Source organism: Schistocerca serialis, unplaced genomic scaffold (genome assembly GCF_023864345.2).
Source record: "Schistocerca serialis cubense isolate TAMUIC-IGC-003099 unplaced genomic scaffold, iqSchSeri2.2 HiC_scaffold_1362, whole genome shotgun sequence".
Classification (NCBI taxonomy): Eukaryota; Metazoa; Arthropoda; class Insecta; order Orthoptera; family Acrididae; genus Schistocerca; species Schistocerca serialis.
Window position 1 is genome coordinate 42,082,104 of NW_026047583.1, and position 144,179 is coordinate 42,226,282.

The window sequence follows — 144,179 nt, forward strand, 5'->3', positions numbered from 1 at the left end:
AAACTGTAAAGATCTTGAGTCTCATAAGACTCTCCTGGGAGGAAAATATACGATATTTAATTGGTAAACTTGCAAGGCATACTTTTTTATGTTGTATAAACTATGAAACTGTTAGCATCGTCAGCTAAAATTTACTTCTTCTGTCTTAATATACCTTCCTTCACTTACAGCTGCAGTGTGGAGACAGGGGTGAGGGTGGGAGCAGGGATGGGGGTGAGGGTGAGGGCGTACTGCTTTAAAATGGTGATTATTGTATTGATATTCTTAACAACAGATTTATATCTTTTGCTTATGAAAGTCTGCATGCGATGACAGCTGCACTAGTAATACCTTCACAGGGTCGTATTCAAGTTGCAAGGCTAGATCTATGCCAGCCATGACACGCTCCCAGCCTTTCCTCCTCATGATCTGGTTGTAGCGTCGGGTCTGCAGGGTGTCTAAGCTGATGTTCAGACCGTCAAACCCTGCCCTCTGCAAGGCAACCAGCTGTCTTGTCAACATGAGGCCATCGGTTGTCATTAAGACACTTTTGAGATCTTTCATTTCCTTCAAGGCACCCGTGAAACAGCAAATTATTCTAAAGAAACTGAAACAAATAATTTGTAACATTGCTGCTGCATATGAAACAAAACTCCAGTTGATAAATTGAAAATAGAAATTCCTTAAAAGTTAACTGTACATTTGCCCTAATACCAAGAGATATGAAGGGTAAATAAACTGAAGTGAAGAATGCAAGTTAAGATAGCAATGAAAAAATAATTAGAGGCATAAGATCACCTACTGCAACAGGGAAATGGGAATCAATATGAACCATTACCCATCTACTGTCAACTCATTCCATGTCTCCATGCACAATGTATAAACCACTGTGGGTTGTACGACAAAGTACATTGTTGTACCACACATTACGGTTTTTCCCCATTCAATGCTCATGTGGAGTGTGGGAAGAATGATTCTTTAAATGGTTCTGTGCATGCTGTAATTAATCTTGCCTGCATGGTCCCTATAGGAGTGATACATATGCGGTTATTGTATAATCCCTAAATACCTCACTTAATACAGGTTCCTGAAATTTCATAAGTTAGGGTTTGTCATATATTTGGCATCTATCTTCACTTGTCTGGCATTTCCAATTTTTAGTAGCTTCTTGATGCTCTCCCATGCATCAAATAAATCTATGATCAATCATGCTACACTATTTTGTATACATTCAATGTCTGCCATTAGCCTTATTTGTTATGGGTCGTACTTAAGCAATATTCTAGAATGGGCCACACAAGTATTTTGTAAGCAATGTCCTCTACAGACTGATTGCATTTTCCAGTATCTTACCAATGAATTGAAGTCTGCATTCTGCTTTGCCTACAAGTGAGTCTATGTCACCATTTCATTTCATTCAGATATTTGTATTAGTTGACCAATTAAAACTGTGATTATTTGATAATGTAGTCATACAATACTGTCTTTTATTTGTTTTGTGATGTGCTCCAATTTACATTTCTGAAAACTTAAACTCAGTTTGCCTATCTTTGGACCAAATTGAAATGTTATGATCTGACTCAAATTTGTGCAGATTTTTTTCAGGCAATAATTCATTATAGACAACTCTATCATCCAGGAAAAGTATGAGGTTCCTTATAATATCGTCTTCCAGAACATTAAGGTACAACATAAATGTAATGGTATAAATTACTATAACTGTATAAATAAGTTTATAAGTGTGTAAAATACATTGAACTATTTGTTACAACAAAATATTGTACCGGTATACTCAGCAAGATGTTAAATCAGCAGATAGCTACATTTTATGTTCAACATTTTGTGTACAACATATATGCTGGAAAGGATTTATACCCAAATTAAATAAATCTGAAGAAATGGTAGTGTGTGTCTGGAAAAAAAATCCGTAAAAACTCATACAGTCCAATTTGCTATTATGTCACTGTTACTGAAATATAATACAAAGTAACTGAATTTGATGAACATTCTCAGAGTGCAATATGCCTCAGAGTGAAATGCACAGTAATGTCAACATTATTTTTCAAGGCTATGTTTGTGAAAATGGATGAAAGCAAACCACACATTTTGTTCTCAATCTGCGGAAGCATTATGCACTGTGAAACACTGTACTGCTGTTCTACATAAAAGCTGTCTCATTGCCAACATCTTTCCCCTGCTGGCTGTTCTACACTTCTCATCACTGATTCAACACGTTGTAAGATATTTTATGCTGTATGACACCACAGTCCAGTCTGGTTAGGACAGCATAAAAATAATATATGAATTTCAGTATTGAAACTGGAACAGCAGAACAGTTCTCATCACACTGGATATCAAATCGATTTTGGATTACAGCCATGGGTACATCATTTCATGCTACTCAACTGTATGTCATATGTCAGAGTTCTTCAACTGTAGTGGCTGGCGACTGGTGGCTGGCGACTGGTGGCATACCCATCTCTTGGCATTCTGTGAACAGACGTTCTCCACAGGTGACAGATTTGAAGAAAATGCTGGATGCGGCAACAGTGGAACACTCTCTGTATCGAGGTAGCTCAGTACAGCTCAGGTGATGTGTAGTCTTGCATTATCTTGTTAAAAGATAACATCACGGAGCCCTTGAAAATAGGGCACAGCGGTAGGCCTTAACAAAACACAAATGCAATGGCTGCTGTCCAAATTACTGGCTATGTGAACCAGAGGTTGTGACATGTATCCAGTTGCACCCCATACCATCACATCACATGCTGGACCCGCATGAGAATGACAGGTACAATCTGGCCAGGTCTGTTGGCATCAGAGCCTCCACACACAAGTACATCAATTGTGACGATGTTGCAGAACCGAGACTCATCTGATACAATGACACAGTGCCATTCCTGTGTCTGGCATTGTTGTCAGTTGCACTGCTGTCAGTTCAACTCTCTCTAGAGCTGCATTAAGGGGTTGACAGTCTGTGCTGCTCCAGATGCCATCACATTGTATGTGTGGATACTTGTCTCACTGTATACAAGCCCACTTCCTGACTAAATGTACACAACTTCACTGCAGGATCATGTACGCATGAGCGAACACTTGTCTGCCCTCTCAGGTGCTAGTTGGATGGCACTACGGAGGCCCTGCAAGGCATTTAGCATGGCCCTCCTGAACCTACCAATTCTATGTTCACACAAATTGAGATTCTGAGCAATGCAAGCAGCAATATAGTGAAACAATAAACCAGAGTCTCAGCAGACCATGAGCCTGCAACTGCCAAATCTGGAATGCTGATAAACATTTCTCCTTCTTCCATTATGCTTAACACGGTCATCGTGTAAACAACCAACACTGAAATAGAAGTTCTGAATGAGAAACCTGCTCCATAAGCTTTTCTTGCATACAGAATATGCATGGGAGTGCTGAAAAGTAATGCCTCTGAATTTTTTATTCTGTTCTCAATATCGGTCGAGGTATGACACATCACGCATATTACTTGGTCAACTTTCCCACTTCACTGACTTGTGGCACACCTCCCTCCCGCAAACAGATGGTGTCGCAATAGGCAGCCCACTCTGACCAGAGATTGTGAATATGTTTACGGTGCGCTTCGAAGAAGAGGCCCTGATGTCATCCAAATGGAAATCCACCTTCTTCTTCTTCTTCTGTTATGTGGATAACACACTTGTCATCTGGCCTCATGGAAGAGACAAACTTCTTGACTTCTTTGTACATCTGAACTCCACACGCCACGAAATCAAATTCACAATGGAGACCAAAGAAGAGGGAAGACTACCATTCCTGGACATCATAGTCAGGAGAATAATGGATAGCACCTTGTGCCACAGCTTGTATCTGACTCTATAAAACACATAAACGCAGTTCTCCCTATGTCACTGTGAATAATTTCAATAACAAAAAGTGAGATGAATGTTGCAGCGTACATTTAATTTCCACTTTGGCTTTGCATTCAAGATCAGTCTTACCTTAGAGTGCAACATTACATCTTTGGTTAATTTAATTATATGTTCATCAGATTTTGGTTATAAGGCACGTTTTGCTGCCTAATGTTTCATCTCCAAATACTGGAAACAATCCATGGAGGAAGAGGAGTATGTAAGACTTTGGTGGACCAGGTTGGAAGAATCTGTGAATTTCAATACTCTGTAGAAGAGCTCAATCATTTGAAAATAACTTTCAGACCTTGTGGCTATTCTAACAGATATACATAGGGCACTACATTCTAAAATATTTGCATCTTTCAGTGAGAAACAAGCAACTAGAGGAAAAGTTCTGTTGCCATTTGTAAAAACTGTCGCAGATAACGACCTCCGTGTGCTATGAAGAGAAGGTATTGACGCAGTGCATAAACCAAACTGAAGACCACAACAGCAGCCATACTCAAGCAAATTGCTATGCAGTAGTTTCAGTGAATTTGACAATGATGTGGCTGCTTTCATTGTGGCCCAGTCATATTGTGGAGTAGGGAATGCCAGTGACTGGGCTGGATTTGTAGGTGACAGATGGATTTTTGGCAAAGCCTTGTATCAATACCTCCTTAATTATTGAGCTGAAAAACTGTAAAAAACATTCATACAGTAAAATCGCACAAAAAAATATCCTATTTCCGCAGGTATTGTGCCTTCTGTTTCTTTTTCATTACAAAAACATATTGATTCAAGTTTATAGAGTCACAACTATGTCACTGTGATTTGTGTAACACACATTCTGGAACATGTTCCAGGAATGTCATGAAACAGACAGCTTTAAATACTTACTCTAGCTCATCTTTCAAGACTTGCATGCCAACAACAACACCATCTATCCAATCTGTTTTTATTTCACTTTCATGTTAAGATTTCTCCACAAAGGATGTCATCTGCCATGTAGGCAGTGCAAGAGGAAATTCCACACTCACATTTGGGTAATCAAGTGGATTCTGTGTCTTGTCAGAACCAAGTACAATCAACCCAATATCATCTTTACCACTGGTAACTATCTGGAAACATATTAAATGGTAAAAATAAGTTTTGTTTATAACAAGTTGTATACCAATAGAAACATCACACACAGATACTCTTTATAAAATTATTTAATTGGATAGATAAAAAATCTACTCACCAAGCAGTGGCAGAACACACACATAAAAGACTGTTGTGATAGGCAAGCGTTTGGAACCAGTGACTCCTTCTTCAGGCTGAATGGTTGCAGGGGAAGCAAGAAGGGTGAAGGAAAAGGACTGGAGAGGTCTAAGAAGAGGGTTAGATTTTGGGAAAGTTACCCAGAACCATGGCTCATGGGTGACTTACCGTACAGGATGAGAAGGAAAGACTAATTGTTGGAGACTGCATCGGGCAAGATTCGGAAACCTGAGAGCTTAAAGGTGGAAGACAGGGTAATATGCAAGACAGAGATTACTACTAAAACTGTACATGAGTTAATAAGAGTGAGAAGCTAAGTGTATTGTATGCAACAGCTGTGGGAGGGGGCAGTGAAAATAGACGGAAAAGACAATGAAAGATGTAGAAAGCTAAAACGGAGTGAAGCAAAGAGTAATTACAGTGAAGAAAAGCTGAGACAGGAGAAATTAACGTAAATTGAGGCGAGGTGGGTGGTGAGAACCAAGGACACATTGTAGTGCTAGTTCCCACCTGCGGAGTTCTGAGAAACTGGTGTCTGGCGGAAGAATCCAGGTGGCATGTGTGGTGAAACAAGTGCCGAAGTCATGTATGCCATGTTGTAGAGCATGCTCTGCAACAGGATATTGTGAGTTTCCAGTATATACACTATGACTACGCCAATTTATCCTAACTGATAATTTGGTGGTAGTCATGCAGATGTAGAAAGCTGAACAGTGTTTACATAATAGCTGGTATACGACATGTGTCGTTTCTATTTCTCGCCTGATCCGCAGTTCTGTGTGACTTTCCCATAATCTACACCTTTTCATGGAACTCTCCAGGCCTTTTCCTTTACCCTTCTTCCTTCCCCTTCAACGCTTCTGTCTGGAAGAGCCACTGTCTTTTATGTGTATGTTCTGCTGCCGCTTGGTGAGTAGATTTTTTATCTATTCAATTAAATAAATTTATCAATAATTTATTGTTTTTGTTGTTATAGTTACTCTTTATAACCTACTTAAAATACATCACGTACCCTCCTCTCCACAATTCTTCGAACACATAGTTTTGCCTTTTGTAAAAAATCACTGCGTTTCTGTATAACATACTTGGAGTCAAAGTGTCCAACATCTATTACAATTATAAACAGATGAAAGAAAGTCATTGTATTTATTGGCAGTATTACGCAATCAAATATTTTGAAAGAGTTCCAGTGGTATAAATTTACAATATCTTACAATTAAATATATACGTTTATTCTTTATATCAATTCTTAGCAATAATATACTAGTATAAATTGCAGAATCAATATAGCCAATTTTAATGTAATGACTGCAATACAAATACAAAATAACAACAACTTGAAAATGGGTATATCAGAATTTTGTATACATTCTAGCATTGCTAGATTTACTTTTAAATTTTAAAGTATATGAGCAGATTGAGCGACTTTCCATCCAGAAAATTTGCTGTTGGCAAGACCTCACTACAAAGAAAAATGGTCTTTCCGGAGTCAAATGCTAAAAAATTCATAAATACCAGCATTGTAAGTGATACAAACAGGTATTAAGCAATGGGCATAAATATCGTTCTGCTTGATTTGAAAAAAAGTAGGTAGATGAAAGAGTAAATTGGGTGCAAGGATTGAACATAAACTCACCCAAATTGCAAAGGTTTAAACAAAAAAAAAAAAAAAAATGGACCAAGAGGGTCACTGCTCAAGAAATGAGAACAGCCCCCCCCCCTACCCTTTCTTTTACAGGCTTGCTTTCACTTTTCAGATGAGACCATGTCCCCCATATGTGAAGAAAATAGCCAATATGTAAAGAGAATTACAGATAAAGCGTTTTCTAGAATGAGATTTTCACTCTGCAGCATAGTGTGCACTGATTTGAAACTTCCTGGCAGATTAAAACTGTGTGCTGGACCAAGACTCAAACATGGTGATCGTAAACACAGACCTGTGCTGCCATTTTGGGAGGTAGATCTCGTATCTGGAAAGAGGAGATGACAGTTAGGGTACTATGGGTGACAAGCTGCCATCAATTTTTGATGGTGCAGAACCCACAATAGTGGAACTGCTGCCTAGTCCAAAGTCGCCTGTTACCAGTCTTACCCCACAATAGTGTATCGAATCCAGATGTAATGTCGAAGCTGATAAAAAGTCATATGAGAGATTCCTGTAATCTAGGTGTGACTGCACCAGTGCTGCATACAGCCATATCAAAGTAGAGTGGACCACACCGTGGTCGGTGTCGCTGAGGCATAGAAGAGCATTCAGGTGTGACATACATGTCTGCTTTAGTTGACAAAGACGGGGAAGCCATGTCAACTAGGCATCAAAGACCGGTCCTAAAAAACACAATGACAGAAATGCATAACGTAGGTCATGGCAGCCAAGAAATGGATGCTATGAGTGAAAGCCCAGGATTGTGCTTGGTGTATTGCTAGCTGCATTCTGCCTCCAGCAATAGCCGTCGCGGAAGAACAGAAAAGATGGGGACACCATATGTCATGCAGCTGCCGCCAGATCATTGATAGCCACAAAAAGGAGAGTGACACTCAAAACAGAACCTTGTGAAAGCCCCTTCTCCTGCAGGGGGGGGGGGGGGGGGGGGGGGTTGCTACAGGAGGCACCAACCTGTACCCAAAAAGTGTGACATGGAGGAAAGTTCTGGATAAAAATCAGGAGTGGGCCATGGAGGCCCCACTCCTTTAAGGTGGCAAGGATGTTATGGCACCATGTTGTATCATAAGATATATATGCAGATCAATGAAAACTGCAACAAGGAACTGATGCTGAGCAAAAGCTGTTCAGATAGCACACTTCAAGTGGACTAAATTATCTTCATTAGAGCGCCCTTGGCGAAAAGCACCCTGGATCGAAGCCAAAAGATCCGGGGATTCAAGGACACAATACAGCCTTCGACTAACCATATGTTCAAGTAACTTGCAGGACACTGAGTAAACAATCTGGACGACAGCTGTCCATTTGAAGAGGCAATTTATCTGATTTCAAAATTGGAATATCGGCATTTTCTCGCTACTGGGAAGAGAATTCTGCATTGCACCAGGGATGGTTAAAGAAAGGCCAGGTACACTGATGGGAAAATTTGCAACACCAAATAATAATTTATGTAGAGTAATGAAATACCAGGAATATGTGGTGTCACCGCCAGACACCACACTTGCTAGGTGGTAGCTTTAAATCGGCCGTGGTCCATTAGTACATGTCAGACCCGCGTGTTGCCACTGTCAGGGATCGCAGACCGAGCGCCACCACAAGGCAGGTCTCGAGATGCGGACTAGCACTCGCCCCAGTTGTACGGACGACGTAGCTAGGGACTAGCAAGTGTGGTGTCTGGCGGTGATACCACATTAAGAAGCTTTGGCTCTCGTGTTTGGTGTTACTAAGTTCCATGATTTCTTGTATGGTCGTCACTTTACCATCATCACCGACGCACAAACAGTTTGTAAATATTGCTGAAACAATGCAGGGGCGGATGCACACCCGAATGGCAGTCTTTTGAATCGGTACAAGCCAAGATGCGTGTTAACCACCAAGACGCGCTGGGATTCGGCGTCCACTGGGATTTGCAAGTACGCATCTGCTAGGTCCAACTTCGAAAAGTATTTACCCCGTCCGCCGGGCGCACTGCACGGCCCAGTAAACTGCCCTCGCACGCGTCCGTGCAGCTGCCGCCTCGCTCTAAACCAGGTGTGCCGTGACAGCATACAACTGCAGTGAAATCATGCCCGCGGTGTGCTACTAGACATTTGCGTGAAAATTGCCCGTCACGCCAAGCTATTTGTTTTTACTGTAATAAGAAAGGACATGTTCAAAGTGTTTGCCAGAAAAAGCTCAGATCAGACACTCTTAATCATTCCAAGCCCTTTGCTTCGCGCCGGAATCGAACCAAGAATACTCAGGCTCGTGCACCTTCGCCCATGGACATTCATGTAGTTAATTCCACTTCGTCCAGTGCCACTGTCTCTAACAGTGACTGTGTTCGTCCCACAAATGCTGTGCGTCGACGTTGCCGGAACTCGCGTCAAGTCGCAAGTGCTTCTGTACCAGTGTCAGTTCAAATTGCATGAGACAGTCGCTCTTGTCGTCACCAGGACAATAAACTTTTTGTAGATTTGGACTTAAATGGCAAGGTCATACCATTCCAGCTTGATACCGGAGCTGCAGTTTCATTGCTCAAACATGACACGCACAAACAACTGGGCAAACCTCTGTTGCGTGCCGCAAATGTTAAGTTAAATAGTTCTTCAGGTCAGAATATCCCTGTGTTAGGACAGTGCACCCTTCTTGCAACATACAAGGGACAAACAAAACTTGTGTCATTTTACGTTCTTCGTTCTTCTACTGCAGTGAACTTGTTTGGTTTAGATTTATTTCAGTTGTTTAACATGTCTACAGTAAATCAGGACCTATCAGTGAACCAGCCTGTACCTCCGTGTACAGCGCAGAAATTCATTCGCTGGTCTATTTTCCTCTCGCATTACCGCTACGATATCTTTTATCGGTCCACTGCTAAGCACGGAAACGCCGATGCGTTGTCCCGTTTGCCTGTTGCTGAGGATAGAGCATTCGACTCTTCCGAACTTGCTTGTATGCTCATTGATTCGGAAACCGATGACGTGGTCAAATCGTTTCCGATTGATTTTCGTCGTGTAGCTACAGCCACAGCTGCTGACCCGGTCCTTGCTACTGTTTTGCGTTTTGTTGCTACGCAATGGCCTTTGTCAAAGTCTCGGATCGAGGATCCGTTGGTTCGCCGATTTTTTGCTCACAAGGAGAGACTTTTTTGTTCGACGTGCTGTTTTGTTGTTGCGTTCTGATAATGATCAGTCCAGAGTTGTGGTCCCACGTTCGTTACAGTCCTCTGTTTTACGGCTTCTTCACCAAGGACATTGGGGTATAGTGCGAACGAAACAACTTGCTCGTCAGCACTGTACTTGGTTCGGCATCGATGCTGCGATTACGAATATGTGTTCTTCTTGCGTGGCGTGTGCCGAACAACAATCAGCACCGCCGCGGAAAATACTTGCATGGCCAAAAGCCACTTCCCCTTGGCAACGCTTGCACATTGATTTTGCTGGTCCATTCTGGAATGCTCGGTGGTTTATTCTGGTAGATGCCTTCAGTAATTTTCCTTTTGTTGTCCGGATGTCTTCCACGACGTCAACTGCCACCATCCAAGCGTTGTCTGCTATCTTTTGCATTGAAGGTCTTCCGCAGACTATTGTTTCTGACAATGGCCCACAATTCATGTCCGCAGAATTTCAGTCATTCTGCCAGGCCAATGGTATTCAACATCTGACATCCGCGCCGTTTTCGCCTCAGTCAAACGGTGACGCTGAACGATTGGTCCGGACTTTCAAGTCACAGATGTTGAAGTTGAAAGAGTCGCATTCTCGGGAGGACGCGTTGTTGCTCTTTTTGTCTTCGTATTGCTCTCAGCCCCGAGATGGTCGCTCGCCGGCTGAGTTGCTCCACGGTCGTCCTCATCGAACCTTGATGTCTTTGCTGCACCCGCCGCATCAGGTTCCTGTGCAGCGGCAGACTTCTGCTTTTGCTCCAGGCGACGTTGTATTTTATCGCAACTATCGAGGTTCACGGCGTTGGCTCGCAGGGCGCATTCTTCGCTGCCTCGGCCGCGCGATGTATTTGGTTTTGGGGGCCTCTGGTGAGGTGCGTCGGCATCTCAATCAGCTGCGCCTCTGTCGTCGCACGGGTTCTGCCGCTCCCCGTCTGCTTTCAGCGACGGCGCCGTCCGGTCAGCGCCCTGGGGACCCATCTACTGGCTCGCCTCATCCCCAGGTGTTACCGACGATGAATTCCATTTTGCCCCATGGCGATGCGCCGCTGCCGCCTCCGCCGCCGCCGCCTGTCCTCCAGCCGGCGCCGCCCACAGTGGACGCTTCGCTGCAGCTGCCAAGCGCCTCCCTGGGTCACGCGCTGCCGATCGCTTCCCGTGACCAGCTGTCCTCCACCATGGAACTCTTGCCCGCTCCGGACCACATGGCGTCTTCGCGGTCGACCCTTCGGCCCCTCCTGTCTCTTTACGGGCACATACACCACATGTTGACGTGCACCCTGGACTAGGTTTTCAGGCGTTTCCTAGATCCCCTCGCACCGAATGGCTGGGTGCGGGTGGCACAGCCTCGCCTGTTGTTAGTTTCCCCACCTCATCGCATACGTCAACATGGGGTCCTCCCCACGGCGGGCGGAAGCCTTATAACACGACCGTTCGCCGATTTGCGGGGGAGGAATGTGGTGTCACCGCCAGACACCACACTTGCTAGGTGGTAGCTTTAAATCGGCCGCGGTCCATTAGTACATGTCGGACCCGCGTGTCGCCACTGTCAGGGATTGCAGACCGAGCACCACCACAAGGCAGGTATCGAGATACGGACTAGCACTCGCCCCAGTTGTACGGACGACATAGCTAGCGACTATACTGACGAAGCCTCGCTCCTTTGTCGAGCCGATAGTTAGAATAGCCTTCAGCTAAGTCAATGGCTACGACCTAGCAAGGCGCCATTAGTAACATTGCATGTATCTAAAGAGTCTCACTTGTATCACCACATTCCCCAGATGTACCAAAAGGATGGATTAAAGTTAAGTATTACAGAAGCTACGTACTTTTCTGTATAGCATTCATTACGTATCCTGTTTCAGACCTCACGCCCATCTGCGTGAGCGTAGCGCATGCCTTTCGGCTTCATCTCATTGTGTCTAGGGTGTCTTGTCTACACACAACAGAATATATTTGTTGAGTCAACATATGTAAAGTGATTAACGTTGCAGGATCAGAGATCAATGTGAGTGTGAGATAAGCCACTGCAAATGTAAATGCAAATGCTGGTACCCTGTTGTACACTTGTCATGTGTCAGTTTGTGGGATGGAGTTCCATGCCTGTTGCACTTGGTTGGCCAATATAAGGACAGTTAATGATGTTTGTGGATGGGTTGAAGCTGTCATCAGATGATGTCCAATATGTGCTCGATTGGAGGTAGAGCTGGTTATCGAGCAAGCCAAGGCAATATGTTGACACACTATAGCATGTTGGCTTACAACAGCAGTATGTGAGCAAGTGTTATCCTATAGGAAAACACCTCCTGGAATGCTGTCAGCGTTCGTGGGATTCATACAGACAGTTTTGTCAGTGGAAAAGCGAAAGCCATTGTTGATGCTCCAGGAGTAAAGACAATCAAGACATTGCTGAAGGTGCCACTAAGTGAGACAGGTTCATAGAGAACTGCAATAGAAGGCAAAATCGTCAAAAAAAAAAGGGAGCCGGAGATGCCCAGTGGGAGACAGGCCATTATAGGGTTAATGGCGATAGCAAAGAGAATGACACTCAGAATGGAACCCTGAGACACACCATTTTCCTGGATAAAGGTGTCCGACAAGGCAGACCCTTCATGCACCTCGAAAACTCAGTCTTTTAAAAATGTCTGAAGGAAACAGGGTAGGTGGCCATGGAAGCCCCACATGTGAAGAGTATGGAGGGTACTAGCTCTCTAGCAGGTGTCATAGGCCTTCTCCAAATCGAAAAACACGGCGACAATCTGGGATTTCTGCAGAAATCCATTCATGACTTTGGTGGGCAAAATAATGAGACGGTCCACTGCAGAATGCCGTGTTGAAAGCCACACTGTGCATTCATCAAAAATTGTGAGACTCGAGCCACCATATCATCCGGGCATGAATCATATGTCCCATCACCTTGCGAACACACTGGTAAGAGAGATGGAGTGGTAGCTAGAAGCTAATTTCGGCAAGAGCTGGATTTCCATCAATAAATTGAGTTGAAGTCTGCTGTTGTGGTCTTCATCCAACTACTGGTTTGGTGCATCTCACCAGCCTATTCCAGCCTTTGTAAGCCTCTTCATCTCTGCATAGTATTTCAACCTAAATCCACTTAGAATGGTGAACCACCATTCAGAGAATAACTTTTTAACAACACAGTTTGACTTCTGTAAAGGCTTCTATACTGAGAATCAAACATAATATCTCACAAATTCAATTCCAGTAGAATTAAATAGTGGAAATTATCCCCTCTGTAATCTTGCCAAAGCCTTTGACTGTTTAGATTAAAAAATTCTGTGAGGGGAAGCTAAAGTAGTATGGCATTAAAAGTCTTCCCCTTGCATGGATTGAGTTGTACTTTAACTACAGAAAATGGAAGGTCACATTAACAAATGATAAGACAGGAATAAGATTAAACTCGAAAAGGGAGAACATAAAATATGGTGTGGCACACAGTGTTTGCTGCCAAGTCCACAAAAATGATTTACTTCTGGCACTGGAGGGCTTAGGAAAAACTCTAATGTTTTGCAGTGCCACAAACTTATTGATGCAAGATCTAAACTCATCCATACCAGAAACATCCAGGAGAATAACAGAACATGCGTGTACTGATCCACAGGTACCAGCTTAGTGCCTAAATACTTGTATTGTGCAGTTCTAAAGAAATAAAAGTGACTTACAGATACGAATATCAAAAGTAGGGATAAATGGCCAATTAGGCTCCCGTGTTCTAAGTTCCTGGGTATGCAGATACCACTCACGTGTGAGTTTAGGATGAACTCAGCAATTCAGAACTGCAATACTAGAAGCAAAAATAATTTCCATATATAAAAACCTAAAATCAGGGTTGCCACAAGTTTCTCCAAGTGAAATTCCCTGATATCTCTGATTCCACAGACACATTTTAGAATTTTTCCCCGACAAATTTTGAGGTCTCAAGGGGAGGTAAAGACATGAGTCGACAAAAGAATGTAAGGGCTTTGTATTTCTCCCCCATTTTGTTTTAGGGCGCAAAAACAACTAGGGTCATATGTGTCCATGCCAAAACTGTGAAACACAAAGGTGAGGAGAGGAGTTAAAAATGATTACATGTCAACGTTTAATGACGGGAGAGAGGACAGCTACAATCAGGGATGTGGAGAAAGGTCTATGAAGTACGCAATAGGTAAATGGAGGCCCAGAACTAAAAGTTAAATGGCCTTCACCATATTGCTACAACTGATAAGAAGTAAAACACGGTCGACAGCCCACGCATTGTTCACTAAAACGGCCAATAACTCAGATGGCAAACCCAAACGGGAACGTAAACGGTAAAAAAAAAGGGCACCCTCTCAGGAAACAGCAGACAGTTAAAAGTTGGGTGCAATGTACACAAAGTAGTGGGGGAGCACCACTTAACAAATGGTGATGGCTAAAAAGGCAGTGCCCAATATGCAACCTAGTTAAAATGACCTCCTCGCCGCAGGACGACTGAGAGGAGGTTGTCCAAGCCACTGGAAGAGGCTTAATAACCCAGAGCTTATTCCTATGAATGGAGGACCAGTGGCGATGCCAAAGTGACACCACCTCCTGACAGAAAGCAACAAGAGATCATCAGAGGGAATGCAAGAATTATTGGGCTGAAGTACGAGGAATGCAGCTTTGGCAGCAGTGTCAGCAACCTCTTGGACCGATATGACCTGGAACCGACGTAAACATCACAGTGGCTCCATAAAAAGTGAGCAAGTGGAAGCTTTCCTGGAACCGGTGCACTAAGGGATGGACAGTCGACAGTGCACAGAGGCTTTGAAGGGTGCTGAGAGAGTCTGAGCAGTGACACAGTTGAAAAGAGTATGTCACCAGATGTACTCCATGATCTGATACAGGGTGAAGAGCTCTGCTGTAAATACTGAGCAATGTGCCGGAAGTCAGTACCAAAAAATGTTGGTTGACGTTGAAGGCACACCTGACACCATGGTCAGTCCAAGAGCCATCAGTGTACACAAAGATACTGTTGCAAAAATCCATGCATAGGTCGTGAAACTGAAGGCGAGCCTGAAGGTCAAGGTGAAGATGGTCTGCCGCAAGAAGCCAAGATGGTGAAGGGTTCACACCCATCGAAAAAGCTGCAGGGAGCATGAAGTCAGAGGACGAAGATAGTTTTGTATAAAGCAGGAGCATCAGGAATTTTGTAGTTTCAATGAATGGAAGAGCAACAGGCCTAAGACGTCCGGTGGCTGCACGAAAAGCATTATTCGACACATTGGCATTGCTGTCAGGCTTCCTCAGAGCCATAATCCGTTGGTAGCAGGCACCCACTGCAGTAGTAGCCCTCGGGTGGCCTGAGCAAGGTATGTCACTGATAGTTCCTGTCCCTCTCTATCTCTTCCATGTCCGAACAACATTGCCATGGTTCACTCCACGATGTCTGGACGCTACCCTTGCTGAGAGCCCTTCTTGGCAAAGTGTAATAATGCAGATGCAATCGAACTGCAGTAAGGATCATCTAGGCATTGTTGAACTACAGACAACATGCCCTGGATTCCTCATGTCGACAGCAGAAGAAAGCCGACACTTCTGTAGGACCTCATGGAGCAGGATCCTCTTGCCTCTGTGCCCTGTAGCAGTGAGTTTTCGCAGACTGACACTTGGCAGCTGCCGAGGTGACACCCCTTCCTATTGTCCTCATCGTGACTGTCCTCCAATGGAACTTTTGCAGACTTTGATCCAACAAAGAGGATTTATGACTGCTTTTAGAATCGCAGCTTCTACTTGTACTCTGCCTTCAGGAAACAAAATTGCATCCTCACGACTGCTTTGAGCTTTTGTATTTCTTCCTGGTCTGTTTTGACCTTCCGCTCGAGGTTGGCATTCTGTCTCATGAAGGAGTCATGCTGCTCATATGGGATGACATTCATAGTCAACCCATCCATCTCCCTGACTACCTGTCATCAAGCTGTTGCAGTCTGTCTTTTCCTTCCTCACTTGAACTTTTCCCTTTCTACCATTTACATCCCTCAATCATTTGATGTCACCAGGTTTGACTTCCTCCAGCTTATTGGACAGCTTCCTCGCCGATTTCTGCTGCTTGGGGACTTTAATGCACACCATCCCATTTGGGGCTCTTCCAGAACCTATCCGAGAGGTGCCCTCTTTGCTGCCATTCTTAATCAACTTAACCTTTTCATCTTTAACACAGAAGCACCCATGTTGCTTTCAGACTCGTCGCACTCCTATTCCCATTTGGACCTTTCCTTCTTCACTGCCCGTCCTGCACATCATCTTGAACGGTCCGTTCTTTCTGACACCTACTCGAGCGACCATTTCCTGTGTGCTATCCATTTGCTGACTCCTACCCCACCTCCGTGCACATCGAAATGGCAGCACACTAAGGCTGACTGGAGACTTTACCCCGCCCTGGCGACCTTCAACGAACATGATTTCCACAGTTGTCACAGGTGGAATTTCTTACAAACATTATCCTTACCGTCGCAGAACATTCCATTCCTCACACTTCCTCTTTACCATGCTGTGTCCCAATCTTTTGGTGGACTGAAGCCTGCTGCGATGGAATTCGCATTCTTCAGGATAACCAAAAAGGTAGCTGAACTTCATTCACTAGTTCTTTTAACAGTTTCACCCCCCTCTTCCATCATGTGCACCAACTTCCGATGGTTCTCTGGGAGCAAGATCCATTCCCCAATTTTCATCCTGACAGTAGCAGACAGTATCATCGTGTACCATATTGCTATCTCCAACACCTTGGGTCGCCATTTTGCAGAAATTTTGAGCTCCTCCCACTATCATCCTGCCTACCTCTATTGGAAATGGGCAGAGAAGACTCAGGCAATACCCTTCTCTTCTCAGAATCGTGTGTGTTACTGTGCTGCCTTTACTATGAGGAAGCTAGCTCACGTTCTCACTTCATCTCAATCCTCTGCCCTGGACCAGACACTGTTAATTTTCAAATGTTGCAGCACCTTTCTCTTGTGGGCAAGCACTTTTTGCTTAATACGTACAACCGGACCTGGGCAGAGGGCATGTTATTAAGCCACTGTTGTGAAGCCACTGTTATACCCACACCTAAGCCCGGTAAGGACAAACAACTTCCTTCTGGCTATCACCCACTTTGTTTACCCATGTCATGAATGGTTTTCTGTGGAAATCCCAGACTGGCTGTGTTTTTCAATTTGGAGAAAGCCTACGACATTTGTTGGGGACTAGTATCGTTTGTACTCTCTACACATGGCGCCCACTTCCTGTCTTATCATTTGTTAATGTGACCTTACATTTTCTGTAGTTAAAGTACAACTCAATCCATGCAAGGGGAAGACTTTTAATGCCATACTATTTTAGCTTCCCCTCACAGAATTTTTTAATCTAAACAGTCAAAGGCTTTGGCAAGATGACAGAGGGGTTAATTTCCACTATTTAATTCTACTGGAATTGAATTTGTGAGATATTATGTTGGATTCTCAGTATAGAAGCCTTTAGAGAAGTCGAACTGTGTTGTTAAAAAGTTATTCTCTGAATGGTGGTTCACCATTCTAAGTGGATTTAGGTTGAAATACTATGCAGATGAAGAGGCTTACAAAGGCTGGAATAGGCTGGTGAGATGCACCAAACCAGTAGCTGGATGAAGACCACAACAGCAGACTTCAACTCAGTTTATTGATTGAAAACCAGCTCTTGCCGAAATTAGGTCTCTGTCTCTCTCTCTCACTCTCTCTCTCTCTCTCTCGCTCTCTCTCTGACACACACACACACACACACACACACACACACACACACACACACACACACACACACTCTTCCTTCTAGCTACCACTCCATCTCTCTTACCAGTGTGTTCGCAAGGTGATGGGACATATGATTCATGCCCGGATGATATGGTGGCTCGAGTCTCACAATTTTTGATGAATGCACAGTGTGGCTTTCAACACGGCATTCTGCAGTGGACCGTCTCATTATTTTGCCCATCCATGTCATGAATGGTTTTCTGTAGAAATCCCATATTGTCGCTGTGTTTTTCGATTTGTGAGAAGGCCTATGACACCTGCTAGAGAGCTAGTACCCTCCATACTCTTCACATGTGGGGCTTCCATGGCCACCTACCCTGTTTCCTTCAGACATTTTTAAAAGACCGAGTTTTCGAGGTTCATGAGAGGTCTGCCTTGTCGGACACCTTTATCCAGCAAAATGGTGTGTCTCAGGGTTCCATTCTGAGTGTCATTCTCTTTGCTATCACCATTAACCCTATAATGGCATGTCTCCCACTGGGCAGTTCCGGCTCCCTTTTTTTTGACGATTTTGCCCTCTATTGCAGTTCTCTATGAAGCTGTCTCACTTAGTGGCATCTTCAGCAATGTCTCGATTGTCTTTACTCCTGGAGCATCAACAATGGCTTTCTGTTTTCCACTGACAAAACTGTCTGTATGAATCCCACGAACGCTGACTGCAAATTTGTATGTCCGTCTGGTTATTTGACCTGTTGTGCTGCCATTCACAAACAGCATTCCAGGAGGTGTTTTCCTACAGGATAACACTTGCTCACATACTGCTGTTGTAAGCCAACATGCTATAGTGTGTCAACATATTGCCTTGGCTTGCTCGATAACCAGCTCTACCTCCAATCGAGCACATATTGGACGTCATCTGATGACAGCTTCAACCCATCCACAATCATCATTAACTGTCCTTATATTGGCCAACCAAGTGCAACAGGCATGGAACTACATCCCACAAACACACACACATGACACATGTACAACAGCGTACCAGCATTTACATTTACATTTGCAGTGGCTTATCTCACACTCACATTGATCTCTGATCCTGCAACGTTAATCACTTTACATACATTGTCTCAACAAATATATTCCTTGTATTTCATTACTCTACATTAATTATTTTTGGGTGTTGCAAATTTTTCCGTCAGTGTACCTGGCCTTTCTTTAATCCATCCCTGGTGCAATGCAGAATTCTCTTCCCAGTAGCGAGAAAATGCCGTTTTTCCAGTTTTTAAATCAGATAAATTGCCTCTTCAAACGGACAGCTGTCGTCCAGATTGTTTACTCAGTGTCCTGCAAGTTACTTGAACATATGGTTAGTCGAAGGCTGTATTGTGTCCTTGAATCCCCGGATCTTTTGGCTTCGATCCAGGGTGCTTTTCGCCAAGGGCGCTCTACTGAAGATAATTTAGTCCACTTGAAGTGTGCTATCTGAACAGCTTTTGCTCAGCATCAGTTCCTTGTTGCAGTTTTCATTGATCTGCGTGTATATCTTATGATACCACATGGTGCCATAACGTCCTTGCCACCTTAAAGGAGTGGGGCCTCCATGGCCCACTCCTGATTTTTATCCAGAACTTTCTTCCATGTCACACTTTTTGGGTACAGGTTGGTGCCTCCTGTAGCATCCCCCCCTGCAGGAGAAGGGGCTTGCACAAGGTTCTGTTTTGAGTGCCACTCTCCTTTTTGTGGCTATCAATGATCTGGCGGCAGCTGCATGGCATATGGTGTCCCCATCTTTCCTGTTCATCCACGACGGCTATTGCTGGAGGCAGAATGCAGGGAGCAATACACCAAGCACAATCCTGGGCTTTCACTCATAGCATCCATTTTTTGCCTGCCATGACCTATGTTATGCATTTCTGTCATTGTGTTTTTTAGGACCGGTCTTAGATGCCTAGTTGACATGGGTTCCCCGTCTTTGTCAACTAAAGCAGACATGTAGGTCGCACCTGAATGCTCTTCTATGCCTCAGCGACACTGACCACGGTGTGGTCCACTCTACTTTGATATGGCTGCATGCAGCATTGGTGAAGTCACACCTAGATTACAGGAATCTCTCATATGACTTTTCATCAGCTTCGACATTACGTCTGGATTCGATACACTATTGTGGGGTAAGACTGGTAACAGGTGCCTTTGGACTAGGCAGCAGTTCCACTATTGTGGGTTCTGCACCATCAAAAATTGATGGCAGCTGCTCACCCATAGTACCCTAACTGTCATCTCCTCTTTCCAGATACGAGATCTACCTCCCAAATCGGCAACACAGATCTGGGGTTAAGATCACCAAGTTAGAGTCTTGGTCCAGCACACAGTTTTAATCTGCCAGGAAGTTTCATATCAGTGCACACTATGCTGCAGAGTGAAAATCTTATTCTAGAAAAAGCTTTATCTGTAATTCTCTTTACGTATCGGCTATTTTCTTCACATATGGGGGACATGGTCTCATCTGAAAAGTGAAAGCAAGCCTGTAAAAGAAAGGGAAGGGGGGGGGGGCTGTTCTCATTTCTTGAGCAGTGACCCTCTTGGTCCATTTTTTTTTTTTTTTTTTTGTTTAAACCTTTGCAATTTGGGTGAGTTTATGTTCAATCCTTGCACCCAATTTACTCTTTCATCTACCTACTTTTTTTCAAATCAAGCAGAACGATATTTATGCCCATTGCTTAATACCTGTTTGTATAACTTACAATGCTGGTATTTATGAATTTTTTAGCATTTGACTCCGGAAAGACCATTTTTCTTTGTAGTGAGGTCTTGCCAACAGCAAATTTTCTGGATGGAAAGTCGCTCAATCTGCTCATATACTTTAAAATTTAAAAGTAAATCTAGCAATGCTAGAATGTATACAAAATTCTGATATACCCATTTTCAAGTTGTTGTTTAAAGATTCGCGACTTTTAAAACTTACGTAGATTATCTTTTTGATGATAGAACTTTACATAAGAAGTTATTAAGAACATTGCGAATATCACATGACGAACAATTGAATGACTAAAGCAGTGTTATCAACCCTCATTCATTGACACATGTAATAAATTCATCGAAGCAGTGAAGTTCAGAGCTGTTATAAAAATTTCTGAAATTAAAAGTATACATTGCCTAATGAATGTATTATTTTGATGTGAAAGAACACAATAATTATTATTTTTGGAATGTAATAATTCACTATGGCTTCATTTTAATTCTAATAAGTTTCGCACTGTAATGAAACATTGTCTAAATGCCTCTCTCTCTCTCTCTCTCTCTCTCTCTCTCTCTCTCTCCCTCTCATTTGTAATAACTTACCGCTGTTATTTTGTATTGGTATTGCAGTCATTACATTAAAATTGGCTATATTGATTCTGCAATTTATACTATTATGTTATTGCTAAGAATTGATTTAAAGAATAAACGTATATATTTATTTGTAAGATATTGTAAATTTATACCACTGGAACTCTTTCAAAATATTTGATTGCGTAATACTGCCAATAAATACAATGACTTTCTTTCATCTGTTTATAATTGTAATAGATGTTGGACACTTTGACTCCAAGTATGTTATACAGAAACGCAGTGATTTTTTACAAAAGGCAAAACTATGTGTTCGAAGAATTGTGGAGAGGAGGGTACGTGATGTATTTTAAGTAGGTTATAAAGAGTAACTATAACAACAAAAACAATAAATTATTGATAAATTTATTTAATTGAATAGATAAAAAATCTACTCACCTAGCGGCAGCAGAACATACACATAAAAGACAGTGGCTCTTCCAGACAGAAGCGTTGAAGGGGAAGGAAGAAGGGTAAAGGAAAAGGCCTGGAGAGTTCCATGAAAAGGTGTAGATTTTGGGAAAGTCACACAGAACTGCGGATCAGGCGAGAAATAGAAACGACACATGTCATATACCAGCTATTATGTAAACACTGTTCAGCTTTCTACATCTTCATGACTACCACCAAATTATCAGTTAGGATAAATGGGCATAGGCATAGTGTATATACTGGGAACTGGCAATATCCTGTTGCAGAGCATGCTCTTCAACATGGCATACGTGACCTCGGCACTTGTTTCACCACACATGCCACCTGGATTCTTCCGCCAGACACCAGTTTCTCAGAACTCCGCAGGTGGGAACTAGCACTAAAACATGTCCTTGGTTCTCACCACCCAACTCGCCTTAATTTACGTTAATTTCTCCTGTCTCAGCTTTTCTTCACTGTAATTACTCTTTGCTTCACTCCGTTTTAGCTTTCTACATCTTTCATTGTGTTTCCCGTCTGTTTTCACTGCCCCCTCCCACAGCTGTTGCATACAATACACTTAGCTTCTCACTCTTATTAACTCATGTACAGTTTTAGTAGTAATCTCTGTCTTGCATATTACCCTGTCTTCCACCTTTAAGCTCTCAGGTTTCCAAATCTTGCCCGATGCACTCCCCAACAATTAGTCTCTCCTTCTCATCCTGTACGGTAAGTCACCCATGACCCATGTTTCTGGGTAACTTTACCAAAATCTACCCCTTTTTTTAGACCTCTCCAGTCCTTTTCCTTCACCCTTCTTGCTTCCCCTGCAACCATTCAGCCTGAAGAAGGAGTCACTGGCTCCAAACGCTTGCCTATCACAACAGTGTTTTATGTGTGTGTTCTGCCATTGATTGGTGAGTAGATTTTTTATCTATCGAATTAAATGATTTTATAAAGAGTACCTGTGTGTGATGTTTTTATTGGTATACAACTTGTTATAAACAAAACTTATTTTTACCATTTAATATGTTTCCAGATATTTACCAGTGGTAAAGATGAAATTGGGTTGATTGTACTTGGTTCTGACAAGACACAGAATCCACTTGGTTACCCAAATGTGAGTGTGGAATTTCCTCTTGCACTGCCTACATGGCAGATGATATCCTTTGTGGAGAAAGCTTTACATGAAAGTGAAATAAAAACAGATTGGATAGATGGTGCTGTTGTTGGCATGCAAGTCTTGAAAGATGAGCTAGAGTAAGTATTTAAAGCTGTCTGTTTCATGGCATTCCTGGAACATGTTCCAGAATGTGTGTTACACAAATCACAGTGACATAGTTGTGACTTTATAAACTTGAATCAATATGTTTTTGTAATGAAAAAGAAACAGAAAGCACAATACCTGCAGAAATAGGAATTTTTTTTGTGTGATTTTACTGTATGATGTTTTTTACAGTTTTTCAGCTCAATAATTAAGGAGGTATTGATACAAGGCTTTGCCAAAAACCCATCTGTCACCTACAATTCCAGCCCTGTCACTGGCATTCCGTACCCCACAATATGACTGGGCCACTATGAAAGCAGCCACATCATTGTCAAATTCACTGAAACTACTGCATAGCAATTTGCTTGAGTATGGCTGCTGTTGTGGTCTTCAGTTTGGTTTATGCACTGCGTCAATACCTTCTCTTCATAGCACACGGAGGTCGTTATCTGCGACAGTTTTTACAAATGGCAACAGAACTTTTCCTCTAGTTGCTTGTTTCTCACTGAAAGATGCAAATATTTTAGAATGTAGTGCCCTATGTATATCTGTTAGAATAGCCACAAGGTCTGAAAGTTATTTTCAAATGATTGAGCTCTTCTACAGAGTATTGAAATTCACAGATTCTTCCAACCTGGTCCACCAAAGTCTTACATACTCCTCTTCCTCCATGGATTGTTTCCAGTATTTGGAGATGAAACATTAGGCAGCAAAACGTGCCTTATAACCAAAATCTGATGAACATATAATTAAATTAACCAAAGATGTAATGTTGCACTCTAAGGTAAGACTGATCTTGAATGCAAAGCCAAAGTGGAAATTAAATGTACGCTGCAACATTCATCTCACTTTTTGTTATTGAAATTATTCACAGTGACATAGGGAGAACTGCGTTTATGTGTTTTATAGAGTCAGATACAAGCTGTGGCACAAGGTGCTATCCATTATTCTCCTGACTATGATGTCCAGGAATGGTAGTCTTCCCTCTTCTTTGGTCTCCATTGTGAATTTGATTTCGTGGCGTGTGGAGTTCAGATGTACAAAGAAGTCAAGAAGTTTGTCTCTTCCATGAGGCCAGATGACAAGTGTGTTATCCACATAACAGAAGAAGAAGAAGAAGGTGGATTTCCATTTGGATGACATCAGGGCCTCTTCTTCGAAGCGCACCGTAAACATATTCACAATCTCTGGTCAGAGTGGGCTGCCTATTGCGACACCATCTGTTTGCGGGAGGGAGGTGTGCCACAAGTCAGTGAAGTGGGAAAGTTGACCAAGTAATATGCGTGATGTGTCATACCTCGACCGATATTGAGAACAGAATAAAAAATTCAGAGGCATTACTTTTCAGCACTCCCATGCATATTCTGTATGCAAGAAAAGCTTATGGAGCAGGTTTCTCATTCAGAACTTCTATTTCAGTGTTGGTTGTTTACATGATGACCGTGTTAAGCATAATGGAAGAAGGAGAAATGTTTATCAGCATTCCAGATTTGGCAGTGGCAGGCTCATGGTCTGGTGAGACTCTGGTTTATTGTTTCACTATATTGCTGCTTGCATTGCTCAGAATCTCATTTTGTGCGAACATAGAATTGGTAGGTTCAGGAGGGCCATGCTAAATGCCTTGCAGGGCCTCCGTAGTGCCATCCAACTAGCACCTGAGAGGGCAGACAAGTGTTCGCTCATGCGTACATGATCCTGCAGTGAAGTTGTGTACATTTAGTCAGGAAGTGGGCTTGTATACAGTGAGACAAGTATCCACACATACAATGTGATGGCATCTGGAGCAGCACAGACTGTCAAGCCATTAATGCAGCTCTAGAGAGAGTTGAACTGACAGCGGTGCAACTGACAACAAGCCAGACACAGGAATGGCACTGTGTCATTGTATCAGATGAGTCTCGGTTCTGCAACATCGTCACAATTGATGTACTTGTGTGTGGAGGCTCTGATGCCAACAGACCTGGCCAGATTGTACCTGTCATTCACATGCAGGTCCAGCATGTGATGTGATGGTATGGGGTGCAACTGGATACATGTCACAACCTCTGGTTCACATAGCCAGTAATTTGGACAGCAGCCATTGCATTTGTGTTTTGTTAAGGCCTATCGCTGTACCCTATTTTCAAGGGCTCCGTGATGTTATCTTTTAACAGGATAATGCAAGACTACACATCACCTGATCTGTACTGAGCTACCTCGATACAGAGAGTGTTCCACTGTTGCCGTATCCAGCATTTTCTTCAAATCTGTCACCTGTGGAGAACGTCTGTTCACAGGATGCCAAGAGATGGGTATGCCACCAGTCGCCGGCCACCAGTCACCAGCCACTACAGTTGAAGAACTCTGACATATGACATACAGTTGAGTAGCATAAAATGATGTACCCACGGCTGTAATCCAACCTCGATTTGATATCCAGTGTGATGAGAGCTGTTCTGCTGTTCCAGTTTCAATACTGAAATTCATATATTATTTTTATGCTGCCCTAACCAGACTGGACTGTGGTGTCATACAGCATAAAATATCTTACAATGTGTTGAATCAGTGATGAGAAGTGTAGAACAGCCAGCAGGGGAAAGATGTTGACAATGAGACAGCTTTTATGTAGAACAGCAGTACAGTGTTTCACAGTGCATAATGCTTCCGCAGATTGAGAACAAAATGTGTGGTTTGCTTTCATCCATTTTCACAAACATAGCCTTGAAAAATAATGTTGACATTACTGTGCATTTCACTCTGAGGCATATTGCACTCTGAGAATGTTCATCGAATTCAGTTACTTTGTATTATATTTCAGCAACAGTGACATAATAGCAAATTGGACTGTATGAGTTTTTATGGATTATTTTTCCAGAGACACACTGCCATTTCTTCAGATTTATTTAATTTGGGTATAAATCCTTTCCAGCATATATGCTGTACACAAAATGTTGAACATAAAATGCAGCTATCTGCTGATTTAACATCTTGCTGAGTATACCAGTACAATGTTTTGTTGTAACAAATAGTTCAATGTATTTTACACACTTATAAACTTATTTATACAGTTATAGTAATTTATACTATTACATTAATGTTGTACCTTAATGTTCTGGAAGATGATATTATAAGGAACCTCATACTTTTCCTGGATGATAGAGTTGTCTATGATGAATTATTGCCTGAAAAAAATCTGCACAAATTTGAGTCAGATCATAACATTTCAAATTGCTCCAAAGATAGGCAACTGAGTTTAAGTTTTCAGAAATGTAAATTGGAGCACATCACAAAACAAATAAAAGACAGTATTGTATGACTACATTATCAAATAATCACAGTTTTAATTGGTCAACTCATACAAATATCTGGATGAAATGAAATGGTGACATAGACTCACTTGTAGGCAAAGCAGAATGCAGACTTCAATTCATTGGTAAGATACTGGAAAATGCAATCAGTCTATAGAGGACATTGCTTACAAAATACTTGTGTGGCCCATTCTAGAATATTGCTTAAGTACGACCCATAACAAATAAGGCTAATGGCAGACATTGATTGTATACAAAATAGTGTAGCATGATTGATCATAGATTTATTTGATGCATGGGAGAGCATCAAGAAGCTACTAAAAATTGGAAATGCCAGACAAGTGAAGATAGACGCCAAATATATGACAAAACCCAACTTATGAAATTTCAGGAACCTGTATTAAGCGAGGTATTTAGGGATTATACAATAACTACATATGTATCACTCCTATAGGGACCATGAAGGCAAGATTAATTACAGCATGCACAGAACCATTTAAAGAATCATTCTTCCCACACTCCACATGAGCATTGAATGGGGATAAACCATAATGTGTGGTACAACAATGTACTTTGTCGGACAAACCCACAGTGGTTTATACAGTGTGCATGGAGACATGGAATCAGTTGACAGTAGCTGGGTAATGGTTCATATTGATTCCCATTTCCCTGTTGCAGTAGGTGATCTTATGCCTCTAATTATTTTTTCATTGCTATCTTAACTTGCATTCTCCAATTCAGTTTATTAACCCTTCTTATCTCTTTGTATTAGGGCAAATGTACAGTTAACTTTTAAGGAATTTGTATTTTCAATTTATCAACTGGAGTTTTGTTTCATATGCAGCAACAATGTTACAAATTATTTGTTTCAGTTTCTTTAGAATAATTTGCTGTTTCACAGGTGCCTTGAAGAAAATAAAAGATCTCGAAAGTGTCTTAATGACAACCGATGGCCTCATGTTGACAAGACAGCTGGTTGCCTTGCAGAGGGCAGGGCTTGACGGTCTGAACATCAGCTTAGACACCCTGCAGTCCCAACGCTACAACCAGATCATGAGGAGGAAAGGCTGGGAGCGTGTCATGGCTGGCATAGATCTAGCCTTGCAACTTGAATACGAACCTGTGAAGGTATTACTAGTGCAGCTGTCATCGCATGCAGACTTTCATAAACAAAAGATATAAATCTGTTGTTAAGAATATCAATACAAGAATCACCATTTTAAAGCAGTACGCCCTCACCCTCACCCCCATCCCCGCTCCCACCCTCACCGCTGTCTCCACACTGCAGCTGTAAGTGAAGGAAGGTATATTAAGACAGAAGAAGTAAATTTTAGCTGACGATGCTAACAGTTTCGTAGTTTATACAACATAAAAAAGTATGGCTTGCAAGTTTACCAATTATTGTCAACATGAGGCCATCGGTTGTCATTAAGACACTTTTGAGATCTTTTATTTTCTTCAAGGCACCTGTGAAACAGGAAATTATTCTAAAGGAACTGAAACAAATAATTTGTAATTGGTATCTTATATTTTCCTCCCAAGAGAGCATTATGAAACTCAAGATCTTTACAGTTTCTCTTTTTTTCTTTTGTGTCTTTAGTTTAAAATAAGTATCCTCTATTGTGGTGCCATTTTGAAAAAAATACTCGATTGTTTGGAAAAATTATTCTTAATTCTATAGTCACACTTTTGTTGTATATAAGTACTACTGGTTTCAGTAGCAAGTACCAGCATCAGTTCATCTTATTATCAAAAATTTCTTTGCAAAATAAAAGCTGACCACTGTGGCCAAGCGGTTCTAGGCACTTCAGTCCGGAACCGTGCTGCTGCTACGGTCGCAGGTTCGAATCCTGCCTCAGGCAGGGATGTCCTTAGGTTAGTTAGGTTTAAGTAGTTCTAAGTTTGGGGGACTGATGACCTCAGATGTTAAGTCCCATAGTGCTTAGAGCCATTTGAACCATTTTGCAAAATAAAAAGCTTCTGTACAACTGCAAACTAGACATACCATTTTCAGGGTGCAGTTCACATCTATTGAAAGCACAACAGTGACCTTTACTTTTAGTAGATAAGGCACCTACTGGGGTAAGTGACTTGATGACTGCACACAAGAAGTTGTCATTTATTCCATATGTAGCTACCATGTAGACTCACTTTTTTCGTATTTGTTTGTCCTTACTCTTCCAAAAGGTTAAACCTTGTCTCTGCAGCCACAGCTTCCTCTCTTCAGCAGTTGTCTTCATCTCCATGTGTGAAGAAAATCCCATTCATTGATCACATTGTTTAAGTAGGATGTTCTCAGTCATCCCCTTGTTTTCTTACCTACGATCTTGCCTTCAGAAATGTTTTTTAAAAGATTATCGTCTCCAGTTAAGTGTCCAGTGTATTTTGCTTTGCCCTGGCCTATAACTTTCAGTGGTTTTTTTCTTCTCTCCTATTTCCTTTAATTTTTCTGTCAATGCAGCTAGTTCTTGTACTTCTCCTCCAGAACCACATTTCAGCAGGTTTGAGGCGAGCTTCCTTTGGCTTTTCTAATGTACAGATTTTGCATCTGTGTGTCAGAACACTCCACACAAAGGTCTTTACAAATATTTTGTTAATGTGGAAGCTGATATGTTTATTCAGTTGCAGCTTCTTCTTATTTTGGAAGGAATTCTTCACCTGTGCTATTCTTTTCTTGAATGCCTTGAAATATTGATTGTTTTCTTGCAAAAAGCTACTGAGATATTGAATTTCAGTTGCTTTCTTGAGTTGCTCATTGCCTGTTCTTGTGTCAGTCCTACCTCCACCTCCTTTCTTGTCTGTAGCCATAACTTTTGTCTTCTTTGTATTCATTTTTAGCTTTAGTTTTACCATTTCTAGATTTAAGGCCTGAAACATTTTATTTAGTTCCTACTTTGATTTACTATTGTGATGTCATCAATCTGCAGTGTATATGCATGCAATTAAGTTTCCATATCGACATCATGCTCCAAAAACCACCTAACTGTGTGTGGCAGGGGGTACGTCTCATGCCACCAACTGATCCCCTCTGCCTTGTTCCACTTGTGAACAGTGCTTGAGAAGAATGACTGTCAGTACACTTCTGTATTATCTCTAACTTCTCAAATTTTCTTCTCGTGATCATTTCGTGAATTGTATATGAGAGAAACTATTATGTTGTCAGACTCTTCTCGGAAACTACTCTCTCGAAATTTGGGTAGTAAATCTTTCCGTGATGCACAACTGCTCTCTTATGGCATCTACCACTAGAGTTGCTGAGCATCTCTGTAATGATCTCACAGTGACTAAATGATCCTGTGACAAAACACTCCGCACTTCGTTGGATCTTCTTTCCCTCTTCTGTCAGTCCTACTGGGTAAGGACACAGGGGTAATTTACATTCACTTAAGATTCTTCCTGTGGATGTTAGTCTGGCATCTGCTTTTCTATTGCAGTTTTATGTGGTAATTCCACTTTAAGGTTGCTCTGGATAGTTACTTCTAGATATTTTATGGTAGATTCTGTTTCCAGAAATTTGTCATTAATAGTGTAGTTGTACAGTATTGGATTTCTTTTCCTGTGTGTGTGTGTGTGTGTGTGAGTGATATGTTACATTTATTTATGTGCAGGGTCAACTGCCAGAGCCTGCATCATTCACCAATCCTCTGCAGGTCATTGTGCAAATTGATACTGCCTTCTGTTGTTGCTACTTTCTGATGGACAAGTGAGAGTACCTGTGAACAATATTAAGGAGCCTCTGACACTTTCTACTGGATCATTTATATTCATTGTAAATGTAATGGTCCTATCACATTTTCTTGGAGCATTCCAGAAATTACCTTTTGATTCTTGTCATCTTTTCTTTGTTGTTGTTATTACTTCCTTGATGAAAATATTTAGGAAGTAAGGTGATAGAAGGCACCCGTCTCTCACTGCCCTTCTGGTTTTCCTTCTTTCATATCCGGTTCAGTACTCTGACTTTTGTATATACTCAAAATTAATCATCTGTCCTTCCACTTTGGACATTACTTTAAGGAATGATGATATAATGGTAATCTGTTTAATAAACAATATTTTAACGATACACTTTGCTTTCCAATCATATAGTGGCTTGATGATGGAATTTGATACTGAAATTAGCAATCATTAGACAAAATAAAAGTGAAGCTATAATAAAAAAAAGTAATATTTTGGATCATGTCAGTTGTTGTTCCAAACAACAGCACGTCAGGAATAGGTTCAAATGGCTCTGAGCACTATGCGACTTAACTTCTGAGGTCATCAGTCACCTAGAACTTAGAACTAATTAAACCTAACTAACCTAAGGACATCACACACATCCATGCCCGAGGCAGGATTCGAACCTGCGAACGTAGCGGTCACTCAGTTCCAGACTGTAGCGCCTAGAACCACACGGCCACTCCGGCTGTCCAGGAATAGGTACTAAATTATTTGTCCGCTGATGACTTCACAGCTTAGAACACTAAAACGCAAATGTTAATTGTTTGTTATGTGCCCTGGTAGAGTTCACAACTGTTTACAGTTCACGATTGGTTGTTGGAGATTGGACATTACTCACATAGTGTATTTAGTGCACAGTGCAGAAAAAGGCAGTGTCCAGAAAAGTAAACAAGTGTAAAGGCAAAAGTTTCATGACAGGATGTTGTGTCACCATACTTGGAAGACAATTATAGCCAAAGACAGAAATTTAAAAGAAACTGGCTCATTTGAGCTGCGGAGACCTAGTCGAGGATTCTCAGTAGATAATTGTTAGCACAGTAGAATTTATAAAGAGACAATGTCAGTTCATGTGAGGGAAGGTTGATTGGTAAGTACCTATCAGCTTTCTCATAAAACTCACAATTTGAAGAATACACATCAAGGAAAAGGTAGAAGTCCAACAGTGTCAAATCTAGACAATAATATCGATCATCCAGCAGTTTTGCAAAATCCCCAGTTGTACTTACTTTACTTACTTACTTACTAACTTACTCAGATTTGCTGTGTACCATACAAGGAACTGGTTTCACAGAGTTCACTCGATCAGCTGCCAAGTTCTCACCTTCCTCCAAGTTTGTGTCCATGGATTGAAGATTCATTGCAAAAGTTCCAGGTGTTAAAAGGTCTTCCTGTACATCTGTATCTGTCCATTGATTTCCACAACAGTGTTGATTTTGGGATTCTTCCACCTTACATGCGTAGAACATAACCTGCAATCTTCAGTCTTCTTTCAACAATAATTACGTGCAGGCTGTGTAGACCTCGTATTCTCAGCACTTCATCGTTTGTAACTTGGTTGGGTTAACATCTTCAGAATTCATCTCTAGCATTGTTGGTGAAAAATATGGAGACTGTGTGCTGATTTTACTGATATTTTCCAAGTCTCACACATATAAATGATAAAGGAGTACAGTCAAAGCTTTGTTGACATATTACAGACCTAATTACCATATGGACTGATTTTCCAGTTCTGCTGGTGATTTCTGCATCTGTGACCTCATTATTACATATAAAGCTACCGAGATATGGCAATCTGTCAACATCTTGTAGTATCTTCTATTGCACTGTAATCAGGGAAGAGACGAGTAATTTCCACTTACTTTGCACATTCTGTTTGTGCAATTGAAAGGATACCAAATAAATTAAAAGGGTGGTGCACAAAATATGTCAAAACTCAGCTGCAGAAGCAATGAAAAAAAGCATGTCAAAATTTAAAAGAATGCAAAATCTCCAAGATTAGCGATGTTTTACTGAAGCTCGAGACTTAGGGTGGGTTTCAGTGCAAGATGTGTTTAATAGTTCCCATAGTGAAACTTCATTTTGAAATCTGGAAGAAAATCCAAAGAGGTTCTGGTTGCATGTGTAGTACACCAATGGCAAGACACAACCAATACCTTCACTGCTCAATAGCTGTGGTAATGTTACTGATGACAGTGCTACTAAAGCAGGGTTACTAAACACGGATTTCTGAAATTTCTTCACCAAAGACAACAAAGTAAATATTGCAGTATTCAAATCAAGAACAACTGCAACTGTGAGTAACTTAGTAGTAGCTCTCCTCAGTGTAATAAAGCAGTTATGTTTCTTTCAGAGAATGCTGATACAATAGCTCCTTTAGAAATCATATATAGCTGCTCATTTGATAAAGATCCATACCTAGAGACTGAAAAGTTGCACAGGTCACACCAATGCTCAAGAAAGAAAAGAGGAGTAATCTATTAAATAACAGACTCATATCACTAATGTTGATTTGCATTAGGATTTTGGAACATATATTGTGTTTGAATATTATGAATTATCTCAAAGATAATGATTCATTGATAAATAGCCAAGATAGATTCAGAAATATCGACCTTTTAAAACACAGCTAGCTCTTTAGTCACACAAAGTAATAAGTGCTGTCGACTGGGATCTCAAATTTATTCCATATTTGTAGATTTCCAGAAGACTTTTTGAAACAGTTCCTCACAAGCATTTTCTAATCATATTGTGTGCCTATGGCGTATTGTCTCAGTTGTGCAACTGGATGTGTGGTTTCCTGTCAGAAAGGTCACAGTTCATAGTAATTGATGGAAAATCATCAAGTAAAACAGAAGTGATATCTGAAATTCCTCAAGGAAGTGTTATAGACCACCTGCTGTTGCCGATCTACATTAACAATTTAAGAGAGAATCTGAGCAGTCCTCTTAGATGATGCTATCATTTACAGTCTTGCAAATCATTTACTGTCTTGTAAAGTGATCAGATGATCAAAATGAACTGCAAAATGATTTAGGCTACGTATCCATATGATGCAAAAAGTGGTAACTGACCTTAAATAATAAAAATTGTTATGTCATCCGCATGAGTAGTAAAAGGCATCTACTAAATTTTGGTTACATGATAATTCACGCAGATCTAAAGGCTGTGAAGTCTACTGAATACTTAGGAATTACATTTACAAATAACTTAAATTGGAATGCTCACATAGATAATGCGGTGGGAAAGCAAACAAAAGACTGTGATTTAATAGTAAAACATTTAGAAGATTAGGATTACTAAAGAGACTATCTACAACTATACTTGTCTGTCCTCTTTTGGAGTATTCTGCATGGTGTGGGATCCTTACCAGATAGGACTGACAGAGGACATCATTTAAAAGTTCAAAGAAGGGCAGCTCATTTTGTATTATTGGCAAACAGGAAAGTGCATGCCACAGATATCGCATGTGAATTGGGGTAGCAGTCATTAAAGCAAAAGCAATTTGCTGGAGCAGGTTCTTAAAATATCAATCATCAACTTTCTCCTTCGAATGTGAAAATATTTTGTTAGAGCCCTCTTACATAGGGAGAAATGATCATTGTAATAAAATAGAGAAATCAGAGCTTGTACGGAAATATTGAAGTGTTTGTTTTTCCTCAAATGCTGTAGGGGAGTGGAATGGTAGATAAAGAGGTTGAGGGTGGTTCTCTGAACCCTCTGCCAGCATTTAATTGTGAATTACAGACTAGTCATGCAGATATAGATTATGTAGATAGGCTTTCAATATTGTGCACTGATTCTCTAATTTTATACATTGCTCAAATACTTTCGTGGCGCTTTGGAGTGACCCCTTTAAAATAACACTTTACCAGTGTTCTTAATATGTATTTTGGTAACCAGGTTGATAAGAAGTTACAACAATACTCTCTTATTACTCCCCAGTTTTGGGTTTTATTAATGAACAAAATCGCCACAGTGTTCCATAACAATTACGGGCTGAAGTTTCCTGCTGATGGAACCAATATGATTTTCTGTGTTTCTGAGCATACAGGTTGTGTACGCTGTTTGGAGTCTGGTGTATGCTGAATCAAATGTTTTTATTGTTGTGATCTTCCATCTGAAGATTGGTTTCATGGAGGTGACCATGCTAGCCTATCCTGTGTGACCCTCTTCACCTCTGCATAACTACTGCAGCGTACAATAACTTGAACTTGCTTACTGCAGTCAGTTTTTGGTCTCCTACAGTTGTTACCCCCATTATATTCACAGAGGACCACATATTGTGGAAATTGCATATTGTAATGTAGGATGCAATAATAACGTACGGAAAGTTTCTGTTGAAAATTACGAATTATTTAGGAATAAAGGAGATGGCTCACCAAAAGGCAGAAGCACTGTCTCATCGATAGGCACATGAACTAAAGGTATGTAGAATGAGATTTTCACTGTGCGGTGGAGTGTGCACTGGTATGAAAATTTCCTGCCAGATTAAAACTGTGTGCCGGACCAAGAGTCGAACTTGGGACCTTTGCCTTTCATGGGCAAGTGCTCTACCATCTGAGCTATCCATGCACGACTCACAACCCGTACTCGCAGCTTTACTTCCACCAGTACCTCGTCTTCTACATTCCAAACTAAAAGGTACGTTGCTTGGCGAGCTTCCAGAATGCACTTTCTTTTTTTAGCTGTAGGGAAAACATGCGCACGAGCACACACACACACACACACACACACACACACACACACTCACATGCGCATGCACGTCTCCTTATTTTGTGGTCGCTCAACTGCCAGCTCTTTACTGGCCCACGGTGAGTGTTCTGGAGTGAGGTGGGTCTTTAGAGTGGGGTAGGATGGGGTGGGTTGAGGCAATGTGAGGGATGGAGAGAGATGGGAGGGGTTTGGAGGGAAGCATTTAGTGGCTCGTGGGAGAGTGGGGAGCCATCTGTGGGCTAGCTAGGGGTGCAGGTAGAGGGGTCAGGTGACAGACAGCTGGGTGCTCATAGACTAGGGTGTGACGTGAGATAACAGCACACAACTAGCTGATTGCGAGGGGGGGTGGAGAGGGGGGGGAGGGGCGTGTGTGTGTGGGGGGGTGGGGGGGAGGGGGCTGGGAGTTAACTTGGATTTAGACCAGGAAGCAAAGGATGTGCTGTAAGTATGGCTACGAAAGTTGAGTATTCTTAAATAAGATCAGCTGGTGCCAATGTATTGGAAAGTAACTGGCACACAAAGTGCAATTGTGGCTCCTTTTTCTTTATGAATTTTAAATAGTCTGCAGAGCAAATTGAATTAGGAGGATCAGGCATTTGTGTGGGTCTAGGAAAGTAAATTGTAGGGCCAGATAAAAGGCGCGCAAGACAGGAGGGGTACTACTGCTCATCACTGCTGTATCGTGCTACTAGTACATGTCTGTGTGAGTGCACCGAGAGTGGTGTTGCCGTACTTGCGTCTTTAAATTGGTCACCGACTGATCATTGCAGGCTGGCTGCTGGAGGCCGTCTCTGGGAGCCAAGCGTGCCGTGCATTCCCTGCCATGCCATCTGCTGGCGACTTGCACATATGTAAGTGTGGAACAGTGCTGACTGACTCTCTGTGTGATTCTAGTTTGTAATGTGCATATCAGCGTTCTGTGTCTTGTTGAGTCCTTAGAGGCATATTGTTCGGAGGTTATTATTAAAGCCATATTTGTGCGACTTGGATCACACTTCAGTATTACTTGGTTAGTACATCACCACAAACATAAGGACCGGGGATGTACATGCTTTGACAGTTTGCTACGTCTCTTTCTTCTAGGACTGACATGGTAGCTGCCTTGCATTTCTTAATGACTCTGACCTTGTCAACCACAAACCGAATCGTAGTACAGTCATGATTTCCCTGAAGAGATTACATGACAGCAGAGACTTGTAAAATTGTGTTACCCATTTCTCTAGCCAGTGAAGATTCATTCTATACCTTCAGATACAGTGTCATGTAGGAGTAGAACAGCAAGAAATACGTAGCTCCTCTAACAGTAATGACAGTTTATCACCTCCCAACACTACATGTGCCAATGTTTCAGTGCATTTTTGAATATGTTTGTTAACAGATTCATCAACACAAGAAAAATTTATGATCTCAGTAGCATCTTATTTCTTAACTCATACTTTACTATTCATCAGAATCTTCATCGCTGCTCTTTGATTCGTCAGAGCTCCCTGCTGTACTTTGTTTTATTTCATAGTCAGAATTAGTTGAAATACCACCTATCGCATTTACTCAAATCTAAGCCACACTCAAACCTGAAAAATGAGACTCGAAATAAAGGAAGGGAAAAAAAAAAAAATCCCGAATCTAAGCCGCACCTGAAATTTGAGACTCGAAGTTCAAGGGGAGAGAAAAGTTTTAGGCCGCACCTCCAAATCGAAACAAAGTCAGTCCATTGTAATATGAGACACAATTTAGTTCGAGTGAATGACGATACAGCTACAGTAGTTTGGTTCGAGTCGTAAGCGTAGCACTTAAGCTTTACCAGGTAGCCATTGCTATGCGTCAGGCGCTCCGTCCGTATTTATACTGGTACCCTTCCTTTTTCACGTGCTTCATCTGGTTTGAATCGATTGCTTATTTTGCTTTGATCTGATAAGTGCCATTTTCCTTGTTATAGGCGTTTATGTCACTCTAAGCTGAAAATGCATTACTGTACTGTGTCATGCATTGTTTGTCGCACTGCTGCTTTCTTTGATAATGATCAACAAGAACCAAATAATAGACTGCGTATGATAGAACATGTTCTGAACGAGAGTTAGGCGAAAATTTTTCTCCATTTGAAAATCTTTGCGGCCGCTTCTTTAGTACATCAAATTCTGCACAGAAATTAGAGTCATCTTAGATATAAAAATCTAGTCAGTTGACATGCTTCATTTCTGACTGTATCACTATTAGGCATAAGAATAATACGAATATAAACATGACACGATACGTATATTCTTCCGCATTTGCTGTTGTCTCACTCTAGTTTCGTAGTTTATTAGGCAGACAGGATTTAAATAAGATAGCAGCAAACACGAAAGAATACGTGGCAAAATGTTTATATTCGTATTACTCTTATGATGAAGAGAATACTGCATGTGATTCACATTTCATCAGGTTCCTATTAGCAACCATCTCTTCTCACAGGTAGGAAAACATTCAGAACGTAGAGTTGGCCATATTGACAAACATCCCAAACAGTCTTGCCAGTCGGATTTTCGTAATACATTGAAGTTCTGCTACATTCGAAGATGAACAATACGGAATTTGTATTTACTTCTTTGGATAATGTATGAAAATTGTCTTCCACCTTTTTTTTTTTAATTTATTTACTGACGCAGAGGTTTTGGCGCCAGTATTTATCTTTGTGCCTATGAAGCATGCCTGTGTAGCGCTACATATATTCGACGGCAGAAGTTAGTTGTTTCAGCACCTACTGACATTTTTCAGAACTTCCACTTGCTTTGCACTCGATTCTAAGCCGCAGGCGGTTTTTTGGATTACAAAAACCAGAAAAAAAGTGCGGCTTGGATTTGAGTAAATACTTCTTAAGTATTATCTTTCAAGTCAACACCTGCTAATCTGTGAGACCGAAATGATGAGCCATACTACTCTATTTCACTGTGCCTGTTTGTTTCATTTGTATAACATTTTATTCCATCATAGATGCTGCACTTACAGTTTCATATATGCATTGCAGCAGCAGACACAATAAAAGTAGCAACCAGCAGTGCTTAGTTTGTTGAATGGGTAAAAAATATGCCATTGTCCCAGTTCCACATATCCCCAAAATTTGATTCTGCCAAATTCTGTACTCTCTGAAATCGAATGTTTAATCCAAAGATGAAAGTGAACAAGTTTGATGCAGTATTGCTAATATTGTTTATTACGCATCTTGCTGAATGAAGAGCATACCGTGTCTTTTCTGAAAGGTTTGGAGAAGTAATGCACATACCAGTTTTCTAAAAACTTACATTGAGATTGTGCTCTCCTTCCTCTTGTACAAATTAGTAGAGCCCTTCGGATTACTCCACAATATGCCTCTTGGCAAGGTGGTAACAACAGTATTATGAAAAGGATAGATTGGCGCTCACTGTATAGTGTAGATGTTGTGTTGCTGGCAGGGGGGGGGGGGGGGGGGGGGAAACACCACCTATTAAACACGTAAGCTTTTGGTGCAAACACCCCCCCCCCCCATTCACACACACACACACACACACACACATACACACACACACGCGCGCAAATGCAGATCACACATACATGACCACTGTCTCTGGCTGCTAGGGCCAGACTGGGAGCAACTGCGCATAATGGGAGAAACAACGGTCATGGGTGTATGTGTGAGTGTGTGTGTGTGTGTGTGTGTGTGTGTGTGTGTGTGTGTGTGTGTGTGTGTGTGTGTTTTGTCCACTTTGGAAGAAGACTTTCTGATCGAAAGCTTACTTGTTTAGTAGTCTTTTTGTTGTGCTTGTCTGTGACCTAACATTTCCTGTATACAGTGAATAGCAATGTATCTTTTTTATAATATGGTCATTACTCCAGCCTAGATTTTCTATTGTTTGTTTCCTTTTAAGACCTTATAAAGACAGTTACTGACAATTTCTTTTTTTCTTATTGGAGAAAAGTAAAACCATATGGGGGCCAGACGTAGATTGTAAATGAATATGGAATAGAGTATTTTTATTCTCCCTGTATGCAGTGTCAATAACGTCACCTCACACACTTCGTTACTGGCAGCACCTCCTTCTCAACACATGACTGTCCCCCACCACCTCACCATAGTCTTCAAGTTATATCCTATAGCACTTCTGGGTGGACAAATAGATGAAGGATGTAGTTTAAAACAGTATAACTAAACTTAAAAGTCAAACTGCCCTTTTATAGAGACTGCCATCATTATTTAAACATACTAAACAACATCAAAACAGTCAAAAGAAATTTTTTTTCAAAAGAGCAGAAAATTGTAGTGAAATTCATGAAAGGATTGTTTTAAATTGTTATATCTTAAATCAATAAGTATGTCAGCATTTCCCAGGATTTTCTGGCTTAATTAAGACTAGGTCATGCCACCACAGTGGTCAGACAGTGGACTTGCCTTCGAGAGAACAACGGACCCGAGACCCATCGGGCCACCAAAATTTGGGTTTCCCTTGATTTCCCTAATTGATTTAAGGCAAATGCTGGGATGGTTCCTTTGAAAAAGATGACATTCGGTTGAGGAAGCTAATTTCTGTGGCAGGTCTGACGACACAGTGCTGGTGGAAGCACGAGTATTTCAGAGCACACCAATCATTGCACATTGTTAAACATAGGGCTCTGCTGTAGACAACCCCTGTATGTTCCCATGTTGACAACACTGTTGAATTACAATTTCTGTGGCTCAGGAGCATTGAGATTGGGCAGTGAATCAATAGAAATGTGTCATCTGGTTGAATCATTCGTGTTTCGCATTACACCTGCTTGACGGTTTTGTGCACATACACTGTCAACAGAGTGAATTGGTGCTTGAAAGGTGCACTTTGCTACAGACTTAGGCCAGTGGGAGCAATATTATGCTATGGAGGACATTCACCTGGTCTTCTATGGGTCCTGTGGTAGTAACTGAAGGCTCCATAACAGCTTTGTTCTGTGTGAACATTATTGTGCACTGTCCACACTCTGTCCCTAATGAAGGTGACATGTTTCAACAATATGACTTTCAGTGTCACGAGGCCAGAATCAAATTCACCCCTTCTGAATCTGATGGAATACATCTGCGATGATATCAGATACCAGTTCTGCACCCAGAAACCACTGATCTCCAATTTATGGGAATTACATGACCTGTGCTTAGACATGCGGTGCTGCATAATGCTGGGAACATACCTCACATAATGTTGGGAACATACCTGAAATTTATTGAACTTGTCCCACACAAAATCACTGCTGTATTGTGTTCCAACAGTGGACAAACACATTATCAAACAGGAGGTCATAGTGTTTTGTCTCATCAGTTTATATATTCAATGCTTGAATGAAAGGTGTGCTCTTTTCCTTTTTTCTGCCATTGCGTGTATGTGTAAAGCAGGATGTTCTACCATATGGGCTTGTTTATATGAAGGCTGTCAGTGTTACTACCTGCACAGATACTAAATGCTCCTTTTGTGAAGACCTTTTATCTTGAGAACACTTTTAACTTTGTTCACAAATGGCAGCACAGTTTCAAGAAAGCTTCATAATTTAATGTAATAGTTAAAATAATACCTTCAGCAAAAGATGTGTGCGTTGGAGTGGGAAAAAGGATTGGAGATGTATGTAGTTTAATTTTCTTAAATTGTTAAGAAGGTTAACAGTTTGGCATGCTAAGATAAATTCCCACATTCTCTAAAAAGAGAGAAAAAGATTAATTTAACAGAATCAGTGAGGTATACAAATATAACAACAGACTTGTAGAACCATTATTTTGTAGGTTAGATTAGATTAGATTAAGCTTTTGTTCCAAGACCCAAAACATGAGATGATTCTCATGGGTGAGTAACATGCCAGAAAGTATAACATAAAAAATATAAAACATTTGAATACCCTGATCATTTGTCAGGAGATTGTCAAACTAGGCGAATACAATACAAACTGTAACAGCTAATATTTTCAGAATTGATACGCTGTCAGACCGAAACATTGTTATGCACTATTCATAAATTTATCAAACAAAAAGTACATAATCTTGACTGTTATGACAAAGTGCTCTCAGAACTGAAATCTAACAGACATTCTTATTTAAGCTGGCCTAACAGCCACTGTTAAGATATTCATGTATAGAGTAGGATGAGTTGCCTATCAAAAAGTCTTTCAAACTCTGTTTAAACCATGCTTTATCTGATACCAAGTTTTTAATGGTGTCTTTCTTCCACAGATAATTTGTGTTGTAATGCGAGGTTTTAATGAAGATGAAGTGTGCAGTTTTGTGGAGTTAACAAAAGAGAAAAATGTTGATGTAAGATTTATCGAGTACATGCCTTTCAGCGGCAACAAATGGAATGATGGGAAGATGGTCTCCTTTAGTGAAATGCTCCAAATAATTAGAAAGCAGTGGCCTGATTTTGATCCTCTTCCCAATGGGCCCAATGATACCTCAAAGGTACGTGCAGTATTACATATGAACATACATTGAAAATAATTTAATGTTTATGACTTACTACCGATCACAAGAATACTTCACATCTGCTGGTGGTATGAGAGATGGACTGGTTTAGTTACATATTTCTCATCCCATTCAGTAAGTCTGTCCTGGCCTGGGTTTCTCTGCAGCTTCTCTGCAACTCTCCCCATTTCCTAAACCTTGACAATCCTTTTATTTCTTCCCTTTTCCTTCCCCTTCATTGTTTCTGCCAGAAGAAGAAGCCACTGACTCCAAAAGCTTGCACATATCCATAACTTTAAGGGGAGTTAGAAGGGGAAAACATTCTTTTTCACTTTTTTGGGTTTTTATCTGATTATAAAATTTGCAATTCTCCAACTAAAATGATATGTATATTACTTATAAACTTGTGTGGGAAGTATTTTATTTTATTTTCTAAAATATAATCTACACCAGTTGAAAATGTTAAAATTTTTACATGCATTACGTCAAGACCTAATAAAATCGGTAATTTCTTATATACAGGGTAGTCCATTGATTGTGACCGGGCCAAATATCTCACGAAATAAGTGTCAAACGAAAAAACTACAAAGAAAGAAATTTGTCTAGCTCTAAGGGGGAAACCAGCTGGCGCAATGGTTGGCCTGCTATAAGGCACTGCCATAGCTCAAACTGATATCATCTGTGTTTTTTTTAAATAGGAACCCCATTTTTTATTACATATTCGTGTAATACGTAAAGAAATATGAATGTTTTAGTTGGACCACTTTCTTCGCTTTGTGATAGATGTTGCTGTAATAGTCACAAACATATGTTTCATAATTTTAGACAAACAGTTGGTAACAGGTAGGTTTTTTAAATAAAAATACAGAATGTAGGTACATTTGAACATTTTATTTCGGTTGTTCCAATGTGATACATGTACCTTTGTGAACTTATCATTTCTGAGAACGCATGCTGTTATGGCGTGATTACCTGTGAATACCACATTAATGCAATAAATGCTCAAAATGATTTCTGTCAACCTCAATGCCTTTGGCAATACGTGTAATGACATTCCTCTCAACAGTGAGTAGCTCGCCTTCCGTAATGTTCGCACATGCATTGACAATGCACTGACGCATGTTGTCAGGCATTGTCCGTGGATCACGATATCAAATATCCTTCAACTTTCCCCACAGAAAGAAATCCGGGGATGTCAGATCCAGTGAACGTGCGGGCCATGCTTTGACGACCAATCCACCTTTCATGAAATATGCTATTCAATACTGCTTCAACTGCACGCAAACTATGTGCCGGACATCCATCATGTTGGAAGTACATCGCCATTCTGTCACGCAGTGAAACATCTTGTAGTAACATTGGTAGAACATTACGCAGAAAATCAGCATACATTGCACCATTTAGATTGCCTTCGATAAAATGGGGGCCAATTATCCTTCCTCTCTTAATGCCACACCATACATTAACCTGCCAAGGTCGCTGCTGTTCCACTTGTCACTGCCATCGTAGATTTTCCGTTGCCCAATAGTGCATATTATGGCGGTTTAGGTTACCGCTGTTGGTGAATGATGCTTCATCGCTAAATAGAATGCATGCAAAAAATCTTTCATTGTCCCGTAATTTCTCTTGTGCCCTGTGGCAGAACTGTACATGACGTTCAAAGTCATCATCATGCAATTCATAGTGCATAGAAATATGGTACGGGTGCAATCGATGTTGATGTAGCGTTCTCAACACCGACGTTTTTGAGATTACCAATTCTCGCGCAATTTGTCTGCTACTGATGTGAGGATTAGCTGCCCCAGCAGCTAAGACATCTACTAGGGCATCATCATTTGTTGCAGGTTGTGGTTGGTGTTCCACATGTGGCTGGACACTTCCTGTTTCCTTAAATAATGTAACTATCCGGCAAATGGTTCGGACACTTCGATGATGTCGTCCAGGATACTGAGCAGCATACATAGCACACACCCCTTGGGCATTTTGATCACAATAGCCATACATCAACATGATATCGACCTTTTCCGCAATTGGTAAACGGTCCATTTTAAAACGGGTAATGTATCATGAAGCAAATACCGTCCGCACTGGCGGAATGTTATGTGATACCACATACTTATATGTTTGTGACTATTACAGCAGCTGGCCGGAGTTGCCGAGCGGTGCTAGGCGCTACAGTCTGGAAACGTGCGACCGCTACGTTCGCAGGTTCGAATCCTGCCTCGGGCATGGATGTGTGTGATGTCCTTAGGTTAGTTAGGTTTAAGTAGTTCTAAGTTCTAGGGGACTGATGACCTCAGAAGTTAAGTCCCATAGTGCTCAGAGCCATTTGAACCATTTTTGACTATTACAGCCCCATCTATCACAAAGCGAAAAAAGTGGTCCAGCTAAAACATTCATATTTCTTTACGTACTACATGAATATGTAATAAAAAATGGGGGTTCCTATTTTAAAAAAATGCAGTTGATATGAGTTTGACCTATGGCAGTGCCATCTAGCAGGCCAACCATAGCGCCATCTGGTTTCTCCCTTCAAGCTAGACGAATTTCATTCTTTGTAGTTTTTTCATTTGATGCTTATTTCGTGAGATATTTGGCCCGGTCACTATCAATGGACCACCCTGTAGAAAGCTGTGGATTACTGTGTTACAAATGTTAAATTATGTGTTTGTAATGGTAGCACTGTCAAAAATAGTATCGTATCTTTTCATAGTATAAACATGCTTTGTATATCGAAGTGCTAACGTTCTTCCGAGGAAAAGTGACGAATAGACTGGTAAATCTCTCGAAAAGTATGACTCCAAAATGAAGTGTTTTTAAGAAATGTGGGTTTCATGGTAATAAATTTTTGTATAAAGAGAAACTTTGCGTTCAGCATGTGGTGTGTGAAGTTACAGACAACGAAATACTGGCAAACTCATGAGTATCTAGCGAAACACCCATTAGTGCTTCGAAGATTAAAATGAAACATAGTGATAACACAGTTATCTCAAAACAAAACTCATGTAAACGGTAGGTTAGGTTATATTCTGATACATTTACACAACCTAACAGGGGTGTTATGTGAATGTGTGTGCTGTATGTATGTGGAGGGCCAGTTAGTTTACATGAAGACATTGAGGTATCAAATGGACTAGCCAGGAAACGTATCATTAATTCTGCCAGTTGTAAATATACTCATTCATTTTGGAATTCTGATAAGTGTAAAGATAATTATTTTGAAATAAATGTTAGGTGGTTTTATGGATTGAGAGCTATTGGCAAAGGTTACACTGCAGCAGAAACAATGTGTGTCATGATGTATATGCCACGCCCACTTTGTAAAATGGACAAGTATGCAGGATTTATTGGAGCTGCTGTGAAATCTGCTGCATGTGAGTCAATTAAGTGTGCTGCAAATGAAGCTGCTGAAATAAACGATGGTATGATTGACATATCCGTAGCTTTTGGGGCACTTGGTAGAAGCGCAGCTGCATTTCTAAGAATTCTGTTGCTACAGTGACCAGTGTGGATACTGGAAAGCTAATAGATTTCCAGATTTTAACCAAACATTGTTATAAGTATAAATCAGGGCATGAAGAAGGGCACATCTGTGACAGAAATTATGAAGGACAACTAGTCGTACGGAGGCCTGTGCAGCTGTTGAAATTTATAATCGATCTGTAAACTAAAGGGGAGTGTGTTACACTAAGTTCTTAGGTTATGCAGACTCAAATGCATATAACAGTGTAGTAGCCACTCAGCCTTATGGTGAGAAGCTTATCACAGAACTGGAATGTGTTGGTCATGTCCAGAAGAGGATGGGTACCAGATTGAGGAAGTTGAAACAAAGTTTGAGAGACAAGAAACTTTCAGGTGGTAAGACCATAAGAAGCAGGCTGACAGACAAAATGATTGATCAACTACAACAGTATTATGAGATTGCCATTAGAAATAATACTGAGGATTTGTTGAAATTGAAGCAGGCAGTACGGGCTACCTTCTTCCAGAGACTGTCAGCTGATGATAAACCAGTACACCATCTTTGCCCTCCTGGATCTGGTTCATGGTGCAATTACCGCAATGCCCAGTACTCAAACAGGTCATACAGCCATAAACATTCTATCCCAGCAGCAGTTGTGGATATCATAAAACCTGTTTACAGAGACCTGGCAATCTGGAATTATTGAAGAAGTGTCTGCATTGTCAGACTCAAAATCCCAATGAGTCGTTCAATAATCTTATAGTGTCAGTGTTGTCGTAACTGCCGTCTGCGTCATGTCTGCTGTGCAGCGAGCTACGCTAATTTAAGTATTAACTCTATTTTTCTTACTTGTCACTTCTTCTTCCATGTGTTTTTGCTTTTAGGAAGCTTTTTATTGTCGAGTGCTAGTAATAGTGTTCCATAGATTTTGTGTTTGTTTTGAATACAGTCAGAGAGAGTCCGTTTAGTAAGCCATAGTGCCAGTAGTGCTAGTGTTTGTTTTCAATACAGTCCAGAGACAGGTAGGGCTATTTTCATTGTTTTCTACAGGAAGTGTCTAGTAACCACAGTTTAGTCAACTATCAGCCACCTTTAGTGAATTAGCAGTCTAGTTATAAGTTGATTAACTCTCTACAGTAAATTGATTTCTTAGGATGGATAGGATGTGTGACTGCTGTGTATGGACACAGGTGGAGCTGGCCACTGTTCACGAACAGCTGAACGTGTTGATGGCCGCGGTTACCCGTCTTCAGGCTGCTGCCTTGGAGTGTAGCGGCAGTGGGGAGTCTGGTGCTTTGCATGGTACACCCCAGGTGATACATGCTTCACCCACTGACCCTTCTGTCGACACATCTTTGCGGGTACCGGGCGCGGTTGGGCCACCCTCTTCCCAAGGGGAGTGGCGGGTTCAGCAGCATTCGCGGCGCACGAGGCGGAGGGTCAGTGTGGAGGCTGGCTGTGTGGCATCGCCCGTTCTGCCTGTGAGTGGACATGTGGCCACTCCTTCAGCAAGGTCTGAGCAGGCACATGGGGGGAGGGGTTTATTAGTTATTGGGAGCTCCAACGTTAGGCGGGTGATGGAGCACCTTAGGGAAATAGCGGAAAGGTCGGGGAAGAAGGACAGTGTTCACTCTGTCTGCTTGCCGGGGGTCTCATCCGAGATGTGGAGGAGGCCGTGCCGGCAGTGATAGAGAGCACTGGGTGCACCCGACTGCAAATTGTTGCTCATGTCGGCACCAATGACTCCTGCCGTATGGGTTCAGAGGTCATCCTCAGTTCATACAGGCAGTTAGTGGAGTTGGTGAAGGCGGAAAGCCTCGCGGGGTGGAATCTGAGCTAGCTATTTGTAGTATCGTTCCCAGAACCGATAGTGGTCCTCTGGTTTGGAGCCGAGTAGAAGGCTTAAACCAGGGGCTCAGACGATTCTGCGGAGATCTGGGGTGCAAATTTCTCGACATCCGCTATCGGGTGGAGAAATGTAGGGTCCCCATGAATAGGTCACGCGTGCACTACATGCAGGAAGTGGCTACAAGTGTAGCGGAGTATGTGTGGAGTGCACATGTGGGTTTTTTAGGTTAGAGAATTCCCTCCCTAGGCCCGACAAGACACCTCCTGAGATGCGGCAAGGTAGGAGTAGACAAAATGCAACAGGGAATAACAATATTAATGTGCTAATAGTAAACTGCAGGAGCGTCTATAGAAAGGTCCCAGAACTGCTCTCATTAATAAACGGTCACAATGCCCACATAGTACTAGGGACAGAAAGTTGGCTGAAACCCGATGTAAACAGTAATAAATTCTAAACTCAGATTGGAATGTATACCGCAGAGACAGGCTGGAAAGTGAAGGGGGAGGCATGTTTAAAGTGATAAGAAGTGCAATAGTATCGAAGGAAATTGACGGAGATCCGAAATGTGAAATAATTTAGGTGAAGGTCACGGTTAAACCAGGCTCAGACATAGTAATTGGATGTCTCTATAGGCCCCCTGGCTCAGCAGCTGTTGTGGCTGAGCACCTGAAGGATAATTTGGAAAATATTTCGATTAGATTTGCCCAACATGTTATAGTTCTGGGTGGAGATTTTAATTTGCCCGATATGGACTGGGAGACTCAAACTGTCATAATGGGTGGCAGGGACAAAGAATCCAGTGAAATTTTTTAAGAGCTTTATCTGAAAACTACCTTGAGCAGTTAAACAGAGAACTGACTCATGGCGATAACATATTAGTGACAAACAGACCCGAACTATTTGAAACGGTTAACGCAGAACAGGGAATCAGTGATCATAAAGCGGTTACTGCATCGATGATTTCAGCCATAAAAAGAAATATTAAAAAAGGTACGAAAATCTTTCTGGTTAGTAAAAGTGACAAAAATCTGATTTCAGAGTACCTGATGGCTCAACACAAAAGTTTTGTTTTAAGTACAGATAGTGTTGAGGATCAGTGGACAAAGTTCAAAACCATCGTACAATATGCGTTAGATGAGTATGTGCCAATCAAGATCATAAGAGATGGAAAAGAGCCAGCGTGGTACAACAACCGAGTTAGAAAACTGCTGAGGAAGCAAAGGGAACTTCACAGCAAACATAAACATAGCCAACACCTTGCAGACAAACAAAAATTACACGAAGCGAAATGTAATGTGAGGAGGGCCATGCGAGAGGCGTTAAATGAATTCGAAAGTAAAGTTCTATGTACTGACTTGGCAGAAAATCCTAAGAAATTTTGCTCTTATGTCAAAGCGGTAGGTGGATCAAAACAAAATGTCCAGACACCCTGTGACCAAAAAGGTACTGAAACAGAGGATGATGGACTAAAGCCGAAATACTAAATGTCTTTTTCCAAAGCTGTTTCACAGAGGAAGACTGCACTGTAGTTCCTTCTCTAGATTGTCGCACAGATGACAAAATGGTAGATATTGAAATAGAGGGATAGAGAAACAATTAAAATCACTCAAAAGAGGAAAGGCCGCTGGACCTGATGGGATACCAGTTCAGTTTTACACAGAGTATGTGAAGGAACTTGCCCCCCTTCTTGCAGTAATGTGCCGTAGGTCTCTACAAGAGTGTAGCGTTCCAAAGAATTGGAAAAGGGCACAGGTCATCCCCGTTTTCAAGAAGGGACGTCGAACAGATGTGCAGAACTGTAGACCTATATCTCTAACATCGATCAGTTGTAGAATTTTAGAACATGTATTATGTTTGAATATTATGACTTTTCTGTAAACTAGAAATCTACTCTGTAGGAATCAGCATGGGTTTCGAAAAAGACGATCGTGTGAAACCCAGCTCGCGCTATTCGTCCACGAGAATCAGAGGGCCATGGACACGGGTTCCCAGGCAGATGCTGTGTTTCTTGACTTCCACAAGGCGTTCGATACAGTTCTCCGCAATCGTTTAATGAACAAAATAAGAGCATATGGACTATCAGACCAATTATGTGATTGGATTGAAGAGTTGCTAGATAACAGAACGTAGCATGTCATTCTCAATGGAGAGAAGTCTTCCGAAGTAAGAGTGATTTCAGGTGTGCTGCAGGGGAGTGTCGTAGGACCGTTGCTATTCACAATATACATAAATGACCTTGTGAATGACATTGGAAGTTCACTGAGGCTTTTTGCGGATGATGCTGTGGTATATCGAGAGGTTGCAACAATGGAAAATGGTACTGAAATGCAGGATGATCTGCAGCGAATTGATGCATGGTTTAGGGAATGGCAATTGAATCTCAATGTAGACAAGTGTAATGTGCTGCGAATACATAGAAAGAAAGATCCCATATCATTTAGCTACAATATAGCAGGTCAGCAATTGGAAGCAGTTAATTCCATAAATTATCTGGGAGTATGCATTAGGAGTGATTTAAAATGGAATGATCATATAAAGTTGATCATGGGTAAATCAGATGCCAGACTGAGATTCATTGGAAGAATCCTAAGGAAATGCAATCCGAAAACAAAGGAATTAGGTTACAGTACACTTGTTCGCCCACTGTTTGAATACTGCTCAGCAGTGTGGGATCCGTACCAGATAGGGTTGATAGAAGAGATAGAGAAGATCCAACAGAGAGCAGCATGCTTCGTTATAGGATCATTTAGTAATCGCGAAAGAGTTACAGAGATGTTAGATAAACTCCAGTGGAAGACTCTGCAGGGGGGACGCTCAGTAGCTCGGTATGGGCTTTTGTTGAAGTTTCAAGAACATACTTTCACCGAGGAGTCAAGCAGTATATTGCTCCCTCCTACGTATATCTCGCAAAGAGACCATGAGGATAAAATGAGAGAGATTAGAGCCCGCACATAGGCATACCGACAATGCTTCTTTCCACGAACAATACGAGACTGGAATAGAAGGGAGAACCAATAGAGGTACTCAAGGTACCCTACACCATCAGGTGGCTTGAGGAGTATGGATGTAGATGTAGATGTAGACCAAAAAATGTTTTTCTTGTAACGAAGACACTAAAGTGGGGGTCAGTCATGCTGTTATTGCTTTTAATGATGGCAACATTGGTAGCGTGAAAGTGCTACAACATATGGGAATTAATTCTGGAGCAAACTGCATCAGAGAATTTGAATGGATGGACAAGGTTTGCACTGGTAAAGCAGAGTACGCAGCACAGTTGGCCACTACGGAGTCCAGAAAGAAGAAAACAAGAAAAAACTTAAAAAAGATCAAGAGGATGATATACAGTATGGTGCAGGGTGCTTCTGAGTGACTAAAAATAAAATGTTAAGCATATATTGAGTTACAGTCTATTAAAACTTTAAAAACTCTTCCTGAAAATTTACATTTTGTCTTGCATTTTTCCCTAAATCTCAGTAACTAATTCGAATAGCGAATTCAAATTTTCAGTATGTATCCTGAGCCTTCTGAACTAAAAGAAGAACATAATGTTATGTATAAATAAAATTATTTAGAATAACATACAAAAAAATACACAAAATTTTAACTGTGTAATTAAAAAATTGTATTTCCAAAAGCAGTGGCTGAAATGCAATTATTGTAACACTCAGAACATATAGTTTAATGTCCTGTAAAAGTTTCTTGTCAATGGCTACAGTTGTTCCTGAAATACGGGGAAGTTAAGTCACTAAATTTAACATTGTCAGGATATGGTGTTCAAACTCCCCTTAATGCACATTTTCTCCTTCCTCCACTTGGTGAGCAACACATTTATAGTATTTTCACAACAGCAGTAGCTATTTTCTTACAATTTCTTTTTGCAGGCATACCATGTGCCGGGCTTCAAGGGACATGTGGGATTTATTACCTCAATGAGTGAACACTTCTGTGGCACGTGCAACCGTTTACGGATAACAGCTGATGGCAATTTGAAGGTGTGCCTCTTTGGGAATTCAGAGATATCTCTCAGGTGAGTGATGAAACATAGAATAATCGTGTCCAAGTGAAAATTCATGTGAGGAAACCATAAAATTACTAGAAGACTGACAGACTGATCAGTATTTTACCTCCAGGAGGTGAAATTCCAAAACTTCTTATAGACACATTTGTTCCTCTTGTCCTCACATTAGTCATGGAGTCGAGTGACCTTTGAGACCTTCAGAAACTTATCCCTCTTTCCTCTCTCATTAAGGAACTGATAGTTCCAAATGCTGAGTATAGAATAATACTTTCAAACTGTTTGCCATGCACATTAGGTATGTGGTTGGTATATGGAAGAGATAAACTGCAGTTAAATCCAGCGGGTATGAAATGAGTAATCTTTTCTTGAAGTTTTCAACTTGCACCCTCCTCCCTCCCAGACATACAAACCAGATACCTCTAGCTAAATAATTTGTGAGTATATATAATTTGCCTCTGTCAACATCATGTTACACTAACCTATTTGTGAGATTAAATTAAAGGAAAGTAATCAGAACTGGAAATTATGTAAAGACATTTTTAGTTATGTCCCTATGTTGTAATAAAGTTAACACAATATTTCTGTCCATGTGATGGTAACTATGATTCGTCAGCCACTGTTGCCGAGCGGTTCTAGGCGCTTCAGTGCAGAACTGCGCGACTGCTACGGTCGCAGGTTTGAATCCTGCCTTGGCTCAGATGTTAAGTCCTATAGTGCCCAGAGACATTTGAACTGTGATTCATGATTATCAGAGTCTATATGTTCCAAATAAAAATTGGAACTTCATGTGTATAAATGTACAAATTATTAGACAATGGGACCAACAACTGACACTTTTAAATTGATGACTAGACTAAGAGATTAATAATAGGAAAAAAACTGCAAGATACTTGGCGATAAGTTTGCTTCAGGACAAGGTAAGGGGGGTGAGGGGTGGGAAGAATCAGCTCTCTCTTTGTGAGCATACCAGAAATCCTTTATCAACCGAAGGTAAAATAAGATATAAAAATACAGGGTCAAACAATTAATTTAAGTATCTTAAAAACCAAATGACTAATAAAATTGGAAGCTAAGAAAAGTAAGTTCGTAGTAAGTAGGGTGAAACACAAGGGGCTGCAACATATTGCCATTGTTGTTTGACTTGTCTATCAAAGAAAAAAGAAATGGATCAAAACAAAATAAAAGTGAGAATGGAAATGTATCAGAAGCAAATAGGAATAAGCAAGGAACATATTCTTTAATAAAAAAATAAAAATGACCTGTGAGGCAGATGTTCCTACAATTTTATGTTCATAGCACAGCAGTCTGTGAAAGCAAAATATTTATGACATTGAAAAAAGAAAATCAGTGAGTGAAAAGTGTGTGTAGGTGAATTGTGGTGAAAGACTGGACATTGGAACTTCTGTTAGGCTGCCCAGTATTAGTTAACTTGGTAGTAAAGGAGCAAGTTTGCAAGGGCAGATAACTGTTTGACTACATAAAATAGAGTGGGAGTATGGAAAAGCTAGTCCAAGATAGGATGAAAAAGATAGCAGCAACTTAAAAACTGAATTGATAAGTTACCATGAACCCCATTCCAATCTAGTGAATGCAGTGGTTGACAATATCTTGTGACATTCGCCTATAAGGCTCAAACAATAATTGCTAAATAAAAATACAAAATGTTGACAAGACTGTATCGAAGCTGTCACTCTCTTTTGAAACAAGGGTATTTAAACCAACAAACACGCAGGAAAGCAGGGACAACTCGGACACTAGAGGAGGATAGGAAGTATCATTGAAGGAGTGAGCATAAACCGTGTGGAATATGTGTGGTACAAGTAAAAAAAAAAGAAGAAGAAGAAGAAGAAGAAGAAGAGGAAGTGGAAAAATCTTGATCTGGAAACAAGGGAATAAAAATTTGCCACGCGAAGAGACAATATGGTACTGTGCTGATGAGTGTGTACAAGTGGTGATATACAATATACATTGATAAAGGAACTCTGCATTGGGCCCAGAAGACCACGCAATGCCCTTCGAGAGATGTCCTCTACTATATATCTATGGAGAGTTAGGGGGTCAGTATACAACTCTCCAGGCTGTTATCAACTTCCAGAAGTTGAAGACACTGCTTCTCACTTGAGTAGCTCCTCAGCTGGAACTACAAGCAGAGTGTACCCTATTCCAGTCCGTCCACAGAGCAGAATTTCCCGGCTCTACAAGGAATTGAACCTGATCCCTTTCTATGGCACCCCTGTGGCATACTGACTGCATAGCTGTGGCAAGAGTCATAATATACACTTGTGAACAATTGAGTTATAACTATTCTGTTTATTGGGGAGAGAGTATGTATATTGCACCGTGAATGAAACAGTTTAGTGTATCGTAAATGGAATGTATTCAGACCTTGTACTTGTTGTGTGAGAGCGCGGTGTCTTAGACACTTGTAGTGTTTGTCTTAGCATGTACGGACCAGTGAGCCTTACTTTCTAGTATTTTTAATTATATATCATTACTGGTGCCTCTGGCACTTTTGTGCTGCAATAGCAATAGCTTGCAATAGCAAACATTGAGTCAACCATGGTTTTTGGATTAGAAGAAGAGGTCAACTGGGTTGACATTGGGAATAGAGTAATGGGATGTGGACAATAAGCAGTTATATCGAAGGGTGCATTATTTGATATGTTAAGGTTAATTATAAAATGTGGATTGGAGAATTTTTCACGTTGAGCAGAAGTAAGTTTACAGGACCAGATGTCAAATTACACATGATCCGTGTGAATCCCTATAGTCAGCATGAACACTGGCACACAGAATAATTTATAGGTAGCCTTGCTGTATATAAAAAATCAGATTTGTGCTGAACTGTCATGAACAAACTGTCACTTCTCTGGAATAAATAGACTCTGACTTGTTAATTACATCTGTGTAAATGAAAAATATAGGAAAACATAGATTGCTGCTTACTGTAAAGGAGACATGTTACATTGTAGACAGGCACAATTAAAAAGGCACTTACACAAAGCTTTCGGTCACAGCCTTCATCAGCAAAAGAGATACAGAGAAACACACACATTCATACACACAGGCAAGCACATGTCACACACATATGACTGACAACTCCAGTAGCTTGCCCCTAGCTGCTGGACTTGGCAGTTTTTTTTCTCTGTGTGTGTGTGCGTGCGTGCACGCGTGGAGTGCTTGCTTGTGTGTTGTGCCTGTGTGCAACTTTGTTTTCTTTACGGTAAATAGTGATCTATCTTTCCCTGCACTGTTGATATTCCTACCTGGAATTTCCATTGTTTAATCAGTTTAAATAAGAAGGACACAGTTACATATATTCTGTCACTTGAAGACTAATACATGAAGTAAGTGGACATTATTTTTTATTGCAGAGGATCTTTGTCACCACTAATTATTAATTTTGTGTTCCAGTTAATTAGACATGGTTTCATCCTTTCGTGGATGTGCTCTTTTTGTTAAATCTTCCTGCAAAAGATCTGATTTACTTCAAATTAATAAACCTGAGTATTCTGAAAACGGAGGTGCAGCTTACAGCTGCAGTGTGACAGTTGATCACAGGGTGATTTTATCACTGCCATATCGTGGGTAACCATGGCTCGAGACACTTATTCTATAAGGGTGTGTAGTCATTGGGCTTTCTTGTACCACAGTGTCAAAGGTGTACTGTGAGCAGATTTATTCAAGGAAAATACTACCACAATCAGCAGAGTGAACTGCTATGGGCAACAGGATATCATTGACAGGGGTTACCACTGACTAGCATGGCTTTAGCAGCGAACAGGTGGGCCACAATGTAGCAAATGACTCACCAACTCAGTGACAGTCAATAAACAGTAACCATTCATGCCACTGGGAACTGTCACCTCTTTGTGGGATACAAAGATGCAATCTGCACACTGCTAATCACAGTTACAAAGATTAGCATTGGTTCGGAACAGCACCAGGGGATGCTCGAAGCATGCAGGAAGGTCGTCTGTCTGATGATTTGCGGTACATATTGCCAAGGTGGCAGGGTGCAAAATAAGGAGTGATCAAAAAACTTCCATTTGAAGGCTGCATAGTTCAGACCAGTATGCCACACACACACACACACACACACACACACACACACACACACACACACACATATCCATCCGCACATATACCCTGCTTGTGTCTGTATATGTGCGGATGGATATATGTGTGTGTGTGTGTGTGTGTGTGCGAGTTTATACCTGTCCTTTTTCCCCCCTAAGGTAAGTCTTTCCACTCCCAGGGTTGGAATGACTCCTTACCCTCTCCCTTAAAACGAATGACAAATGTCACCAGATGATGTACCTTGCCATGCTTGCAGTGGTTGAGCCTCTTGGTCTGTCACACTTGATCATCCCAACCCAAGTCAAGTATTCATATCGTTGTGGCTACGGATACATGTGTGCGACTTTAGTGATGGCGTTCAGGATTTGCGTCTTGCATCTGGCAGGCAGTATTTTTTCATTGTGTTAAACAATTATGTATTTATATTGAAGTTTATTATTTTATTTACCGGTCTTGCAGTTTCCTTGATTTCTTGCAAAGTACAGTACAATGAAAACCTACCATATTGCATAACAAGTAGATGAGTGTAAACTTCAGAATAGCATCATCGCCATTAAATGACCTTTGTTTTCTTTACTAACTAATGTCTGTAAACAAAAAGAGAAGTGACAGAAGCAAAAAACACAAAATCAGAACTGCTTTTGCTTGATTACAGCAGGGACAGTAATTTTGTAACATCTACATTTACAACAGATCATATTTACAAAATGTTTTGAAATTTGCTCTGTTTTCTCAAATGAAAGTATTGCACTGCTCAATCATTCCTTTACACTCAACCCCGACTGCTGCACATGCTGTGGGGTATGTCATCTGGTTACGTCATATGTTCAGTGTTTCTCACCAATTTTTGGGGTATTTTGAAATTTACAAAAAGGCAAATGCAGAAAGTTATCACATTTTGCTGCACAATACCTGTGTCACAGAAAAATAATGTATACAAATCTTCTCAGATTGGCCACTGAATAACTTTGTGCAAGCCCCGCAATATTTCACCAACACAACTGTTCGTCATCTTCAGGTAGTGGTGGGTCCTGTCATCACTGCTGCAAGATGTGACTGGTGATATTCGCACAGCAGAATTGAAATTTGTCAGGCTAGAAGCAGGAGTACGAATGTGTGTACAGGCACTCCCAGTTGGATGGAAATGCCATTCATAGTAGCCTTCTGCTTATGTGTTGTGGGCAATGACTGCACTTCTGGACACTCGTGTGGTTAAAAGCTGAATTAACTCTCTGCAAGGTGCTGCATCAGGTCATACATCGGAGGATCTGGTTTCTACTGTTTTAATTTCATGGCAGTCAGTGCTGGATTCTGGGCAGTGCTTAGTCAAAATTCCATATTCCTGTTGGTATGATTGCCCACCGTATGGCCTCTTGGGAAACGTGTGGTGCCCTGTATTCAGGCAGTGCTCTGCTACCACTAATTTACTGGGTGGCATTTTTGTCAGTGCTGTTGAACACAGTGTTCTTGCACAATGTGAGGTGTCTGCCCTATATAAGATTTCCCATAATGGCATCAGATCTTATATATGATCTATGTTTTCTAGGGTCAAGATTGTCTTTAACTTAACACAAACACTTCCTTAGTTTCGCTGTAGACGAAAAACACACTTGATTCTGTTTCTCCTAGCGATTCTTTCTATTTTTGAAAACATGCCACTGAAATATGGCAAGAAAGCCATTTGCAGTGCTTGTCTAAGTATCTTCATTTACATCCCTACACTGAACTTGCTTTGCTCAGAGCACATTGCAAATCTGTTTACAAGAATAAACTTTCTGCTGCAACACTGTTATTAGGTTTTACAGTTCACCAGGCAGACTGTTGGTATCTGAGATCACGTGTGCTCTATGTGCCAGGGAGTGTAAGACACTACCACATTGTGCAGGGTGATGGCAACTTTTGGACCACAAATATAACTCTGCGTGTATCAGTTTGCAGTAGAGACTATGCCCCAGTGTTCTGTCAGCTTTTCTTCTAACTGTGACATCCAGGAATGGTAAGCTGCTATCTTTTTGTACTTCCACAGTGAACTGAATATTCAGATGGAGCGAGTGCAAATGCTGCAGGGACATAGGTAGTGTCTGTATTATGTGGGCCACACCACAAATGTCTCTTCAGCATTCTGCCAGAAGGAGGAATGTTGGATATTTACTAAGGGAAATAGAGGATCTCCCATGGGAACACTGTCCACTTGATTAAAGTAGTTGGTGTTACATAAGAAATAGGATGAGGTATGCACATGTTTAAACAGCACCACAATTTCTTTCTCAAACTTGCTGTTAATAACCTCTAATGAGGGCTGCAGGGGCACTTTTGTAAGTAATGATATAACATTTGAGCTAACTAAAAGATCTGAAAGTTCTAGTTTAAGCATCTTCAGGTATTCTATGAAATCCTCTGAATTCTAAATATGATGGTCATAGTCATCCACATGATAAATTTCAAAGCTGTCATGTGGAAATTGCCAGTTGCATCTTGCAGCAGTGATGGTGGAAATCACCACCACCTGTAGATGCCAAAACGTTGTGTCACTTAAATATTGAGGGAGGGACTTGCATAATGTTATCTGGTGGGGAACCCAAAGTGTTTTTGCAACAGATCTATCAGGCAAGCCTGAAAAGTCACATATACTCCAAGCAGTAAGTACCTGTCGTAAAATGATCACATTAGTGAGCTTGGCAATTAATTAAGAGTTTATCAATAAATTTGGCTTCATTTTGCAAGAAATTGTGCTGTGTTCCAGTACTCCCTCTTCAACAAAACTAATGTCAGTTTCTGCTCCACCTCTTCAGCCCAAGATCCTATGTACACTCTTGAGCATTTGTGTAAGATACCTGTTTATTTATAAAAATAAAAGTATCTTCTATCATGACTTTCCCATTCTTGTCCAGTGGGTTTGTTATCCTGCTGTTGCCTACTGCAGACTACAAGATTACTGTTGAAGATTTCTGCAAAGTTTTTATTCCTTTTTAGTGTACCAACATTTCACTGTGTGGTAATTGCCTGGTACTGTTTAACGGGTGTTTTAACAGTTGTTTCAGAGATGCAATACGAAGCAAATGCAGTGAGGATGACTTGCTTGCCATGATTGGGGCAGCAGTGAGATGAAGGAAGAAACAACATCGAGGTAAGATACATTACAGCAAATGTAACTCTATAGATAGAAAGAAAATTTCTGTTTAACAAGTCATAGCAAACATAAGAGCAAAATAGAATGAAAAACAACAGTGATAGAACCTGTGTTTTTTGTGTAAACTTGGATTTAATTTTTATTTAGTATTCATTCTGATTAATGCCCATTGGTCAACAAGATATTTCAGCCCTAGAATTTGGTTCTGCAAGGTCCACCAGATAACCATATATGGCTGTTGTAACTCCTTTATTGGACTTCAGAAGTTTTCCAGCAACAAATCTTTTTTTTTTCTTTCTTTCTTTTTTTTTTCTTTTTTTAAAAAAAAGCTAAAATGCAGAAAACATCATAAAGCAAACACTCACAGAAAAGCATCAGTGTCCTTGAAACAATGGAAACTCCAGTAGGAATATCAACAATATTGGAAAAGGCAGACTACTACTTACTGGTGAAGGCTGTGGCTGAAAGCTTTATGTAAGTGTCTTTTAATTTTGCCCATCTGCAGCCTAAGGTATCTTCTTTATGGTAAGTAACAGTCTGTCTTTTCCTTCATTATTCATTAGTGTTCTTTGTTTTTATTGCTGTTTAGCAAGCATCATGTGGTATATAAGGGATGCGAATAGCGTCAGATGAATCATCACTCTGGAGGATATGAAGGTGCTGCATATTGGTGTGAGACAGCATTATCTGATGAGAGTTTGAAAGAAACCTCATTGTGGATGTCCATTTGGTCGCCTGGTTAAACCTTGCAACATCTGTATTTTTGGAGTATTTGGATCTGACAGTGGCCTGATGTTGGAAAGTAAGGGCATACTCATCATCAATGTTCCAGTTGACTACATGAGACCACTACAAGGGAGCATCACTGTGTAGTGTACTGAGTACATTGTAACCTGTTCACATCTGTGACTGCCATCTGAGAACAAGTACAGTAAACTCTCGTGCAGCTACACTTTTGGCTAGCTAGATTGACACTTGACAAGTTTCAGTTTGCGTGCACCTGGAGCCAAGCATTTGCTGGTGTTTTTTGGCAATCTACTGCTAATCAGTGCACTGGTGTGTGTCAAAAGTCCAAGTATCGTCAATTCGTGCGTGTGTTGGTTGAAGCTCTAGTGTGTTTCTTATTCGTATTGCATGGTTTCATGCCACTGCCATCTATTGGAACTCCTTGATAGTACAGTACATACAGTATTGTTCTATGCAGCGCAACGTAGCCCTGTCAAAACCGACAATTAGAGTGCACCGCCTAACACTTTCCACTTGTTGTCGGTACATCAAAGCTGAGTGTGTAACAGTGAATGTACAACACCATGTTGTGTTGCCACGTGGGCTTGGGTAGAACAGAGGAAATGGCATAGATGTATCGAATGCTTTCATTTGATGGCTGCCACAGCCTGGTTTCAAAAGTCAAAAGTTTGTCTAGTGCATCTCGAGTGTTGTCAAGTTGTGCATCTGTGTGTTTCTGATTTGAGGTTTCGTGCTCCCACTATGTGCCTTAAAGTGTCCAGAGATAAAAGGGGCCAAAAACCATAAAGGACTCAGTCGAGTGTCTGTAGAAAGAACACTGAACGTGACTACAGGCATGAAACATAAAATGAATGTGATCTTGTTGGAAAAAGAGCTTCACACTTTGCAGAGAATTGATGCTGGTGAGCCACCCACAAAAGTTGCTGCAGAGTAGGAGTACAATTACTGATCGGAAGAAAAATTGATCAGGAATTTAAAAATTTTGTTCCATCCAAGCATTGGGCAGCGCAGTGAAATCTTGAAAAGCAATGAGAAAAGGTGCACATCCTCAGTTAGAAGAGGCATTATTTTTGTGGCACGAATAAATAAGAGCCAAAGGTGTGTCAGTTTCAGGTCCTCTACTTTGTCAAAATGAGCTGATGAGCTGATTGAAGGAAAGAAGCAAGAATTGCTCGGAAGTAATGGCCAGCAGGATCGTTTCAAGAAGCAGCATGGCATTCATGAAATTGCCATCAGTGCCAAATCATTATCTGGGGATGAAGCTGCTACACTGATTTTAAGAAGAAACTGCACACAATCATTGACAAAGGAGGTTATACTGGCAATCAACTTTACAAATGTGATGAAACTGGGTTGAATTACAAAATGCTGCCAATGAAAACCCTTGCCTCTAAAGAAGAAGAAATGGCTTCAGGATACAAAAAAATCCAAGAAAGATTTACTGTCCTTGCTTGCAGTAATGCCACTGGCAATCATAAACTGTGTCTTACTTTAATTGGCAAATCCAAAACACCAAGAGCATTTAGACACCAACCAACCAGTTTGCCACTGAGGTACACGAGTCAGTCTTAAGGCATGTATGAACAGTGCCATCTTCAGAGAGTGGTTCCAGGCAGAGTTTGTTCCAACTGTAGTAAATTACATGGAAGGAAAAGGACTTCCTTGAAAAGTGCTACTTCTTGTGGACAATGCTCCTTCTCACCCAGGTGATCTGCAAGATGGGGATATCAAAGTTGTATTTCTCCCACAAAATGTCACATCTCTATGTCAACCGATGGACCAAGGTATTCTTGAGGCGATGGAAAAACATTACAGACGCAAGATGCTGGAATAATTAATAGGTGTGATTGATGCTGCAGATGATTTTGTGGAAGCTCTTAAGAAAATCGATGTTTTAAGTGTCATTCATTGATTGCTGAAGCTTGGAATCTAATTCCTCCAGTTCCTCTTGTTAGGTCTTGGAAAAAACTCTTAGATCGTAAGGCAACCTAAGTGGTGGGAAGGAGGAGGCAACATCGAAACTCAAGCTGACATAATTTTGGTGAATTTACTGGAGAAGCTGGTTGTAAAGACACACACTTCGAAGACATTGAAGAGTGGATAGAAAATGGCATTTTTTCATGTGACTGAGGATGAAATCGTCCAAATTGTGACCGATCATAAAGTGTCAGAAGACTATGTTTCTGATGATGAATCAGAGAAAAATATTCCTCACACATTCTGTTACGAAGTGATCCAAACTGCCCTGGAGTACATCAGCCAACAGGCGGAGACGATTTATCTTGAAATAGTTTGATTTCAACGTTGGAGATGTATTGTTGCAGCAATAGTTTCTCAAGCAAAAAAACAAAAAAAAAAAGACGTTTGTGACTTCGTTACCAAAAAATAAACTCTAATGAAGCATCCTAGAACTTCTATGTCCATAACTTAAAAAGTTTTTTTTTTTTAATTTTCTTGAAAGTTCCTCTAGACAGACTTTTTGTTCCTTTGAGTAATCTCTAGATTTGTTTCATAATTTTGTTCAGTAGTTTATTTTTTACTCAAAAGAGTAGGTAATAAAATTAAAACTCCTGTTATTTCCTGCTGCCAAATAAGAGAGATTTTTTCTGTAAGAATGCAAAATAAACGAGCTTTGCTATACAGCACTTAAAAACTTTGAGTTTTCAATCATAGTTTGGTGCCTTTTTAACATGTCAACACAATTTTTTCAGTAAAAAAGTGCAGGGTTATTTGCAACCATATCAGTAACGTTTTACATACCCTACGCACGTTATACGATCGTATTTCGCAATATTGATGCAATTTGGAGTGTTCACATGTGAAAACAGGGGGACTTTGATTTATCTGAAATTTTTGTTATCGGAACCGGCCACCGTCCCGATCATTTAGGATAAACAGGAGTTCACTGTAATAGACTCCTTGCAACATGCTGTGTCATACAGCTAGGAGCAGCCAGACTATGGAATTGCCGTCCTGCACATAGGCTGCCATTAACACCCAAGCAAATGACTGCATGTGAAGTGGTGCCATGATCGAGAAGTACGGACTGCTAATGAATGGTGTCACATTATGTTCACTAATGAGTCCCAGTCCTGCACTGCTCCAAATGACTATCGTGGAGAAGTTCGACAGTGACCCGGGGAGATGGGGAGAGGTCCCATTCTTCCACATTTTGGGGGGGGGGGGGGGTCACAAAGCAGTCCCATGGTGTGGGGAGCCATTGGGTATGACTTCAGGTCACGGCTTGTAATGGCCGAGGGAACTCTGATGGTACAGCAGTGTGTAATAGTATTGTGGTGCTATTTTTCAACAGGCCAGTGCTTGTCCACATGTAGTGTGTGTCTCTTTAAGTTGTCTGCGTGATGTTGATATACTCCTGTGGCCAGCAAAATCCCCATATCTGTCCCCGATAGAACATTATGGGACCAACATGGACGTCAACTCCATCCCACTGCCTGTATCCATGATTGCAATGTCCAGTTACAACAGTTGTGGATCACCTTTCTCAGGAGGGTATGCAGCAGCTTTACGACATCCTCCCGCACTGTCCAGGCCAGACAGGGTGCATTGCTGTGTTGATAAGTGGGCTCAAACTGATAAGTTCTGTGTAAATTTGACTCTGTTTTGTTATCACTGAAATAACATCGCATACCCTCTAAATTAGCTGTGTTTCAATTTGTTTTCTCCCCACCTTCTGAGTGTCTCACTTTTTTTCAAGCAGTGTAATTTAAGACAGACATAAGTATATGAAAATGGGATGCCATAACACATTGCTATTCAACTATGCCCCTAAGAAAATTGTAAGATAATGGAGAAGAGCAGGTGCACTATTACACTGACTAGAATGTAAACTTAAAGATAGAATTATATTGTGTAACCTATACCGATGATGTAATACTAATTGACAAAAACATCACTGATGTGCTAAAGCAATTTGAAATATTAAGGGAGCAATCTAGGAAAATTGGACTAATAATTTCACCTGGATAAAAAATTAATGGACGATACCAAAATGGCACTGGGTGAACTTATATAGGCAACAACATAGTATTCGGTGATAAAGAGTTTAAATAATTAGGTGAAAAAGACCACTGAACATCATAATGAAAAGAAGGCATAGAATCCAGACTTCAGAAAATACAAACTGTCTCTCAGTTAACTAAAAGTATTTTTCCTGGAACTCTAAAATCTAACATTGCACAACAGTGATCAAATTAGAATTTCTTTATGCATGAGAGAGACTCTTTGTCCAACACAAGACATGAAAACAGCAAACTGAATTAGAAGAATGTAAAATTGTAGTAAAAATCTTAGGTCCAAGAATAAAAGATGGAATACATCACACAGAACCCAGTGTGAAATCTCCAGGCAAATTCCTAAAAACTCTTGTTACAATGTGTCTCCAAAGAATCCAACTTGTGGGACATACAGAAAGAATGTATCCAAACAGGCAGCTCATTGGATTCCCACATACTTGAAAAATAAGATCCAACTGATGAAAACAAACAGGAAGAGACCTTACGAAATTGGAATCACCACATTTACAGTATTCTGATGTAGTGATGAGTCACACAGAGTGCAGTTTCACAGTAGCTTGATCGATGCTTGTACTTGTGTATGTAGTATATGCAAGTGTGTACAGCGTCTCTTCTGGTGTACTCACAATATGCTAATTTAGTGGCCGAGCAGTAAACCGGATCCCTACTCAGTTCCAGTGTGCTGTGCTAATTATTCTTCTTCACTGTACATTTATGCTTGGAGCTGCAAGAGAGGCCATTTTCCGGATAGTGCCACAAAAACAACAAATTCTCAGATATCAGTTTAACTTAAACTCTTCAACATCATAGACAACATTTCACATTAATATGTTGCAGAACACTAGATTAGTGTTAAAATTGCCAGAGTAATCATTGTTCTCCATGTGACAGATTGTCACCCGATGTCCAAAATCGATAAATTTTATATCTCTGCACAGAGAAGCAGCTGGTTGCTCATTGTCATCTGTGGTGCTAATCAATGGGTCGAGCTCGTTGCTGGCACAGCGCCACCTCAGAGTAAGTGGCCCCTCATCCCAGCAGGTGGCGATGTTTAAACACCCGTATAGCTCCCAAGACTTACTGCGTCTGTGGATAACTCCGTCTCTGCACAGAACTTCCCACATTTCCCACACAGTGGGCCCTCGTGTCTCTTACACACAATAAATCTTCAAACTTATTTCATTGGCTAAGTTAAATTTCGAGTGTGACGTGCTATTTCGTAAAAAATAGCAAACGGTAGACATGGATGTTATTGTGACACTTTCCTAAGGCAACATTTGTGTATTACACTTGTAGAAGTGCACTGCAACATAAAACAGTAGACCGTAAGTTCAAACAATGGAAACTACAGGTTGGAATATCTGCAGTGTAGGAAAAGATAGAGTGCTAATTACCATAAAGATGGCACGTTAAAATGCAGACAGGCACAGTTAAGACACTTACACATAAGCTTTTGGCCACAACCTTCATCAGAAAAAGAAATAGAAATACACACCATTCATTCACACAAGCAAGCACACCACACACACACATGACCACCAACTCAGACAGCTCAGGCCAAAATGCTAGCCTGTAAGTTTGCTACACAATAAAATAATTATTCTGAGCTACAAGAAAAATGGATTCAAAGAACTAAACTGCTTGAAGCAAAAAAAAAGGGAAGCTCCCTGAAGCAACGTAGTTTCACGAGTGTGCATACCAGTGGTAAATTATGAGAGTCGCAACTCTCTGAAATGGATAAAAAGGTCACCAGATTGCATTAGCTTTGTTTGTGTCTCGGATTGTTACCGTGAATGGTAGGAGCTATAAGAGATGTGAAGAGCGTAAGATGTTGAGTGATCCCTGTGAAGGACACAGATGCCCTGTACTTCTGTGAGTCAGCATTATCAGCACGTAACAAAATTTGAAGGGGCCTAATTGTGTGTCTCCATTTGCCAGACTGATTGAATTATGCAGTATGCAGATTTGTGAGACATTCAGATGTGGTAGTGTCCCCATGTTGGACTGCTTGGGTACGTAAGGGCGGCTTGCTTGTCAGCAAGCTTCCGGTTGACCGTGTCTGACGAGCCCATGGGAGAATTGCTGCAAGTACGCCGAGCACATTGTAACCCTTTCACACCTGCACCTGTCATGTGATCAGCAGTGAGTCACATTCTACAAGACCCGCGATGACAGTTGTCAGTGAGTATGACAACGACATAGGGAGAGGGCGTTTGGGGCAGCATCGGATATGACTTCAGGTCACTCTGACAGCACAGCAGTATGTCATGGACATCCTACATCCTCATTTGCTACCTCCATGTCCAACGGAGTTACAAGAGACAGAGCAGTGAAAACATATCCAGTTGTTGACTCACAAAACGGTTTTGAGCTGTGACGCATGTAGTCTTAAGTGAATCATTCATACAAAAAGAAAAGAAGAGGAAGCTAAAGTCAGAATGTGAAAAAATTGGAGAATGGAATAGATATTTGAAGACTTCACACTTGAAACTCCCAGTTTTCCTATTGTGAAAGTGCCTTTGTGACCATATGCATTTCACTGATGATAAACTTTTTTTTCCCCCTGGGTCTTGGCTCCATATTTTTTCATCCGGTTGAGTCAGAATGCTTGCATAGTATTTGTGAGGTATTGTTTCAGTCTTGCAAGCTAATCTAAAATACAATCCCTTTTGCATCCTAGAAAACAATGACCACTCTTTCTCTCCGATTAAGTCACCTTGGCTATTTTTGTGCAACTGCTGTTTCATTTCATCCACGGGAACAGATTGGTGCATAGAATCAGTTGTGTGTCAGATTGTCCCAAATTGTTTTTCACATTAGGTTGTAGTCAGGCTTCAACAGACATGCCACTCACTTTCTGGTATGGCCACGGCATCAACTGTTTTGCACATCTTTTTAATTACTGATCTTGCAATATCACACTGTGTTCTTTCTCAGCATCTTCATATTTGATTGTAATTCTAGGAAGTAGTTCATGAGTCATCTTACAGAGACATATGCCACATATGAATTCAGCCACCCATTCCTTAACTGTTGACTGTGAAGGAACTCCCCCCATGAACCATGGACCTTACCGTTGGTGGGGAGGCTTGCGTGCCTCAGCGATACAGATGGCCGTACCGTAGGTGCAACCACAACGGAGGGGTTTCTGTTGAGAGGCCAGATAAACATGTGGTTCCTGAAGAGGGGCAGCAGCCTTTTCAGTAGTTGCAGGGGCAACAGTCTGGATGATTGACTGATCTGGCCATGTAACATTAACCAAAACACCTTGCTGTGCTGGTACTGCGAACGGCTGAAAGCAAGGGGAAACTACAGCCATAATTTTTCCCGAGGACATGCAGCTCTTCAACTTGACTAGAAGAAGAGATCGGTTGGTAGGACATGTTTTGAGGCATCAAGGGATCACAAATTTAGCATTGGAGGGCAGCGTGGAGGGTAAAAATCGTAGAGGGAGACCAAGAGATGAATACACTAAGCAGATTCAGAAGGATGTAGGTTGCAGTAGGTACTGGGAGATGAAGAAGCTTGCACAGGATAGAGTAGCATGGAGAGCTGCATTAAACCAGTCTCAGGACTGAAGACCACAACAACAACAACAACATGAAGGAACTGACTCCTAATAAGTAAGATGATGCCTGTAGAAAAGTACAACAAAACAGTAATCTCAAAAAAGGACAGGATAGACAGTACATTCTGTAGGACATATTAAAAGTGATTGGTAAAAGAGACTTGGTGTGTTAAATGCAGCTTTTGATTACATGATAATTGAATTGGATAGATAAACAACCTACTTGCTAAGTGGCGGCAGAACACACACATAAAAGAAGATTATAATTAGGCGAGCTTCAGAGCCAGTAGCTCATTCTTCAGGCAGAAGGGTTGAAGTGGAAGGAAGAGGGGTGAAGGATAGGTCTAGGAAAAAGGGTAGATTTTGAGAAAGTTACCCAGAACTGCAGATCAAGGGCTGACTTTCCAGATGGGATGTGATTCCACATCTACATACATACTCCACTAGCCACCATATGGTGCATGGCAGAAGGTACCCTGTCTCACTACAATAGTCTGAATAAAATTACTTGATAGTTGACATCAATCACTTGCTGCAATAATGTTGCCACATTGGCTACCAGCTACCGTTTGGTTACAGGTGACAACAAACAAGCAGTTCACTTCACAAATTATGTTAAATGTTTAACACAGAGCAATTTTTCTAGTGGCTGGTGCAAGGTATGTCAGAAATGTTGGATACTCTGTCGACTATTGATTTAAAGTGACCAGTGACTGAACTGGGGCAGACGACCCGTTTTGTATCCCTGACTGTAAACTTGTGTCCTAACCCAGCTGAGAAAATTGTGATCAACAGTCTGCAGCAGTACTAATATCATGATCGCTTTGTTCATGGCAATTAAAGCTAACCCTTAAGGGTAAACTCACGACAACAAAAACTCAATTTCAGGGCTGAAAGCAAATTGAAATTTCTCCATGTCATTTGTTACCTGTAACTATCCTTACACTAGCTGCACATGCTGCCATGTTAGAAACCAGTGAACAGTCCATGTGGGCACTTGGTCGTGGATTATAGATGACTGAGGCAGATTCCAAATGAAGAAATAATGACAGGAAGAAAAATAAGACCAAATAGAACAGTCAAAACAATGATGAAAAATGATGCAGCAAATTATTAAAAATAAAATAAAAATATATTTAAACCAATTAATTGAATGAAAATAATAATCACACTCTTTTGGTTAGATTTAAAAATAAAAATTTTGCTACACTGATGAGATTCAAACCTACAACATGCTACATATTAGATTAATCTGCCAACCATTGTGCTATGCCACAGCACTGCATGAAGTATTTATATATGTGAATGTAGTGACCCAGTTCCAACTATGAATTGCAACCTTAAAAATTTCAGTTTCACGCAGTGTAGTGAAAAGCTTATCTAATGTAAGATGATCTCTGTGAATATGATAACTATATGTATGATACTGAATCACACCTTGTGCTGAGTTATTCAGTAGTGTTTGGTTAGTGCTATGAATGAAATGTGTGTCTTTCATTAGCATTGTTAATGTGTGTTGTTTTTAGTGTAGCTATCGCGTGTCATGAAATACATAATAAAAGTGTCGGGCTCGTAATTCGGGATACAAATACATCAAGAAAGAATGCTGAACCAGGAATTGGAAGTGACTGGCCAATTTTGGTGGAGTTTGGCAACAGCAGACAGTTCAAGTGTGACGCTGACTACTCTTATTGGCGTTTGAAGTGCCAACTATCAAGTAATTTTATTTCAACTGTAGTCAGTTCCTTTCCCGTTCCATCTGCCAATTGAGTGAGGAAAAAGTGAATGTCTATATGCCTCTCTATGAGTCCTAATTTGTTGTCTCTTATCTTTGTGGTCCTTACGCATAATGTATGTTGGTGCAAGCAGAATTGTTCTGCAGTCAGCACAGTGTTCCTCAAAATCCCTCCAGGGATTCCCATTTGAGTTCCAGAAACATCTCCATAATACTTGTATGTTGTTGTTTCAACCTACTGTTAACAAATCTAGTATCCTGCCTCTGAATTACCTCAATGTCTGCTTTAATTCGACCCCTTGTGGATACCAGACACTCAAACTGTACTCAAGAAGAGATCACACTAGCATCCTATATGTGATGTCCATCACAGCTGAGCCACACTGTAGTAAAATCCACCCAACAAACAAAAGATGATTATTCGCCTTCCCTACCATGACCCTCACCCGTTTGTTCCATTTCATATCACATTGCAATGTTACGTCCAGATATTGAAACAATGTGACTTCTTCATTCATGACACTACTAATGCTGGATTCTGGCATTATGGATTTGTTTTTCCAACTCATCTGCAGTAACTTATATTTTTCTACATTTAGGGTTAGCTGTCATTTATCACACCAACTGGGAACTTTGTCCAGGTCATCTTTTATCCTCCTAAATCACTCAACGATGACACCTTCCATACACCACAACATCATCAGCAAACAACCACAGATTACTGTCCACTTTGTCCATCAAATCAGTTATGCACATAGAAAATATGAGTAATAGCGCTCCTATCACACATCCCTGGAACGATCCTAATGATACCCCAGTCACTGATGGACACTCACCGTCGGGATAATGTAGTGGGTTCTATTACTTCAGAAGTCTTTGAGCCACTCACATGTCTGGGAATGTATTCCATGTGCTTGTACCTTTGTTAAAAGTCTGCATTGAGTCATTATGTCAAATGCTTCTCGGAAATCAAGAAATATGGAATCTAGGTTTGTGAATTTTGTGATGGCAAAGTTAGAGGAGCAATGCATCTGCATTAAATTTTGTGTGAAACTCAAGAAAACCTTTACAGAGACACACCAAATGATGCTGGGAGCCTATAGCGATGAGTACTTAAGCCATACTCGGTGTTACATATTATTCACACGTTTTAAAAATGGCTTTACAAAAGTCAAACATGATCCTTGTTCAGGACGCTCTTAGATGTCCACTGATGATGCTTGTGTCAGGAACGTCAACGAAATTGTGTGTGCCAGTCGAAGATTCACTGTCCGAGAGATTGTAGAAGAATGTAACATTTCAATTGGATCATGTTATGAAATGACACAGCATCTTGGAATGCATTGTGTTGCAAGTTCATTCCACGCTCATGAGTCAAGACCAAAAAAACTTTTTGGATCTTACAAATGAGACTGAGATGTTCCTTGTGAGAATAGTATGACCTCTGCAGACTTCTTTTTATTTCCAAAGGTGAAAAGGATGAAGTTTTGCAATGGTAGATGAGATAGAAGAAAATTCGCAGACGGCACTTTATGCGACCCAGCAAGATGTGTGTCAAGACTGCTCCTGGAAGTGGAAATGATATTGGGAGCAGTGTATCAATTTTGGAGTAGAGTATTTTGAAGGAGACAATCCATAGTAACTAAAAGATAAGCATAGAAAATTTTGTGTACAAAGTTCTGGAATTTTTTGAACAGACATTGTATGACAAAAGGGCATGCTGAGTTGCCCATGAGTGATGCTTTGTACTGATTTGTGGACATAAACTTATTGGTCTCTATGAAACTGATTAGATTCAAACCCAGAATATGTTCAAGAATTCTGCAGCAAAGTGATGTTACGGGTATTGGTCTGTAATTTCGCGGGTCTGTTCTTTCGCCCTTCGTATATACAGGAGACGCCTCTGTATTTTTTCCCCAGTTGCTTAGGTCTTTCTGCTGGGTGAGAGATTCACAATAAATACAAGCTAAGTAAGGGTCCAGTGCCATATAGCACTCTTTGTAAAACCAAATTGAGATTCCATCTGCAACTGGTGACTTATTTGTTTTTAGTTATTTCAGGTGTCAGGGATGCTTACGAGGGTGGTTTGAAAAGTTCTTGAAACAGAATAGAAAAAAAGTACTTATGTCACTGAAACTTTTTTGTTTCTCAATGTACCCTGCTTGTAGATTAATTCACTTGGTCCAACAGTGTTCCAATACCTTGATCCCATCTCGACAATGATTTTCCTCCAGGCCTACAAAATAGTTGTCAACTCAGGCTATCAATTCTTAATTTAAGTGAATCTTCATCCACAAAGAAAAATTTTCAGTTTAGGGAAGAGGCACGTGTGGCAACAATTCATACCTTAGTTTGTGTAATTTTACCATGGCGATGGCACATGCGTGCGAGCGTGCATTGGCTTGATGCTAGATGACTTTCTTCCTTATTAAACCTGGCCTTTTTCTCATATCTTTTGTTGCAATTTGTCCAGAAGGTTAGCATAGTATTCTCCAGTAATTGTTTGCCCAGTGGGGAGATAAAGTACAAACAGAATCCCCTTCTCATCCCAGAACACTGATGCCATGATCTTCCCCGCTGAAGGAATTTGGTGGCGCATCCCAGAACACTGACGCCATGTCCTTCCCCGCTGAAGGAGTTTGGCGGCGGAGATTCAGCATGTTTCCAATGCTTTGATTGTTGCTTTGTCTCTGGGGTATAGTAGTAAACCAAAGTTTCCTCGTGGTCACAAACCAGCACAAAAGTTCTTGTTTGTTTCTCCTAAAACAGGCCAAACATTGTTGTGATATGTCCATTCTCATGTGTTTTTGACCCAGCATCAAGAGTCGCGGCACCCATCTTGTGAATACCTTTCAGATGACATCTGGCAAGCGTGAGCAATTTCATGCACTCTAAATTGGTGATCCTCCTTGATCATTATGCGCACTTTTGCAATGATTTCTAGAGTAGTGACACATCTTGGCTGACCTATTCATGGATGATCATCATCTAAGCTCTCCTGACCAAATTTAAATTCATTTATCCACTTGGCAACAGTAGAAGACAAAGGAGCAGAGCCCCTGGTGTATTCTGGAAATTGGCATGAATGTCCTTTCATACCTATCTTTATGAAGTACTTCATCACTGCTTGAATCTCTACCCCCCCCCCCCCCCCCACGTCTTTGCAGATCACTACACAGGAACAACAACAGAGCCGTGTCACTGCCACAGCTCTCTTCCAAGAGCACTGACATGGCACATGTTTACAGGTGATTGTTGTTAGGTGTCTTTGTGCTATTGTCAAATGACGGTATGTTTATATGATTCTCTTGCATGAATTATTTCTTAAATGTAAAATTTAAAACATTTATCTCCTACTGCCACACCAGACTGGTCAAGTGACATGATGGAAACCTTTGACTCACTTAGTGATTTTACACAGGACAATAATTTCCCCTGCTTCTCAGCCAGATCTTTTGCTGAGGTATGACAGTGGTAGTAACCTTTCCTTGTTGCCATTTGGCATTCTCTTTTGAACCAAGAGTGCAGTAGCTTTTCCTTCCTCAGTATTTTCCGAATTTCATTGTTAAACCACAGTGGCTCTTTTGCATCCTTAATTCGTTTACTAGGTACAGACTTGTTGAGAGTGCAATTCACGATCTGTTTAAGCTTTGACCATAATCTCTCTACGTCCATCTTAATGGAACTAAGTGATGTCAGTTCTGTCTAAGTGAGATGCTAACATCTGCTTATCTGCTCTTTCTGGCATGAACGTTTTCCTAGCCTTCTTGACTGATTTATTAATTTTTGTAACCTTAGTTATTATGATGTTATCATGATTATTAATCCCCATCTCTATGCTGAAGTCATTGATGATATCTGGCCTGTTTGTAACTACAAGGTCTAAGATATTTCCATTGCATGTGGCATGCCAAACTAGGTGCTCAAGACAATTTTTGAAAACCACATTCAAAAGTGCTTCACAAGATTGACTGCACCCCCTGCAATGAAGCCATAGGCTACCATCTATACTCAGTAGGCTAAATTAACCTCCAACTAGTATTGCATGATCTAGGTATTGACGTGCTACTGTCTGTAGACTTTCTGTGAATGGCTCCAAAACTGTCATAGCAGAACCGGGTGGCTGATTAAAACATTCATTAATTAACTTGATTTCACGTAGACTTGTTATATGCAACCAGATAACTTCACTGTCACAATCAGCTTTGACCTCAATAGAGACAATGGACACTCCCTCTCCTACAGTGTCTAACCTGCCTTTCCGATATATATTCCATTAATCACTAAATATGTCAGAGCTTTCTACTCTGGGTTTCAGCCAGCTCTCAGTCTCTGAGAATAATTTGAGTGCGAGACTTTCCTGGATGGCAGTAAATTCGAAAACTGTGTTACAAGTACTTTGACAACTGATAAAATTTTGACAATCTACACTGGAGTGAATTCAAAAGATAAACCTCAACCAACATTGAATGTATCTTGGTGATAAAGAGCCCAAATCAATAAATAGATGATTTTATTCCATTTCATCTGATTGAATGAAACACACACAGCATAACTACTCAGAAAACAACTATAGTGCTGATTACATTTACTATCATACATGTAGCACTCTGAGAACATTTCACCTTGTCATAGTAGTCCTGTGTTTTGGAACTAGGCAGTGCTTCATTTCACAAAGCGAAAGGAATAGCTTGTGTAAAAAAAAAAGAAGAGGAAATAGTGGTTGCTGGTGTTTTTAACACTATCATTTAATTTAGTTCCTATTGTGAACTTTGCAGCTAGGATATGTAAATCCTCTGAGACTGCTATTGATAATATCTTTATGAACAAATCTAGGGGAAAAAAGTCATATCACAAAACCAATAGTAAATGGACTATCTGATCACAACGTGCAGCATCCTGTGTTAAATGTTGAAACTTGTCAGGATAAAAAAAATATTAAATCTGAGTACAGGAGGATAATAAATAAGCCAGAAATTGAGGAATTCAGGAAATTGCTCAAAGACATGAACTGGAGAGATGTTTACCTGACTCAAATGGAAAATACAAAGCATTTATTAATAAAGTTACCTCCTCTTTTGAAAATTGTTTTCCCCTAAAGGTAACTCAAATCACACAGAAGTCAAAAGATAAACCATGGATTACACAAGGAATAAAGATATCATGTGGGGAAAAAGGAGACTGTATCTACTATCTAGGAACATTTCTGATATTAGCATTGTAATGCATTACAAAGAATACTGCAAAATATTGAATCAAGTAATCCAGAAATTGAAGTAGCTTTATTAAGAGAAAAAGATAATTGTATCAACAAAATAAGAACTGTATGGGATATAGTGAAGACAGAGAGAAGTGGGGCCGAAAAGGAAGTGGAACAGATAGCTCTAAAAGTAAATGAGGCTTTGGTAACAAGTGCATGTAGTGTTGTAAATCTCTTAAGCAAGACTTAATTTTTGTTACTGACGGCTCGGGGTTATCAGGTTCGGTGAATGGTGCAATGGAGTATCTGGGACCAGTCTTTGAAGAACATTGTGTAGAACCTATTCGAGGAACTTTGAATTCCAACCATTGCTTCTCAGTATACTTACTCCTTAATGAAATTTGTTGCAAGTTACATATCTATATTTCCAACAAATAGCTCAATACATATTATCAATACTAGGAATAAGAACAATCTACATAAAGACCTAAAATCACTTATGTTGGTCCAAAAGGGGGTCCAATATTCAGGAACACACATTTTCAATAAATTACCAGCACCCATTAAAAACTTGGTTTCAGATAAAGCACAGTTTAAACAGAGTTTGAATGACTTTTTGATAGGCAATGCCTTCTACTCTATAGATGAATATCCTAACAGAGACTGAAAGGCCAGCTTATGTAAAAATATGTTAGATTGAAGTTTTGACAGCACTTGGTTGCAACAGTCAATATTAAGTATTTTGTGTATGATAAATTTATTAATAGTGCATAACAATGTTTCATTCTGACAGCGTATTAATTCTGTAAATATTAGCTTTTCCAGTTTATTGTATTGTATTCACCTATTTTGACAATCTCGTGACAAATGATCAGGGAAGTATTCATTATATTAAAATGTTTTGTGTTATACATTCTGACATGTTCCACACCCTCGAGAATCATCTCATTTGTTCGGTGTATGTAACAAAAACTGAATCAAATCAAATCCAATCACCATCTCTCGTCATGTAATAACTTCACTTCTTCTTCTTCCCTTGTCGTCTCCTGTTTTTCCAGTACTCGCCCATCTCCTCCTCATGTTTTTCCCCCTTTATTCTATTCGTGTTGTTCTCAATCCCCTATTTCTTCTGCATTGAAAGCCTTTTATTTTTATTTACTTATTTTTTTTATTGAGGTGAGTCTCTATGGACTGCGTGGTAACAACCGACTTCACTCTAGTGTCCAGGTCTTGTTCTTGCTCCAGCTTTGACTTCCTGCCAGTATCTTCTGAGCCCCTCCAAGAAGTGCCTTTTTATGCTCTTCAGATAATGGTCCTCACTGTCTTTCAGATGTTGATGCCATGTTAAAACCTTGGTAGTTGGTCACCAATCTTCTAAATTTGTTCCTTTCAGGAATTTCTCTCTGAGATACCAATCTGCTTAAGATCTTTTTCACATTCTTTGAACCATCTCGGCCTCGTTTTCTTAGATAGGATGAAACTCCGTATTCTTTTTGTTAGTCAATCACCGTCCATTTTCATGAGATGACCATAAAATAACAATCATTTCTTTGTAATGGATGCTGTGATAGGTTCTGTCTCACTGCACGTGTCCTCATTTGCTCTCATTCGTCATTGTCCATTGACCCATCTATTACCTTAGGATTTTCCTTAATATCCTACACTCACGCTTTTCCAGCCACTCAGCTTGACCTTGTCTATTCGTGGTCAAAGTTTTGGATGCTTATAAGCCCTCAGGTTGTACAACTGTATTATAATGTTGGAACTTGGCCCATATACTCATAGACTTTTTGTTATAAGTATTCTTTGTCAGTTGGTATGCTTGGTCTAACTTCCTCATCCCGACAATTGCTTCTTCTTTTAATCCATTCTCCAGGTGGATGACTTCACCGAGATACCTGAAATTCTTAACTCATCCGATTTTTTCCCAGGTTGGTTATCTTCCATTCAGGTCCATCACAGATGTTCGTCATATATTTTGTCTTTTGAATAGAGATCTGGAGTCTAACTTTTTTCATCAATTTCTGACAGCCTATTTATCTTGTTGATTGCTGACTCTATGTTGTTAGCAAAAATGGCCAGGTCAGCCGCAAAATCTAAGCAGTCAATGCACACCCCTTTGTTCTTAGGACCAAGTCTGAACCACTCTTCATTTGTTTCTTCTTGGGCTAATAACTTTCTCCACTCTCGAATGACCTTTTCCAAGACACAATTGAAAAGGAGAGGGATAGTCCATCTCCTCGTCTTATGTCCGTTCTGATTGTAAAGGGTTCAGATACCTCACCCATAAGTTTAATTTTCGACACTGTGTTAGCAAGAGTTTGTTTGATCAGCTTTCTTGATGTATTATCCACCCCAAACTTTTCCAAAATATTCATTAATGCATGTCAGTCGATGGAGTCATATACTTTCTGAAAATCAACAAACATGACCACATAGTTATTTCTTCCAATTTTTTTTGTACCTCATGATGTTCTTCAGGTTAAAGATCTGTTCTGCGCAAGAATCACCCTTTTGGAAACCAGCTTGATAGTCCCCAATCAGTTGGTTACAATGATCTTCTATTCTATTCTGTATCACTTTCGAGAGAATCTTATATGGAACAGATACTAATGAGGTACCCCTATAGTTATTGACATTCTATTTATCACCTTTTTTGTGTAGACGATGGATTAAAGCTGACTGCCATTCAGTTGGTATCATCCTAGCTCTCCAGATCTCCTCAAAAAGTTGGACTAGTATATCTAGAGTTTCATTATTTGCCAGCTTCAGTAGTTCCACCACTATTGAATCCTCTCCAGCTGCCTTATTATTCTTAAAGTTGTTGATGATCTCTTTGGTCTCCTCTTTACTAGATGGAGATGAGGGGTAGTTTGTGGATTGGGGCACATACAGGGAATCTTTCTTTCGGTTCATCACAATTAAGTAGGTTTTCAAAGTAACGAGACATTATCTTGCAGTTTTTTTGTTGGTCAGGCCGAGTGTGGTGTGCATACTGTAAGACCTTCAGTGCACACACCATCAGATTATTTGACTTGTTGCTCTAACAAAGCAAGCGAGTGTCAGCAATATGTCTCGTGGTCTTATCATGGCGTATTTATCTTCTGCCATTAGGTCAGACGATAGAAATGCCACTTGCACGCTGAGAGTAGCAGATTGACGGTGACCAACTTTAAACAGAACTTGATTAATTTTCACATACATTTATTAAAATAATAACAAATATAAAAATTACTTAACTTGGTTCTGGATGCTATTTACAATTGACAATCTGAAGTTCCTTTGGTATTGATACATTAATCTTATTCTCACATATATCTCGGGTACTTGACGAAAGTGTCTATACATTTATCTTCATGGCAATGTACAGGAATATGGTAATCTTATTAGGCGCAGACTGAATCTTGACTATGGACTGGTACAGACAATTGTAGAACTCGTACAGACTGGTACAGACTATGCAGACTGGTACAGACTAATGCAGACTGGTGCAGACAAATGCAGACTGACTGGTCGAAGGTCTTTACACTCGTTATAATACCTCGCACGTTCATGTATCACTGCGCAAGTGTGATGCGCGAGGAGAAAGTGTTCTATCTTAGCAGCAATCTCATTGGCTGTGTTACATATTAATACGCGAATCGGCGGAAGCAGAATTTGGTCCATCTCTGTGGCAGCGCCATCTCGTAGTGCGGAGATGGACGAGTGCTGCGCCTGCGCTGTTGTGCTTAGCGGGGCTCACTCTAGTGGGAAATTTGTGTACGCGCTGAATACGCGGAACTATGTACACAACACTGAGCTTTCCATTTTCGTCTCTAAAACAAAAACTAGGGGCTTGGTATCCTTTCAAATTCGATTTGAACGTCTGATAGAAGTCTCTGACATTGTTTATCTGGAAACGCTGATCGATCTGTTATAACTGCTGTTTCTCATGCAACTGCTTAGCCCTTCGTAGAGTTCTGGCTGCATATTTTCGAACTTCATGGAATACATCAAAATCATCAGGTCTCCTGGTAGAGTTCCACTTTTTCCATGCACTTGCTGTTTGGCCCACCACCTCACCACAAACCTCATTCCACCATGTATGATTCCTCTTTTTAGCTGTCAGGATTTTAGTATTAGCTGCTTGTTGGATCATGGAGTCAATGTCTGCCCATTTATGGGATTCAACTGTCAGTTACTGGTGGCATTGTTCCAATATGTTTTGATTGATTTTGAGCTTCGCAATATCATATTTATGAATTTTATTTCCAGTTTTCACGGTCTTATTGAGAGGGATGAAATTAATTTTGATCTTGGAGAGGTGATGATCCTTTTAAATTCAGTATTTTATCTGTAAAAAGGTTTCTTTCTATTATTTCTGATTGTTTGATGTTGTTTCTTTCTTATTTCTGTAATCCATGCTATCATTGATTCCTTCTTCCAGAACTACTCATTCAGTAGAGGTCTCTAAAAAAGATTAATCTTCTTTTAGCCATTACTTCTGATATTTTCTCAAAATTTTTGTAGATCTCCTCATTACTTCTCATTTTCCAGCCATCTGTAGCTTGTATTGCAACCATTATTTTCTAATAATGCTCCTTTGAGGAACCTCTGTTCTGTCCAGCTTATAGTTCATCATTAGGCATCCTCAACCATATAAACATCCTGGTCATACCACTGTGGGATATTGTCTTAGTTTTGTTTTTTTAGTTGTACCTTTCTTGTTGTAAATATCCTTTGTCAAACGATTTGCTCTCTCCAGTTTGCTGACTCTTGCATCTACTGTTAATTCTTCTAGTCCATTTTGTTGTACAGTTTGTCCAATATATTTAAATTTACTTCCTAATGCTATTTTACATTTTTGTTTTTCTAAGAGTGTTGATGCATTGTTTGAAATTGTCATCAATGTTGTTTTTTCGGCTGAAATTTTGGGACCAGCTCCCTTTGCTATTTCTTCCAAAAGATATCTTTCAATAACTGTCTGCCAGATTTTTTGAAAGTATATCAGAATCATCTGCAGAAGCCAGGCAGTTTACCTTAATTCCATTTGTTTTTCATCCTAAAATTATTGGTTCAATTTTGTGATTTTTTTTTCTCCAAATTCCAGATACTTTCTATTTTTTCTAGAATGCAGTGTACAGTAAAGGTGATAAACTGTCCCCTTGTCTAACATCAGTTTTTATTTCAAATGGTTGAGATACTTCTCCCATAAATTTAGCTTCTGCCATCCTATTTGCTAGTGTTTTGAGGATTATGTTTGCTTTAACACAAAATTCTTTGATGATTTTACCTATAATTTCTCTGCCTACCAAATCAAATGTTTTCTTGAAACCAATACATGATACTATTATAGGTTTGGTGATTAACAGTATGTGGAGAATTATCGATTTTCTAATAAACATCTGTTCTGTGCAGGGTATTCCCTTTCTAGAGCTCCTTGAGATTCTCCCAGTTATTTGTCTAAAGTTTCTACAACTCTGTCCAGAGAATTTTTGATAATATTTTGTATACCACTGGCAGAAGTGAGGCATCTCTGCAACTGTTGACATTTTGTGTTTCCCCTTTTTTTCATAGCTGTGGATTAATGCTTTCCATAATCTCTTCAGCTTTCCAAATGTTCTCAAACAGCAGTTGTAGATCATTTGTGTGTTCTGACTATTTCAATAATTTTTCTGTAGTGGAGTCTTCATTTGTTGCTTTGAAGTGTTGGAATGATTTGATGGCTTCATGAATTTATTGTTCTGTTAGTGGAAAATCTTCCTCCAGATGTTGTGGGACTGCTATTATATATTGCTACAATGTGCTGTTATTATTATTGTTGTTGTTGTTGTGGTTGTTTGGTTGCCTGTTCTTCAGCACTATCTTTCTGTTTCGTTTATCTATTTGCCGCCATTTTAGCCCATTTACCGGTATTTTCAGCTTGTTTTTCACTTATTTGACCTTTTGGTGGCTCCTCTTGAAGAGATCTTATTTCTCAGCATTTAAAATTACATCATCTGCTGCTCTTTTGAACTCAATTTCATCATGTCCAGTCTAGTTTTTTCATTCATTTAACCATCCATCTTCCTTGACTCAAGATCCTGAATTTTCATCCTTAATTCTTGAACAGTCTCATTTCTCTTTTTACATTTTCCAGATGAAGAAACTTTTGGTCCTCAAAGCTAAGATTAGTATCAGTTTTTTTATTTGTTTCTGCCTATGGCTGCTATATCTCTTTAGTTAGAATATTTTCTCTCTCTGTATTTGATTATAGTCTAAGTCTGAATATTTTTATAAGTACATTTATTGCTGTAGCAATGAGTAAAATAAATTGTATTGCACTGCCTGTAGCATATAGCACCATTTTGACTGTTAGTCCTCTTGCTGTACAAAAAGTAGCTTTGATGATTACTTAATGCAAGTATTTTGTAAGAGCTGTGGAATGGTTAGTAGCTGTTTATATTTTTCTGATTAATTCAAGCTCGTCAATGCACATCCTCTGTTAAGGAAATATTTGAACTGAATTTACTGTGTGTTAAATATAAGCAGTGGATCCATTGGGGTAGTCTTTTTGGTAGAAATATGTCAAGGTGAACAAAACAGGAGATGAAACTTCCTGGAAGATTAAAACTGTTTGCCCGACCGAGACTCGAACTCGGGACCTTTGCCTTTCGCAGGCAAGTGCTCTACCAAAGCACGACTCACGTCCGGTACTCACAGCTTTACTTCTGCCAGTACCTCGTTTCCGCTGCAGAGTGAAAATCTCATTCTGAAAACAGGAGATGGTGAAGGAAGAGAGGGAAAAGATCAACATTTGCTTCTCATCAGCAATATAACTGGGTTGCAACATTCAGTGAAAATTATCTGTGACAGGAAGTTGTCAGAAATACATTTTTTGAAGAAACTTTATGTTTGTATAAGCATTTATTAAATTTAAAAAGTTGGATTTCATCTGTTAATACAAAAGATAATGTTTTGCATTGCAGGCATGCTAAACCTGTCAAAGATGAAGAATCGGCCAATGATTCTTATTGGAGGATAACAGTATGTATAACTTAAACTTGAGATTCTTGAAAATAAAGCTAGTCAGTATTTCTTAACAGTACTGATTTAAATACTTCTAAAGATCGCTGTTACCTAAATGAAAGTTGACGAGCAAAGTCTTAGTGGACATTTGTATAAAATTGTCATAGGTGTTATTTACAAGAAGAGTAAATAGTTTCAATAGGAATGTGGTGAGACATTTAACAAATGTCATGACCACACATTAATAGGACCTTATAACACTACCATTATGATATTAGTATGCTTTTACGTAAATAACAGAAACCCTGTCTCTATGTTGCCACGTAGAACCCTCTTACTAAAATTTAATTTAGTTTCCAAATAAAATACACTATGGAAGGATAGTCCTGTTTATAGGAAAAGATAATCAATAGAGTTATCCTTCTTACAGGATTTACCATGTGTTGCATCTAATGGATAAGAAAATTTGACTATTCACTTCTTTTCCTAAGATCTTACCCAGTGGCTAGATAGAAACACAGTATGAATAATAATATACTGAAGCTAGGACAACTCATTTCCAAGTTCATTTAGTGGTATGAAACATGTACTTAATGGTCACCATCCTATCCTGGCAATGAAATAGTGAAGTATTGGAGAAGCAGAAATGTGAATTTTGCCTACTTTCTTGCTACTGTTTAGTTTGGCTCTTCAAATAAATTACCCCACTTAAACAATTTTGGGCTACATCTTTATGCATTATGTTTTTAAAAAAGAAAAAGCCCAGTAGATAACTTCGAGGAAGGTAAAAAAAATTAGCCGGGGTGGGGGGGAAAACCTTTAGAAAAGCACTTTCCATAATCAAGAAACTTAAATACTTAGACACTAAAGCACACACTTTTTAACTGAACATTTCACTTAAAGAAAACCTCTTTCTTGGTGGAATTAACTTTCAAAAGCTATTATTCTTTGAACTAATTATGTATAGCCATCTAACAGGTTTTAGTAACTTGGCTTCACTCTGATTGAATTTTATGTAACCAGACTACAACACTTTGCAATAGTTAAGAAAACATTTTTATTATTTACACTAAAGCTATTTAAATGGTGCCTCTTTATATTAACTTGGAACTTCATAAGTCTGTAAAACAGGACACTCAGATTAATCAAACACCAGGAAGGAACCCTATACAGATGTATGATTAGGATGAAATAACAGGGTGAACCAGTTTCCGTAAAGTTCAAGAATGATTATTAAAACACAGTTTAAATTAATGGTTCATGCCCTACAAAGGTAAAAATAGAAAAAAATCTTATCTGTGGGCTGTAGGCTTGGGTGTGGCGAACAGTTATGACGGCTAAACTACCCACACTACAGCCTGCAAGTTTCTTGCTGTATGGGCTCAATTTCTCTACTTGGCTTCATTCAGTTTTACATACAGTAGCTCAACAACTCGCAGCTATGCTGCAAGCTGTTTGCAGTCTTCAACCGAGGCATTTTTATGAAAATTTGCAGGCAAAGCTTCTGCTCCACAAAGGAGTTACCTCAATCACTGCTGCCTACAGACTGTGTGACTTACTTCCCGCACTTGCTCAAGTTAGCACGCCAATTCGCCTTTCGAACCTTTTCCACTCTCCATAGCCATTTTCGTTTCAAACAAAAGCACACTGGCTTTTACATAACGCCTATTTCTTATATTGTTCCTAAGCATGACCATTTCTTAAATTATCAAATTTACATCAACATGAACAATTTATACACACAAATATTTTTAAATACAAAATGTTATCAAAAAATTATTTAGACCCTTGGTATCCTTTGTAGAGGACTTGGGCAGGTTTGTCATATCCTAGTAAACATTATTTTGTTACTTCCCTTCAGATATTCCATTTAGCTACATCTACAATTATTCCCAATGTTCAGCCTTTTGAGGTGTCCAGTGCGGGTTCCTCTCCACTTCCTGGATGTATTGTAACGAGTTAGCTCCCAGGAGCCTCTCAAACCACAAACTCTTAGAAGATTCACTCTTCTTGTACTTAAGTCAGCATTGTCACTTTTGTATTCAATCCCAATGCAATTTCTGTGTTTCATAGTCAATGTGAAGGTCCAAGGGATACAGAAAACCTGCACTGGTGCATCAGAATCCAATACTAGTCTCCCAGGAGCCACTGAAAGCACAAACTATAAGAAGATTCACTCTTCTTGTACTTAAGGCGGCATTGTCTCATTTGTATTCAATCCCGATGCAATTACTGTGTATCATGGTCAATGTGAAGGTCCAAGTAATACAGTAAACCAGCACTAGTGCATTGGAATCTAATACTGGTCTCCCAGGAGCCGCTGAAAGCACAAACTCTTAGAAAATTCAATCTTCTTGTACGTAAGTGAGAATTGTGCATTAAGTATTCAATCCCGATGCAATTACTGTGTTTCATGGTCAATGTGAAGGTCCAAGTAATACAGTAAACCAGCACTAGTGCATTGGAATCTAATACTGGTCTCCCAGGAGCCGCTGAAAGCACAAACTCTTAGAAGATTCAATCTTCTTGTACGTAAGTCAGAATTGTGCATTAAGTATTCAATCCCGATGCGATTTCTGTGTTTCATGGTCAATATGAAGGTCAAAGGGATACATTTAACGTTCACTGGTGCATCGGAATCTAATACTGGTCTCCCAGGAGCCGCTCAAACCACAAACGCTTAGAAGATTCACTCTTCTTTTACTTAATTGGCATTGTGCCTTTTGTATTCAATCCCGATGCAATTTCTATGTTTCATGGTCAATGTGAAGGACCAAGGGATACAGTAAACCTGCACTGGTGCATCGGAAACTAATACTGGTCTCCCAGGAGCCGCTCAAACCACAAACTCTTAGAAAATTCACTCTTCTTGTACTTAAGTCGGCATTGTTCCTTTTGTATTCAATCCCGATGCAATTTCTGTGTTTCATGGTCAATGTGAAGGTCAAAGGGATACATTTAACGTGCACTGGTGCATCAGAATCTAATACTGGTCTCCCTGGAGCCGCTGAAACCACAAACTCTTAGAAGATTCACTCTCCTTGCACTTAAGTTGGCATTGTGCCTTTTGTACACAATTCCGATGCAATTTCTGTGTTTCATGGTCAATGTGAAGATCCAAGGGATACAGTAAACTTGCACTGGTGCATCGGAATCTAATACTATTCTCCCAAGAGACGCTGAAAGCACAAATTCCTAGAAGATTCATTCTTCTTGTACTTAAATTGGCATTGTCCATTTTGTATTCAATCCCGATGCAATTACTGTGTGTCAAGGTCAATGTGAAGATCCAAATGATACAGTGAACCTGCACTGGTGCATCGGAATGTTGTACCGGCCTCCCAGGAGCCGCTTAAAGCACAAACTCTTAGACGATCACTCTTCTTGTACTAAAGTCGTCATTGTGCCTTTTGTATTCAATCCCGTTGCGATTTCTGTGATTCATGGTCAATGAGAAGGTCCAAGGGATACAGTAAACATGCGCTGGTGCATCCGAATCCAATACTGGTCTCCCAGGAGCCGCTGAAAGCACAAACTCATAGAGGATTCATTCTTCTTGTACTTAAGTCATCATTGTCCTATTTGCATTCAATCCCGATGCAATATCTGTATTTCATGGTCAATGTGAAGGTCCAAATGATAGAGTCAACCTGCACTGGTGAATGGGAATGTAATACTGGTTTCCCAGGAGCCGCTCAAAGCACAAACTCTTAGAAGATTAACTCTTCTTGTACTTAAGTTGGCATTGTGCATTTGATTTCAATCGCGATGCAATTTCTGTGTTTCATGGTCATTGAGAAGTTCCAAGGGATACAGTAAACCTGCACTGGTTCATCGGAATCCAATACTGGTCACCCATGAGCCGCTCAAACCACAAACTCTTAGAAGATTCACTCTTCTTGTACTTAAGTCGGCATTGTGCATTTAGTATTCAATCCCGATGCCATTTCTGTGTTTCATGGTCAATGTGAAGGTCCAAGGGATACAGTAAACCTGCACTGGTGCATTGGAATATATTACTCGTCTCCCAGGAGCCTCTCAAACCAGAAACTCTTTGAAGATTCACTCTTCTTGTACTTAAGTCGGCATTGTTCATTTTGTATTCAATCCCGATGCAATTTCGGCGTTTCATGGTCAATGTGAAGGTCCAAGGGATGCAGTAAACCTGCACTGAAGCATCGGAATCTAATACTGGTCTCCCAGGAGCCGCTCAAAACACAAAAAGTTAGAAGATTCACTCTTCTTGTACTTAAGTCGGCATTGTCCTTTTTTTTCAATCCCGATGAAATTTCTGTGTTTCATGGGCAATGTAAAGGTCCAAGGGATACAGTAAACCAGTACTGGTGCATCAGAATGTAATACTGGTCTCCCTGGAGCTGCTCAACCCACAACCGCTTAGAAAATTCACTCTTCTTGTACTTAAGTCGGCTTTGTCCCGTTTCTATTCAATCTCGATGCAATTTCTGTGTTTCATCTTCAATGTGAAGGTCGAAGGGATACAGTGAACCTGCGCTGGTGCATCGGAATCTAATACTGGTCTCCCAGGAGCCGCTCAAACCGCAAACGCTTAGAAGATTCACTCTTCTTTTACTTAATTGGCATTGTGCCTTTTGTATTCAATCCCGATGCAATTTCTATGTTTCATGGTCAATGTGAAGGACCAAGGGATACAGTAAACCTGCACTGGTGCATCGGAAACTAATACTGGTCTCCCAGGAGCCGCTCAAACCACAAACTCTTAGAAAATTCACTCTTCTTGTACTTAAGTCGGCATTGTTCCTTTTGTATTCAATCCCGATGCAATTTCTGTGTTTCATGGTCAATGTGATGGTCAAAGGGATACATTTAACGTGCACTGGTGCATCAGAATCTAATACTGGTCTCCCAGGAGCCGCTCAAACCACAAACTCTTAGAAGATTCACTCTCCTTGTACTTAAGTTAGCATTGTGCCTTTTGCACACAATCCCGATGTAATTTCTGTGTTTCATGCTCAATGTGAAGATCCAAGGGATACAGTAAACTTGCACTGGTGCATCGGAATATAATACTATTCTCCCAGGAGCCGCTGAAAGCACAAATTCCTAGAAGATTCATTCTTCTTGTACTTAAATTGGCATTGTCCATTTTGTATTCATTCCCGATGCAATTGCTGCGTTTCATGGTCAATGTGAAGGTCAAATGGATACAGTAAACGTGCACTGGTGCATCGGAATCTCATACAGGTCTCCCAGGAGACGCTCAAGGCACAAACTCTTAGAAGATTCACTCTTCTTGTACTTAAGTCAGCATTGTTACCTTTGTATTCAATCCCGATTCGATTTCTGTGTTTCATGGTCAATGTGGATGTCCAAGGGATACAGTAAACCTGCACTGGTGCATCAGACCTCAATACTGGTCTCCCAGGAGCCACTCAATTCACAAATTACTAGAAGATTCACTCTTCTTGTACTTAAGTCGACATTGTCCCTTTTGTATTCAATCCCGATGAAATTTCTGTGTTTCATGGGCAATGTAAAGGTCCAAGGGATACAGTAAACCAGCACTGGTGCATCGGAATCTAATACTGGTCTCCCAGGAGCCACTCAAAGCACAAATTCTTAGAAGATTCGGTCTTCTTGTACTTAAGTCAGCATTGTTCCCTTTGTATTCAATCCCGATTCGATTTCTGTGTTTCATGGTCAATGTGGATGTCCAAGGGATACAGTAAACCTGCACTGGTGCATCGGACTTCAATACTGGTCTCCCAGGAGCCGCTCAATTCACAAATTACTAGAAGATTCACTCTTCTTGTACTTAAGTCGACATTGTATCTTTTGTATTGGTCCAAATGCAATTTGTGTGTTTCATGGTCAATGTGAAGGTCCAAGGGATACAGTAAACCTGTACAGGTGCATCCGAATCTAATACTGGTCTCCCAGGAGCCGCTGAAAGCACAACTCTTAGAAGATTCACTCTTCTTGTACTCAAGTCGGCATTGTGCGTTTTTTATTCAATCCCGATGTGATTTCTGTGTTTCATGGTCAATGTGAAGGTCAAGGGATACAATAAACCTGCACTGGTTCAACGGAATCTACTACTGGTCTCCCAGGAGCAGCTCAAACCACAAACGCTTGGAAAATTTTCTCATCCTGTACTTATGTCGGCATTGTCCATTTTGTACTCAATCCCGATGAAATTTCAGTGTTTCATGGACAATGTGAAGGTCCAAGGGAAACAGTAAACCTGCGCTGGTGCATCGGAATCTAATACTGGTCTTCCAGGAGCCGCTCAAATCACAAACTCTTAAAAGATTCACTCTTCTTGTATTTACGTAGGCATTGTGCCTTTGGTATTCAATCCCGATGCAATTTCTGTGTATCATGATCAATGTGAAATTCCAAGGGATACAGTAAACCTGCACTGGTGCATAGGAATCTAATACTGGTATCCCAGGAGCCGCTCAATGCACAAACTCTGAAGTGATTCACTATTCTTGTACTTAAGTCGGCATTGTCCTTTTTGTATTCAATCCCGATGCAATATCTGTGTTATGGTCAATGTGAAGGACCAAGGGGTACAGTAAACCTGCACTGGTGCATCGGAACCTAATACTGGTCTCCCACGAGCCGCTCAAACCACAAACTCTTAGAAAATTCACTCTTATTGTACTTAAGTCGGCATTGTCCCGTTTGTATTCAATCCCGGTGCAATTTCTGTGTTTCATGGTCAATGTGAAGGTCCAAGCGATAGAGCAAATCTGCACTGGTGCAACGGAATCTAATACTGGTCTCCCAGGAGCCGCTCAGAGCAGAAACTCTTAGAAGATTCACTCTTCTTGAACTTAAGTCGGCATTGTGCCTTATGTATTAATCCCGATGCAATTTCTGTGTTGCATGGTCAATGTTGGGGGCCAAGGGATAAAGAAAACCTGCACTGGTGCATGGGAATCTAATACTGGTCTCCCATGAGACGCTCAAAGCACAAACTCATAGAAGTGTCACTCTTCTTGTTCTTAAGTCGGCATTGTCCATTTTGTATTGAATGCCGATGCGATTTCTGTGTTTCTTGGTCAATGTGAAGGTCCAAGGGATACAGCAAACGTGCACTGGTACATCGAAATTTAATACTGGTCTCCTAGGAGCCGCTCAAAGCACAAACTCTTAAAAATTCACTTTTCTTATACTTGAGTTGGCATTGTCCCTTATGTATTCCCTCCCGAAGCAATTTCGGTGTTTCATGGTCAATGTGAAGGTCCAAAGGGTACGGTAAACCTGCACTAGTGCATCGGAATCTAATACAGGTCTCCCATGAGCCGCTAAAGCACAAACTCTTAGAAGATTCACTCTTCTTGTACGTAATCGGCATTGTGCATTTTGTAATCAATCGCGATGCAATTTCTGTGTTTCATGGTCAATGTGAAGGTCCAAGGGATACAGTAAACCTGCACTGGTACATTGGAATGTAATACTGGTCTCCCAGGAGCCGCTCGAAGCACAAACCCTTACAAGATTCACTCTTCTTGTACTTATGTAGTTATTGTTCCCTTTGTATTCAATCCCAATGCAATTTCTGGGTTTCATGGTGAATGTGAAGGTCTAAGGGATACAGTAAATCTGCACAGGAGCATCGAAATCTAATACTGGACACCCAGGAGCCACTCAAATCTTATACACTTGTAAGACTCACTCTTCTTGTACTTAAGTCGGCATTGTCCCATTTGAATTCAATCCCGATGCAATTTCTGTGTTTCATGGTCAATGTGAATGTCGAAGGGATACAGTAAACCTGCACTGGTGCATCGGAATCTAATACTGGTCTCCCATGAGCCGCTCAAAGCACAAACTCTTAGAAGAATCACTCTCCTTGTACTTATGTAGGCATTGTGCCTTTTGTATTCAATCCCGATGCAATTTCTGTGTTTCATGGTCAATGTGAAGGTCCAAGGGATACAGTAAACCTACGCTGCTGCATTGGAATCTAATACTGGTCTCCCAGGAGCCACTCAAATTACAAACTCTTAGATGATTAACTCCTCTTGTACTTTAGTCGGCAGTCCCTTTTGCATTCATCCTGGTACAATTTCAGTGTTTCATGGTCAATGTGAAAGTCCAAGGGATAGAGTAAACCCACGCTGCTGCATTGGAATCTAAAACTGGTCTCCCAGGAGCCGCTCAAAGCACTAACTCTTAGAAGCTTCACTCTTCTTGTACTTAAGTCGGGAATGACCCTCTTGTATTCAATCCCGATGCAATTTCTGTATTTCATGGTCAATATGAAAGTCCAAGGGATACAGTAAACCTGCACTGGTGTATCGGAATCTAATACTGGGCTCCCAGGAGCCGCTCAAAGCACAAACTGTTAGAAGATTCACTCATCTTGTACTTAAGTCGGCATTGTCCCTTTTGTATTCAATCCCGATGAAATTTCTGTGTTTCATGGGCAATATAAAGGTCCAAGGGATACAGTAAACCTGCACTGGTGCATCGGAATCTAATACTGGTCTCCCAGGAGCCACTCAAAACCACAATTTCTTAGAATATTCACTCTTCTTGTACTTAAGTCAGCATTGTTCCCTTTGTAATCAATCCCGATTCGATTTCTGTGTTTCATGGTCAATGTGGATGTCCAAGGGATACAGTAAACCTGCACTGGTGCATCGGACTTCAATACTGGTCTCCCAGGAGCCGCTCAATTCACAAATTACGAGAAGATTCACTCTTCTTGTACTTAAGTCGACATTGTATCTTTTGTATTAGTCCGAATGCAATTTGTGTGTTTCATGGTCAATGTGAAGGTCCAAGGGATACATTAAACCTGTACTGGTGCATCCGAATCTAATACTGGTCTCCCAGGAGCCGCTGAAAGCACAACTCTTAGAAGATTCACTCTTCTTGTACTCAAGTCGGCATTGTGCGTTTTTTATTCAATCCCGATGCGATTTCTGTGTTTCATAGTCAATATGAAGGTCAAGGGATACAATAAACCTGCACTGGTTCAACGGAATCTACTACTGGTCTCCCAGGAGCAGCTCAAACCACAAACGCTTGGAAAATTCTCTCATCCTGTACTTATGTCGGCATTGTCCATTTTGTACTCAATCCCGATGAAATTTCTGTGTTTCATGGTCAATGTGAAGGTCCAAGGGAAACAGTAAACCTGCGCTGGTGCATCGGAATCTAATACTGGTCTCCCAGGAGCCGCTCAAATCACAAACTCTTCAAAGATCACTCTTCTTGTACTTACGTAGGCATTGTGCCTTTTGTATTCAATCCCGATGCAATTTCTGTGTTTCATGATCAATGTGAAATTCCAAGGGATACAGTAAACCTGCACTGGTGCATAGGAATCTAATACTGGTCTCCCATGAGCCGCTCAAAGCACAGACTCTTAGAAGATTTTCTCTTCTTGTACGTAAGTTGGCATTGTGCATTTTGTATTTAATCCCGATGCGATTTCTGGGTTTCATGGTCAATGTGAAGGTCCAAGGGATACAGTACACCTGCACTGGAGCATCGGATCTAATACTGATCTCTCAGGAGCCGCTCAAAGCACAAACTATTAGATGATTAACTCTTCTTGTACTTAAGTCGGTATTGTCCCTTTTGTATTCAATCCCGATGCAATTTCTCTGTTTCATGGTCAATGTGAAGGTCCAAGCGATAGAGCAAACCTGCACTGGTGCAACGGAATCTAATACTGGTCTCCCAGGAGCCGCTCAGAGCAGAAACTCTTAGAAGATTCACTCTTCTTGTACTTAAGTCTTCATTGTGCCTTATGTATTAATCCCGATGCAATTTCTGTGCTTCATGGTCAATGTTGGGGGCCAATTGATAAAGTAAACCTGCAGTGGTGCATCAGGATCTAATACTGGTCTCCCATGAGACGCTCAAAGCACAAACTCATAGAAGTGTCACTCTTCTTGTTCTTAAGTCGGAATTGTCCATTTTGTATTGAATGCCGATGCGATTTCTGTGTTTCTTGGTCAATGTGAAGGTCCAAGGGATACAGTAAACCTGCACTGATTCATCGAATTTTAATACTGGTCTCCCAGGAGCCGCTCAAAGCACTAACTCTTAAAAATTCACTCTTCTTCTACTTGAGTTGGCATTGTCCCTTATGGATTCCCTCCCGAAGCGATTTCGGTGTTTCATTGTCAATGTGAAGGTCCAAAGGATACGGTAAACCTGCACTAGTGCATCGGAATCTAATACAGGTCTCCCATGAGCCGCTCAAATGACAAACTCTTAGAAGATTTACTCTTCTTGTACGTAATCGGCATTGTGCATTTTGTAATCAATCCCGATGCAATTTCTGTGATTCATGGTCAATGTGAAGGTCCAAGGGATGCAGTAAACCTGCACTGGTACATCGGAATGTAATACTGGTCTCCCAGGAGCCGCTCAAAGCACAAACCCTTACAAGATTCACTCTTCTTGTACTTATGTAGTTATTGTTCCCTTTGTATTCAATCACAATGCAATTGCTGTGTTTCATGGTCAATGTGAAGGTCTAAGGGATACAGTAAATCTGCACAGGTGCATCGAAATCTACTACTGGACACCCAGGAGCCACTCAAATCTTAAACTCTTGTAAGATTCACTCCACTTGTACTTAAGTCGGCATTGTCCCATTTGAATTCAATCCCGTTGCAATATCTGTGTTTCATGGTCAATGTGAATGTCGAAGGGATACAGTAAACCTGCACTGGTTCATCGGAATCTAATACTGGTCTCCCATGAGCCGCTCAAAGCACAAACTCTTAGATGATTTACTCTTCTTGTACGTAAGTCGGCATTGTGCATTTTGTATTCAATCCCGATGCAATTTCTGCGTTTCATGGTCAATGTGAAGGTCCAAGGGATACGGTACACCTGCACTGGAGCATCGGAATCTAATTCTGGTCTCCCAGGAGCCGCTCAAAGCAAAAACTCTTAGATGATTAACTTTTCTTGTACTTAAGTCGGCAGTCCCTTTTGTATTCAATCCCGATGCAATTTCTGTGTTTCATGGTCAATGTGAAGGTTCAAGGGATACAGTAGACCTGCACTGGTGTTTCGGAGTCTAATACTGGTCTCCCAGGACCCGCTCAAAGCACAAACTCTTACAAGATTCACTCTTCTTATACTTAAGTGGGCATTGTGCATTTTGTTTTCAATCCCGATGCAATATCTGTGTTTGATGGTCCATGTGAGGGTCCAAGGGATACAACAAATCAGCACAGGTGCATCGGAATCTAATACAGGTCTCCTAGGAGCCGCTCAAAGCACAATATCTTAGAAGATTCACTCTTCTTGAACTAAAGACGGCATTGTGCCTATTGTATTTAATCCCGATGCAATTTCTGTGTTTCATGGTCTATGTGAAGGCTTAAGGGATACAGTAAACCTACACTGGAGCATCGGAATCTAATACTGGTCTCCCAGGCGCCGCTGAAATCACAAACTCTTAGAAGATTCACTCTTCTAGTACTTAAAACGGCATTGTTCCCCTTGTATTCATTCCTGATTCGAATTCTGAATTTCATGGTGAATGTGCGGTCCAAGGGATACAGTAAACCTTCACTGGTGGATTGGAATTTAATACTAGTCTCCCAGGAGCCGCCCAAATCACAAACTATTAGAAGATTCACTCTTCTTGTACTTATCGATATTGTGCATTTTGTATTCAATCCCGATGCAATTTCTGTGTTACATGGTCAATGTTGAGGGCCAAGGGATGCTGTAAACCTGCACTGGTGCATCGGAATCTAATACTGGTCTCCCAAGAGCCGCTCAAAGTACAAACTCTTAGATGAATAACTCTTCTTGTACTTAAGTCGGCAGTCCCTTTTGTATTAAATCCCGATGCAATTTCTGTGTTTCATGGTCAATGTGAAGTTCCAAGGGATACAGTAAAACTGTACTGGTGCATCGGAATCTAAAACTGGTCTCCCAGGAGCCGCTCAAAGCACAAACCCTTAGAAGATTCGGTCTTCTTGTACTCAAGTCGGCATTGTGCCTTTTGTATTCAATCCCGATGCGATTTCTGTGTTTCATGGTCAATGCGAAGGTCCAAGGGATACAATAAACCTGCACTGGTTCATCAGAATCTAATACTGGTGTCCCAGGAGCAGCTCAAACCACAAACTCTTAGAAAACTCTCTCTACTTGTACTTATGTTGGCATTGTAAATTTTGTATTCAATCCCGATGAAATTTCTGTGATTCATGGTCAATGTGAAGGTCCAAGGGATACAGTAGACATGCAGTGGTGCATCGGAATCTAATACTGGTCTCCCAGGAGACGCTCAAAGCACAAACTCTTAGAAGATTCACTCTTCTTGTACTTACGTCGGCATTGTGCCTTTTGTATTCAATCCCAATGCAATATCTGTGTTACATGGTCAATGTGAAGTTCCAAGGGATACAGTTAACCTGCACTGGTGCATCGGGATCTAATACTGGTCTCCCATGAGCCGCTCAAAGCACAAACTCTTAGAAGAATTACTCTACTTGTACGTAAGTCGGCATTGTGCGTTTTGTATTCAATCCCGTTGCAATTTCTGCGTTTCATGGTCAATGTGAAGGTCCAAGGGATACAGTAAGCCTCCACTAAAGCATCGGAATATAATACTGGTCTCTCAGGGGCCACTCAAAGCACAAACTCGTAGATTATTAACTCTTCTTGTACTTAAGTCAGCAGTCCCTTTTGTATTCAATCCCAATGCAATTTCTGTGAATCATTGTCAATGTGAAGGCCCAAGGGATACAGTAAATCTGCAGTGGAGCATCGGAATCTAATACTGGTCTCCCAGGGGCCACTCAAAACACAACCGCTTAGATGATTATTTCTTCTTGTACTTAAGTCAGCAGTCCCTTTTGAATTCAATCCCGATGCAATTTCTGTGTTTCATTGTCATTGTGAAGGTCCAAGGGATACAGTAAACGTGCACTGGAGCATCGGAATCTAATACTGGTCTCCCAGGCGCCGCTCAAAGCACAAACTGTTAGCAGATCAACTCTTCTTGTACTTATGACGGCATTGTCCCTTTTGTATTCAATCCCTATGCAGTTTCTGTGTTTCGTGGTCAATGTGAAGGTCCAGATGATACAGACAATCAGCACTGGTGCATCGGAATCTAATACTGGTCTCCCAGGAGCCGCTCAAAGCACAAATTCTTAGAAGATTCACTCTTCTTGAACTTAAGTCGGTATTGTGCGTTTCGTAATCAATCCCGAAGCAAACTCTATGTTGCATGGTCAATGAGAATGTCCAAGGGATACAGAAAACCTGCACTGGTTCATCGGAATCGAATACTGGCCTGTCTTGATCTGCTCAAACCACAAACTCTTATAAGATTCACTCTTCTTGTACTTAAGTCGGCATTGTGCCTCTTGTATTGAATCCCGATGCGATTTCTGTGTTTCATGGTCAATGTGATGGTCCAAGGGATATAGTAAACCTGCATTGGTGCATCGGAATCTAATACTGGTCTCCCAGCACCCGCGCAAACCACAAACTCTTAGAAAATTCAACTTCTTGTACTTAAGTCGGCATTGTCCCTTTTGTATTCAATCCTGATGCAATTTCTGTGTTTCATTGTCAATGTGAAGGTCAAAGGGATACAGTATTCGTGCACTGGTGCTTCGGAATCTAATACATCTCTCCTACGAGACGCTCAAAGCACAAACTCTTCAAAGATTCACTCATCTTGTACTCAAGTTGGCATTGTGTGTTTTGTATCCAATCCCGATGCAATTTCTGTTTATCATAGTCAAATTGAAGGTCCAAGGGATACAGTAAACCTGCACTGGTGCGTCGGAATTTAATACTGGTCTCCCAGGAGCCGCTCAAATCGCAAACTATTAGAAGATTCACTCTTCTAGACTTAAGTCGACATTGTTTCTCTTGTATTGGTCCCCATGCAATATCTGTGTTTCATGGTCAATTTGAACTTCCAAGGGATACAGTAAACCTGTACTGATGCAGCGGAATCTAATACTGGTCTCCCAGGAGCCACTCAAAGCACAATCCATTAGAAGATTCGGTCTTCTTGTACTCAAGTCGGCATTGGGCCTCTTGTATTCAATCCCGATGCGATTTCTGTGTTTCATGGTCAATGCGAAGGTCCAAGGGATACAATAAACCTGCACTGGTCCATCGGTATCTAATACTGGTGTCCCAGGAGCAGCTCAAACCACAAACTCTTAGAAAACTCTCTCTACTTGTACTTATGTCGGCATTGTCAATTTTGTATTCAATCCCGATGAAATTTCTGTGATTCATGGTCAATGTTAAGGTCCAAGGGATACAGTAATCTTGCAGTGGTGCATCGGAATCTAATACTGGTCTCCCAGGAGCCGCACAAAGCACAAACACTTAGAAGATTCACTCTTCTTGTACTTACGTCGGCATTGTGCCTTTTGTATTCAATCCCAATGCAATATCTGTGTTACATGGTCAATGTGAAGTTCCAAGGGATACAGTAAACCTGCACTGATGCGTCGGGATCTAATACTGGTCTCCCATGAGCCGCTCAAAGCACAAACTCTTAGAAGAATTACTTTACTTGTACGTAAGTCAGCAGTCCCTTTTGTATTCAATCACAATTCAATTTCTGTGTTTCATTGTCAATGAGAAGGCCCAAGGGATACAGTAAAATTGCACTGGAGCATCGGAATCTAATACTGGTCTCTCAGGAGCCGCTCAAAGCACAAACTCTTACATGATTAACTCTTCTTCTACTTAAGTCGGTAGTCCCTTTTGTATTCAATCCCGATGCAATTTCTGTGTTTCATGGTCAATGAGAAGGTCCAAGGGATACAGTAAACCTGCACTGGTGCATCAGAATCTAATACTGGTCTCCCATGAGCCGCTCAAAGCTCAAACTCTTAGAAGTTTTACTCTTCTTGTACGTAGGTCGGCATTGTGCATTTTGTATTCAATCCCGTTGCAATTTCTGCGTTTCGCGGTCAATGTGAAGGTGCAAGGGATACAGTAAACCCGCACTGGAGCATCGGAATGTAATACTGGTCTCTCAGGGGCCACTCAAAACACGAACTCTTAGATGATTAACTCTTCTTGTACTTAACTCGGCAATCCCATTTGTATTCAATCCCGATGCAATTTCTGTAGTTTCATGGTGAATGTGAAGGGCCAAGGGATACAGTAAAATTGCACTGGAGCATCGGAATCTAATACCGGTCTCCCAGGAGCCGCTCAAAGCACAAACTCTTAGATGATTACTCTTCACTGTACTTAGGTCGGCATTGACCCTCTTGTATTCAATCCCGATGCAATTTCTGTATTTCATGGTCAATGTGAAAGTCCAAGGGATACAGTAAACCTGCACTGGTGTATCGGAATGTAATACTGGTCTTCCAGGAGCCGCTCAATGCACAAACTGTTAGAAGATTCACCCTTCTTGTACTTAAGTCGGCATTGTCCCTTTTGTATTCAATCCCGATGAAATTTCTGTGTTTCATGGTCAATGTGAAGGTCCAAGGGATACAGTAAATCTGCACAGGTGCATCGAAATTTAATGCTGGACACCCAGGAGCCACTTAAAGCTCAAACTCTTGTAAGATTCACACTTCTTGTACTTAAGTCGGCTTTGTCCCATTTGTATTTAATCCCGATGCAATTTCTGTGTTTCATGATCAATGTGAAGGTTGAAGGGATACAGTAAACCATCACTGGTGCATCGGAATGTAATACTGGTCTCCCATGAGCCGCTCAGAGCACAAACTCTTAGCAGATTTACTCTTCTTGTACGTACGTCGGCATTGTGCATTTTGTATTCAATCGCGATGCAAATTCTGCGTTTCATGGTCAATGGGAGGGTCCAAGGGATACGGTACACCTGCACTGGAGCATCGGAATCTAATACTGGTTTCCCAGGAGCCAACCAAAGCACAAACTCTTAGAAGATTAACTCTTCTTGTACTTAAGTCGGCACCCCCATTAGTATTCAATCCCGATGCAATTTCTGTGTTTCGTGGTCAATGTGAAGATCCAAGGGATACAGTAAACCTGCACTGGTTCATCGGAATCGAATACTGGCCTCCCATGAGCCGCTCAAACCACAAACTCTTAGAAGAATTACTTTACTTGTACGTAAGTCAGCAGTCCCTTTTGTATTCAATCACAATTCAATTTCTGTGTTTCATTGTCAATGAGAAGGCCCAAGGGATACAGTAAAATTGCACTGGAGCATCGGAATCTAATACTGGTCTCTCAGGAGCCGCTCAAAGCACAAACTCTTACATGATTAACTCTTCTTCTACTTAAGTCGGTAGTCCCTTTTGTATTCAATCCCGATGCAATTTCTGTGTTTCATGGTCAATGAGAAGGTCCAAGGGATACAGTAAACCTGCACTGGTGCATCAGAATCTAATACTGGTCTCCCATGAGCCGCTCAAAGCTCAAACTCTTAGAAGTTTTACTCTTCTTGTACGTAGGTCGGCATTGTGCATTTTGTATTCAATCCCGTTGCAATTTCTGCGTTTCGCGGTCAATGTGAAGGTGCAAGGGATACAGTAAACCCGCACTGGAGCATCGGAATGTAATACTGGTCTCTCAGGGGCCACTCAAAACACGAACTCTTAGATGATTAACTCTTCTTGTACTTAACTCGGCAATCCCATTTGTATTCAATCCCGATGCAATTTCTGTAGTTTCATGGTGAATGTGAAGGGCCAAGGGATACAGTAAAATTGTACTGGAGCATCGGAATCTAATACCGGTCTCCCAGGAGCCGCTCAAAGCACAAACTCTTAGATGATTACTCTTCACTGTACTTAGGTCGGCATTGACCCTCTTGTATTCAATCCCGATGCAATTTCTGTATTTCATGGTCAATGTGAAAGTCCAAGGGATACAGTAAACCTGCACTGGTGTATCGGAATGTAATACTGGTCTTCCAGGAGCCGCTCAATGCACAAACTGTTAGAAGATTCACCCTTCTTGTACTTAAGTCGGCATTGTCCCTTTTGTATTCAATCCCGATGAAATTTCTGTGTTTCATGGTCAATGTGAAGGTCCAAGGGATACAGTAAATCTGCACAGGTGCATCGAAATTTAATGCTGGACACCCAGGAGCCACTTAAAGCTCAAACTCTTGTAAGATTCACACTTCTTGTACTTAAGTCGGCTTTGTCCCTTTTGTATTCAATCCTGATGCAATTTCTGTGTTTCATTGTCAATGTGAAGGTCAAAGAGATACAGTAAATGTGCACTGGTACATCGGAATCTAATACAGGTCTTCCACGAGACGCTCAAATCACAAACTCTTCGAAGATTCACTCACCTTGTACTTATGTTGGCATTGTGAGTTTTGTATCCAATCCCGATGCAATTTCTTTTTGTCATGGTCAAATTGAAGGGCCAAGGGATACAGTAAACCTGTACTGGTGCAGCGGAATCTAATACTGGTCTCCCAGGAGCCGCTCAAAGCACAAACACTTAGAAGATTCGGTCTTCTTGTACCCAAGTCGGCATTGCGCCTTTTGTATTCAATCCCGATGCGATTTCTGTGTTTCATGGTCATTGTGAATGTCCAAGAGATACAATAAACCTGCACTGGTTCAGCGGAATCAAATACTGGTCTCCCAGGAGCAGCCCAAAGCACAGACTCATCTCGTACTTATGTCGGCATTCTCCATTTTGTATTTAATCCCGATGAATTTTCTGTGTTTCATCGTCAATGTGATGGTCCAAGGGATACAGTAAACCTGCACTGGTGCATCGGAATCTAATACTGGTCTCCCAGGAGACGCTAAAAGCACAAACTCTTAGAAGATTCACTCTTCTTGTAGTTACGTCGGCATTGTGCTTTTTGTATTCAATCCCGATGCAATTTCTGTGTTTCATTATCAATGTGAAGGTCCAATGGCTACAGTAAACCTGCACTGGTGCATCAGAATCTAATACTGGTATCCAAGGAGCCGCTCAAAGCACAAACCCTTAGAAGATTAACTCTTCTTGTACTTTAGTCGGCATTTTCCCTTTTGTATTCAATCCCGATGCAATATCTGTGTTTCATGGTCAATGTAAAGGTCGAAGGGATACATTAAACCTGTACTGGTTCATCGGAATCTAATACTAATCTCCCAGGAGCTGCTCAAAGCACAAACTCTTGAAAGATTAACTCTTCTCTTACTTAAGTCGGCAGTCCCTTTTGTCTTCAATCCCAATGCAATTTCTCAGTTTCATGGTGAATGTGAAGATCCAAGGGATACAGTAAAACTGCACTGGTGCATCGAAATCTAATACTGGTCTCCCAGGAGCCGCTCGAACACAAACCCGTCGAAGATTCACTCTTCTTCTACTTAAGTCGTCATTGTCCCTCTTGTATTCAATCCCGTGCAATTTCTGTGTTTCATGGTCAATGTTAAGGTCCAAGGGATACAGTAAACCTGCGCAGGTGCATCGGAATCTGTTACTGGACACCCAGCAGCCGCTCAAAGCTCAAACTCTTGAATGATACACTCTTCCTGTACTTCAGTCGGCATTGTCCCTTATGTATTCCATCCCGATGCAATTTCTGTGTTTCATTGTCAATGTGAAGGTCCAAGGGATGCAGTAAACCTGCACTGGTGCATCGGGATCGAACACTGGTCTCTGAGGAGCCGCTCAAAGCACAAACGCTTAGAAAATTCACTCTTCCTGTACTTAAGTTGGCATTGTATATTTTGTATTCAATCCCGATGCAATTTCTGTGTTTCATGGTCAAATTGAAGGTCCAGGGGATACAGTAAACCTGCACTGGTGCATCGGAATCTAATACTGGTCTCCCAGGAGCCGCTCAAAGCACAAACCCTTAGAAAATTCACTCTTCTTGTACGTATGTCGTTATTGACACTTTTGTATTCACTCCCGATGAAATTTCTGTGTTTCATGGCCAATGTGAAGGTCCAAGGGATACAGTAAACCAGCACAGGTGCATCGGAAACTAATACTGGACACCCAGGAGCCGCTCAAAGCTCAAACTCTTAGAAGATTCACTCTTCTTGTACATAAGTCGGCATTATCCCTTTTGTATTCAATCCGGATGCAAATTATGTGTTTCCTGGTCAATGTGAAGGTCGAAGGGATACAGTAAACCTGCACTGGTGCGTCAGAATCTAATACTGGTCTGCGAGGAGGCGCTCAAAGCACAATCTCTTAGATGATTACCTCTTCTTGTACTGAAGACGGCAGTCCCTTTTGTATTGAATACCAATGCAATTTCCGTGTTTCATGGTCAATATGAAGGTCCAAGGGATACAGTAAATCTGCACTGGTGCATCGGAATCCAATACTGGTCTCCCAGGAGCCGCTGAAAGCACAAACCACTCGAAGATTCACTCTTCTTGTTCTTAAGTCGGCGTTGTCCCTCTTGTATTCAATCCCGAGCAATTTCTGTGTTTCATGGTCAATGTGAAGGTCCAAGGGATACAGTAAACCCGCACTGGTGCATCGGAATCGAACACTGGTCTCCGAAGAGCCGCTCAAAGCACAAACTCTTAGAAGATTCGCTCTTCTGGTACTTAAGTCGGCATTGTCCCTCTTGTATTCAATCCCGATGCAATTTCTGAGTTTCATGGGCAATGTGAAGCTCCAAGGGATATAGTAAACTAGCACTGGTGCATCGGAATCTAATACTGGTCTCCCTGGAGCTCCTCAACAAACATCTTCTCAGAAAATTCACTCTTCTTGTACTGAAGTCGGCATTGTCCCGTTTGTATTCAATCTCGATGCAATTTCTGTGTTTCACGGTCAATGTGAACGTCGAACTGATACAGTAAACCTACGCTGGTGCATCGGAATCTAATACTGGTCTCCCAGGAGCCGCTCAAGGCACAAACTCTTTTAAGATTCACTCTTCTTGTACTTAAGTCGACATTGTATCTTTTGTATTGGTCCCCATGCAATTTCTGTGTTTCATGGTCAATAAGAAGATCTAAGGGGTACAGTAAACCTGTACTGGTGCATCGGAATCTAATACTGGTCTCCCAGGTGCCGCTCAAGGCACAAACTTTTAGAACATTCTCTCTTCTTGTACTCAAGCCCTCATTGTGCGTTTTTATTCAATCCCAATGCGATGTCTGTGCTTCATGGTCAATGTGAAGGTCCAAGTGATACAATAAACCTGCACTGGTTCATCGGAATGTAATACTGGTCTCTTAGGAGCAGCTCAAACCACAAACCCTTCGAAAATTCCCTCATCTTGTACTAATGTCAGCATTCTCCATTTTGTATTCAATCCCGATGAAATTTCTGTGTTTCATGGTCAATGTGCAGGTCCATGGGATACAGTAAACCTGCACTGGTGCATCGGAATCTAATACTTGTCCCCCAGGTGCCGCTCAAAACACAATCCCTTAGAAGATTCACTATTCTCGTACTCAAGTCGGCATTGTGCCTTTAGTATTCAATCACGATGCGATTTCTGTGTTTCATCCTCAATGGGAAAGTCCAAGGGATACAATAAACCTGCACTGGTTCATCGGAATCTGATACTGGTCTCGCAGGAGCAGCTCAATATACAAACTTAAAAAAATTCCCTCATCTTGTACTTATGTCGGCATTGTCCATTTTGTATTGAATCCCGATGCAATTTCTGTGTTTCGTGGTCAATCTGAAGGTCCGAGGGATACTGTAAACCTGCACTGGTGCACCGGAGTCTATTTCTGGTCTCCCAGGAGCCGCTAAAAGCACAAAATCTTATAAGATTCACTTTTCTTGTACTTACGTCGGCATTGTCCCTTTCGTATTCAATCCCAATGCAATTTCTGTGTTTCATGATCAATGTGAAGATACAATGGGAACAGTAAACCTGCACTGGTGCATCAGAATTTAATACTGGTCTCCCAGGAGCCGCTCAAAACACTAACTCAGGGAAGATTCACTCTTCTTGTATTTAAGTGGACATTGTATCTTTCGTATTGGACCCATGCAATTACTGTGCTTCATTGTCAATGTGAAGGTCCAAGGGATACAGTAAACCTGTACTGGTGCATCGGAATCTAATACTGGTCTCCCAGGAGCCGCTCAAAGCGCAAACTCTTAGAAGATTCTCTCCTCTTGTACTAAATTCGGCAGTCCCTCTTGTATTCAATCCCGATGCAATTTCTGATTTTCATGGTCAATGGGAAGGTCCAAGGGATACAGTAAACCTGCACTGGTGCATCGGAATCTGAAAGTGGTCTAATAGGAACCGCTCAAAGCACAAACCCGTCGAAGATTCACTCTACTTGTACTTAAGTCAGCATTGTCCGTCTTGTATTCAATCCCGAGCAATTTCTGTGTTTCATGGTCAATGTGAAGGTCCAAGGGATACAGTAAACCTGCACTGGTGCATCGGAATCGAACACAGGTCTACGAGGAGCCGCTCAAAGTACAAACTCTTAGAAAATTCACTTTTTTTGTACTTAAGTGGGCATTGTGTAATTTGCATTATATCCCGATGGAATTTCTGTGTCTCATGGTCAAATTGAAGGTCCAAGGGATTCAGTAAACCTGCACTGGTGCACCGGAATCTAATACTGGTTCCCAGGAGCTGCTCGACTCACAAACCCTTAGAAAATTCACTCTTCTTGTACTTAAGTCGGCAGTCACTATTGTATTCATCCCGATGCAATTTCTGTGTTTCATGGTCAATGTGAAGGTCCAAGGGATACAGTAAACCTACACTGGGGCATCGGAATCTAATACTGGTCTCCCAGGAGCCGCTCAAAGCACAACCCTGTCGAAGATTCACTCTTCTTGTACTTACGTCGGCATTGTCCCTCTTGAATTCAATTGCGAGCAATTACTGTGTTTCATGGTCAACGTGAAAGTCCAAGGGATATAGTAACTCCTGCACAGGTGCATCGGAATCTAATACTGGACACCCAGGAGCCGCTCAAAGCTCAAACATCCTGAAAGATTCACTCTTCTTGTATTTCAGACGGTATTGTCCCTTATGTATTAAATCATGATGCAATTTCTGTGTTTCATGGTGAATGTGAAGGTCCAAGGGATACAGTAAACCTGCACTGGTGCATCGGAAACGAACACAGGTCTCTGAGGAGCCACTCAAACACAAACTCTTAGAAAATTCACTCATCTTGTACTTAAGTTGGCATAGTGTATTTTGTATTCAATTCCGATGCAATTACTGTGATTCATGGTCAAATTGAAGGTCCAGGGGATACAGTAAACCCGCACTGGTGCATCGGAATCGAACACTGGTCTCTGAGGAGCCGCTCAAAGCACAAATTCTTAGAAAATTCACTCTTCCTGTACTTAAGTTGCATTGTATATTTTGTATTCAATCCCGACGCAATTTCTGTGTTTCATGGTCAAATTGAAGGTCCAGGGGATACAGTAAACCTGCACTGGTACATCGGAATCTAATACTGGTCTCCCAGGAGCCGCTCAAAGCACAAACCCTTAGAAATTTCACTCTTCTTGTACGTATGTCGTTATTGACACTTTTGTATTCACTCCCAATGCAATTTCTGTGTTTCATGGTCAATGTGAAGGTCCAAGGGATACAGTAAACGAGCACAGGTGCATCGGAAGTTAATACTGGACACCCAGTAGCCGCTCGAAGCTCAAACTCTTAGAAGATTCACTCTTCTTGTACATAAGTCGGCATTATCCCTTTTGTATTCAATCCGGATGCAAATTATGTGTTTCATGGTCAATGTGAAGGTAGAAGGGATACAGTAAACCTGCACTGGTGCATCGGAATCTAATACTGGTCTGCGAGGAGGCGCTCAAAGCATAATCTCTTAGATGATTACCTCTTCTTGTACTTAAGACGGCAGTCCCTTTTGTATTGAATACCGATGCAATTTCCGTGTTTCATGGTCAATGTGAAGGTCCAAGGGATACAGTAAACCTGCACTGGTGCATCGGAATCCAATACTGGTCTCCCAGGAGCTGCTGAAAGCACAGGCCATTCCAAGATTCACTCTTCTTGTTCTTAAGTCGGCGTTGTCCCTCTTGTATTCAATCCCGAGCAATTTCTGTGTTTCATGGTCAATGTGAAGGTCCAAGGGATACAGTAAACCCGCACTGGTGCATCGGAATCGAACACTGGTCTCCGAAGAGCCGCTTAAAGCACAAACTCTTAGAAGATTCGCTCTTCTGGTACTTAAGTCGGCATTGTCCCTCTTGTATTTAATCCCGATGCAATTTCTGTGTTTCATGATCAATGTGAAGCTCCAAGGGATATAGTAAACTAGCACTGGTGCATCGGAATCTAATACTGGTCTCCCAGGTGCCACTCAAAGCACAAACTTTTAGAACATTCTCTCTTCTTATACTCAAGCCGGCATTGTGCGTTTTTATTCAATCCCGATGCGATATCTGTGTTTCATGGTCAATGTGAAGGTCCAAGTGATACAATAAACCTGCACTGGTTCATTGGAATGTAATACTGGTCTCTTAGGAGCAGCGCAAACCACAAACCCTTCGAAAATTCCCTCATCTTGTACTAATGTCAGCATTCTCCAATTTGTATTCAATCCCGATGAAATTTCTGTGTTTCATGGTCAATGTGCAGGTCCAAGGGATACAGTAAACCTGCACTGGTGCATCGGAATCTAATACTTGTCCCCCAGGAGCCGCTCAAATCACAAACCCTTAGAAGATTCACTACTCTTGCACTCAAGTCGGCATTGTGCCTTTAGTATTCAATCACGATGCGATTTCTGTGTTTCATGGTCAATGAGAAAGTCCAAGGGATACAATAAACCTGCACTGGTTCATCGGAATCTGATACTGGTCTCGCAGGAGCAGCTCAATCCACAAACTTTTAAAAAATTGTCTCATCTTGTACTTGTGTCGGCATTGTCCATTTTGTATTCAAACCCGATGCAATTTCTGTGTTTCATGGTCAATGTGAAGGTCCAATGGATACTGTAAACCCGCACTGGTGCATCGGAGTCTATTACTGGTCTCCCAGTAGCCGCTAAAAGCACATACTCTCAGATGATTCACTTTTCTTGTACTTATGTCGGCATTGTCCCTTTCGTATTCAATCCCAATGCAATTTCTGTGTTTCATGATCAATGTGAAAATACAATGGCTACAGTAAACCTGCACTGGTGCATCAGAATTTAATACTGGTCTCCCAGGAGAAGCTCAAAACACTAACTCATTGAAGATTCACTATTCTTGTACTTAAGTCGACATTGTAACTTTCGTATTGGTCCCCATGCAATTTCTGTGTTTCATTGTCAATGTGAAGGTCCAAGGGATACAGTAAACCTGTACTGGTGCATCGGAATCTAATACTGGTCTCCCAGGAGCCGCTCAAAGCACAAACTCTTAGAAGATTCACTCCTCTTGTTCTAAAGTCGGCAGTCCCTTTCGTATTCAATCCCGATGCAATTTCTGATTCTCATGGTCAATGGGAAGGTCAAAGGGATTCAGTAAACCTGCACTGGTGCATCGGAATCTTAAACTGGTCTCCCAGGAACCGCTCAAAGCACAAACCCGTCGAAGATTCACTCTTCTTGTACTTAAGTCAGCATTGTCCGTCTTGTATTCAATTCTGAGCAATTTCTGTGTTTCATGGTCAATGTGAAGGTCCAAGGGATACAGTGAACCTGCACAGGTGCATCGGAATCTAATACTGGACTCCCAGGAGCCGCTCAATGCTCAAACTCTTGAAAGATTCACTCTTCTTGTGCTTCAGTCGGCATTGTCCCTTATGTATTTCATCCCGATGCAATTTCTGTGTTTCCTGGACAATGTGAAGGTCCAAGGGATACAGTAAACCTGCACTGGTGCATCAGAATCGAACACAGGTCTACGTGGAGCCGCTCAAAGCACAAATTCTTAGAAAATTCACTTTTTTTGTACTTAAGTGGGCATTGTGTAGTTTGTATTATATCCCGATGGAATTTCTGTGTCTCATGGTCAAATTGAAGGTCCAAGGGATTCAGTAAACCTGCACTGGTGCATCGGAATCTAATACTGGTCTCCCAGGAGCTGCTCAACCCACAAACCCTTAGAAAATTCACTCTTCTTGTACTTACGTCGGCATTGTCCCTCTTGAATTCAATCGCGAGCAATTACTGTGTTTCATGGTCAACGTGAAAGTCCAAGGGATACAGTAACTCCTGCACAGGTGCATCGGAATCTAATACTGGACACCCAGGAGCCGCTCAAAGCTCAAACGTCCTGAAAGATTCACTCTTCTTGTACTTCAGACGGTATTGTCCCTTATGTATTAAATCATGATGCAATTTCTGTGTTTCGTGGTGAATGTGAAGGTCCAAGGGATTCAGTAAACCTGCACTGGTGCATCGGAATCTAATACTGGTCTCCCAGGAGCTGCTCAACCCACAAACCCTTAGAAAATTCACTCTTCTTGTACTTACGTCGGCATTGTCCCTCTTGAATTCAATCGCGAGCAATTACTGTGTTTCATGGTCAACGTGAAAGTCCAAGGGATACAGTAACTCCTGCACAGGTGCATCGGAATCTAATACTGGACACCCAGGAGCCGCTCAAAGCTCAAACGTCCTGAAAGATTCACTCTTCTTGTACTTCAGACGGTATTGTCCCTTATGTATTAAATCATGATGCAATTTCTGTGTTTCGTGGTGAATGTGAAGGTCCAAGGGATACAGTAAACCTGCACTGATGCATCGGAATCGAACACAGGTCTCTGAGGAGCCGCTCAAAGCACAAACGTTTAGAAAATTCACTGTTCTTGTACTTAAGTTGGCATAGTGTATTTTGTATTCAATTCCGATGCAATTTCTGTGTTTCATGGTCAAATTGAAGGTCCAAGGGATTCAGAAAACCTGCACTAGTGCATCGGAATCTAATACTGGTCTCCCAGGAGCTGCTCAACCCATAAACTCTTAGAAAATTCACTCGTCTTGTACTTAAGTCGGCATTGCCCGTTTGTATTCAATCTCGATGCAATTTCTGTGATTCATGGTCAATGTGAAGGTCGAAGGGATACAGTAAACCTGCACTGCTGCATCGGAATCTAATACAGGTCTTCCTGAAGCAGCTCAAAGCACAAACTCTTAGAAGATTCGCTCTTCTGGTACATAAATCGGCATTGTGCATTTTGTATTTAATCCCAATGCAATTTCTCCGTTTCATGGTCAATGTGAAGGGCCAAGGGATGCAGTAAACCTTCACTGGTGCATCGGAAACTAATACTGGTCTCCCAGGGGCCACTCAAAACACAATCTCTTAGATGATTAACTCTTCTTGTACTTAAGTCGGCAGTCCCTTTTGTATTCAATCCCGATGCAATTTCTGTGTTTCATGGTCAATGTGAAGGTCCGAGGGATACAGTAAACTTGCACTGGTGCATTGGAATCTAATACTGGTCTCCCAGGAGCCGCTCAAAGCACAAACTCTTAGAAGATTCACTATTCTTGTACTTAAGACGGCATTGTTCCCTTTGTGTTCTATCCCGATTCGATTTCTGAATTTCATTATGAATGTGGCGGTCCAAGGGATACAGTAAACCTGCACTGGTGCATCGGAATCGAACACAGGTCTCTGAGGAGCCGCTCAAAGCACAAACTCTTAGAAAATTCACTCTTCTTGTACTTAAGTAGGCATAGTGTATTTTGTATTTAATTCCGATGCAATTTCTGTGTTTCATGGTCAAATTGAAGGTCCAAGGGATTCAGTAAACCTGCACTAGTGCATCGGATTCTAATACTGGTCTCCCAGGAGCTGCTCAACCCATAAACTCTTAGAGAATTCACTCGTCTTGTACTTAAGTCGGCATTGTCTTGTTTGTATTCAATCTCGATGCAATTTCTGTGATTCATGGTCAATGTGAAGGTCGAAGGGATACTGTAAACCTGCACTGGAGCATCGGAATCTAATACTGGTCTTCCTGGAGCCGCTCAAAGCACAAACTCTTAGAAGATTCGCTCTTCTGGTACTTAAATCGGCATTGTCCCTCTTGTATTCTATCCCGAAGCAATTTCTGTGTTTCATGGTCAATGTGAAGGTCCAAAAGATACAGTTAACCTGCACTAGTGCATCGGAATCTAATACCGGTTTCCCAGGAACCGCTCAAACACAAACTTGTAGATGATTCACTCTTCTTGCACTCAAGTCGGCATTGTGCCTTTAGTATTCAATCCCGACGCGATTTCTGTGTTTCATGGTCATTGTGAATGTCCAAGAGATACAATAAACCTGCACTGGTTCATCGGAATCTGATACTGGTCTCGCAGTAGCAGCTCAATCCACAAACTTTTAAAAAATTCTCTCATCTTGTACTTATGTCGGCATTGTCCATTTTGTATTGAATCCCGATGCAATTTCTGTGTTTCATGGTCAATGTGAAGGTCCAAGGGGTACTGTAAACCTGCACCTGTGCATGGGAGTCTATTACTGGTCTCCCAGGAGCCGCTAAAAGCACAAACTCTTAGAAGATTCACTTTTCCTGTACCTACGTCGGCATTGTCCCTTTCGTATTCAGTCCCAATGCAATTTCTGTGTTTCATGATCAATGTGAAGATACAATGGCTACAGTAAACCTGCACTGGTGCATCAGAATGTAATACTGGTCTCCCAGGAGCCACTCAAAACACTAACTCAGGGAAGATTCACTCTTCTTGTACTTAAGTCGACATTGTATCTTTCGTATTGGTCCCCATGCAATTTCTGTGTTTCATTGTCAATGAGAAGGTCCAAGGGATACAGTAAACCTGTACTGGTGCATCGGAATCTAACACTGGTCTCCCAGGAGCCGCTCAAAGCACAAACTCTTAGAAGAATCACTCCTCTTTTACTAAAGTCGGCAGTCCCTCTTGTATTCAATCCCGATGCAATTTCTGATTTTCATGGTCAATGGGAAGGTCCAAGGGATACAGTAAACCTGCACTGGTGCATCGGAATCTTAAAGTGGTCTACCAGGAACCGCTCAATGCTCAAATTCTTGAAAGATGCACTCTTCTTGTACTTCAGTCGGCATTGTCCCTTATGTATTCCATCCCGATGCAATTTCTGTGTTTCCTGGTCGATGTGAAGGTCGAAGGGATACAGTAAACCTGCACTGGTGCATCGGAATCTAATACTGGTCTCCCAGGAGACGCTCAAAGCACAACCCCGTCGAAAATTCACTTTTCTTGTACTTACGTCGGCATTGTCCCTCTTGAATTCAATCGCGAGCAATTACTGTGTTTCATGGTCAACGTGAAAGTCCAAGGGATACAGTAACTCCTGCACAGGTGCATCGGAATCTAATACTGGACACCCAGGAGCCGCTCAAAGCTTAAACATCCTGAAAGATTCACTCTTCTTGTACTTCAGACGGTATTGTCCCTTATGTATTAAATCATGATGCAATTTCTGTGTTTCATGGTGAATGTGAAGGTCCAAGGGATACAGTAAACCTGCACTGGTGCAACGGAAACGAACACAGGTCTCTGAGGAGCCGCTCAAAGCACAAACTCTTAGAAAATTCACTCATCTTGTACTTAAGTTGGCATAGTGTATTTTTTATTCAATTCCGATGCAATTTCTGTGTTTCATGGTCAAATTGAAGGTCCAGGGGATACAGTAAACCCGCACTGGTGCATCGGAATCGAACACTGGTCTCTGAGGAGCCGCTCAAAGCACAAACTCTTAGAAAATTCACTCTTCCTGTACTTAAGTTGCATTGTATATTTTGTATTCAATCCCGATGCAATTTCTGTGTTTCACGGTCAAATTGAAGGTCCAGGGGATACAGTAAACCTGCACTGGTACTTCGGAATCTAATACTGGTCTCCCAGGAGCCGCTCAAAGCACAAACCCTTAGAAAATTCACTCTTCTTGTACGTATGTCGTTATTGACACTTTTGTATTCACTCCCGATGCAATTTCTGTGTTTCATGGTCAATGTGAAGGTCCAAGGGATACAGTAAACCAGCGCAGGTGCATCGGAAACTAATACTGGACACCCAGGAGCCGCTCAAAGCTCAAACTCTTAGAAGATTCACTCTTCTTGTACATAAGTCGGCATTATCCCTTTTGTATTCAATCCGGATGCAAATTATGTGTTTCATGGTCAATGTGAAGGTCGAAGGGATACAGTAAACCTGCACTGGTGCATCGGAATCTAATACTGGTCTGCGAGGAGGTGCTCAAAGCACAATCTCTTAGATGATTACCTCGTCTTGTACTTAAGACGGCAGTCCCTTTTGTATTGAATACCGTGGCAATTTTTGTGTTTCATGGTCAATGTGAAGGTCCAAGGGATACAGTAAACCTGCACTGGTGCATCGGAATCCAATACTCGTCTCCCAGGAGCCGCTGAAAGCACAAACCATTCAAAGATTCACTCTTCTTGTTCTTAAGTCGGCGTTATCCCTCTTGTATTCAATCCCGAGCAATTTCTGTGTTTCATGGTCAATGTGAAGGTCCAAGGGATACAGTAAACCCGCACTGGTGCATCGGAATCGAAACTGATCTCCGAAGAGCCGCTCAAAGCACAAACTCTTAGAAGATTCGCTCTTCTGGTACTTAAGTCGGCATTGTCCCTCTTGTATTCAATCCCGATGCAATTTCTGTGTTTCATGGGCAATGTGAAGCTCCAAGGGATATAGTATACTAGCACTGGTGCATAGGAATCTAATACTGGTCTCCCTGGAGCTCCTCAACAAACAACTTCTCAGAAATGCACTTTTCTTGTAATAAAGTCGGCATTGTCCCGTTTGTATTCAATCTCGATGCAATTTCTGTGTTTCACGGTCAATGTGAACGTCGAACGGATACAGTAAACCTACACTGGTGCATCGGAATCTAATACTGGTTTTCCAGGAGCCGCTCAAAGCACAAACTCTTATAAGATTCACTCTTCTTGTACTTAAGTCGGCATTGTATCTTTTGTATTGGTCCCCATGCAATTTCCGTGTTTCATGGTCAATAAGAAGATCTAAGTGGTACAGTGAACCTGTACTGGTGCGTCGGAATCTAATACTGGTCTCCCAGGTGCCGCTCAAAGCACAAACTTTTAGAACATTCTCTCTTCTTATACTCAAGCCGGTATAGTGCGTTTTTATTCAATCCCGATGCGATATCTGTGTTTCATGGTCAATGGGAAGGTCCAAGTGATACAATAAACCTGCACTGGTTCATCAGGATGTAATACTGGTCTCGCAGGAGCAGCTGAATCCACAAACTTTTAAAAAATTCTCTTATCTTGTACTTATGTCGGCATTGTCCATTTTGTATTCAATCCCGATGCAATTTCTGTGTTTCATGGTCAATGTGAAGGTCCAAGGGATACTGTAAACCTGCACTGGTGCATCGGAGTCTATTACTGGTCTCCCAGGAGCCGCTAAAAGCACAAACTCTTAGAAGATTCACTTTTCTTGTAATTACGTCGGCATTGTCCCTTTCGTATTCAATCCCAATGCAATTTCTGTGTTTCATGATCAATGTGAAGATACAATGGCTACAGTAAACCTGCACTGGTGCATCAGAATTTAATACTGGTCTCCCAGGAGCCACTCAAAACACTAACTCAGGGAAGATTCACTCTTCTTGTACTTAAGTCGACATTGTATCTTTCGTATTGGTCCCCATCCAATTTCTGTGTTTCATTGTCAATGTGAAGGTCCAAGGGATACAGTAAACCTGCACTGGTGCATCGGAATCTTAAACTGGTCTAACAGGAACCGCTCAAAGCACAAACCCATCGAAGATTCACTTTTCTTGTACTTAAGTCAGCATTGTCCGTCTTGTATTCAATCCCGAGCAATTTATGTGTTTCATGGTCGATGTGAAAGTCCAAGGGATACAGTGAACCTGCACAGGTGCATCGAAATCTAATCCTGGACTCCCAGGAGCCGCTCAATGCTCAAACTCTTTGAAAGATTCACTCTTCTTGTACTTCAGTCGGCATTGTCCCTTATGTATTCCATCCCTATGCAATATCTGTGTTTCCTGGTCAATGTGAAGGTCGAAGGGATACAGTAAACATGCACTGGTGCATCGGAATCTAATTCAGGTCTCCCAGGAGCCGCTCAAAGCACAAACTCATAGAAGATTAACTCTTCTTGTACTAAAGTCGACAGTCCCTTTTGTATTCAATCCCGATGACATTTCTGAGTCTCATGGTCAATGGGAAGGTCCAAGGGATACAGCAAACCTGCACTGGTGCATCGGAATCTTAAACTGGTCTCCCAGGAACCGCTCAAAGCGCAAACCCGTCGAAGATTCACTCTTCTTGTACTTAAGTCAGCATTGTCCGTCTTGTATTCAATCCCGAGCAATTTCTGTGTTTCATGGTCAATGTGAAGGTCTAAGGGATACAGTAAACCTGCACAGGTGCATCGGAATCTAATACTGACACCCAGGAGCTGCTCAACCCACAAACCCTAAGAAAATTCACTCTTCTTGTACTTACGTCGGCATTGTCCCTCTTGAATTCAATCGCGAGCAATTACTGTGTTTCTTGGTCAACGTGAAAGTCCAAGGGATACAGTAACTCCTGCACAGGTGCATCGGAATCTAATACTGGACACCCAGGAGCCGCTCAAAGCTTAAACATCCTGAAAGATTCACTCTTCTTGTACTTCAGACGGTATTGTCCCTTATGTATTAAATCATGATGCAATTTCTGTGTTTCATGGTGAATGTGAAGGTCCAAGGGATACAGTAAACCTGCACTGGTGCAACGGAAACGAACACAGGTCTCTGAGGAGCCGCTCAAAGCACAAACTCTTAGAAAATTCACTCATCTTGTACTTAAGTTGGCATAGTGTATTTTTTATTCAATTCCGATGCAATTTCTGTGTTTCATGGTCAAATTGAAGGTCCAGGGGATACAGTAAACCCGCACTGGTGCATCGGAATCGAACACTGGTCTCTGAGGAGCCGCTCAAAGCACAAACTCTTAGAAAATTCACTATTCCTGTACTTAAATTGCATTGTATATTTTGTATTCAATCCCGATGCAATTTCTGTGTTTCACGGTCAAATTGAAGGTCCAGGGGATACAGTAAACATGCACTGGTACTTCGGAAACTAATACTGGTCTCCCAGGAGCCGCTCAAAGCACAAACCCCTAGAAAATTCACTCTTCTTGTACGTATGTCGTTATTGACACTTTTGTATTCACTCCCGATGCAATTTCTGTGTTTCATGGTCAATGTGAAGGTCCAAGGGATACAGTAAACCAGCACAGGTGCATCGGAAACTAATACTGGACACCCAGGAGCCGCTCAAAGCTCAAACTCTTAGAAGATTCACTCTTCTTGTACATATGTCGGCATTATCCCTTTTGTATTCAATCCGGATGCAAATTATGTGTTTCATGGTCAATGTGAAGGTCGAAGGGATACAGTAAACCTGCACTGGTGCATCGGAATCTAATACTGGTCTGCGAGGAGGCGCTCAGAGCACAATCTCTTAGATGATTACCTCTTCTTGTACTTATGACGGCAGTCCCTTTTGTATTGAATACCGATGCAATTTTTGTGTTTCATGGTCAATGTGAAGGTCCAAGGGATACAGTAAACCTGCACTGGTGCATCGGAATTCAATACTGGTCTCCCAGGAGCTGCTGAAAGCACAAACCATTCGAAGATTCACTCTTCTTGTTCTTAAGTCGGCGTTGTCCCTCTTGTATTCAATCCCGAGCAATTTCTGTGTTTCATGGTCAATGTGAAGGTCCAAGGGATACAGTAAACCCGCACTGGTGCATCGAAATCGAACACTGGTCTCCGAAGAGCCGCTCAAAGCACAAACTCTTAGAAAATTCGCTCTTCTGGTACTTAAGTCGGCATTGTCCCTCTTGTATTCAATCCCGATGCAATTTCTGAGTTTCATGGGCAATGTGAAGCTCCAAGGGATATAGTATACTAGCACTGGTGCATAGGAATCTAATACTGGTCTCCCTGGAGCTCCTCAACAAACAACTTCTCAGAAAATGCACTTTTCTTGTAATAAAGTCGGCATTGTCCCGTTTGTATTCAATCTCGATGCAATTTCTGTGTTTCACGGTCAATGTGAACGTCGAACGGATACAGTAAATCTACACTGGTGCATCGGAATCTAATACTGGTCTCCCAGGAGCCGCTCAAAGCACAAACTCTTATAAGATTCACTCTTCTTGTACTTAAGTCGGCATTGTATCTTTTGTATTGGTCCCCATGCAATTTCTGTGTTTCATGGTCAATAAGAAGATCTAAGGGGTACAGTGAACCTGTACTGGTGCATCGGAATCTAATACTGGTCTCCCAGGTGCCGCTCAAAGCACAAACTTTTACAACATTCTCTCTTCTTATACTCAAGCCGGTATAGTGCGTTTTTATTCAATCCCGATGCGATATCTGTGTTTCATGGTCAATGGTAAGGTCCAAGTGATACAATAAACCTGCACTGGTTCATCAGGATGTAATACTGGTCTCGCAGGAGCAGCTGAATCCACAAACTTTTAAAAAATTGTCTCATCTTGTACTTATGTCGGCATTGTCCATTTTGTATTCAATCCCTATGCAATTTCTGTGTTTCATGGTCAATGTGAAGGTCCAAGGGATACTGTAAACCTGCACTGGTGCATCGGAGTCTATTACTGGTCTCCCAGGAGCCGCTAAAAGCACAAACTCTTAGAAGATTCACTTTTCTTGTACTTACGTCGGCATTGTCCCTTTCGTATTCAATCCCAATGCAATTTCTGTGTTTCATGATCAATGTGAAGATACAATCTCTACAGTAAACCTGAACTGGTGCATCAGAATTTAATACTGGTCTGCCAGGAGCCGCTCAAAACACTAACTCAGGGAAGATTCACTCTTCTTGTACTTAAGTCGACATTGTATCTTTCGTATTGGTCCCCATCCAATTTCTGTGTTTCATTGTCAATGTGAAGGTCCAAGGGATACAGTAAACCTGCACTGGTGCATCGGAATCTTAAACTGGTCTCCCAGGAACCGCTCAAAGCACAAACCCATCGAAGATTAACTCTTCTTGTACCTAAGTCAGCATTGTCCGTCTTGTATTCAATCCCGAGCAATTTCTGTGCTTCATGGTCGATGTGAAGGTCCAAGGGATACAGTGGACCTGCACAGGTGCATCGAAATCTAATACTGGACTCCCAGGAGCCGCTCAATGCTCAAACTCTTTGAAGGATTCACTCTTCTTGTACTTCAGTCGGCATTGTCCCTTATGTGTTCCATCCCTATGCAATATCTGTGTTTCCTGGTCAATGTGAAGGTCGAAGGGATACAGTAAACCTGCACTGGTGCATCGGAATCTAATTCAGGTCTCCCAGGAGCCGCTCAAAGCACAAACTCATAGAAGATTAACTCTTCTTGTACTAAAGTCGACAGTCCCTTTTGTATTCAATCCCGATGAAATTTCTGAGTCTCATGGTCAATGGGAAGGTCCAAGGGATACAGTAAACCTGCACTGGTGCATCGGAATCGAACACTGGTCTCTGAGGAGCCGCTCAAAGCACAAACTTTTAGAAAATTCACTCTTCTTGTACTTAAGTTCGCATAGTGTATTTTGTATTCAATTCCGATGCAATTTCTGTGTTTCATGGTCAAATTGAAGGTCCAGGGGATACAGTAAACCCGCACTGGTGCATCGGAATCGAACACTGGTCTCTGAGGAGCCGCTCAAAGCACAAACTCTTAGAAAATTCACTCTTCCTGTACTTAAGTTGCATTGTATATTTTGTATTCAATCCCGATGCAATTTCTGTGTTTCACGGTCAAATTGAAGGTCAAGGGGATACAGTAAACATGCACTGGTACTTCGGAAACTAATACTGGTCTCCCAGGAGCCGCTCAAAGCACAAACCCCTAGAAAATTCACTCTTCTTGTACGTATGTCGTTATTGACACTTTTGTATTCACTCCCGATGCAATTTCTGTGTTTCATGGTCAATGTGAAGGTCCAAGGGATACAGTAAACCAGCACAGGTGCATCGGAAACTAATACTGGACACCCAGGAGCCGCTCAAAGCTCAATCTCTTAGAAGATTCACTCTTCTTGTACATAAGTCGGCATTATCCCTTTTGTATTCAATCCGGATGCAAATTATGTGTTTCATGGTCAATGTGAAGGTCGAAGGGATACAGTAAACCTGCACTGGTGCATCGGAATCTAATACTGGTCTGCGAGGAGGCGCTCAAAGCACAATCTCTTAGATGATTACCTCTTCTTGTACTAAAGTCGACAGTCCCTTTTGTATTCAATCCCGATGAAATTTCTGAGTCTCATGGTCAATGGGAAGGTCCAAGGGATACAGTAAACCTGCACTGGTGCATCGGAATCTTAAACTGGTCTCCCAGGAACCGCTCAAAGCGCAAACCCGTCGAAGATTCACTCTTCTTGTACTTAAGTCAGCATTGTCCGTCTTGTATTCAATCCCGAGCAATTTCTGTGTTTCATGGTCAATGTGTAGGTCTAAGGGATACAGTAAACCTGCACAGGTGCATCGGAATCTAATACTGACACCCAGGAGCTGCTCAACCCACAAACCCTAAGAAAATTCACTCTTCTTGTACTTACGTCGGCATTGTCAATCTTGAATTCAATCGCGAGCAATTACTGTGTTTCTTGGTCAACGTGAAAGGCCAAGGGATACAGTAACTCCTGCACAGGTGCATCGGAATCTAATACTGGACACCCAGGAGCCGCTCAAAGCTCAAACATCCTGAAAGATTCACTCTTCTTGTACTTCAGACGGTATTGTCCCTTATGTATTAAATCATGATGCAATTTCTGTGTTTCATGGTGAATGTGAAGGTCCAAGGGATACAGTAAACCGGCACTGGTGCATCGGAATCTAATACTTGTCCCCCTGGAGCCGCTCAAAACACAAACCCTTAGAAGATTCACTATTCTTGTACTCAAGTCGGCATTGTGCCTTTGGTATTCAATCACGATGCGATTTCTGTGTTTCATGGTCAATGGGAAATACCAAGGGATACAATAAACCTGCACTGGTTCATCGGAATCTGATACTGGTCTCGCAGGAGCAGCTCAATCCACAAACTTTTAAAAAATTCTCTCATCTTGTACTTATGTCGGCATTGTCCATTTTGTATTCAATCCCGATGCAATTTCTGTGTTTCATGGTCAATGTGAAGGTCCAAGGGATACTGTAAACCTGCACTGGTGCATCGGAGTCTATTACTGGTCTCCCAGGAGCCGCTAAAAGCTTAAACTCTTAGAAGATTCACTTTTCTTGTACTTACGTCGGCATTGTCCCTTTCGTATTCAATCCCAATGCAATTTCTGTGTTTCATGATCAATGTGAAGATACAATGGCTACAGTAAACCTGCACTGGTGCATCAGAATTTAATACTGGTCTCCCAGGAGCCACTCAAAACACTAACTCAGGGAAGATTCACTCTTCTTGTACTTAAGTCGACAATGTATCTTTCGTATTGGTCCCCATGCAATTTCTGTGTTTCATTGTCAATGGGAAGGTCCAAGGGATACAGTAAACCTGCACTGGTGCATCGGAATCTTAAACTGGTCTCCCAGGAACCGCTCAAAGCACAAACCCGTCGAAGATTCACTCTTCTTGTACTTAAGTCAGCATTGTCCGTCTTGTATTCAATCCCGAGCAATTTCTGTGTTTCATGGTAAATGTGAAGGTCCAAGGGATACAGTGAACCTGCACAGGTGCATCGAAATCTAATACTGGACTCCCAGGAGCCGCTCAATGCTCAAACTCTTGAAAGATTCACTCTTCTTGTACTTCAGTCGGCATTGTCCCTTATGTATTCCATCCCTATGCAATATCTGTGTTTCCTGGTCAATGTGAAGGTCGAAGGGATACAGTAAACCTGCACTGGTGCATCGGAATCTAATTCAGGTCTCCCAGGAGCCGCTCAAAGCACAAACTCATAGAAGATTAACTCTTCTTGTACTAAAGTCGACAGTCCCTTTTGAATTCTATCCCGATGAAATTTCTGAGTCTCATGGTCAATGGGAAGTTCCAAGGGATACAGTAAACCTGCACTGGTGCATCGGAATCTTAAACTGGTCTCCCAGGAACCGTTCAAAGCGCAAACCCGTCGAAGATTCACTCTTCTTGTACTTAAGTTAGCATTGTCCGTCTTGTATTCAATCCCGAGCAATTTCTGTGTTTCATGGTCAATGTGAGGGTCTAAGGGATACAGTAAACCTGCACAGGTGCATCGGAATCTAATACTGACACCCAGGAGCTGCTCAACCCACAAACCCTAAGAAAATTCACTCTTCTTGTACTTACGTCGGCATTGTCCCTCTTGAATTCAATCGCGAGCAATTACTGTGTTTCTTGGTCAACGTGAAAGTCCAAGGGATACAGTAACTCCTGCACAGGTGCATCGGAATCTAATACTGGACACCCAGGAGCCGCTCAAAGCTCAAACATCCTGAAAGATTCACTCTTCTTGTACTTCAGACGGTATTGTCCCTTATGTATTAAACATGATGCAATTTCTGTGTTTAATGGTGAATGTGAAGGCCCAAGGGATACAGTAAACCTGCACTGGTGCATCGGAATCGAACACTGGTCTCTGAGGAGCCGCTCAAAGCACAAACTTTTAGAAAATTCACTCTTCTTGTACTTAAGTTCGCATAGTGTATTTTGTATTCAATTCCGATGCAATTTCTGTGTTTCATGGTCAAATTGAAGGTCCAAGGGATTCAGTAAACCTGCACTAGTGCAGCGGAATCTAATACTGGTCTGCCAGGAGCTGCTCAACCCATAAACTCTTAGAAAATTCACTCGTCTCGTACTTAAGTCGGCATTGCCCGTTTGTATTCAATCTCGATGCAATTTCTGTGGCTCATGGTCAATGTGAAGGTCGAAGGGATACAGCAAACCTGCAATGCTGCATCGGAATCTAATACTGGTCTTCCTGGAGCCGCTTAAAGCACAAACTCTTAGAAGATTCGCTCTTCTGGTACTTAAATCGGCATTGTGCATTTTGTATTTAATCCCAATGCAATTTCTGCGTTTCATGGTCAATGTGAAGGGCCAAGGGATGCAGTAAACCTGCACTGGTGCATCGGAATCTAATACTGGTCTCCCAGGGGCCACTCAAAACACAATCTCTTAGATGATTAACTCTTCTTGTACTTAAGTCGGCAGTCCCTTTTGTATTCAATCCCGATGCAATTTCTGTGTTTCATGGTCAATGTGAAGGTCCGAGGGATACAGTAAACCTGCACTGGTGCATCGGAATTTAATACTGGTCACCCAGGAGCCGCTCAAAGCACAAACTCTTACAAGATTCATAATTCTTGTACTTAAGACGGCATTGTTCCCTTTGTGTTCTATCCCGATTCGATTTTTGAATTTCATGGTAAATGTGGCTGTCGAAGGGATACAGTAAACCTGCACTGGTGCATCAGAATCTAATACTTGTCTCCCAGGGGCCACTCAAAACACAATCTCTTAGATGATTAACTCTTCTTGTACTTAAGTCGGCAGTCCCTTTTGTATTCAATCCCGATGCAATTTCTGTGTTTCATGGTCAATGTGAAGGTCCAAGGGATACAGTAAACCTGCACTGGTGCATCGGAATCGAACACTGGTCTCTGAGGAGCCGCTCAAAGCTCAAACATCCTGAAAGATTCACTCTTCTTGTACTTCAGGCGGTATTGTCCCTTATGTATTAAATCATGATGCATTTTCTGTGTTTCATGGTCAAAATGAAGGTCCAAGGGATTCAGTAAACCTGCACTAGTGCATCGGATTCTAATACTGGTCTCCCAGGAGCTGCTCAACCCATAAACTCTTAGAAAATTAACTCGTCTAGTACTTAAGTCGGCATTGTCCCGTTTGTATTCAATCTCGATGCAATTTCTGTGATTCATGGTCAATGTGAAGGTCGAAGGGATACTGTAAACCTGCACTGGTGCATCGGAATCTAATACTGGTCTTCCTGGAGCCGCTCAAAGCACAAACTCTTAGAAGATTCGCTCTTCTGGTGCTTAAATCGGCATTGTCCCTCTTGTATTCTATCCCGAAGCAATTTCTGTGTTTCATGGTCAATGTGAAGGTCCAAAAGATACAGTAAACCTGCACTAGTGCATCGGAATCTAACACCGGTTTCCCAGGAACCGCTCAAACACAAACTTGTAGATGATTCACTCTTCTTGTACTTAAGTCGGCATTGTATCTTTTGTATTGGTCCCCATGCAATTTCTGTGTTTCATGGTCAATGTGAAAGTCCAAGGGATACAGTAAACCTGCACTGGTGCATCGGAATCTTTTACTGGTCTCCCATGTGCCGCTCAACGCACAAACTCTTAGGAGACTCACACTTCTTGTTATTAAGTCGGCATTTTCCATTTTGTATTCAATCCCGATGCGATTTCTGTGTGTCTTGGTCAATGTGAAGGTCAAAGGGATACAGTTATCCTGCACTGGTGAATCGGAATTTAATACTGGTCTCCCTGGAGCCGCTCAAAGCACATACTCTTACAAAATTCACCCTTCTTGTACTTGAGTCGGCATTGTCCCTTATGTATTCCATCCTGATGCAATTTCTGAGTTTCTGTGTGTGAAGGTCCAAGGGATACGGTAAACCTGCACTGGTGCATCGGAATCTAATACTGGTCTCCGAGGAGCCGCTGAGAGCACAAACCCTTAGAAAATTCACTCTTCTTGCACTTAAGTTGGCATTGTGCATTTTATATTCAATCCCGATGCAATTTCTGTGTTTCATGGGCAATGTGAAAGTCCAAGGGATACAGTAAACCAGCACTGGATCATCGGAATCTAATACTGGTCTCTCTGGAGCTGCTCAACCAACAACCTCTTAGAAATATCACACTCCTTGTACTTAAGTCGGCATATTCCCGTTTGTTTTCAATATCGATGCAATTTCTGTGTTTCATGGTTAATGTGAAGGTCCAAGGAATACAGTAAACCTGCACTGATGCATCGGAATCGAACAGTGGTCTCCAAGGAGTCGCTCAAAGCACAAATTCTTAGAAAATTCACTCTTCTTGCACCTAAGTTGGCATTGTGTATTTTGTAATCAATCCCGATGAAAATTCTGTGTTTCATTGTCAAATTGAAGGTCCAAGGGATACAGTAAACCTGCACTGGTGCATCGGAATGTAATACTGATCACCAGGAGCCGCTAAAACACAAACTCCTAGAAGATTCGCTGTTCTATTACTTAAGTCGGCATTGTCCCGTTTGTATTCAATCTCGATGCAATTTCTGTGTTTCATGGTCAATGTGAAGGTCCAAGGGATACAGTAAACCTGCGCTGGGGCATCGGATTCAAACACTGGCCTCCGAGGAGCCGCTCGAAGCACAAACTCTTAGAGAATTTACTCTCCTTGTACTTATTTTTGAATTGTGAATTTTGTATTCAATCCCGATGCAGTTTCTGTGTTTCATGGTCAATGTGAAGGTCCAATGGCTACAGTAAACCAGCACTGGTGCATTGAAATCTAATACTGGTCTCCCAGGAGCCGCTCAAAGCACAAATTCTTAGAAGATTAACTCTTTTTGTACTGAAGTCGGTATTGTCCCTTTTGTATTTATTCCCGATGCAATTTCTGTGCTTCATGGTCAATGTGAAGGTCGAAGGGATACAGTAAACCTGCACTGGTGCATCGGAATCTAGTACTGGTCTCCCACGGGCCGCTCAAAGCACAAGCCCTTCGAAGATTCACTGTTGTTGTACTTAAGTCGGCATTGTCCATCTTGTATTCAATCCCGAGCAATTTCTGTGTTTCATGGTCAATGTGAAGGTCCAAGGGATACAGTAAACCTGCACAGGATCATCGGAATCTAATACTGGACTCCCAGGTGCTGCTCAAATCTCAAACTCTTAGAAGATTCGCTCTTCATGTACTTCAGGCGGCATTGTCCCTTATGTATTCCATCCCGATGCAATTTCTGTGTTTCATGGTCATTGTGAAGGTCCAAGGGATACAGTAAGCCTGCACTGGTGCATCCGAATCGAACAGTGGTCTTCCAAGGAGTCGCTCAAAGCACAAATTCGTAGAAAATTCACTCTTCTTGTACTTAAGTTGGCATTGTGTATTTTGTAATCAATCCCGATGAAAATTCTTTGTTTCATGGTCAAATTGAAGGTCCAAGGGATACAGTAAACCTGCACTGGTGCATCGGAATCTAATACTGATCTCCCAGGAGCTGCTCAAACGCATACTCTTAGAGGATTCGCTCTTCTGGTACTTAAGTCGGCATTGTCCCGTTTGTATTTAATCTCAATGCAATTTCTGTGTTTCATGATCAATGTGAAGGTGGAAGGGATACAGTAAACCTGCGCTGGTGCATCGGAATCTAATACTGGTCTCCCAGAACCCGCTCAAAGCACAAGCCCTTCGAAGATTCACTGTTCTTGTACTTAAGTCGGCATTGTCCATCATGTATTCAATCCCGAGCATTTTCTGTGTTTCATGGTCAATGTGAAGGTCCAAGGGATACAGCAAACCTGCACAGGTGCATCGGAATCTAATACTGGACACCCAGGAGCCGCTTATAGCTCAAACACTAAGAAGATTCGCTCTTCTGGTACTTAAGTCGGAATTGTCCCGTTTGTATTCAATCTCGATGCGATTTCTGTGTTTCTTGGTCAAAGTGAAGGTTAAAGGGATACAGTAAACCAACACTGGTGCATCGGAATCTAATACTGGTCTCCCAGGAGCCGCTCAAAGCACAAACTCTTAGAAGATTCACTCTTCATGCACTTAAGTCGGCATCGTGCATTTTGTATTCAATCCCGATGCAATTTCTGCGTTTCATGCTCAATGTGAAGGTCGAAGGGATACAGAAAACCTGCGCAGGTGCATCGGAATCTAATACTGGTCTCCCAGGAGCCGCTCAAAGCACAAACCCTTAGAAGATTAACTCTTTTGGTACTTAAGTCGGCGTTTTCCCTTTTGTATTCAATCCCGATGCAATTTATGTGTTTCATGGTCAATGTGAAGGTCCAAGGGATAGAGAAAACCTGCACTAATTCATCGGAATCTAATACTGGTCTCCCAGGAGCCGCTCAAAGCTCAAACTCTTAGAAGATTCACTCTTCTTGTACTGAAGTCGGCATTGTCCCTTATGTATTCCATCCCGATGCAATTTCTGTGTTTCATCTTCAATGTGAAGGTCCAAGGGATACAGTAAACTTGCACTGGTGCATCGGATTCTAATAGTGGCCTCCCAGGAGCCGCTCAAAGCACAAACCCTTAGAAGATTCACTCTTCTTATACTGAAGTCGGCATTGTCCCTCTTGCATTCAATCGCGAGCAATTTCCGTGTTTCACGGTCAATGTGAAGCTCCAAGGGATACAGTAAACCTGCACAGGTGCATCGGAATCTAATACTGGACACCCAGGAGCCGCTCAAAGCTCAAACTCTTAGAAGATTCACTCTTCTTGTACTTCAGTCGGCGTGTCCCTTATAAATTCAATCCCGATTCGAATTCTGCGTTTCATGGGCAATGTGGAGGTCCAAGGGTCCAAGGGATACAGTTAACCTGCACTGGTGCATCGAAATTTAATACTGGTCTCCCAGGAGCAGCTCAAATCACAACCTAATAGAAGAATCACTCCTCTTGTACTTAAGTCATCATTGTATCTTTTGTATTGGTCCCCATGCAATTTCTGTGTTGCATGGTCAATCTGAAGATCCAAGGGATACAGTAAACTTGCACTGGTGCATCGGAATCTAATAGTGGCCTCCCAGGAGCCGCAAAAACACAAACCCTTCGAAGATACACTCTTCTTGTACTTAAGTCGGCATTTTCCCTCTTGTATTCAATCCCGAGCAATTTCTGTGTTTCATGGTCAATGCGAATGTCCAAGGGATACAGTAACCTGCACAGGAGCATCAGAGTCTAATACTGGACAACCAGAAGTCGCTCAAAGCTCAAACTCTTAGATGATTGACTCTTCTTGTAGTTAAGTCGGCAGCCCATTTGTATTCAATCCCGATGCATTTACCGTGTTTCATGGTCCATGTGAAGGTCCAAGGGATACAGTAAACCAGCACTGGTGCATCGGAATCTAATACTGGACACCCAGGAGGCGCTAAAAGCTCAATTTCTTAGAAAATTCACTCTTCTTGTACTTCAGTCGGCAATGTCCCTTATGAATTCCATCCCGATGCAATTTCCGTGTTTCATGGTCAATGTGAAGCTCCAAGGGATACAGTAAACCTGCTCTGGTGCACCATAATCTAATACTGGTATCCCAGGCGCCGCTTATAGCGCAACCTCTGAGGAGATCACTCTTCTTGTACTTAAGTCGACATTGTCCCTTTTGTATTCAATCCCGTCGCAATATCTGTGTTTCATGGTCAATGTGAAGGACCAACAGATACAGTTAACCTGCACCGGTGCATCGGATCCTAATACTGGTCTCCCAGGAGCCGCTCAAAGCACAAACACTTTGAAGATTCACTCTTATTGTACTTAGGTTGGAATTGTCTCTTTTGTATTCAATCCCGATCAATTTCTGTGTTTCATGGTCAATGAGTAGGTCCAAGGGATACAGTAAACCTGCACTGGTGCATCGGAATGTAATACTGGTCTCCCAGGAGCCCCTCAAATCACAAACTATTAGAAGATTCTCTCTTCTTGTACTGAAGTCGACATTGTATCGTTTGTATTGGTCCGCATGCAATTTCTGTGTTTCATAGTTAATGACAAGCTCCAAGGAATACAGTAAACCTCTACTGGTGCATCGGAATCTAATAATGGTCACCCAATAGCCTCTCAAAGCACAAACTCTTAGAAGATTCACTCTTCTTGTACTCAAGTCGGCATTGTGCTTTTGTATTTGATCCCGATGCGATTTCTGTGTTTCATGGTCAATGTGAAGGGCCAAGGGATACAGTAAACCTGCACTGGTGCAACGGAATCTAATATTGGTCTCCCAGGAGCCGCTCAAAGCACAAACTCTTAGTTGATTAACTCTTCTTGCACTTAAGTCGGCAGTCCTTTTGTATTCAATCCCGATGCAATTTCTGTGTTTCATGGTCAATGTATAGGTCGAAGGGATACAGTATACCTGCACTGGTGCATCGGAATTTAATAGTGGTCTCCCATGAGCCGCTCAAAGCAGAAACTATTAGAAGACTCACTCTTCTTGTTCTTAAGTCGGCATTATCCCTTTTGTATTCAACCCCTATGCGATTTCTGTGTTTCTTGGGCAATGTGAGGGTCAAAGGGACACAGTAAACCTCCACTGGTGCATCGGAATTTAATACTGGTCTTTCTGGAGCCGCTCAAAGCACAAAATCTTACAAAATTCACTCTTCTTGTACTTGGGTCGGATTTTCACTTTAGTATTCCATCATGATGCAATTTCTGTGTTTGATGGCCAATGTGAAGGTCCAAGGGATACGGTAAACCTGCACTGATGCATCGGAATCTAAAACTGGTCTCCGAGGAGCCGCTCAAAGCACAAACTCTTAGAAAATTTACTCTTCTTGCACTTAAGTTGGCATTGTGCATTTTGTATTCAATCCCGATGCAATTTCTGTGTTTCATGGTCAATGTAAAGGTCCAAGGGATACAGTAACCTGCACACGTACATCGGAATCTAAAACCGGTCTCCCAGGAGACGCTCAAAGCACAAACCCTTAGAAGATTCACTCTTCTTGTACTTATGTGGTTATTGTCACTTTTGTATTCAATCCCGATGCGATTTCTGTGTTTCATGGTCAATGTGAAGGTACAAGGTATACAGTAGACTTGCACAGGTGCATCGGAATCAAATACTGGAGACCCAGGAGCCGCTCAAAGCACAATCTCATAGAAGATTAACTCCTTTTATACTTAAGTCGGCATTTTCCCTTTTGTATTCAATCCCGATGCAATTTATGTGTTTCATGGTCAATGTGAAGGTCCAAGGGATACAGAAAACCTGCACTAATGCATCTGAATCTAATACTGGTCTCCCAGGAGCCGCTCAAAGCACAAACTCTTAGTTGATTAACTCTTCTTGCACTTAAGTCGGCAGTCCTTTTGCATTCAATCCCGATGCAATTTCTGTGTTTCATGGTCAATGTATAGGTCGAAGGGATACAGTAAACCTGCACTGGTGCATCGGAATGTAATAGTGGTGTCCCAGGAGCCGCCCAAAGCCTTCGAAGATTCATTCTTCCTGACTTAAGTCGGCATTGTCCCTCTTGTATTCAATCCCGAGCAATTTCTGTGTATCATGGTCAATGTGAATGTCCAAGGGATACAGTAAACCTGCACAGGTGCATCGGAATCTAATACTGGACACCCAGGACCCACTCAATGCTCAAACTCCTAAAAGATTCACTCATCGTGTACTTCAGTCGGCATTGTCCCTTATGTAATCCATCCCGATTCAATTTCTGTGTTTCATGGTCAATGTGAAGGTCCAAGGGATACAGTAAACTTGCACTGGTGCATCGAAATCTAATAGTGGCCTCCCAGGAGCCGCTCATAACACAAACCCTTCGAAGAATCACTCATCTTGTACTTAAGTCGGCATTGTCCTTCTTGCATTCAATCCCGAGCAATTTCCGTGTTTGATGGTCAATGTGAAGCTCCAAGGGATACAGTAAACCTGCACTGGTGCATCGGAATCTAATACTGGACACCCAGGAGCCGCTCAAAGCTCATACTCTTAGAAGATTCACTGTTCTTGTACTTCAGTCGGCGTGACCCTTATGAATTCAATCCCGATTCGATTTCTGCGTTTCATGGGCAATGTGGAGGTCCAAGGGTCCAGGGGATACAGTTAACCTGCACTGGTGCATCGGAATTTAATACTGGTCTCCCAGGACCCGCTCAAATCACAACCTAATAGAAGAATCACTCCTCTTGTACTTAAGTCATCATTGTATCTTTTGTATTGGTCGCCATGCAATTTCTATGTTGCATGGTCAATGTGAAGGTCCACGGGATACAGTAAACCTGCACTGGTGCATCGGAATCGATCACTGGTCTCCATGGAGTCGGTCAAAGCACAATTTCTTAGAAAATTCATTCTTCTTGTACTTAAGTTTGCATTGTGTATTTTGTATTCAATCCCGATGAAATTTCTGTGTTTCATGAAGAAATTGAAGGTCCAAGGGATACAGTAAACCTGCACAGGTGCATCGGAAACTAAAACTGATCTCCCAGGAGCCGCTCAAACACAAATTCTTAGAAGATTCGCACTTCTGGTACTTAAGTCGGCATTGTCCCGTTTGTATCTAATCTCGATGCAATTTCTGTGTTTCATAGTCAATGTGAAGGTCGAAGGGATACAGTAAACCTGCGCTGGTGCATCGGAATCTAATACTGGTCTCCCAGGAGCCGCTCAAAGCACAAACTCTTGGAAGATTCACTCTTCTTATACTGAAGTCGGCATTGTGCCTTATGTATTCAATCCCGATGAAATTTCTGTGTTTCATGGTCAATGTAAAGGGCCAAGGGATACAGTAAACCTGCACTGGTGCATCGGAATGTAATACTGGTCTCCCATGAGCCGATCAAAACACAAACTCTTAGAAGTTTCACTATTCTTGTACTAAAGTCGTCATTGTGTATTTTGTATTCAATCCCGATGCAATTTCTGTGTTTCATGGTCAATGTGAAGGTCCAAGGGATACAGTTAACTTGCACTGGTGCATCGGAATCTACTACTGGTCTCGCAGGAGCCGCTCAAAAAACAAACATTTAAAAGATTAACTCTTCTTGTACTTAAGTCAGCATTGTCCCTTTTGTATTCAATCCCGACGCAATATCTGTGTTTCATGGTCAATGTGAAGGACCGACGGATACAGTAAATCTGCACTGGTGCATCGGAACCTAATACTGGTCTCCCAGGAGCCGCTCAAAGCACAAACTCTTAAAAGATTCACTCTTCTTGTACTTAAGTCGGCATTGTGCCTTATGTATTCAATCCCGATGCAATTTCTGTGTTTCATGGTCAATGTGAAGGGCCAAGGGATACAGTTAACCTGCACTGGTGCATTGGAATCTAATACTGATCTCCCATGAGCCGCTGAAAGCACAAACTCTTAGAAGATTCACTCCTCTTGTACTAAAGTTGGCATTGTGCATTTTGTATTTAATCCCTATGCAATTTCTGTGTTTCATGGTCAATGTGAAGGTCCAATGGCTACAGCAAACCTGCACTGGTGCATCGGAAACTAATACTGGTCTCCCAGGAGCCGCTTAAAGCACAAACCCTTAAAAGATTACCTCTTTATGTACTTAAGTTGGCATTGTCCTTTTGTATTCAATCCCGATGTAATTTCTGTGTTTCGTGGTCAATGTGAAGGTCGAAGGGATACAGTAAACCTTCACTGGTGCATCGGAATCTAACACTGGTCACCGAGGTGCAGCTCAAAGCACAAAGTCTTAGAAGATTCACTCTTCTTGTACTTAGGTTGGGATTGTCTCTTTTGTATTCAATCCCGAAGCAATTTCTGTGTTTCATGGTCAATGTGAAGGTCCAAGGGATACAGTAAACCTGCACTTGTGCATCGAAATCAAATACTGGTCTCCCATGAACCGCTCAAAGCACAAACTCTTAGAAGATTCACTCTTCTTGTACGTAAGTCGGCATTGTGCCTTTTGTATTCAATCCCGATGTAATTTCTCCACTTCATGATCAATGTGAAGGTGCAAGGGATACAGTAAACCTGCACTGGTGCATCGGAATGTAATTCTGGTGTCCCAGGAGCCCCTCAAATCACAAATTATTAGAAGATTGTCTCTTCCTGTACTTAAGTCGACATTGTATCTTTTGTATTGGTCCGCGTGCAATTTCTGTGTTTGATGGTCAATGTCAAGCTCTAAGGGATACAGTAAACCTGTACTGGTGCATCGGAATCCAATACTGGTCACCCAGGAGCCTCTCAAAGCACAATCTCTTAGAAGATCAGTCTTCTTGTACTCAAGTCGGCATTGTGCATTTGTATTCGATCCCGATGCGATTTCTGTGTTTCATGGTCAATGTAAAGGTCCAAGGAATTCAATAAACCTGCACTGGTGCAACGGAATCTAATATTGGTCTCCCAGGAGCTGCTCAGAGCAGAAACTCTTAGAAGACTCACTCTTCTTGTTCTTAAGTCGGCTTTGTCCCTTTTGTATTCAATCCCGATGCGATTTCTATGTTTCTTGGTTAATGTGAAGGTGCAAGAGATACAGAAAACCTACACTGGTGCATCGGAATTTAATACTGGTCTCCCAGGAGCCGCTCAAAGCACAAACTCTTCCAAAATTCACTCTTCTTGTACTTGAGTCGGAATTGTCCCTTACGTATTCCATCCTGATGCAATTTCTGTGTTTCATGGTCAATGTGAAGGTCCAAGTGATACTGTAAACCTTCACTGGTGCATCGGAATGTAATACTGGTCTCCGAGGAGCCGCTCAAAGCACAAATTCTTAGAATCCTCACTCTTCTTGCACTTAAGTTGGCATTGTGCATTTTGTATTTAATCCTGATGCAATTTCTGTGTTTCATGGTCAATGCGAAGGTCCAAGGGATACAGTAAACCTGCACTGGTGCAACGGAATCTAATACTGGTCTCCCAGGAGCCGCTCAAAGCACCAATTCTTAGAAGATTCACTCTTCTTGTACTTACGTCGGCATTGTGCTTTTTGTATTCAATCCCAACGCAATTTCTGTGTTTCATGATCAATGTGAAGGTCCAATGGCTACAGTAAAGCTGCACTGGTGCATCATAATGTAATACTGGTCTCCCAGGAGCCGCTCAAAGCACAAGCCCTTAGAAGATTAACTCATTTTGTACTTCAGTCGGCATTGTCCCTTATGTATTCAATCCCGATGCAATTTCTGTGTTTCATGGTGTAGCGTTGCTCTTGGGGGACAAAAAATAAAAAGAATTGTTACTTTTTTTTTAATGTTGAAAAATTGAATATTTTGGTCTGCCACTTGGCAACAGAATCAGGGATTGATTACGCTATTATAATAACATATTTTGACCATTAAATACCTGAATAAGAGCAGCATATTGATATATATATATATATTTGAGATCACTCGGAAGAAACATTATCATTTCTGTGCATTTTTATAGTCGCGATACAGTCATACCCGGAACAACACTAAGGGACCAGAAGATTTATAGACTTTAAAAGAAAAGCAACACAACACAATTAAAAAAAAATTGGCTCAGAAATAATAGGAAAACGATAATGTTCCTTCTGCCTCATGCTGCGTTCGGCCCATCAGCATGATCGTAATTTCTGATGATGAAGTAACACAAAATAATTAAGTTAAGTAAATAAGGAGATGGACTCATCAAGGTTAATTTACGAAAATAAGCACACTTATCTTTAACACACGTTTTTTTTTCAATGCTACATACCTTTTCATATTAAATTACAATAGATGACCATTGTGGTTAAATACTTTATACATAACAGTCAAAATGTCCTCTTTATGCTGTCTGTTCGATATCAGTTACTAGAAACTACATCTTTTCTGATTGTAAAAAATAACAATTAGCATATTCACTCAATATTTTCACATCAAATATAAAATACAGTTGTGGAACGCAGCAAGTCCGCGTCTGCCTCTCATGGAATACAAACAGTAAAAGGTGAGGCGCCAAAAGCCTCATTTGTCTTGAAATAACAGAATTCTTTTTTATACCATTAATCGATACATGTACATAGAGATTTACTGGCACCGCGCAAGAACGGCAAAGATAAAGAATAATTGATTCTGTCGCTGCTATGCGATGGTTCATTTCGTTTACTTTACAATTGTTCGATAACTTTAGGCCAACAGGCGTTTACTATTGAGCGTATATTAATGTTTGTGAGGCGAAAATTACTAATATTACACTGCCTCCCATGAGGAGGGAAGGAATACCGAAGGTATTACTTTCATCCTCATGCCCATTGGAATATTTGTAATTTTCGGGTGTAACACACAGGTTATTAAAAGTTTCATTTCATATTCATTCCATAAAAAAAGAATTAACGTTTCAATTTGTAATTACTGACGGTGGATCATTGTGAATTTGTTCTGTGTTTCTATCAGTGTTTGTATGGATTCAGTCTATCTTGATGATTCTTAAAATTAAGGCTATAAGTACACATATTTACAAAATTTATAAGGAAATAGAGTCACACTTCATTTTTCATCGTTGCAAAAGTAATTTGACTATCACAACTGGTACACAACTTTCTGTTTTGACAGTATTCATTATATTGTCGTCGTCTTGTCGATTGATTGCCTTGTCCGTCGTCGCACTTAATTATACATTTATTTTCGTCGCACATACACTATTTATGATAGACGTGGATTGTAGAGCGGCCACTGGTGATGGCTTCGACAAGGAAGTCCATATCTTTCACTTTCAGGGCTCGTGTGTGGCTCTCCGAATTATTTCACATATGAAACAGATAAAATATCTTATATTAGAATAGCTTACAAAACTAATTTTATATACATGTGGGATGGGATATAGGAAGGATCGGATCCTTTGACGTATTTTCGTGTGCTTATTTTCATTCGTATCGTGACCTCTCGTCAAAGTTTACATTTCAACAGTGTTCAGAGGTGACCTTGTGACTTGTCTCTGTGTACAATCAGTCATTACAATAATTACGTTAACTTCTCTATCTTAGAGTCTCTCGGAAGGTTTATGATACATATAAAATGTTTTCAGTACTGGGTGTGAATGTTTTTGCTACAGAATGTAGCGCACAGCAACTGCGTTGGCGGTTGAACGTTTACATTATTTCGTCACGTGGTGGCTGTCCGCCTCCACTGTTGCGAGCAATCTTGAAATTCAGTCTGTGCGCGCGCACGTGACCGGAGCTTTCTTGCAGAGCGTTGATTTCGCGCTTGAGGTGCCGTGCGTCGCTTTTGTTCGGCGGATCGTGGCTTTGTGCTTTTTCGATTGCTGGAGGGAGCTTCTGCCACCGAAACTGCCTCACATCACTTCCTGTCCACTATCCAGTTACGTATTCACAGGTAAGTGGTAGCTACCACTGCAACTGCATGTGTGGAATGACACTGATTATTACACACTGCACACATCAACGAATTTTTCACACATATGGTGCAGTAGAATACTGCCACTGAAAACCGTCGAACTTTAAAACTTCACTTGCACTGTGTCGAGCGTCTGCATGAACGGTGTATTAAAAGAAATTCTCGCGTCATAACATCACACGGTGTTTACAAGTTGATTTACATACTAATATTTACAAGAGTTCATATAAATCGATAAATAATCTAATTGACCACTTTGAATCAAAACAATAGTTTCTTAATTAGTCTTTTTTTTTATTTAAGCCTACGGTCACAGGTAGGCTATTATAAGTCCTTTTTCTTTGACCAAATCCATTCCAATCTCCTTTACAAATTAATTTCATTCATAGTAATCTTTATCACGCTTGCTTATTCATTTTGTAGGACCAATACTTTTTCTTTTAGTGCTCGTCTTATTTAGTGACTTGTGAGGGGAGCTTCATTTATGTCAAAAGTTTTTCTCGTATGTGCTTGTCTTTAAAGAAAGTTCGAGGACAGATTTGAAAATAGCAATTCCGCCTCTGAGTTTCGTGTAGAAATACAAACAGTCGAAAAAAGAACCAGGTCGAAACTTTAATTTACCTTGCGCATTACAAAAGCAATATGCGCGTCGCGAACCTACTCATTTTTATATGTAGTGCCTCACTTCCTAAGCACACGTGCATCTTTACAAGTTGATCCTGAGGAGTGGATAGGATCAAGGATCTTAAAGGATTTGCACTTAGGAAAGGGATTCAATAATCACATAATCACAGAGAAAACAGTAAATATTGCAGTGCACACTTAAAATAAAATCTATCACTTCAAGCATGTATATCTAATATGTATCTTGCTGCAGCTTGCTTACTACTCTTTGCTCATTTCTTAGACTAAGTCAAGTTTATGCATTACGCATTTGGGTATTAATTATCATTTGTATATATAAGCCTCTCACTAGAGTGTTGTTTGCTGCTGTCGCTACCTGTGAAGCTTGGGCGAGATCCTTATTCTATGTGCTGCTAGCTTGTGAATTTGCAGTATCGCTAATGCTCAATAGTACCGTGAAGTTGACATAATAAACCATCTGTTCATGCTTAATCCTATGTATCTGTTCACTTCAAAGAGATGTTATTTTATCGCTGGCACAGCACTGTGCTGGAATTTACAAGTTAAATCTACCGACTGTTTTACGCTAACAGGTGGTGCCTTATTTACGTCACCTTTGAAAATAGGGAATAACCTCATGGAATCGAATCTTTCTCACAACTTTCCTCTTTTGTCTGGACGTTTAAGTATTTCCTTTTAAAACAGGTCATTAATTTGTCCTCGATTAAATTTCACTTACTAATACTAAGCACATATAATCATCATTTTCATATTACTATTTAGTGAGAGAAGTGCATTATTCGCTCCTTCCTGCTCATTCTCAAATTACTATTTAGCGAGAGAAGTGCATTATTCGCTCCTTCCTCTTTCCTCATTTTAGTACTTTGGGGCTAATTAATACCTCTCGAGTACATCATTTTCCTTACATACTAACTTATAACTAAAATTGAAAATCGCCTCTAGGACATGTCCTCCTGTTTGCATAAAGATTATTCATGTAAATACTCGTCTACAACTTATTCTGTATTTTATTTTCCAGACGCGTTGTTTTAATACATAAGGTTTCCTTTCAGCACCGGTTAACGTCCGTAGTCAGTTCAGTTCCGTTCTTGTTACTCATTGGTTAATTCTGATCTCCAATACCTTAGAATTTTCTTACAGCTTAAATTAACTTAATTCCTGGCGTTATAAAATTTTCTTAAATCTTGATGGTGGAACAAACCTTTGATTTTATTCGTGGCAAGGTCAGATAACAAATAGCTACCAATGTGTGGTTTCCTCATTATCACAAAGGGACCTTCATAAATGTGTTGCCACTTACGATTCTTCTTTAACAACAGGGATGGTTTAAAGTGAGTCCTGACTAAAACCTTTTCTCCTTCTTTGAAATCTATAACTCTGTTTACCTTCTTATCAAATGCCTTTTTTCGGAGGTTAGCATACGTTGTCAATGATATGAGAGCTTGCCTGATTTTTGCGTCTAGGTCCAATTCGTTATCTTGTAACTTTGGAAGGGGGTCTATCCACTCATTCCTCTCTTTTGATCTTGACATTAACTCATGTGGCGTGAATCCGGTCGACAGATGAGGAAGGTGGTTTACAATCTGTTCGAATGGTGTTACGAAGTCTACCCACTTAGATTGCTTATTCGGAATGTACGTCCTTATAAATCTGTTAAATTCTTTGAAGATTCTTTCTGTCGGATTCGATTGCGTTCGAAACAGGGATATCAAAATTTGTTTGATTCCATGGCGAGCAAGAAATGCACGCCACGGGCGTGATGTGAAATTTGAAGCATTATCAGACAAGATTGATTCTGGAACCCCGAATCGTGGGAAATAATCATTTTCAATGCGACGAATTATTGGATTTGCACAAGAAGATTTTACTGCGTACAGTCTTATGTGCTTAGAAAAATTGTCCAGGATTACTACTAAGTATTTAGCGCCTCCCCTACCGGTGGGTAGTGGACCTGCTAAATCAATACTAAGAAGCTGGTTTGGCCTTTCAGCAACTATTGGATTTAGTGGAATTGAAGTGGAAATGTTTAAGGATTTTGCCTTTTGACAGATGACACAGTTTCTCAATAATTTATGAATTCTCTGGTGTAGATTCGGAACATAACAGTAAGTCGAGATTTTCCTTTTACATTTTTCTGGTCCGTAGTGACCCCATGAAATGTGAGTGTACCACAGAGATGTTCAATGAAATTTCGAGGGATGCAAACACACCACCCCTCAGATGACTCAGACGTCTTATGAAATAGCACTTGGTTATGAACTTTATAAAACTTGGACAACTTGTGGGCTGGATTTTCGTGAAGAATTTGTCTAACCTTTTTCCATTTTGGATCTGTATTTTGAAGAATCTGAATCTGCCTACATAACTGAAGAAAATACTTTCTGTGAATTGGATCTTTCATTAACAAAACTTTATAATTAGACATTTGTTCCACCAGTTCGCTGGTTTCTAGTAAGCCCTCAGGTGAGCGAGAAAGTGCGTCTGCTATACCATTATATTTACCTTTTATATATACAATGTCAAAGTCATATTCCTGCAGGAATAAGCACCATCGAGTAAGACGAGGGTGTTGCAACTTGCATGTAAGGAGGAATGATAAAGCTTGATGGTCTGAATAGACTTTAATTTTTCTTCCATAGATATAATAGTTAAATCGCCTAAAAGCCCATATTACGGCAAGTGCCTCCAACTCCGTAACCGAATAAGACTTCTCACACTCTGATAACACTCGACTCGCAAAGCTAATCACTTGGATTTGCTCGTGTCCATTTACTAATTGAATCTGGAAAAGACAAGCGCCGATAGCCACAAAGGAAGCGTCTGCAGTAATACAAAATTCCTTATCCATCTGAGGATGATGGAGAATGTTACTGTTAACCAGACTGTCTTTAATTTTCTTAAATCCGTCTTGGCATTCCGGCGTCCAATTCCAATGTGAATTCTTTTTTAAAAGGTTGTGAAGAGCGGGATTGTTCAATACCTGATTAGGAACAAAACGTCTGAAAAATGACGTAAGACCGATAAATCCTCTCAGTTGCCTTTTTGTAACAGGGGTTGGAAAGTATTTTATAGCAGACAATTTTTCCGGGTCGGGTTTAATTCCTTCAGGGGTGATGATGTGTCCTAAAAATTTAATTTCACTTTTTCCAAACTTGGATTTCTTAAGATTTGCTGTAACACCATACTCTCTGAATCGTTGAAATATCTTTTGCAGAAGGGCCACATGATCTTCCCAATTTTTCGATGCTACAAGAACGTCATCCACATAGACTGTTACCTCATCTGAAAGTTCAGGACCTAGTACATAGTCAAGGGCAGAAATAAAAATTCCGGAACTCACATTTAGTCCAAATGGTACAACTTTGAAATGGTAAGATCTACCTGCAAATATAAAGGCAGTGTACTTCCTTGACTCCTGCGCAAGTTTTACTTGCCAGTAACTGCTTTTCAAATCAAGGGTACTCAAATACTTAACTCCATGAAACTTCTGCAGATGCTCTTCAAGAGCCTCTGGTCTCGTTCTTATGGGTACTATAATTTTATTGATTAATCTTGCATCTAGGACTAGCCTTACGCTACCATCTGATTTTAGCGCAGACAATAAAGGACTCGAATAAGGTGAATGAGATACTTCTATCACATTCCAGCGTAACATTTTCTTGATCTCGCATTTGACAGCTTCTCGTCTCGCATATGGAATGGAATAGCTTGTTCTACAGTAGGTTGAATGGAGCAGGACATCCATTCGATATTCAAAGCCTTTTATTAGTCCAGGTTTCTTAGAAAATACTTGAACGTAATCTGTTAACAAATTGTAAAGCTCATTCTTCTGTTGTTTGGATAATTCAATGGACTCACTAGCTTTACCGTATAATTCATTCTGACCGGGAATTAGGTCTTTATACTCATCGTCATTAACACTTTCAAGATCTGTCATGTCTTCTGTCTGACTGTACTGTTGTCTTTTAGTCCATGGCCGTACTGCTATTTGAAGCACCCCAAAGTTTGTCTTCACCTTACTTCTTAACAAATTTACAGTTACTTGTTGCTGACTCGCTACTAGAGTACAGATTCCACACTCGATGTCAATTTTAGCTTTCGTCTGCCTCAAGAATTCCATACTCAGGATACATGGCACTGATAGGTTTTTAACAATAAGAAAAATGCACGTTACTGAAATAGACTCTATCTGGATTTGAAGCTGAGTCTGAAGATTTACACGTTCTGTTAGTGGACCAATTGCTCCCGATACGGTGCAACCTTGAATTGGAAGTGATAAAACTTTGCATACAGAGGATATTGGCTTAAATAAACATAAAGATAAGACATTTATATTAGCTCCTGTATCTACAATGGCTGTTACTGGTATGTTGGCAATTGATACTCTTATGGAAGCTTGAACTTGTTCGTCCCATACGCCATCATTGTCTTTCGTCTCAGTGTCTGCTACTAGATCATCCCGTAAGTTTGTCTCTTTGTCATACCTAATTGTTTTAATTTCGTGTGGACTAAGGGACAGGGTGCCCCCATTCAAACCTGCAGCATCATCTAGGAGGCTCAAAGGTGCTGCTTTTAATTTTCCGCTCGACGCTTACTTTCCTGCTGATTTATATTTCTTAATGTTTCTTCCGTCTGGAACTGGTGTTGGTTTTGTGGTACGAACTCGGTTGGAAACGATTCTTGTTGTCCTGGCGTATTCGCTTGCGCATAATAAATTTGCGTATTATGCGGGCGTTTAGGCTTCAGAGTTCCCGAAGGTCCGTTCGCTTGTGGCTGAAAAGTATTTTGCTGTGGCTTGTGTTGATTGTAACCGTTAGTGAAAGGTGTACATTGGTGTCCACCTTGATTATGGCATTTATTTCTTTTCCACTGTCGATTTGAATCGTAAGACTGATCGTTTTGATAATTCCCGTTGATCGGTTGCGCGTTTCCATATTGCTGGGGCTGTTTGTTATAATGTGCATTTTCGTACTGAGGTGGTGACGAATTATATATTGGATTGTATCTCTGGCCGTTATTGTACTTATTTTTGTATTTGCTGTTGGAGTACGTAGTGTTTTTATTTTTGAAACCGTTGTGGGGTTGGTACTGGTTGTCGCTGTGACGCTCTTTCGCTCGGCCACCAGTGTTGCCTACGTATTCTGTATTGTGCTGGCCGCCTGCACTGAAGTGAGCGTTGCAACATCAACTCTAGCGTCCTCGTAAATCAGATCTAACGAGTCTAACACAGATAGGAAAGTGTCCGTATCGTCCTCAGACACGTTTACTAACTTTTCTCTGATCCCAATCGGTAGCTTAGTTTTTAGAATCATAATAACGTCTTTGGCGGTGATCGGCGAATCCCAGAACTTGATTTTCGCTAAATACTTTTCAAAATATCTTCTCAAACCACCGCGCTTGCTGTTAAACACTTCGGCGTTGTAAACCTCTTTTCTCAGGCGCTGCTGCACACCAGAACTCCAGAATTTAGCTAAAAACATCTGTTCAAACTCTTTGTAACTTTTACAAGAGTCGACCATTTCGGTTCCCCATAAGGCAGCATCGCCTACGATAAATCCACTAACGAATTGAATTCGCTATCGGTCACTCCAGCTATTCGGGAAAATTCCTGAAAAATTTCGGAGGAACACTATAGGATCAATTTCTCTTTTCTGTGGGTGAAAGGTCGGAAAAATACGATGTTTGATCACGCTTTCCTCCTACATAAAACTGACAAAAGTGGGTGGGCTGGTAGTGTGGTTAACTTGTGCTTCTATAGAACTATGAGTTTGAGCGTTATCAAATGGTGAACGGTAGTGTACCTGCTGTTGTTCATTACTTCGTGGTGAATTATTCCACTCTCCTGACACGGAAGGTGGGGAATTTTCAATTTGACATTTTAGTGTACGAACTTCATCAACTATCTGTTGACGCTATTCAGGTAAATCTTGAGCTAACGTTCGTCTTATCTGGCCTAATTCTGACATCACCGTGTCTCCTGTTTTTCCAGGGGCTGCCAATATTTCAAAGGCCACGTTTTTGACCGTTCCCCTGAGTTCGTTCGTGACCTTGTTTTCTATGAATCCGTTTTTGTTTTTAATCCACTCTTGGTAGTGGTCGGACAATGCTTCAGCATGTGCCTTAACAGTATTCTTTATTTGATCCTCTACATTAAGAGTCTCAATCTGTTTGGAAAGATCATCAACAACATTCTCGATCGTGTCTACTGTGGTTTTAACTCCTTTGACCTCATCAGAGATTGCAGTATAATCTTGTTTTAAGGTCGCAGCTTGTTTTTGATATTCTATCACTTTTGAATTTATCTCTCCCTGGGCTGCTTCGATTTTTTCATCTAACCGTTTTGAAATATCCTCTATTTTTGACTCTACTTGTGTGTCAATTTCTAGGCTCATGATCGTGATCTGACTACTGATTTGGCTTTGGACATTACCCAACAGGGTATTTAAATCAGCTGTTATGTCTGCCTTTAGTTCGGCCTTTACCGAATTTAACTGTGTATTTAGGTCATTTATCTCCGTTTGCAGATCTGTTTTTACTGAATTTATGTCTATTTTTAACGAATTTATTTCTGTTTTTACTGAATTTATGTCTTCTTTTACTGAGTTGCACAGATTTGTAAGGACCTGATTTTTATTATGCCGTCTTTCGGCCTTCTCTTTTTCTTCGCGGGCCTTTTCATCTAATCTTTCCTGTTTTTAGCTTTCGAACTTGCGTTCCATTATGGCTTCGATCATTGCAGCCAAGTCATTTTTTTCAAATGCGGGAATAGTTTGCACACTAGGACCAGCTTCTAAAACTTCGGTCGAGGCTGCTTCTGCTTCCGCTCGTGTACCTATCGCGCGTGATCGTAATGGATGGTGAGGTCCATTCGCATCACCGCTGTCGTCTGGTTTTGTTTGTGTGCGCTGTTTACCGTCAGCCATGGTCGTGAATTATTTGTCAAATGTCAAAATGCTACAGATACTGTTTGTCACTGCCGTCAGTCGTTTGTCTGTGACGTAGTGCTATGGCTTACTGGGACCTAAGATAAAATTTTAACTCTGGGTAACTGACGTTCATTTACGCCAAGAAGACAAGATGGTTCCTACTAATTACAAACAAATAAAATATCACACGTTTTACCCGTTTTGAGCGTAGTTATCCGCCATATCGTAATTTTTTTTATGCACTGACAACAATGGTACACTTTCACTGAATTTAACTACATAAGAATGGACTATGGACAAATTGAAATAAAGCTGTTTCAAGGCAAGGAAAGACAGGTTTACGTTCTGATCAACTAGAAAGATGCTACGTCACTACGAAAGCTTGGCTACTGCGTATAAAAATTTGACTTACTATGGCTGTCTTGATAATGATACAGCTGGATACTCGCGTTTTTTGGTAATTTCATCAATCGTTCTTCTGAATAAATTAAAAGGTTTTCCCACTTCTCTTTCTCGGTTGAATTGCATCCACATGAAAAAATGAAACAGTTATTAGAACAAGCACTGAAAAATTAATAAACACATACATGAAATGATTTTTGATCATGTCCCTGTTCGGGCGCCAAGTGTAGCGTTGCTCTTGGGGGACAAACAATAAAAAGAATTGTTACTTTTTTTTTTTAATGTCGAAAAAGTGAATATTTTGGTGGGCCACTTGGCAACAGAATCAGAGATTTATTACGCTATTATAATAACATACGTTGACCATTAAATACCTGAATAAGAGCAGCATATTGATATATATATATATATATATATATTTGAGATCGCTCAGAAGAAACATTATCATTTCTGTGCATTTTTATAGTCGCGATACAGTCATACCCGGAACAACACTAAGGGACCAGAAGATTTATATACTTTGAAAGAAATGCAGCACTACACAATTAAAAAAAATTGGTTCAGAAATAATAGGAAAACGATAATGTTCCTTCTGCCTCATGCTGCGTTCGGCCCATCAGGGTGATCGTAATTTCTGATGATGAAGTAACACAAAATAATTAAGTTAAGTAAATGAGGAGATGGACTCATCAAGGTTAATTTACGAAAATAAACACACTTATCTTTAACACACGTTTTTTTTAATGCTACATACCTTTTCATACTAAATTACAATAGATGACCATTGTGGTTAAATACTTTATACATAACAGTCAAAATGTCCTCTTGATGCTGTCTGTTCGATATCAGTACTAGAAACTACATCTTTTCTAATTGTAAAAAATAACAATTAGCATATTCACTCAATATTTTCACATCAAATATAAAATACAGTTGTAGAACGCAGCAAGTCCACGTCCGCCTCTCATGGAATACAAACAGTAAAAGGTGAGGCGCCAAAAGCCTCATTTGTCTTGAAATAACAGAATTCTTTTTTATACCATTAATCGATACATGTACATAGAGATTTACTGGCACCGCGCAAGAATGACAAAGATAAAGAATAATGGATTCTGTCGCTGCTATGCGATGGTTCATTTCGTTTACTTTACAATTGTTCGATAGCTTTAGGCCAACAGGCGTTTACTATTAAGCATATATAAATGTTTGTGAGGCGAAAATTACTAATATTACAATGGTCAATGTGAATATCGGAGGGATAAAGCAAACCTGCACTGGTGCATCGGAATCTAATACTGGTCTCCCAGGAGCCACTCAAAGCACAAACTCTTAGATGATTAACTCTTCTTGTACTTAAGGCGGCATTGTGCATTTTGTATTCAATCCCGATGCAATTTCTGTGTTTCTTGGTCAATGAGTACGTCCAAGGGAGAGGTTAAATCTGCACTGGTGCATCGGAATCTAATACTGGTATCCCAGGAACCGTTCCAAGCACAAACCGTTCGAGGATTCACTCTTCTTGTACTTAAGTCGGCATTGTCCCTCTTGTTTTCAATCCCGAGCAATTTCTGTGTTTCATGGTCAATGCGAAGGTCCAAGGGATACAGTAAACCTGCACAGGTCCATCGGAATCTTATACTGGACACCCAGGAGCCGCTCAAAGCTCAAACTCTTAGAAGATTCACTCTTCTTGTACTTCAGTCGGCATTGTCCATTTATGTATTCCATCCCGATGCTATTTCTGTGTTTCATGGTCAATGTGAAGGTCCAAGGGATACAGTAAACCTGCACTGGTGCATTGGATTAGAACACTGGTCTCCCAGGAGACGCTCAAAGCACAATCCCTTAGAATATTCACTCTTCTTGTTCTTAAGTCGCCATTGTCCTTTTGTATTCAATCCCGATGCAATTTCTGTGTTTCATAGTCAATGTGAAGTTCCAAGGGATACAGTAAACCTGCACTGGTGCATCGGAAACTAATACTGGTCTCCCAGGAGCTGTTCAAAACACAAACTCTTAGATGATTAACTCTTCTTGTACATAAGTAGGCTGTCCCTTTTCTATTCAATCCCGATGCAATTTCTGTGTATCATGGTAAATGTGATGGTCCAAGGGATATAGCAAACCTGCGCTGGCGCATCGGAATCTAATACTGGTCTCCCATGAGCCGCTCAAAGCACAAACTCTTAGAATATTAACTCATCTTGTACTGAAGACGGCATTGTGCGTTTTGTATTCAATCCCGATCTAATATCTGTGTTTCATGGTCAATGTGAAGGACCAACCGATACAGTAAACCAGCACTGGTGCATCGGAATCTAATACTGGACTCGCATGAGCCGCTCAAACCACAAACCCTTAGAAGATTCACTCTTCTTGTACTTAAGTCGGCATTGGCATTTTGTATTCAATCCCGATGATATATCTGTGTTTCAAGGTCAATGTGAAGGTCCAAGGGATACAGTAAACCTGCACCTGTGCATCGCAATCTAATACTGGTGTCCCTGGAGCCGCTCAAAGCACAAACCCTAAGAAGATTCACTCTTCTTTTACTTATGTCGGCATTGTCCCTTTTGTTCTGAATCGCGATGAGATTTCTGTGCTTCATGGTCAATGTGAAGGTGCAAGGGATATAGTAAACCTGCACTGGTGCATCGGAATCTTATACTGGTCTCCCAGGAGCCGCTCAATACACAAACTCTTAGAGTATTAACTCTTCTCGTACTTAAGGCGGCATTGTGCATTTTGTATTCAATCCCGATGCAATTTCTGTGTTTCTTGGTCAATGAGAAGGTCCAAGGGAGAGATTAAATCTGCACTGGTGCATCGGAATCTAATACTGGTATCCCAGGAGCCGTTCCAAGCACAAACCATTCGAGGATTCACTCTTTTTGTAATGAAGTCGGCATTGTCCCTCTTGTTTTCAATCCCAAGCAATTTCTGTGTTTCATGGTCAATGCGAAGGTCCAAGGAATACAGTAAAGCTGCACAGGTCCATCGGAATCTTATACTGGACACCCAGGAGCCGCTCAAAGCTCAAACTCTTAGAAGATTCACTCTTCTTGTACTTCAGTCGGCATTGTCCCTTATGTATTCCATCCCGATGCTATTTCTGTGTTTCATGGTCAATGTGAAGGTCCAAGGGATACAGTAAACCTGCACTGGTGCATCGGATTAGATCACTGGTCTCCGAGGAGGCGCTCAAAGCACTAACTCTTAGAAAATTCACTCTTCTTGTACTATAGTTTAATATTGTTTATCTTGTATTCAATCCCGATGCAGTTTCTGTGTTTCATGGTCAATGTGAGCGTCCAATGGATACAGTAAACCAGCACTGGTGCATCGGAATCTAATACTGGTCTCCCAGGAGACGCTCAAAGCACAATCCCTTAGAAGATTCACTCTTCTTGCTCTTAAGTCGCCATTGTCCTTTTGTATTCAATCCCGATGCAATTTCTGTGTTTCATGGTCAATGTGAAGGTCCAAGGGATACAGTAAACCTGCACTGGTGCATCGGAATCTAATACTGGTCTCCCAGGAGCTGTTCAAAACACAAACTTTTAGATGATTAACTCTTCTTGTACATAAGTAGGCTGTCCCTTTTCTATTCAATCCCGATGCAATTTCTGTGTATCATGGTATATGTGAAGGTCCAAGGGATATAGTAAACCTGCACTGGCGCATCGGAATCTAATACTGGTCTCCCATGAGCCGCTCAATACACAAACTCTTAGAATATTAACTCATCTTGTACTTAAGACGGCATTGTGCGTTTTGTATTCAATCCCGATCTAATATCTGTGTTTCATGGTCAATGTGAAGGTGCAAGGGATACAGTAAACCAGCACTGGTGCATCGGAATCTAATACTGGTCTCCCATGAGCCGCTCAAACCACAAAGCCTTAGAAGATTCACTCTTCTTGTACTTAAGTCGGCATTGGCATTTTGTATTCAATCCCGATGATATATCTGTGTTTCATGGTCAATGTGAAGGTCCAAGGGATACAGTAAACTTGCACCTGTGCATCGCAATCTAATACTGGTGTCCCAGGAGCCGCTCAAAGCACAAACCCTAAGAAGATTCACTCTTCTTTTACTTATGTCGGCATTGTCCCTTTTGTTCTCAATCCCGATGAGTTTCCTGTGCTTCATGGTCAATGTGAAGGTGCAAGGGATACAGTAAACCTGCACTGGTGCATCGGAATCTTATACTGGTCTCCCAGGAGCCGCTCAGTACACAAACTCTTAGAGTATTAACTCTTCTCGTACTTAAGGCGGCATTGTGCATTTTGTATTCAATCCCGATGCAATTTCTGTGTTTCTTGGTCAATGAGAAGGTCCAAGGGAGAGATTAAATCTGCACTGGTGCATCGGAATCTAATACTGGTAACCCAGGAGCCGCTCAAAGCACAAATTCTGAAGAGATTCATTCTTCTTGTACTTAAATCGGCATTGCCCCTTTTGTATAGAATCCCGATGCAATGTCTGTGCTTCATGATCAGTGTGATGGACCAAGGGATACAGTAAACCTGCACTGGTGCATCGGAACCAAATAATGGTCTCCCAAGAGGCGCTCAAACCACAAACTCTTAGAAGATTCACTCCTCTTGTACTTAAGACGGCATTGTCTCTTTTGTATTCAATCCCGATGCTATTTCTGTGTTTCATGGTCAATGTGAAAGTCCAAGGGATAAAGTAAACCTGCACTGGTGCATCGGAATGTCATTCTGGTCTCCGAGGAGCCGCTCAAAGCACAAACTCTTAGAAAATTCACTCTTCTTGTAATTAAGTTGGCATTGTGCATTTTGTATTGAATTGCTATGCAATTTATGTGTTTCGTGGTCAATGGGAAGGTCTAAGGGGTACAGTAAACCTGCACATGTGTATCGGAACGTAATACTGGACACCCAGGAGCCGCTCAAAGCTCAAACTATTAGAAGATACACTCTTCTTTTACTTAAGTCGGCTTGACCCTTTTGTATTCAATCCCGATGCAATTTCTCTGCTTTATGTTCAATGTGAAGGTCCATGGGATACAGTAAACCCGCACTGATGCATCGGAATCTGTTACTGGTCTCCTATAATCCGCTCAAACCACAACCCTTAGAAGATTCACTCTCCTTGTACTTAAATCGGCATTGTGCATATTGTATTCATCCCCAATGCGATTTCTTTGTTTCATGGTCAATGTGAAGGTCCAAGGGATACAGTTAAACTGCACAGGTGCATCGTAATCTAATACTGGACACTCAGGAACCGCTCAAATCCCTAACTCTTAGAGGATTCACTCTTCTTGTACGTATGTCGTTATTAACCCTTTTGTATTCAATCCCGATTCAATTTCTGTGTTTCATGGTCAATGTGAAGGTCCAAGCGATACAGTTAACATGCGTTGGTGCATCAGAATCTAATACTGGTATCCCAGGAGCCGCTCAAACTATAAACTCTGAAGAGATTCACTCTTCTTAGACTTAAGTCGGCATTGTCCCATTTGTATTCAATCCCGACGCAATATCTGTGTTTCATGAACAATGTGATGTACCAAGGGATACAGTAAACCTGCACTGGTGCATCAGAACCTAATACAGGTCTCCCAGGAGCTGCGCAAAACACAAACTCTTAGAAGTTTCATTCCTCTTGTACTTAAGTCAGCACTGTCTCATTTGTATTCAATTTCGATGCAATATCTGTGGCTCATGGTCAATGTGCAGGT

The 144,179-nt window shown here is 41.1% G+C and overlaps 1 pseudogene; it reads left to right on the forward strand.

Moving 5' to 3' along the window:
- Window positions 1-207: 207 nt before the first annotated feature.
- On the forward strand, window positions 208-79,655 carry LOC126440376 (molybdenum cofactor biosynthesis protein 1-like; annotated as a pseudogene).
- The last annotated feature ends 64,524 nt before the right edge of the window (window positions 79,656-144,179 follow it).